Source organism: Trematomus bernacchii, unplaced genomic scaffold, assembly GCF_902827165.1.
Source record: "Trematomus bernacchii unplaced genomic scaffold, fTreBer1.1, whole genome shotgun sequence".
NCBI classification, from domain to species: Eukaryota; Metazoa; Chordata; class Actinopteri; order Perciformes; family Nototheniidae; genus Trematomus; species Trematomus bernacchii.
This window is the reverse complement of record NW_022987705.1, coordinates 5,493,626-5,610,370: the sequence shown is the minus strand read 5'-3', so window position 1 is coordinate 5,610,370 and position 116,745 is coordinate 5,493,626. Positions and strand designations below refer to the sequence as shown.

The following is a 116,745-nucleotide window of genomic DNA, read 5'->3' as shown; positions in this document are numbered from 1 at the left end:
TCCGGAAATACGACAAGCCTCGATACTACTCCTACTGTGGTTTTTGGTTTTGCAAATCTTGTTGTCAAGCTAATGGAGGTAACATTTGTTCTAATGTTTTAGGCTCCATTGATCTCTCCCTCTGTGTTGACTGGTCTCCTTCACCCTGACATTGAGGGCCATCTCTTGTGCTGCAGCCACCACCACTATCATCTATCTAGTGATGGTATTACCAATGTGACGAGCAATACTTGGATTTAATTTGAAGTAGTGCTTGACATTTAGGCTAGAGTTTAACTTTTGTGTAATCAAAGCAGAGTTTATTCTTCATTCCATTAAGTGCAGTTATACAAGCTCTGCGCATGATGTCATAGACTTTTACTTTTACAACCACGAATGAAGCGCTGCAATTAAACTTTGTGGTTTGATTTTTTCCGACAGCTGAATTGAATTTGCTCAACTTCAGTTATTTTAAAGAAAGATGTAATGTGTAAATCTGTTAACAAACAAGGATTGTGTACAGACACTCTTAGCTTAAAAATAATACATTTTAGATTAATTATAAAGTATTTCTAATAACCACAAGGACAAAAGTATATAAACAGTATACTATAATGCCCTTTTATCACCCAACAGAAGTAACACCCGTGCAATATTGTGCAATCCACGACAACCGCCCCGTAATAAACGCTATCATTGGGATGCTGTTGTTCTTGTATTACAAAGCACAGGTTTTGTTGTCCACACCCTGTTCCAAACAAACTTTGAACTGTCGGTCTTTGTGTTTGATGATTATCATGGGATGCAAGACATAAACGGCATGAAATAACAATTCCCTTGTATACAGCAGCAGCCAGAACATATACGGTAATCTGTCATATTTATGGCGAAATAATCTCTCCTTTGTCAAATATTCCAAGGGCAGATTGTGAGACAAAGGTTTTGGCTCATGGGAACAAAACCAAATCATTCAAAGAGAATCATTGTGGTCCTTTTCAGCTCATTTCGGTCTTGTTTTTTGCATCTTTTTGTCCTTTTGTGTCCGTTTGGTAACTTTGTTACTGGTTTTGTGGCTCATTGTAGTATTTTGATTGACTTTGCGACAAGAAATGCATCCATTTGTTTGTTATCTCAAACAAATGGATGTCACCTCAATAAGAACACCTATGGGCAGACCACAGCCATTGCTCCCCGTTTGTGTGGTTTATCAGCGCAGATTTACAGCAGAACGTTTGAAAGAGAGCTAAATGGGAAAAAGTATTTGAAGAATAACTTCAAAACATCAACTGCAAAAATGTACTAAACTAGTTTAGAGGTCACCTATTATGCAAAATCCACTTTTTCGTGTCTTTTATACATAAATATTTGTCCCCTTTGTAAAGAGATTCTGAAAGTTTCAGGAACAAAGACCCCCTCTCTTTTTGTCCTGTTCCATTTATATAAAAACCTGTCTGAAAATGAGCTGATCAGATTTTGGCCACTTTATGTCATACATTTTATTTGGCTTATGTAACCATTAGCCAATCACCAACCAAGGTAACACCCGCCCACCTTATCACCTGAATCTCCTCCTAGAGCACCATTAGGCGCTTTCACACCGGAGTACTTTCCCCCCCGAACTACGCCGATAGGGGGGGGGGGGGGAGATCTGGAACTAGTCCTTAGTTCGCGCGAACCTTTTCACCCCCACATAGTCCCTGCTAGAGAGGTAGTACTTTCCTGAGGAGGAAATGGTTCGTGGGTGTGTCGGCCACACTAAACATCTTTGATTGGCTGGGCGAATTGCAAACCACGCCCTGTAAAACTCAGAAAAGTTTTTATGAACCCAAAGCAGAAGAAGAAGAAGAAGAAGTGACGTCAGCGGCTTCATTTGCCTAATCCTCCCTCAGGGACTTATTCCGGTGAGAACACAGATCTACTAGGACAGGTCGAGGGACAAGTACCGGGGACAACTACCGGCTAAGTACTTGGTGTGAAAGCGGCTATTGTGTTATTTTTAACCAAATATCTTGCAGAGGGGCGTGGCTCCTTATTTTCATCTAAAGTAAAAGACACAGAATCAGCACTTTTATATATTGATGAAAAAGAGTATAATAGGGGACCTTTAAAGTCTTATTAGTGTCAATCTACATGGGAAGGTGAATTGGAGTGCCATTAAAAACCATACACTTCTGTATGCTTCATCTTGACATTACTGCTGAGACAGACGTTTTGTTTATAATCCAAATACCCTTACATTTACAGTAGTAGAGATCCCAATTGTCCGAGCTTAGTGGTGTTGTGTCTGAAGTGAATCCTTGTTCCGCAACTTTTGAAGATTTTCTAAATGTCTATAAATCTAAACTAAAGTGAAATGAGATTGCATTGACAACAGCACTGCTTTCAAACCGTTTATAAAAAAATAAAGAGCCAATCTAACAATCCATGTGCCTGCCAGGACAGAACAAAGCGAACACATCAGAACTTAGCAATGTACATATTCATATGATGTTACAGAGCTGGATTAGCGGTCTGTTTCAGGACAAAAACTCTGACTCAATCACAGAAAATTGGCAGCAAACATTTGAAAACACAAAAAAACGCACTGGAAATCGCCAAAAGCAGATATGAACTTAATATTGACAACAATAAAACAAAATTGCAAACGTATTTACATTGATCACTTAGTAAAATAGAAACACATCATCCATCTTCTCTTACTCTAATACGCCAAAATCTGAAATTAATCCAGTTTAAAAAAAAGGAAGATTCTTCAGTCCCAGCCAGTGTGAATGAAAGGTTGTAGATGAGAGGTGCTCAGTGCACATCAGTAGAGAAACAATCACAAAGACCGGCTACCTGAAACTAATAACTCTCCTCATTAGGTCAAAGACCAAGACGATGATGGCATATTTTGTAAAATTCAAGAGAAAAGACCCATAAAATATATTGGCAGTGCTTCAATACAAACAGCATATTCATATTTCAATTTGGTAAAAAAATTCCTGTGGATATATTTAATTCTTTGAAGTAATCTTTTTTCTACAAATGTCAATTTTTGTTCAAGAAGGTGAGTCCAACTCAAGAGCTGGACATTTATTCTGATGCTGTTTGAATTAACGCCTGTCCATCAGTGATGATGATGATGATGATGAAACAATGCGTCTGTCGAATATTGACAGCATTGAAGACGCTTTTGAAGACCCTCTGCCTTATATTTTACACTTAAGTCAAGCTCTTGGTCATTATAGACATGGTAAACAACATGGAGAAAAGGTAGGGCTTTTGTATTAACACAAATAGATCACTGCATGCAACAGATCAATGAAAATAGACCTTGTGGTCTCTGCTGAATTATCTTGAGCGAAGCCAGCACCTGGGTGTTATCACAGCTCAAATGTGCCCCCTACCATTAGGATGGAGCATGAACAAATGCTTCCTAAACAGTACAAACTCTCAGGTACATGACACCTGACAGAGTGTGGAAAGTTTACATTAAAAAACAGCCAAAACTCTTCAGTGTTAGCAGACATACTAAAACGATGTACTGTCTCCATGTTGTAATGACAGAATCTAATTGATGAAGACAATAAATCATGAAACTTTTAAAAATAAACGACTGTCCCTACAGAAAATATCTTGGCGGTTCACCGGGAAAGAATTCACTGTCTTTCTGGATGTTTTGGCTGTTTCAAACGCACCTCTCTCATTGTGCATTGTTGTCTTCATCACTAAGACGAGCCCCTTTTCACTTCATAGTGACTTAGGTTTGTGCAATTTAGGAGCTTTTCATATAGTCCATTTCAAAATGTGGACTTTTCACAGCTCTGTTACAAAATAAATGTTTTCAGCCCTTAGGCCTAACTTGCTAAAAAAAGACAAAACAAACTTGATATTAGGGTTGGAAGATGAGAAAAATACAGTATATCAACTATAGACTGAATCTAGCGCTGGGGGAATTTGTCAGGCTGTTTTTAATGCACCAAAGATATTTGCATGTCCGCCCAAAGGGGATTCAAGGATGTAAACATGATGTACTTAAAGCACAATTTCTATGGCATCGGTAGCTGCAAAAGACCCAGCAATTTGGTGCTTCATTCACTGATAGTCTGCACGGCATAAACACATTACCTGCACTCAAGCGTGGCTTTATAAAGGAGACTTCATGTCAGTGTAATGGCTTCTTAATCCAGTGCTGTACTGCTGTTGAACCACATACGTTCACATGGAGCAAATATGTTGAATACAGCATCAAATGGTAGTTCAATTTGTAACGGTGGCCAATTGGAAATGTCTACTCTATCGCCCAACCCTAATTTGTATAATGTATGGTGATGTGATGGCACAGATGATGAAAAAAAAAGATTAAAAGGCCAAAGACTTTCAAACACATTATAGCCGTGCATCAAACTGGAGCATCAATAGCACTCAGTGCGAGGAAATTATCATACGAGCACCTTTCCACAGTCTGGACAAGTGATGATGTTTGTCTCCAGGTTGAACATAGTTAAGTTCACTCCATGCTTTTGTTGTCCTGGAGTATTCTGTTCAGATGGGTGCTTTGCCTCCACGGCTCCTTAAGAATGTTATTTTTTACTCTTGGTCCTTTCTGAAATGTCATCATCATCTAAAAAGCTGTTAAGGATTCAGATGATTCCTTGCAGTCCAGGGCAGCTGGCTGGTATGCATGGTGGTGGCCTAGTTTACTCACATTCAATGATCTTCAAGGCAGGAGTGGTCATTTGTGAAACAAGTACATCGGCCTCTGAAAACCTGTTGTGAAAAAATGATAACATTTAATTAAGCTACAATCTTTATGAACATGATATGCATATATTTTTGCAGACTAACGCAGGGTCGGCTTTGGCTTAGGGGGGAAATGATCGTTTACCAATGGGAGGTTTATTGGTTTGATCCCTGGTCCCTGCAGTCAATGAAATTAGTGAATTACCTCTTATTGAGCACTTGGGGGCCCCAAGGAACTCAGAGCTGGTGAAGCCCACCTCTGTTGTAAGGTATGATGGGAACTGGTCAGGTCTGAGGCGGATGCTTTGGAAATTCTTGTTTATGTTTTCCTGTCAAGTGAGAGAGAAATGAGAGAGATGTCAGCCAACGTTTTAAAGGTCCCCTATGATACTATTTTTCATCAATATATTATAGGTCTCAGATATATGCAAAACATGTCTCTGAAGTGTTTGGCTCGAAATACCAAACAGATCATTGCAGCATTACCCATAATCCCCTCTGTTTCAGCCCTGTTTCAAAAGTGCTGATTCTCCGTCTGTTACTTTAGATGAAAATAAGGAGCCACTCCCCACGCCCCTCTGAGAGATATTTGGTTAAAAAGAACACACTGTGCTCTAGGAGGAGATTCAGGTGATAAGGTGGTGGGGGGGGTTACCTTGGTTGGTGATTGGCTAATGGTTACACAAGCCAAAACATCGTTATGACATCATAAAGTGGCCAAAATCTGATCAGCTCATTTTCAGACAGGTTTTTATATAAATGGATCAGGACAAAAAGAGAGCAAATCTTTTTTTCCTGAAACTTTCAGAATCTCTTTACACAGAGGGGACACATGTTGATGTAGAAAAGACATGAAAAAGTGGATTTTGCATAATAGGTGACCTTTAAATCAGAACGTGCACGTGGGATATCCCAGGTGTTCATCTGGGGTTTCTTACCGTCAGCTTCTTCCTCCTCACATAGGACTCCCAGGGCTGTGGCTCCAGGATGAACATGCCCCCCGGACGGAGGTGTCTGTAGACCCTCTTGAACAGCCGCTTGAGGCCTCCGTCCCCCCAGTTCAGGTGAACCCATTTGGTGACGCTCAGGCACATGATCACGTCGTACTCCGGCCGCTGAGTCAAAAGAAGATTGTCGTTCTCCAGTACGTAATTGGCCTGAAGGAGAGAAGAGATGCGGTGAGAAAAACATGGCCGTGGTTAAACGGTTTTGTGGTGGTAATAAAAAAACTTCTCTGAAACAAAAACCTTAGGGGTATGTCCACAGCTAAGAATATGTAGGTCAACTCAATGGTTAAAAACTGGTTTATAGTCTACGATTGTTTCAAATATTTTAAGTTTTACTAGTCATTTGGTAATTATTAACAAATAATATAGCGTAAAAAAAGATTATATGTGCAATGATAAACTGTTAATAAAGGTTTACCAAAGTAATCTGAATGCAATTGTTATTCTCTCTTATACGCTATGATACAATAGGCCCTATGATTTATAAAGTAATTATTTCTTTATATAATAAATTAACTTTGGAAAAAATATCATTAACTATAGCATTGATAATAATAAGTAAACCTCATTATCATTTCATAATTTGTCAACAGTAAAATGACTATTAACTTTATTAATGATGGTTATTTTAAAGTGTGATACTGAATGCCTTATTAAGAGTGATCTTCTAATAAAGGCATGAACAAAGACAGGAGCTTGGAGGGAGAATAACCAACACATTTGACTGCTGCTCAGTGAAACCATTTGACTTACAAATGGTGCAAGAATAATATGAAAGCTTGTGTGCGGAGAAGCCCAGAAAAGGATTTGATCTGGATCACCATTTAAACAGAAGACAACTAGAAAGTGATCACAATACTCCTTTTTCACAGGAGACAACAGAAAAATAATAGCTGGGGTTTGGTTTATCACACATTGAAGTCATGTTTAAAGGGCTGAGATATTCTTAACTCCAAGTCACTGAAATAACCTTTTTTAATAACTTCGATGAGAATTTAGCTTTAAGAGGTAAAAAAAACACCTGCTGTTTTTAATTAGAATATGCTACCTCAAAGTGCTCCCGACTTGAGGGGAGGGGGGGGACTCAGGGGCTCGTCTTGAGGCTTTCCACTCATTCTTACAGGATAAGCTCTGTGCTGCTGCACTGCCATTATCACTAATGCCTCGTAGCAGGGAGGAGGCACTTATCGATTTCATTCAGAAACACCACGGGTTCTGCATCTAACCTATTCATGTTACTGCCTACGCAAAAACCTCCCAGGCACAAGGCCGCCGGCTTGAAGAAAGCTTGATTAGAACAATAACATATTTAAAAGAGAAAAGCTATGGTAACATTTGTCACATTCTCCAACAAGGGATGGACTGATATGCCAATGCCATTTGGAAAAGGTAAGAAGACAGTCTGATTCCTCTTTCCTGCTTTCAGTTCTCAAAATCACTGGCAGCTTCAGGGAATAGTGAGCCTCTTGTATGAAACACACACAAAGCTGTGCAACACAAACAAAAACACAAGTGCAAACCAGTGGTAATTAATTCCCTTAATACTCCATCTTACTGAAGTGATTCAGAGAAACTATGTGAGGCAGATGCTTCCTTATAAAACGATCCAACTATAAAAGATTATGGCTAACATAACTGTTTTTTAAAAGAGGGGAGAACCCTGTTTCCTGCCGACTGGGAGAAGAGTAGCATTTTGTAAACAAGAAAACAAACAGTCTTTAAAAAGGTAATTACTTGTTGGTCAAAGTTTGCATTCATTCACAAAAGAAAACTAAACTCCCAAAGTTGTGGAAACTTTCCAACAAGGCATCCATTTATGCAAACTTAGACCAATATCCATAAAGATCCACTGCAAGTGTTTTATTTACTTACCTCTTGAGGCCTTACGAAAATAATTTTAAAAAGAAAGTCTCTAATACTCTGTAAGAAGACACATACATGTTCACTCACTTTGAATATGAATGTATACTCATTTACAAAATTACATATTTAACATCCAAAACTGCTATTCATTTTTCTGGTATGTTAATGTGCATCTTGTACAGAAAAGCTATGTGGTGACATCTGCATGCTATAATGTGCTGTGACAATGCTAACCGTTGTCTAGAGGCAAGACCATTATCCTCAGGTTCAACATCTCCTAATTAATTATTTGGGTGTGTTTTAAGATATTTTACAATGGACTAGGGCAAGCTTTTTGACATCATGCTGCCATCATGATGCAGACATATCGCGAGCAGTGCCTCAATCTGAAATACCGGATGTTAATTTGACCTTCATCTAAACTCCCAAAATGCAAAAAGGTTCCCATGTGACTCACCTTGACAAAGGACACATTTGAGGGGAACTCCCCGGGCCGGGTGGTGGAGGATTCTGTCAGAGGAGGTGCAGCGATGGGCCCCCTGGTGATCCGCAGGGACACGGGGAAAGAGCAGCTCACCGAGTGATCAGCGGGGGACGGATCACAATCTTCCTGGTCCATTTCCTCTGTTTTGCCGTCCTGCCTCTGGGTCCCTGCCTCATCTGTGCGACAGGAGTCATTGTCACTTGCAGCCTCTGCAGGGCCACTTTGTCCTTTCGCTGGCTTCCCGTTTTCCTCCCTGCCTTCAGCTTCATTGTGCTTCTTCTCAGAGCCTGTGAGACTCTCTTTCCCATTCCTCTCCTCCTGCTTAGTGCTCTTTTTCTCCTGCGTTGCATGCCTGGCCTCTTGGGTCTGCATCTCAGACAGATAATGTCTGATGTTCTTCCGGGCTGCATGTACCAGTCCATTGTCAATGTCCACGCCCAATATTCGGGCAGGTCTTAGCATTTTGGCAATATAGAGTGTAAGATGGCCTGAGTTGCAACCCAAATCCAGAACCTCTTTACCTTCAAACCACTCTGGACGAAGCACCCGTACCCGGATGTCTTCGCTGGCGCCTGGGTTGCGGTAGCCATAATACTTGTTGTAGTTCCCATACTGGAACTTCTTCTTTTGTTGCTCCTTCGCCTGGTTGTGAGGCTGCTGGTGCTGGCGACCTCCTGGCCCTGGTTTTGCCCCACTCCTTGGTGTGTGGAAGGATTGGGGATTTCTCGAGCCCCCCGTTCCACAACTTCTGTCTCCAGATCCTGACTTTCCAAGGGGGGTAGAATGAGTCACAGGGGCCTCCATTTTGCCAGAGTTGCGCCTGCGTTTGCGTCTGCTAGTGTGCTGGTTTGGTGCCCCTGATAAGGCCGATGTGCAATCCTCTAAAGATACAGATGTCATCTCCTCCTTGCTGCTGGCAGAGATGTCAGCTGACTGCTCATGTGAATCCTCGGGGACACTAGAGAAACTGTTGGACTCTTTGGAGACATCTGGTGCAGAACATGTGGCTAACATACCTGGCAGCGGGGCTGAGGTGGCCGTTTTAACCTCACTTTTTCCTGATTCTGAGAGGTTAACCTGTGTGGTTGCAATCCCACTAGCAGCTCCTACACCTCCAACTCCTCCTCCTCCATGGTGTCTGTTGCGGTGTCTCTTCCTGCCACCAATCCTGAAGGGGGACACCAAAACGCTGCCGTCTGCTAGCCCGCTGTTCAGGTTCAGAGGATCTGTGATGTCTCTGGGGATGAGGATCTCCACGGGATCTCTACTCTTCGCAGGCAGCGGGGAAGATTTGGGCGTCTCTGCATTCAGGGCCCTGTTGACCTCCTCATCAAGCAGGCTGTTCAGATTCAGTGGGTCGAAAATGTTCCCACCCAGGAGGAAGTTGGTAGGCAGGACGGAGTCACTCTCAGAGTTGGCCCTCCGTCTCCTCTTGCCAGATGTCGGATGCTTGAAACTAGAGGTCGCTGTGTTGCGGCGCTTTGTTAGTTTTGTTTGTTGCGGTTGTTTGGAATGATGAAAGCTGTTTCTGGGATTGATGTTATTCTCGTTTCCTCTCGCTCCCTGTCCAGCATCGTCAGAGTGGGAGAGCGCTTCAGTCACGATGGTGTGTTTTGTTGAGGCTTCAGTGTCTGAGGCTGGACAAGCAGCTGCAAAATCAGGAGTGGCTGCGGTACCCTCCACCATGACAGAAATGTTGCTGTAACCTCCAGTACATTCTGAGAGCTGCAGAGCTGAAGTAGAGCTGGCCTGTGGACTGCCCGTTTTTACAGTATCCTCATCAACAGACATCTCTTTTGGTTTTCAGGGCTGGTGCAGACATGGAATTTCTTCTGGATCTGAAAGACACAGAAAACACAAATAACAATTTTAATTTAAGCTGAACAAGTTTGAAAAAATATGTAACGATAATTATGTTAACATATATGGCAATATGATTCACAATATTGTGGGGATAATCATGTATTAAGATTTACCTTTATTGAAAATATATTTAAATTATTATGATCTTTATCATTTTATTATTTTCTGAAGTCTTTAGAAGAGACCCTAAAGAATGAGTAAATATGGTATTCAGACACATGCTTAACAAACATTGAACTAGTACATATTGTGATTTTGATAAAAACGATATCAAAAATTATTTCCCCAAAAAAGTAATAGTTATGTAGTTAATATCATATGAGATACAACAAAAATAAAAGTATTATTTTTGTGAAGTAACGGTTAGATTTGCCTGTGTTGACAAAACAAAAATGGAGCATATTAGCAAATGTGTAATACTTTGAATTAACACACATGGCAAACAATGCATCAATCTATTTTATGGTATTTATCTAAATTGCATAAGCTGTAATTGTGTGCTTTAGGCTGGAGGAACCCAATACATATCAAAATATTGATTTATTTTTAAAACAAGTAATTTATTAGTAAGTTATTAAAAAGAGGTTGGTTGACTAAGTCATAGAATAAACCGTCCGTAAGATATGACAAAACGTGTTTGAGGGTTAAAGTACAGTGAGGTGCATCCTTATTGCTATATTCACATAAATACAGTCTATGAGGCACACACTTAACTGCATTATAAAGTCACTTATATCGACAAAACTACAACATTATACTTCTGAAATTCTCAAATTTAAGTCCAAGGACCTGAAAGTCATGAGGGTCAGTTTAAGAGCAAGCCTTGGCCAATCATTATGTGTTTTACAGAAGAGGATGTACCAGATCAGGTGACCCTCTACTTTCCACTGTCATTTTCTATCATGTCACAATAATAACAAATGTCTCCATATTAAGATGCAGGGTTTCTGGTACTACGCCATTATTAGATTAGCTATCTGACATGTGAAGCTGTGTCTAAGCAGGGGGTTACTGACCTGAAAAGTTGAGGAGTCCCAGTGTTGAACAGTTATCTGGTTAGCAGGCTAGCTCCTAGCTTGGGCCAGGAGACTGAAACGTCGACTAAACGTGCAGCTCTACTCCGAACAAACAGCCCTTACTACACACACAGTCAAGCACCCACCTCGATATGCTGCAGTCTAAACCCCTCCCGAAATCGTGGTTAAAATAGCAGAAAGTGGCACTATCTACCAGATGGCGTGCAGTCAACAGTGTAGAGAGAATCAAAGTAACAGTCTCACCTCTCGGTGCTCCCCGCCTCCGGCCGGACTGTCACTGCCGCGCACTCTCTGATGCTAACGTTAGCAGCTAGCTCCAAGAGTCCTACATCAACACAACCGTGGCAGGCGACGCGAACACGCCAGTAAACACAACGAGGCGGTCCTCCTGCAAGTCTGTCCGGGATAAGCCTGCTCTGCCCTCCAAAGTGTCCTGTCGACTTCTTCGGTGAACTCCCACTCGCCCAGTGTCGGTCAGGTTGGTGAATAAATTATTCCGCTCGCTGATAGAGTCGGCATGGCGGCGCATCCGGGCTCCGAGCTGTAGTCAAGATGACTGAGAGTGGGGCGGAGATCCGAGGCTGGGAGGAGAGCTCCTTCTCTGGGATATTATAATGAGCCTGATCCTCATGTTGGTGAACAGCAGGGCTCCCACTACTCACTATCTCCCTTATCGATTAATAGGTAAGTTATTGTTAAAATCATACATTGTGCAAAGCAGAGATAACCGTGTGTTACTGACTGTGAATGTTTAGCACTTTTTTTGGAGGTTGAACCTTAACATTGCTGACACTTCATTGTAGGTCGATCGATTTATCGACTAATCGTTCAGATCTAGCATCACAAACATATATCAATATATTTTGAACTCATGTAGACTAGTTATTACTCATATATATATCTGTATAAGCATACCGTTTGTTTTTACATTTCAGGTTACACAATGATTTACAATAAATAATCTTTTCACTATGTTCTTAAAACCATATGGCAAGATCTTTATGTATGGTATGTAGCCCAAGTCCTTCTCAGAGTTTTACACAATACAGCTTTTTCATTACATAATACTAATTTGATTTATTTTTAAGAACATGATTTTAATTAGATGTTCCACAACAGTTGCTAGTGCTCATTAACAAAGTTAAAACATATTTATTTAGCAGTGCCTAACTGTGACTCTTTTATCTCGTCTTATCTCTTAACACTTTTTATTGTCTCCTATTTTTGTTATATATTATTATACAATAATATTGCCTCTTTGGTTATTATTGTCCTTCTTCACCGTATTGAAATGCACCTGCTGTATTAAAGGTCTTTAGTGAATAGTTTGATTATCATTTTTGATTTAATGTGCAGAATTGATTAAGGCCTAGAATTAGATGTCCAGAGTGCATTTAAGAGCAACCATAACAAAAGAGAAATATCACATCCTCTTGCAGTTATATAAGGGAGGCTAAATCTGAAAATAAATCTTCATATTTTTCACACTCTTGTCTTCTCTCTTCACAGATGGAGGAGTGACTGTGGATTAAACCCAAAGATCATAAGGTAAGGTTGCACACAGTAGTATTGACACATTTTGGGTGTTGCAATGTGCCAGTTTAAAGCTCAAAAACTAATGGGTTACTCTCTTTACCACAGTATGACAGCCATGGCTACAATCCACAAACCGTTTGTTGGCTCTTTGGTATTGATGACATCTTTAAAGTCAACTTCAAGGCCCAACCTCCAAGGTAGGCCTGATTCTATCATTACTCCCCTGACCAGTGTCTGGACTAAGCCTGAAAAAATAGCTTTGGTTGTGTAGTAATGGGCTATTTTGATAAAGTACCAGGACCGCCTCTTGACACGTCCATCTCCACATAATTGGGGTCGATCACCACAACATTGCAGCCGTTGAAAGTGTTTGATAAAGACCAATATTGAAGACACAGATTGGTCCTTGTTTGAAGAGGCAAATTGGCCAGTGTTTCTCGAGCCGAAACCAATTCTCCAGATGACTAAGAGCTTATATTTGACCCGCCTGTTGTCTGAATCTGATTTGTGCTCTGAATGTTAACCTCCTGGTGGAGAGTTTTATCATTAATGGTTCAAAGAAATACAATTGTATACACATGTATGTTTCATGCTTTATGCAGAATTACTACTTACAACAATGGAGTCCAAACTACTTCTATGATCCCGTGCTAATAATCATATTTCTTTCGAACAAATATATCAGTATATTTTAACTCTAGGATCTATATTCTTTGGTATATGTATAGCAAATATTCATGGGGTACTTTACTGATCCTTTGTTGCTAAGTATGGCTTATTACGTTTTTACGAGGAGAACTGCTGAAGGTCTGCAAATGATCACTTAGGTGTAAAGTTTTATATGTGCGATTTTAGGAATGTCGTGTCCATTTACAGTGCATCCGGAAAGTATTCATACCCCGTCACTTTTTCCACATTTTGTTACGTTACAGCCATATTTCAAAATGGATTAAATTCATTTTTTTCTCAACATTCGAGACACAATACCCCATAATGACCAAGTGGAACAAGTTTTAAAATATTTTTGTAAATGAATTAAAAATAAAACACTCAAATATCACATAAACATAAGTATTCACACCCTTTACTCAATACTTTGTTGAAGCACCTTTGGCAGCAATTACAGCCTCAAGTCTTCTTGAGTATGATGCTACAAGCTTGGCACACCTATCTTTGGGCAGTTTCTCCCATTCTTCTTTGCAGATTGTCTCAAGCTCCATCAGGTTGGATGGGGAGCGTCGGTGCACAGCCATTTTCAGATCTCTCCAGAGACGTTCAATCGGGGTAAAGTCTGGGCTCTGGCTGGGCCACTCAAGGACATTCACAGACTTGTCCTGAAGCCGCTCCTTTGTTATCGTGGCTGTGTGCTTAGGGTCGTTGTCCTGTTGAAAGGTGAACCTTTTCCCCAGTCTGAGGTCCAGAGCGCTCTGGAGCAGGTTTTCATCAAGGATCTCCCTGTACATTGCTGCATTCATCTTTCCCTTGATCCTGACTAGTCTCCCAGTTCCTGCAGCTGAAAAACCTCCCCACAGCATGATGCTGCCATGCTTCACTGTAGGGATGGTGTTGGCCAGGTGATGAGCGGTGCCTGGGTTCCTCCAGACATGATGCTTGGCATTCAGGCCAAAGAGATCCATTTTGGTTTCATCAAACCAGACAATTTGGTTTCTCCTGGTCTGAGAGTCCTCTAGGTGCTCCATGGGGGCTTTCATGTGCCTTTGGCTTCCTTCTGGCCACTCTACCATACAGGCCTGATTGGTGGAGTGCTGCACAGATGGTTGTCCTTCTAGAAGGTTCTCCCATCTCCACAGAGGAACACTGGAGCTCTATCAGAGTGATCATCAGGTTCTCGGTCACCTCTCTGACCAAGGCCCTTCTCCCCCGATGCTCAGTTTGGTTTGGGCAGCCAGCTTTAGGAAGAGCCCTGGTGGTTTCAAACATCTTCCATTTGCAAATAATGGAGACTGCTGTGCTCGTTGGGACCTTCAATGCTGCAGACATTTTTCTTTACCCTTCCCTAGATCTGTGCCTTGATGCAATCCTGTCTCTGAGGTCTACAGTCAATTCCTTGGACCTCATGACTTGGTTTGTGCTCTGATGTGCACTGTCAACGGTAGGACCTCATATAGACAGGTGTGTTCTTTTCTAAGTCATGTCCAATCAATTTAATTTACCACAAGTGGACTCCAATCAAGTAATAGAAACATTTCAAGGATGATCAGTGGAAACGGGATGCAATTTTCAGTGTCATAGCAAAGGGTGTGAATACTTATGTGCATGTGATATTTCATTTAATTATTTTTAACACATTTGCAAAAAATTCTTTAAAAACTTTTTCACTTTGTCATTATGGGGTATTGTGTGTGGGATATTGAGAACAAAAATGAATTTAATCCATTTAGAAATAAGGCTGTAACATAACAAAATGTGAAAAAAGTTAAGGGGTATGAATACTTTTCTGTGGAAACACATAAAACAATTTCCAGACCAGTATAACTTTAGTGGTAGTTTATTAGAATAAAACACATTGCAAAACTCCAACATCCCATGTATGGCTATACTGTAAAGTGAGACATCAGGGGGGAGGCCATGAATATATGAAAAAAAAGCATGATATGTTGGAGAGGAGACATGTTTCATAGTTCATGTTCAGTTATGTCATGAATACAACTTTCTTTTGAAAAAAATAATTTACTTAAAGGTAGGGTAGGTAAGAATGGAGAAACCAGCTCGAGTAAGCTAGAATTTGCAAGTACACAACCGAAAACAATCTGCCCCTTCCTTCAGACTTCCTTACAGAGCCCCTCCTCCAACACACACGAACGTGCACATGACCAATGAGGGCACGAGATAAGTTTGTGCACAGATGGAAGGCTGACAGGCAGGTAGGCCATCCAGTCATCTGCCGCGGGCCGAGGCAGATGATTGGTCGTGCTTTTTACAGCGCCACGGCTTCCACAGATGAAATATTTGTATATATTTATTGTCAAAGCATTTAATTTATTCATTGCTATCGGGATGTTAAGAGCATTCCATGGAATATAACAAAAAGTGTTTCTGAAGTGAATTACCTACCCTACCTTTAAGTATGTTGCGGTAATGATTAAAGAAAGGCCTCTCCAATTATAATCAAATGCCTCTTTAATAACAAACACAGCCTATTCAGTGATTGGCAAACTCCTCTTTGGTAATGGGGAAAAGGCCACAATTAACCAATAAATCAAATAAAGCCTGGGAGTGTTAGGTTATTGTTAGTCAAGCAAAGATAATTGGTATGAATGGAGGTAATGGAAAAGTGCACAAAATCACCCTCAACCAGAAAAGTACAATGGCAAAAAGAGTCTCATTAGGAGCTAGCTGAAATTATAACTGAAATGACGTTTGCATTAAGTCAAGAAAGGACCAGAGAGCCTGAGGTGTGCAATTGTCTACCTCTCTTCTAATGAGCGGTAAGAAAAGATGCAATCTCCCTCTGATTGGCCAACAGGGGATATTCTCCAAGCTGCTCTCGATTCTTAATGATGAACCAGTCCTCACACTCTGCATCGGGTGATCTGAATAACCCCTTTATCAACTCGGGGGGGAAATGTGACTTTCATTTTAAATAATTTGGCTAAAGTGACAACAAGTACCAAAGACTGAAGGACTGCCACAAGTACACGTCTGATAAGTCAGTCTGCACTTAAAGGTAGGGTAGGTAAGTTTGAGGAACCGGCTCGAGAAACACTTTTTGTTATATTCCATGGAATGCTCTTAACATCCCGATAGCAATGAATATCTTAAGTGCTTTGACAAAAAATCCATAAAAAAATGTAATCTGTGGAAGCCGTAGTACTGTAAAAAGCACGACCAATCATTTTAGCCGGCCCGGCTAAAATAACTGGATGGCCTACCTGCCTGTCAGCCTTCCATCTGTGCACACACTTATCTCGTGCCCTCATTGGTCATGTGCGCGTTCGTGTGTGTTGGAGGAGGGGCTCTATAAGGAAGTGGCAGATTTTCTCCGGTTGTGTATTTTCAAATTCTAGCGATCTCGAGCCGGTTTCTCAAACTTACCTACCCTACCTTTAACCTCCATTTTGATCTTTGTTTAGACAGACAGAAATATGAACACCTGGCACATTTCTCAATATGGCTTAATTGGTAGGTACTGCTACATTGAGAGCAATGTTAGACAATACCGTCACAGGTTGTAATTAAGCTTCTTCGTTAATGTGGGACACATCTGTAAAGAGACATTGTGCAGAAGGTGGTCAACGTCAACGGCCAGTACTGACACCTGCATTTCCTGGATATTCTAGTTGTCCTCCAAATAACCACTAGAGGGAGACAACATATGAGCTTAAAAAAATGCTGCACACCATAGGCTGTATTATTCTACAGAATTGCCCCTAAACAGTATATTTATTTATCTCTTTCTCTTTATTTGTTTCTATTTCTTTTTGCTTTTCACTGTGTGGTGGCAATAATGATGATTTAATTACTTTAGCGCTGCAAATGTGTAACCTAAAGCAACTCAGCTTTCCCAAGAAGTTGGTTTATTTTGCAATAGACGAGATTTCTCTCTTGGTTGTTGTGTGATCATGAGAGGTCCTCACATTGTTGTTTTGACCCATCAGTCATACCAAACACCGAGTGGCCTCATTCCTCCCAGAGAGAGACTCCAGCTCTACCATCTGCAGCTGTAGCAACAGGAGAGTTTATGTTTTTAGGTAAACGTTGCCTCCAGTGGAAAGAAATGAAAACACTACCAGCCAGTTTCTCTATTGATACTAGTGGCTGGAATTTTGGCTTTCTCTAAATCATCAGGGGTTCATGATGACTGGGAACTGAGAAATAGTTCAGGTCCAAAAATATTTTGTATTAGTTGTGATGCTTAATACATTTTGTTTTCTAACACATATATTCCCAAAATGTGTAAATACACTACTGCTGCTTTTACTCTAGCGTTCACTAAAGTTGGTATGGCTAGCTTCAGATGTATTTTTTTTAAACACCCAGTATGTATATCCACTTAAATTTGAGATTTATGCAGATTAAAAACATTTTACTGATTTAACCACCTGCTGGCATTTAATCTTAATCTTAATTAAAAAAAGAGCCATCATACGACGGACGTATACACAAAAAAAAATCATAAATCCTGCTAAAGAACAGAAGCAACAAAATAAGGCAATATGTCTTTGATTAAAAACTGTCAAATGTGTAATTTTGTAATAAAATATCAAATTGAGTCAGTTACCCCTGGAAACTAATATTTCACATGCAAAAGGATTTTTTTCTAAATAAGAAATGAACTGGAAGAAATACTGAATTCTTTATGCAACCGTAGACAGGACTCTTTTTTTTCTCCGAACAGGATCCTCACATTTGATATTCTCTGCTGTTGAGCTGACAGCTTGCTTCTAATTGGGTTCTAAATCAGCGCCACAGACTCTCCCCCTTTATAATCTCTGAGGAAGGGGAAAACGGAGAGAGGGTACCTGTCCCCCCCTCCTCTGCCCCTCTCTTTTCTCATGTTAATGGCGGTGTGGTCCTCGATCCCGGGCACCATCTGCCCTTCCTCGGGGTTTGGGCCCCAAGCACTCCAGACGTGTCCTTTTGTTTGCGTGTGTCCAAGCAGAAAGTGGTGAGTACACATGGTTCCTGTGGCCCAAAAGGCTCCTCCATCAAGAGCACGAGCCTGCTGTTCATTAGCCTACATCTGACAGAGGGGGGGGGGGGGCGGGGGGCGGGGGGGCGTCGCGTGCCCTGTGTGCAGCAGCAGCATCAGGGGGGTCCGCCGTTTGTTCCGCTGTGAGTGTTGTTCACATTTTATGTGTGATGTCATCGTAAGTAACCGTCGCTGAGGGATGACTCGACAGGTCAACATGCTCTTCAGACTGTAGACTGTGATAACACTCCAACCACATAAATGCCTGAAAATAAACAGGCTAACATTACTTTTTTTAAATATTATAAGAAATGTGATCTTAATTTAAAATAGGTGTGACAACCATTCAAGTTAATGCTTAAGTCGAAAGTAATATTTTATGATTTTTGAGTCAAACTCACCCAGATTGTGATGCTATTGGACCGTTATTAGGCATTAAATATTATTATAGCAAACTGTAACTAAGTTAAAGGAATGACTAAAAAGAAAATGCCGTGTGAAATGTTTTTTATAAAAACACATTCAATTAAATCATCATGCACACTTAAAATAATGAAAGGGCATACTATTGCTTTTTACACAAACTTTAATTAAATAGCACACCACATAAATTACATCATAAAAGCACCTCAGCACTAAAACATGGGAGTCAAGGTCACAGATCCTCAGTATATCCTCCATACACTGAACCAAAGGGAGTAGATTGTTGATGTGCATCATCCCCACTGAGCTCACTCATAATTGGGTGTCTCCGATGTGCCAGATGGATGAATGAACTGAAGGATGGAGACCTAACTATGGCTGCCCTTTCTCAATTTCATTACTGTAGGGCGGGGGGAGTAACTTGATCAGAATGTCATTTGCAATCTTGGGAAGAATAATTGCAAACGTGCTGCGATAACCTTTGATATGACTAACTTGATTGCAAAGCAAATCACTCTGCAGAAAGAAAAAAACAATCAATGTTGGATAGATTAAAAGTTAGATTAAGCAAAATAGGTTAATAATGTGCTCGCTAAGACGTGGTCTGGATTTTAACTAAAAAGAAAGCCCACTAGAATGTTTTTGGTGAAAATAAAAATAAATCGGGGCATAAAATTACAAACAAGTGGGTATTACATTTATTGACATAACAATCATGAGACATTTGTAAAGGGAAAGTAGGAGAAATACTAATCCAGGCAAGTGTAGCCTACAGGCATGGGCGTAGTTTCCACTGGGGACAGGGGGGACATGTCCCCCCCACTTTTCAAAATCCCGTTTGTGTCCCCCCCCCACTTTTCAAATGTGTTTATTAAGACTGAGAGGCTGAGATAACGTCAGTTTAGCCGATGTAAAGGACTCGCTGAGTGATTAGATTGTAAACTTTAGTCTAAGTTATCTCAGTGGGTCTCAAACGGTTTGGTCATCTATGTAAAGAAATATTTCCATCTATTTAATATAGTTATTCAAAATAAGTTAAGAAATCATTCCAATGTCAGTAAAAAATTAAAAGACACAGTTTAAAAGGGGAGTGATTAGTAAAATATGCATACATAAAAAGAAAGAATGCAGACTAGGTAAATTTAAGATAGGAGAGAGGAGTATATCAATTATGTGTTATTGGTTGTGAGCATATTCTAATGGTTTTTGGAATATTGAAATGTATACAGTTCTGTTTCATATGAGTGTTGAGAGCTGTATCCATAAATATTTTAATTTTGCTCTCAAAGTGCACCAGATTGATGCTTTTAACTTCAATTTAAAGACAAAAATCTTCTCCTCATTATATATACTACACATTTTTCTTGGATTTTTTAACACCATAGTCCCTAATATATTCGTAGAAAGGCAGGAAATTGAATTAAATTGAGAAAAATGTTTCATTGCGGAGGACCCCCTGTTTTGTGTCCCCCCCCACTTCTCAAACCAAAGTTACACCCTTGCCTACAGGTGTGGCTTAATGGATGGTCTGCTGGTCACAATCCTCATGTGACATGACAGGCTAACCTCCCAGTTACCCGACACAACAACCACAAGCAGATTATGACTTTCCATCGGGCCTACCCTCCTCATTTACAGAGCTACGTGCTGCTGGCTGCATTGAGATTAGTTATTGAACTGTTGAAGCAAAGGGGAACAAGGCCGCTTCAGAAGCACAGCACACAATGAGGCAGCTGTCAGAGGGAGGGGCTTCGACAGAGACCACTGTTGTTATGGATAGGACTTTTTTGTGTTGTGTTGTGGGATAGGTGCTCCTGTCATGCTCTAATTAATATTGACACAAGGCTTGAGGCTTGATAGAGGATAGGGTATAAACAGGGATTATTACACAGAGATATTACCACAGAGGTAAAGAGAATAATCTGAATTCTGAATATCCATGAGGTGAAACAGTATGCAAAATGTGCAAGTAGCCCTCTCCGATATTGACATAATGATTAGGCAAAATAATATGGAACAACTAATATAACCTCTATCGTTAAGAGTACGCAAAGAGCTAAAAAACACAATAAAAGTGTTGAGAATTCTGCTACATTTGATTGGGCTGTGCTCATGTTGCTATTGTGTAACAACTGAAGCGTAACTGACCTTTACAAACCCCTCTCTAGCCCCCTGAGGCTGCGTTCAACACCCCCACCCCTGTTTTATATTCAGGTGCGTCTCTGAGCATCTTCTCAGCAGCATCAGAGCCAATGTCCTTGCAAGTTGTGTCAAATTACACAATAACTGTGTCATTTTATGCTGCTGCACTGAATTATATACCTGTTTTGTCATGTACACTGAAATAATATAGAACCAGAATTGTTAAGTTATATCCTTCAAGACAGATACTCATTACTCAGTAAGCATAACAAATGCTTTCTGACTCGTCTGACAGTGTCCAAAAGAAATATAAACCGATTTGTAAAAGCTGAGATGTTGGCCTTTAAGCAGGTCATTTTTCATGTTTGTAAATGTTTGTGTCACATTATAATATCAAACAGTTGCCCGCTTTAAAGTCTAAGATCATTTAAGTATAAAATGGATTTGTGTATTGTAGATTTCACTGTCACACAAATGTTTGAAATCCCCTAATCCCTCTTAAGAACGGATTTACCAGACCGTGTTACAATCCAGAGGTTGTAGTATGTTTATATGGGAAAATATAAACAGCTGGATGAGACTTAAAATCAAACAAAGGAGTAGTAGTAGTGCACGCAGGATTGTCCAGGTTTCTTCTACAATGTTGCACTTTAGACTAAATCATTTCTTTCAATAGCAAGAGAATCGTGCGGTCATGATGGATTTTTGTTGGCCGTTGTGAAAGATGCATTGCATGGCCCACTCGACAAAAAACGATTTTCCTTTTGGATTTTGCAATTTTGCAGAAAATTCATGTTTATGATACTTGAATGTTCTGTTCAGCAGGATCATTTTCACATATTAACACCACTTTTACAGAAGTTGAAGCATAAATCCAATTGCTAGAAGCTAATAGCTAATGTGATGCTATAAACAAACTACATGACAGTCGCATGACTTTCTAAGATAAATGCGGCTACGGTTCGTCGTGATGACGTTTAGTTGTGTAACGCTTAAATGCTTCAAACATTCACCAGTAGGGTATACAGTGCGCTTGTCTTACCACAGACCTTGTTTCAGGCATTTAACCAAAAACAGATTTAAACTTTGAGCCAAAGGAGCCCGGAAGTGCTAACATGCTAACTCATTTCCAGGTTTAGGATTCAAATAGTTGTTTTCAAAATAAAACAGATTTGGCATCATCAGTTTATTATCACTCCAAATGTAGATAAACATTGTGAGAGATAAATGTTGTTTGATTACCCTCACTAGCAGATACTGGAGCATGAGTTAAATTAAATGCTCTGTCATTATATCCTCTTTGAGTAAACATGTTGAAACACATCCTACATTTAAACCCTGGCAAAAGAGCCAAGGTGTTAAGTGCACCACATTAAACCGCACTGTAATCCGTAATTACTGCGCTCAGCTGCTGACATGACTGTATCTCACTCTTTAAAATGTTGAGTAGACTTAATGAGCTCTTGTACAGTAGCTAACCTATCAATAGGTTACCCATAATCAGCAGAATAGAGGCCTACTAACCTAAATTATTTTCCTTTGGGGGTAATCTCTGCTGTGCCGGCGCACACACAAAAAGTAGTGTTCCTGTTTGTGAGGGTATGTGGCATGCATGAGCGTGACCCATTATCTTTTACATGCCAAGTTACCACTGCAGGGCTTAGAAGTTAATCTGATGTGGTATCTGAGCATTTAATACACTGCCCACAGCAGGCAACCATCTATCGTTTTATCCACTACCACCAGCACACTTAAAGCAATATGTTATAATATTGTGTATATGCTTTATAGTAGTGGAGTATACGTGCAATATATTGTCTTCAAGGCAAGGCAAGGCAAGGCAAGTTTATTTATATAGCACCTTTCAACACAAGGCAATTCAAAGTGCTTTACAAAAATGGAAGACATAAACACAACATTGTAAACACTAATGTGGACGAAAATGAAACAGTTGATTTAAGTGTGCAGTTAAATCAAGTTCTCAGCATCAGCATAAACCAGAAATTGTTCTGCAATTTTGAGAATATTACTGCTACTATTGTTTCAAATATCTATTAGTATTATAGCATTATCAATTCCCACTATAGACCTGCCTTATCATAGTAAACCAGTGTTTGAGTGTGATAAAAAGGGTCTTCTATTCTTGAATTCAGACAAAGACACTGTGTTACTTGCTTATAGGACGATTGTAACTAGCAGAAACAAACTGTGCTGTCCTAAATTGTACTACCTGATGTCGGCATTGACTGAAAGGAAATTGTACAGTAGTTGTTTCGACAAGATATATTTTCAGACATATGTGAAAGGTGAGAGATTGTATTGATTGCCATAGCTGAAAGCAAAGTTTAGTTCAGTGGGATTCACCCACGCACTCATCTCCTCTCATACATCATCGTTTCCTGCAGGGCTTGTGTTTCTCTCTGAAGCTTCTCTCCACCTCTGCTCCCAAGGCACACTGAGCTCTGCCATAATATGATCATCTAAACCATAATTTGATATGGTTTATACAGTCCTGATTGACCAGTGCTGTGACTCCAGACCAAAGAACAGATCATCTCAAATTATTATTTTTTCCAATTTGCACAATGATACATTCTTCTTGGATGATAAGGAAGGATAATCAGGAAACGCTGCTTCATACACGGCAGCAATGAGGACATTTCTCTTGGACTTTTGGAGAGCCTTGGTAAACCAAAGTTTGATTAGATATAAAGTAGATTGAACCGGAGTGCAAAGCTTCGCAATCGTACAATTAGAAAAACTAAATGTTCCCATAGCAGCAATGCAATATATTTCTTTCCCCCAGAAGGAAGAACATTTCATAAGACTAAAGGAACCAATGGAGGTGCACACATTTGTGCCAAATGCTAACCTAATCACATTGACAACGCTAAGAGGCTGATGTCAGCAGGTTAAAGGGTTACCATGTTCACAAAAACAGAATGTCTTTTTCAGGTTCATATTTGTATTTCTGCCTCTGCTGTGACATGTTTACATGCTTTAATGTTCAAAAGCGGTTAGTGTGTTGGATCGAAACTCCTTTCTTTGGGATGACTCAAATTAACTTTGGGTTGCATTAACAAAACAAGTCTTAAACACGCTTATAATTACAGGCAGAGAAAGCTTATATACTGAGGTTACAAAACAGGTTTTGAGGAACCTGATTATGTTAGACTACTGATTAGATTATTAGTCAGGATATATGTGGGATATATATGTAGGTTATATTTCATTTTGAATGAGATTTTCTCCACTCTCCCCACAACACCAGTCATTTCCAGACAGGGCTTATTACAAAATGTCACCACAGAGATGTGCTTTGCCTCGGAGGATATTTATAGGATTCATTACATAAACCTGATCAGTGACAGCAGCCTATGGGTAGCAACTAGTAAATCATGCTCCTCCTAACTGCTCCTGAGCTTTAGGAAATCATCTGCCTTCAGTGTTACTCGGCTAAGTTTATGAATAAATGTCACATATTTAGCAGAATGTGGAATAGAGAAAATCAGTCAATAAGCAGCTGCTGGATCTGATAGTGGTTGAGACACAAGACCAGACAGAAGCAGAGGGGGATCATTTGTGTGAGAGATTTATTTTACCTTCATATGACCACGTCTGTTGTGCTGATTTAATTAAAACATTTCAAGCATTCTTAACTATGGTGACTTACAATGAGAGAACAGGTATGGGGTTAAATTCTTCTAAAGGACACGACACCATCACAAATGGCTGTGAGAGAACACGCTGGTACTAGAAAATATGTGACCTTTCTGATCATTTGTTGCCCAGTCTGAGTACAAAACATCTGCTCATCTCTTGAAGCAAACTGAACACGTTAATCCAGGTGAAAAACGTAATCCTTGGTTAATTTCACCTCACTTGAATCTACAAAACAAAGGTAGAAAGAAAGCTTAACGAAGCATCCTTTGTGGCCGACATCAGTGCAGTCATTGAAGGAAGTGGATATGTGTGTGTGTATATATCTGTGTTTGTGTGTTATGTCTTTGTTGGGTAGTGAGTCCAGAATCTGGCCAGGGCCCAGGAGTTGAGGCTTGAGTTGTTGGTTAGGTCAGAAGGGCTCCCGGAGTAGGGGGTCCAAGAGGTCATACCACACACCCTTGACTGATGTTTGGTCACATGTGCGACCCAGGGCCACATAATGTTTATGCTGACCCTGTTGATGAGCAGAAATAGGCTGACATGAGAAACGCACAGCAAAAGATGGATTACAGTACCATAACAGCCTTTTATTACTCCATGACATTCACTCTGTAGATAGCATAAACACATTTGGCCAAAAACACAAAGATGTGGTTACTTTGGTTCAAGAAACAAAGACATGTGGATATTGAGAAAACAAGAGACATGAGTTGATCTGTTGTGGCAGCGTGGAGCTCGGGGGTCAGCACCTTCAGCTCACAGGGGTTCCTCTTGCTGGATTTTTAGATGTTTCTGTGTTTGTACGAGTTTCTCTTAAATCCAAGGCCTGTTGAATAAGTCAATCACATGGTTGAGGGTGATTCAGTGTCAGAGCTGTGATGGGCAGCTGACCTTTGCAGGGTATTTCCTATCAGCCAAAATCTTGCTGGTTTTAGCTACCCCGTGAGTCCGACTATTCATAATTACAGTCACATGTAAGGAAGTCATCAGCATGGAAAATGTATTAATTTGTGACTGATGCTGGCTTTAACTCGTGGGAGAATTTGATGGGAAAAATGTAAGAAAAACTCCTGAAATGATAATATAAAGAGTGCAATATTAATCCTGCAGTAAAGGGTTGGTCATGCTAGTTTTGTTTCCTCAGATTAAAGAGCAATTTGACATTTTTCTGTGTAAACTGCGCCTCACTTCCTCTGCGTTAGTGTACACTGATCTTTAGAGTCTGCTGACAGGAGTCAGAGCAAAACCCCTTCTCAAGCTTTAAAATGTTTTCACCGCACCGCTCTTCTGAATATACATTTGCATTTCTCTTGTGGCTACATTGACAGGGTTTAATCAGGTCTCGCTTTTGCATCACTTGTGTGTCTGCAAAGCTGGAAAAAAGACTGGTTCTTGTCACTTTGTGCATTGGCTAATTCTTAATTCTGTAACCTATTTAAAAACTAGGAAAGTCTCATGTGTGTATTAGCAAAGAACCTACACGTTTCAAACCCTGTGTAAGTGCATTCAGGTAGTCTATGATTTTAATTATTTACAGCTCCATTTTGTCTAGGGTCTTCAGAAAATATGGTTGCAATTTATGTAAAAGAAAATCACCAAAACCACCTTCTGATTTGAAAGAAAATGATTTCAAAGGTCATTGTGCTCTTGTTATCGTCATGTTCTCCATTTGAGTGAGCACTGTCACTGAACAGCCATATTTCTCTCCGACATGAAATCGACATTAGAGGGGTTGTCAGGACAACCAGCCATGATTCACAGAGCCTCAGATAGACCTCCACCTTGGGCTTGAAGCACTAGCCATGAGACTGAGCAGATGCTGTGCCTGTCAGCCAATCACAGGTGAGACAGAGGAAAAAGATGACATCATAGGCAAATTAGGGCAAACGCAGCAGGTATTTTGGTTGTCGTGTCCGCCTGCTTATAAACCCAGAGTCACTTTTAGACTCTGAAAAAACGAAAACTGTTGATGTTTGGCAGTGAAATCTTAATATTCAGAAATAAATTCAGTAGGCAACATCAAAATGTCTCAAAATAGGGGTGAACATGTAGCATTACACTAAATGACAAACATAATATCACCCTTGTGATCAAGTTGCATAATCAAAAATAGCAATGTGCTCTGGTGAATACTGAACAGGCATACTTTTACACCTTTAACATCTCAAGAAATAAATAATAAGCACTGAGTTTCTTATAATTACTAAGGGAATCTTACTGTACAAAAAAACGAATTATATAAATATATTTGTATTTATTTTGAGGACTAGGATAGTTGTAAATGAAAGGATTTCCCTTCCAACAACAAATTAAAATCCTCTTTTTACCGTGGTTAAATACATACTTACATTCATGCTGTATTCTCCCATGTGGGCTCTAAAATGTAAAACTATAACATTTTTGCAAAAGCTTTTACACTGTATTATTGAGAGGTTTTTTGCCTTGCAAAAGAACAGCTCTGGAGCTCCCTCCCTCCTCTCTCTCACTCAGCAGGTTTGATCTGTTAAACAGAAAACCAAAGCTGTCTGTCCGTTGGCTGCCTCCTCCCCCAGACTCGCTTCCTGCATTAATATTCAGCCTCTCAGCCAATGAGGGAAACAGGGTGGATGACATCATGGGCTAGGGAACAGTGAGCAGCCAGTGAAGCATCCAGCCTGCCGAACAAGCTTGCTTTTAGGGTCAGGAACTGGTCTGACAAGAGAATGGCAATCCTGCCTTTAAACTGTCACTAGGACTGTACGGCTGACGATGAACCTACCAGAGCTCCGGGCTCAAAGGCTGAACACTGAGCAAGAGAATGTGAAGACATATTTCAGGTAATTCCCTCTGTGTATGGCAATAGGGGATGAGGTGTGGGGGAGGCAGAGGAGGGAGGAGAGGAGAGAAAGGAAGAGGAGGGGAGGGCTGTGTATGTAGGGGTGCTTTGTAGCCTTTTTCTCTACCTCTCCTTCTTCCACTCTGCATTCTGCCCTGCTAGGAAGGCAGCTGTTTCATCAGCAGTCTGTCCGTGAGGGCGAGATGGAAATGGATGCCTGCATCAGATGGGCTGAGGATGTGTTTGTATGATCATACACCCCCCTCTGCATCACAGCATCTCTGTATGCACTCCCTTGTGCCTCACAAATAGCATCTGTATTGATGGGGAGGTGTGAGAATCAATGGTGGCGTTTGTGCAGGCCTAGTGTGTGTATGTGTGTGTGTGTGTGTGTGTGTGTGTGTGTGTGTGTGTGTGTGTGTGTGTGTGTGTCACTCCTGGAGAAATGCAGCAGCTGCAGTAGCAACACTGTAACAAACAAGAAGCAATGCTATTTTGGGTCTGTAGACCCGAGGCTGACTGATGGATCAGAGCTGTATATGCCGGGGAAAAAGGGGAGGGGGGGGGTGTTTTAATATGCTGATGGATGCTCTTTTGTTATCTCTGCACTGCCTCACTTATGGCCTTTCTAGGGAGTGTTTCATCCAGAGGCGGCTTTTATTTCCATTGATGTCTTTCAATGAGAGAGAGCAGAGACGTGCCTCTGTCTCTCGGCCTTAACATGGATGTGTAGCAGTTTCATGGCGGCTGACAGGGAGATATACAACATCTGGTCACCTGACTTCATTGGGGAGCGGATTGGGGGCGGGGTCCGGTCCTCTGAAAGCTGAGCTATTCTACCTCGGATTCTTCCACAGCCATCGCTGCTGCTGCTGCTGCTGGAGGAGGAGGATGGAGGATACAGTGGTGTGAATGTTTGTGTGTCCCCCATCCCCTCTCCTCTTTAGACTGTCACAGCTCAGGGAGATTCAGCTCCGAGGGAGGCAGTCCTCCTCCGGTTTGGGAGAAGCAGGGCCTGATGGGAGACCTGTTGTGTGACTGTCGTGTGAAAGAGGGATGTTAGGGAGTCATGTCAGGGATGGAGGTAGGGGGAATTGGGGGATGGGATGCTGAAGGTGCTACTCCCTTTTGAACATTGGTATATTGATATAGATGTATTGCCCCTCTCCATTCATCTGTGTCCAGGCACCATGACTGCACTCGATTCACTGTGTCCACCTAAAGGGATATATTGTTTGATGAATGCTATCTTTTTAGAAGGACATATTAAAGTGTCCCTTATCACCATCACCATTATGTTTTTTTAAGTTCACTTACATTATTTAAAGATCTACACTGTCCTTTCTAGGGGAACATATTTGGGGAATGTGTCGGTGCGTAAGATGTTTTGTGCAATGCACTGGGCTTTGCAGAAGACACCATGCCTACAGTAGTAATGTAACACATTGTCAGAGACGATCATACACTCATGCTATGATATATGAGAGTGTTAGGTGTTTATACGTCCTGCTGGCCAACTGATCTGTGAAACCGCTGCTGGGTAATTGGCCACGCTTTAGGTCTAAGACGCTGTGCTTCACTTGCCACAAGCATTATATATTCATCACACCTTCATCTACACAGGTCTGTTACACGCAGATGGGCAGCTTATAGCTTTGTATTATTTGTCGACAGCAGTCTGGGTAGAGCTGCTTACCATCAGGTGAAATTATTCACACAGGCTTTTGTCTCTGTGTAGGTTACTGGCAACAACTCATGAACAATTTATATTTGCAAAGAAAGCTGACAGACATAAGCTGTTGCTAGTGAGAAGGTGCTGATGTGTCAGGTCTGGTCTAATGTGCGTGTGCGCTCTGTTGTAATAAAAGTAAAAATACCCTAAAGCATACTGTATATAGTGTAAACAGAAATCATGCAGGCAAAATGGAAGCTTATTAAACTTAGCTTGGTTTTTCTGCAAACGCTTGCACTGCTGACCATGGTGATCAACTTACAGTGATCTAATGGTATTCTTTTATTAATACATTTGTTCATAGTGAACAGCTATTGGACATCATTATCTTTACACATGTAAGGAGGCTTATGGCTCAGTGGATAGTGTGCTGGACTTCGAACCAGGGGATAGCAAGTTCGAGTCCCACTGCAGTCAGCATGTCGTTGTGTCCCTGGGCAAGACACTTCACCCCAAATGGCTCCTGTGGGGATTGTCCACAGTACTTAATGTATGCAAGTCGCTTTGGATAAAAGCGACTAACAAGTGACATGTAATGTAATGTAATGTAAGGAAGGTAAACGTGGAGAGAGTTATTTTATAAACTTGACATAAAACAGATCCAAAATCCACCTTGCTATTAAAGTATGCACTGTAAATAATGATGTACTGTTGATTGGAAACATTGGCTTAAAAATTGTACTTAATTTAATCGATTATTTATTGTAGCTTAGTTTGTAAGCCAGATGTTTTGTGCAATACCTCCAACCAGGGCCTTCCTCACTTGGATACATGTACTAATGTAGATGTTTCATTATTACTTACAGCGCAGTGTGACCAATAATACACTGGTTAATATATTAATTGTGTACAATATTTTGTTTTGTGATGAAAACTTTCAAAAGACTATTGTATTCAGAGATGTTTTAAGTTAGTTTAAACAAAATACTTAATAAAGATTGTTGGCTGAATAGGCCTAATTCCCTATTTATATTCAACAAGCAATTGATCGTATTTTAGCAGTAAATAGCAGAAAGACAGAGCTGAGTAAACTTAATAATATCGTTATCCTGTTATACAACAACGTTATTGCATACATTCCTTTAATCTGCCACCACATATTAAAACAAAATGTCCTGCAACTTTATTCAACGTTAAAATCCGATGGTACAATCAAAACTTTAAAACCTTTCACTTTCCACCATATGTGCCTGCACAGCTCCATGACTATTAGTGAGCAGTTCTGGGCTTCCCCTAGTTTTCCACTGGCCGGTGTAACCCAACACACACAGCTTCTCTTACCTCACCTCCGCTAACAAAAGCAGTCGACACAGAACCTCATCTCGGCTAACTGGGCTGCCTGAAATATGATAGTGTCGGACCCACAGCCCGTACACGTAGTAGACCTCCATCTGTTGAGGACTTAGTCAGCATGAGTTATGCTGCTATTGTTCGATGCACTGAGTTACCGTTGAGGACTTTTGTTGACAGTTTATAAATGTGCGGTGGCCTCATGTGGGGTGTTTGTGTGTGTTTAAGGGCAGATCTGTCTAAAGTGGAGCAGTAGTCTTCTGGTAGGTGTGTCAGAGCTACAGTCTGTGTGTTGTGGATTAGCATGTAGGATTGCAAGCCATCTGGCCAGTTTGTCTAAGAATGGGAGGGGGGTAAGTTAGAGAGATAGATGGAGGGTGAGTGAAAGAGACAGAGGAAACACTCGAACACTGACACATTGACACAGCTCCCTCGTAATCTCCCTACTTGATGTCTGTTGCTACTTAGAATAGTGTGTTAGTAGTCTGTGTGTGTGCCCTGGTGTGTGTGTTTGTGTCCCTCGGTGCAGTTCAAAGATAGTCCTCTCGTGACTTACACTTTCCCTGACGTATCAAACTCATATGGCATCAAGAAAGTCAGAGAAATGTCTCGTGAGGATTGGAGATCCTGGAAAGGAAGGTGGTGGTGTTAAAGACTTTACAGTAAGATGATGCAATGAGTGTAGACGTTCCAGATGGAGAGAGACTTGGAGCAGAAAAGGATGAATTGTTGCTGGGGAGGAAACAGGTTGAGGAGGTTTAAGAGATTAACTAGTTTCACTGGGTCAAGAGTTTGCAGGGAGTTGCATTGGGGTAACTGTTTGGAGATGAACAGGCTAGATAATGCAACATGTTGTCGGAAGTTTTCAGAGGATTTGAAGAGATTCCTCAAGCTTGGTTCAAAGGGTGGCTGTTTTCAAATTGGGACTGCGACTGATATAAGCTAATATTTGTTGCGCTATCGTTTAAATGTCCAGCATTATGTACATTTCTGCTGTTTTTCAAACCAACTTCTGTCTTCACGGGAAGAATGAAAAGATTGTGATGTGCAATAACATAACTACGTGAGTGTCTTTGCCTCAGAACAAATGCATATTTTCTGGTTTCACAATGATCACAAACAGCATTCCCCTGGGTGAACGTGTGTTGTTCTTGTATCCACCCAGCCACCTGCCTTTTTCCTCCCTCTGACTTTCTTTATAGTTCCTTGTTCACAATTATGCAAAAATGTATTTTGTTAGACATACGAATAACAGTGCATTACTTATTGTCAGTATAAGTACAAACACTGTATGAGACCAGCCAGAGAGCTTCACATGCTCCAGCTATAATATCTAGAGAGACTTAATTCAACTGGAGTTTAATCGCAGCAAGCCTTGTTTTGGATTTAGATTTGTCAATGACCAACTGTGCTCATAATATTCAAGCACAGTTTTGGTGATGCAATATGGCAAAGTTGTTATCATGACGAACATGATCCAGGATGTGTAACTCTGGGAGGAAGGGAATCATTTGTCACAAATAACACCTCTGAAGTGAAAGGCATCCACACAGTGCAGTCACACTGTTTCCGTGCCTCTCAATGAGGAAATACATTTCTTTCCCAGCTGCATGGAGGTGCAACTACTGTGAGTGGCAGCACAATGCCTCAGTGAATTCACTTGTCCACACAAATATGAGTCCTGTGGCAGTGTTTGTCTATGCAAAGTCATAACCTAGCTATTTGGCAGGGGAGACGTTATCAAAATGAAATGCCTGTTTAGTAATGAAACAACAGCTTGTCTATATCATGTGCGTTAGGTGTTAGATATACTGTAGAGACACATTGGAGACACTCAGAAGAACATTACACTTTATATATCTAAACTTTAATTAATATGAACTGACCTAGATAAATAAAAACCATACATTTGAGCAACTAGCGCAGTAGCGACAGCATGTAGATATCCACAGTTCTCTCTTCCCATGTTCCCTTACAACGGGTGCTGTGACTCAGAGCAGGTGCACCAGCTGGCCTTGCAGGAGGGCATCACTCCCATCTCTGCCTCCAGCTGGCACACCAACATGCCCACCCATGCCACACTAATGCAAAGAAAGAACACACACACTTTGTTTCTTAAAGCGAACGATAGGAGATGTGCAGCCTTACCTGTGCTAGGTGCTTCCATGATTGTCAGGCACACACTTAATGTAACTCAATCATCTATAAGGGTCAAAGGAGCCAGGGTTGGGTTAGTTTTTGTTCAAATGGAACCAAAACCTAAATGCCTGTCTCAATTGCTGACAAGGTTTTGGGCATCTCTGTGGCCTTGTTGTTCAAGATGCATGATGTGTTACTGCAATGTCTGTAAGTCTTCACAACGGCAACTTTCATATAAAGATGAATTGCCATTAAAAGGTATTTAAGCTGTTAAAATGGTGACATTAACCACCAGGAGCCAACAGCAGCACAACATTTTGAATACAAGGTTAAAAGTAGAATATTACTGCAACAATACTTAATATTTAAAGAAGGACTCTCAAATGTGATTTAAATAAGCCATTCTGACAGACAGAATAGAAAAGCTATCATAATGTACTAGTGTGATTAATTGGCTCTGTCAGGCAGGAAGTTCCTTTCAGAATAAAGTAAGAGTTATAGAAATATGCATTGAATTAAATAAAGCCTTTCTGTCAGGAAGGAATAATGTCTCAAAACATATAACCAGTAAGAAACATCATTTGATTGACTTTTTGAATAGCTTTTGTCTCCTTGACAGAATGAGTGCCCATATTTTTTAAAACAGATTTACGTTACTGGTTGTCCATTTTCATAGTTTCCCGTCTGACAGAATAAACTGCACCACTTTATTTTTGTATGTAACACATCCAGAGAGCAGCTCAAACTGTCAGAGCACGATGCGCAGCAGTTTTGTCAGCTGTGACTCTTCAACTGTTTTTCATGATTTAAATGTAATGTTGTTTACCCCTGCCAACATTTCAGTTAGAAAAAGAAGTGTGCAAAAAGCCAATTAAATTACCTCTGAAAATAGCTGCAAAAACGATTATATTGAAATGTTGACACAAAAATCTGTTGAAAATTTAAAAACTAGCATGACAGGTGTAAGACGTGTGTGTGTGGTGTGTGTGTGTAAACAAAATGCATGTGTGTATCAGAGAGCAGTTAAGGGGCGGGTTCACCCAAAATAAATATGAAATGATCCTCAGCAGGGAAGTTAGGGAAAGGCAGATGTCTAGTAAAATAAGAGTCATGATGGATTGTCGGCTGTCGTGAATAAATGGGATTTGAGTGTAGACTTCCATATTTCTTTCTGCTTGGTGATGAATATATGTAATGTTTTCCCATAGCCTGTGAGCAGAAGGTACAACGAAAGTCAGATATGGTGTGGTAGGACCACTGAACATTGTAATATGTTTGTGTAATATATGTGAGTTATATCACCACGCTTTTACCATCTCAAATTGAAATGAATATGATATGAATGATAGTTGCTGATTGTCAAGTGTTGAATTTTAGCACCCAAACACATTTGCATTGCAGTCATTTAATAATGTGTCACTTTGATTACGGGTCAAACAACATCTCAACTCAAACAACTTTTATATGTTGTGGATTTAGTACTAAAGTATAAGATTTGTATTTCTGAAATTAAACTAATTAAGTTTAGTTATATCAGAGCCAGTTTCATTGCTGTTCAGTATGAGTGACATTTGCATGGAAACAGCACAGTAATATATTATATATACCGGTTGAAGCTATAATAATACTGGATTATCTGGAATGTATTCAGGGCTGCCCCTGGCCAACTTGTGGCCCCAAGCAAAGTTATATGTTGAGGCCCGCTGTGTCGTGAGCATCGACGGGGGGGGGGTGCTAATGGAGCCTCGCAGCGGCGAAACTGTGCCGCGCCTACACTAATTGCGCCGCATAAGCGCATAGGTGCGCCGTATTTGCAGCTCAGTTGAGGCTCAGTTGAGGCCCCCTCCGAGAGATGAGGCCCCCTCCGCGAGGCCCTCCGCGAGGTGAGGCCCTCCGTGAGGTGAGGCCCCCTCCGCGAGGTGAGGCCCTCCGCGAGGTGAGGTGAGGCCCCCTCCGCGAGGTGAGGCCCTCCGCGAGGTGAGGTGAGGCCCCCTCCGCGAGGTGAGGCCCTCCGCGAGGTGAGGCCCCCTACGCGAGGTGAGGCCCCCTACGCGAGGTGAGGCCCCCCGCGAGGTGAGGCCCCCTACGCGAGGTGAGGCCCTCCGCGAAGTGAGGCCCTCCTCGAGGTGAGGCCCTCCTCGAGGTGAGGCCCTCCGCGAGGTGAGGCCCCCTCCGCGAGGTGAGGCCCTCCGCGAGGTGAGGCCCTCCGCGAGGTGAGGCCCCCTCCGCGAGATGAGGCCCTCCGCGAGGTGAGGCCCTCCGCGAGGTGAGGCCCCACGCAGTCTGCGTGATCTGCGTGTAGGGAGGGGCGGCCCTGAGTTTATCATACAATACATTAATAAAAACGCCACAATGAAGTGAAACAAGAGCAGACACAGACATCTGGCTAATGGCTAATAATAGATCTCTGTTTACTGATTAGAGATGTTTATGCACTGTGCTGGGTGTAGTGTTTGTTGTCTTGATTCAGTAATATATATTCAAAGTGAACTGACAGTTGTGGAGATCTCTGAGGGATGTAAAGTGGGAGGTCAGTGTGAATGGACGAAGAGGAACTATCCATTTAGGTTTGCTTTTGGTATTGTGAAATCATGCTCTATTTAACATATTATGAACGGGTAGGAGCCTTTCAAACCAACACGATTAAAAGATGTTCATGTTCAACATTTCCATGGCTTTCCCCCAAGGGATGTGTATCAGCTAAAAATAGAAATTGATAGACAAGTTTGATTTTTTTTCCAGAAATAAAACACATAACTCCTCTGCTGTGATGCAATTGAGAAACATTGAACAAAGCAATTTCACACTCTGTGTAACATGACAACTCTTGACAAGTGAATCAGTATTAATGAATATGTAATGACGCTTTTGTCAAGCTCTTGCTCAAACATCATTAATATGTTATTGAGTTTTTATTTCTTCTTGAAAGATGTTTGCTGCTGCTCAAGATTGTTGCAGATCTATCCACAATCAACCACCCCCCCCCCATGAAATATGAGAAAGGAACTTTTCCACTTAAAGTGAACAATACAAGATTGACGCTGACTTGAGCATTAACACCCGTGTCTCACCTGCCACCTGTTGAAGCAAACTGATGCGATTGCTGTGACGTTCCCTTTCATGAGCTGTCGGCAGCTGTATGCAAAGTTTCAGAGGAGGACCAAGGGAGGTGGAGCCCATCAGTCAAAAGCTGATGTGTCAAACATTTGTATTTCACAGTAACCAAGTCACAGACATCAATGTTCATTAGATGTTTTGATGATTTACTCTTTCTAGAAGTCGACTAGACATATTGGGAATTAAACATACAAGATATAACTTGTTTATTGGAGTCAACTTGCCCGATAAATACATCTCAAAGATATTTACATTGCACTTTGAATATAGTAACCGATTATTGACATTCTGTCTGTATGTTGTATGATCTGCTAACCCTAACCCTATCTCTGGCCAATCAAATGGGCCTTGTCTGATTGGTCAGAATCTGCATGCATGCCACTGAGTCTTATTGCATCAGTGCTACCATACCACTCTGTGTGGTAGATGCAGGAAAGTGTAACAAGATAAGAACTAAAGTGTGAACACTAAAGTGTGACTAAAAGAGCAAGTCAGCCATCTGACTATAGTTTGGATGCAGGAAAGACGATGTAACACAAATACTTTGCAAGTCTGATACAAGAACTGACTACACTTTGATATCTGTTTATTTATCAGTGCCCTAACAACGTCATTAAATAATACAGTTTTTCTTGCAAACTTGAGTTTATGGTCTCAATCACTATTTTCAAGTCTTCTTCAATACAACATTATATTCTTTTTGTACACAATGATCTGATTTAGAGTCAAATACACAGTAAAGCAGGGTATGCTTTGTTGTTTTCAGTTCATTAAAGAAATTGTACTATTGTAGTTGTCTTGTTCAGCGTTCGGTTGCACTTCCTTCCACACTCTTGTGTCATTGCTGGTTCGACAGTAGTTCATAAACCAACAGGTCAAAGTGTCTACCTCCACTTTTTATATAAAGTTTACGATATTAACCATCACTCTGCAAGACAGCGAATTCCCCAAAATGTCAGACTTCTCCTTTTAGACTTAAAGTCCAAACCCTGTCCCCAGACAACAACTTTAATATTGGGCAATTCTGCAAAAGCCTGGATTACATTCATCTATTCCAGGTCATCTATTCTGACTTCCTGGACAAAACCTCTGATACACATCCAATATAACGTAAACCCCAGAGAGACTGGAGTCAAACCCCCGAAGAAGTGATGAACCCTCATGAAAATACCAATTTAATAACATCAAAAACGCGAGGTGTCCCATACAATTGTGTTCCTCAGCCAAAAGGACAATGCTGCCTTATGTTGAACTTCTTTTGAACTAAAAATGAATACATGAAACTAGGATTAGATAATCTGATTTCCTTGCTGATGCTGGGGCATGTTTGACCTTATGAGGTTTTGATCTTGTGATCATAAATTCTGACCCCTTTGAAATGGCGTCCTTTTAAACAGAATTGAACTTTAACACCAGCCCTCCTCCCCCAACCTTCATTTAAAATTGAAGGGGGGGATGTCATCTGCACCGTTTGTGTTTTGTTCTGACCTTGAGAGGCCAACCATGTGAGGGAGGAGTGATAGTGCAGTCAAATGTTGACATCTGTGTGTCGTCAGTTTCCAGTGCTATAATGTCTGGTTGAAGTGTCTGTGATATGACGGGTGTCAGGTTTCTCCTGTTAACAGTGGAGCGAACTCTCTGACCAGTGTGTGTGTGGACAGCACCAAAAATAAAGGAAATAATAACGTCTACTGCAGCTCTGGAGCACCCCTCCTTCCTCCTTATCCGTTTGAACGTCCTCTAGCTGTCCATCCCATCCAAGTAATCAGCATCCTTCAAAGGAGCACAGCCAAAGCTAAAGCCAACTCAAACAGAGAGTGTGTCCTAATCAGGGCCATGAAGAGCCGGGCTTACGGAGCCCCCCCCCCCCCCCCCCATTACTGGGCAGCCATGGGCTCAAGATTAGAGCCTCTTTCTGCATTAGCCATTCAAATTTTGCATTAATGTTTGAAAGAGAAAAGGAAAATGCCTGCTCTTCATGGATAGATTAGTATTTGATGGCACAGAAATGTGAAAACATCGGCAGTAATACGTGAGTGAGCCGGTGTGTCTGTGGTGGCTCTGTGTGTGTTGTTTCAGACACTTGTACATGTATCTCATGTATGTCAAAACTCAACACAGTTGTGATTCTGTGCTAAAGCGTATTTTTTACCCAAATAGGTCTCTTGATTTATGATGTTTAGGGACGAGCCTGTGTGTGCTTCAGAAATAGGAGCTTCTTGTTTCAGGGGCACTCACTGAATGCTTGCCTGTCTGTCAGTAAGTCTGCACAGTACATAGGTCAGTGTTTTATGTGAGTGAAGAACCAAGTAATGTCTGGGCCTCCATGAATCTGCCATCTCTAACTGCCTGCTGCTCTGCAGAGCTGCTGCAGGTGATCCAGCCTGATAACCACACAGCAGTGACGACCACAGCTTGTGACGTATTCAAATAGTTCCATAATGTCTTCAACTGGCACAAATTCTCTTGCCACTTCCTGATATAGAAATGACCACAGTCAGACACTGAATATTTAGTTTTTCAGCTACATAATTCATGTTCATTCATTATATTTTGAAACACTTCACAACGTCCTGTTTCCTCGTCATCATCTGGTGCCGCAGCAGCCATTGATTTTCCTCCTCTGTGTTTGCTGACCTGATTGATTAGATCCCAGTTTCTGTTGTCAGGTCTTTGCCACGTGCATATGCTAGTGGGTTCACTGCTGTACGTGACTATATGAAAAGTGTACATGTGTTCAAAAGATTATTTATAGGCTTAGACATGATTCACAGCTGTATTAGTCTGGACAGGGCTGTGTGTGTGTGTGTGTGTGTGTGTGTGTGTGTGTGTGTGTGTGTGTGTGTGTGTGTGTGTGTGTGTGTGTGTGTGTGTGTGTGTGTGTGTGTGTGTGTGTGTGTGTGTGTGTGTGTGTGTGTGTGTGTGTGTGTGTGTGTGTGTGTGTGTGTGTGTGTGTGTGTGTGTGTGTGTGTGTGTGTGTGTGTGTGTGTGTGTGTGTGTGTGTGTGTGTGTGTGTGTGTGTGTGTGTGTGTGCTGACATTTGACTCCATGTTTAAATGTCATGTGGCACATACTGCACTGTGTCTTCTTCACTGTCTTTAAAACTTCCTGCAGCTCAGTTCTTATGACAGCAATGATGTCGCCAAGTCCCTGCAATCATAGTGACAGTGCTTTGTAAACAGCTGTTTCACTGGGTTTTGTTGTTAGTGACACGCCTAACCTCCAGTCTAAGAAACCTGTTTGCTGCTGTTGTCTGGACTCTCACCTGGAACAGGTCCAACACGGTAGAAACTGCCAGTAGGCACCCCCACCCACCACCAGTGTAAATACAGGATAATAATCATATCTCCTACATTCAGAACATAACATGTGTCTATGTAGCTGTTTTGTTACTTAAAGGGGACCTATCATGCAAAATGCACTTTTGTACGTCTTTTATACATGAATATGTGTCCCCGGTGTTCCAGGGAACTCACCAAGTGTCAGAAAACACAACCCTCTCTATTTTCCTCCATACCCAAATCTCTAAAAAAAGGGGCTGCAACGGATCTGATAAAAACTGATCCAGATTTGAACACTGTCCTGACGTCAGGACGGTGGCGCTACGGCTATTGGGCCAACTCCACCAATCAGGAGGAGACAGCCACGGCCATTGCCGTTCGAAAGCGCTGGAGACGCTGTAGTACATATGCCAGGCCTGTAGATGGTGCTGTTCTCACTGAATCAACCCTTGCTAAAACAGATCTAAAAAATGTCAAATTTAGCAAAATGAGGCATGGCTAAAATGCATGATCTGTTTGGTATTTTGAAAAAAAAAAAGTATAAATATGCCTTATATAGGTATGGTCCTACACTATATTATTCAAATATAGCATGATAGGTCCACTTTAAAATTAGTGTGTGCCCAGCTAAGATGAATCAACGTGCACCTTTTAATAGTTCTCCAGTATGTCACCTTGTCATTAATCTGTCTTGAAAAGTTCACACTTGATGCCACCCTCTCGCTTTTTCAGTCTGTAGTGTCTGTCCACCATTTGTTGAATTAAAAATGTAAATACATCCACAGCGAGCTCTGATATTAAAAGTCCTGCAAAGTACTGGCTGCTATCTATCAAATTATTTCCTGCACTGATCATACACTTTTTTCCAATTTTAAATAATTACAATGCAGTTTCTGCAACACACTGGCCCAGTGAGGCAACATTATTATTCTCCTCAGACAGTCAGGGGAACAGAAAACAGTGTCCAGTTCATTATGAAACATCAAGATTGTGTTAACTTGTATGTCTTTTATCTCAGAACAATGTCAGATTTTGTTCACATAATAAGTATTGGCAGCTATTTGTAGTGTTGTTTAAATGAAAAGAACATTAGCATAATTACACAATCACACATTAATAGTTAATGTCATCCAGGGGAATAATAACTGTTGGATGAGATGAGAAACTGATACGCCCTTATTTTGAAGTTCCCGACTCACAAAAATCACAAGGGTTATTTTTTTTTAATGTTTTAGCGTGTCTGTACGTTAATTGGGTGAATGACTTCTCAATCAAACACTGGTCTTTGTATTTAATGATTTAGATATCGTATCGTGGTGTCTTTGTCAAAACAGTAAAACATTGTATTGTTGTCCAAAGATTTTATTAAATATAGTTTTTGACATATTGAAATATGCTGATTAGATCAAGTTCTTCGAACATAACCCTGGCTTTATCTAGACGCAATTAAGGAAATATTGTGACATGTTATTGGTTTATAAACTTGTATCAAGTCAGAGGTCTCAAATTAGATAGTGATTAAGGTAATAATAAGTCATACATGTCTGTTTGTCCTATCAAAGCTAGAAAGATCACATTACTGACAAATACGTTTCAAAGGAAGACATCATCTCACTTAATAATACTATTACTGGAGGCTGATTTAATCACAGTTGTTATAATCAATAAACCATTATTTTGCTCATCCATTACCTTCATTCAGAAACAGATATGTTGTGAAGTTAACAAGCAGACAACCCAGATGTTGTCTCTCACAGGAAGATAGTTATATAAAACTGTAAAAGCCACGGTTGCAGATGCACATGTGTAATTTGTCGGAGGCAGTGAGCGCCCTGTAAGAGCCGAGGAGGGTCTTTGTTTGCTAATGTAGGTCTCCACTGAGGGGGGCGGCTGCATGGCCCGCTTTCTGGGACAGTTGTGCTGCGCATCACATGATGGGCTTGGCCTCGGGGCGAGTCAGCGAAGGAGTTTAAGATGGATGGATGGAAGAAGAGAGGTCGAGTGATGGGGACGTTTACTCTTGCCAGTTTCTCTTAGAATCAACTCCTGGTTACTGTTTTCACATCTGAACAGACCCACTGGACATCAGACTCCAGAGTTTGGTCTTTTACTAAATCTAAATATGTTCAAAGTATAAGATATGTTAGCCAGGGTCCCTCATAAAGGATTCCTCATTGTAAAATGCAGAAAAATACACATATATTCAGTCTTTGTACAGCACCAGCCAAAGTGTTGCTTAAAAACTGGTTTAAAGCTGAAAAAGAATCATTGATCAGACAACAAAAACTACATAAAAAAAAAAAAGGGAAATGAATGGCCCATTGAAGATTTAATATCTCAAGGTTTTGGACAAGGTCAAGGCTTTTCTGCCACTTTTATAGAATATGATTTCACCAGAGAAAAACAACTTTATAATGTGTGCTCCCCACTGCTTAACATCACCCAATATGCCCCGGTTGCTTCAGTCAACCTTGATGTTTACAAAATCAGTTAGTCCCTTGATATATTTCTTACACTGGGGAAGTTTTAGTCAAAATTCGAGGTTATTCGAGGTGCATCAAGAGAGATGTTGTAACCTTCCCATTCGTCAAACTTGTATTTTAACACTGAACCTCCATCTCTTTTTTTTCTTTGACAGGACATTGTGAGTGCTTCTAAAGATGTCTGATAGTGTTGATATTGAAGAGAAACCACCAGCCCCCCCCTTGAGAATGAACAGTAGTTCCCGAGACTCTTCACTCAATCACGCCACTAAACCTCTTCCAATGGCTCCTGAAGAGAAAAACAAGAAAGTCCGTCTGCGCTCCATCTTCCCCGGGGGAGACAAGAGTGAGTATCCTCCCCCGCACGTCACCCTCACCCCCCCGCCTCGCAGTGATACACAAAATGTACATTAACTCACTAGAAATCAGCCTGTAATCAATCTTTGCTTACTTCCTATAGCAAACAAGAAGAAGGAGAAGGAGCGTCCTGAGATATCCCTCCCCTCAGACTTTGAACACACCATTCATGTTGGCTTTGATGCTATAACAGGAGAATTCACAGTGAGTGTCTCTTTCTCCTGACATAAGACGTGCTTCTAAAATCTTCCCGTCTGAGAGCCGCAAGCATTTCCAAAATCACAATTCCCTAAAGTGATAAAAGTCAGATAATGATTTTATTTCCTCCACATAAAGTTGGTAAGACTAGTGACTTGAATAACAATTGCTCCATCTCCCCCATCAGGTGAAACTTGCTCTGGAATAATTTAGAGTTTATTGGTAAATGACATTTAGCTGCAGTTTCTGTTAGCAGTAGATGTGTTATTATCATAAAGCCTGGATATGTAATGACACAGTGTTACCTTCTTCTTTTATTGCTGGTTTAATATTCTTTACACTTCATTAGTTCATGTTTTTTCCCTTTTATTTAGAGAAAGTATTTTTCTTCTTTATAATAAACACCAACAATTAAGCACTCAAAGTTATATATAAGGACTGTTGCACTCAGTCATCTCTTTTAAAAAAATAAATCAATGCAACAGTTAAAACAAATCTCATAAAGCTTTTCATGTTTACTTTTTGATTCCAAAGAGATGTGTATTGCTTTAATTTAATAATTTCTTCTTATAAATGAGTTGCATTAATTTGAATGTATAATTGTTAATGATTAATTTTTGCAAACTTATAAATGTAAATGGTAACCATGTTTATTTATTTACTGTTAGGTAACATATTTTGGTTATGGAAATATGCTTTATAGCTAAATAAAGGAACCGTAATACAACACCAGGACTATTCTAAAACACAAAAGTCGTGTTTGTTATAGAACTGACAGGAATAATTATTATTTTCATAAAATAACTGAGAAAAATTACAAAAACCAATTCAGGAGCAGCGTACTGTGTTCTGCTCTATTTGACTTCAACTTGTCCATGACATCAGTTACAAAAAGTTCCATGTTCATTTGATACGCTATTTGCTTATGACGCACAGCACCCTTTAAGACAGTTCAAACCACAACACTTTGATTCCTCTTTGTCATGGTTTTCTGGGAGGATACACTACATTATTGGTGATAAGCTGCTGATAAGATGTGTGTAAAAATATCCACGTTTACAAAGCTAGCATGAATGAAACCCATCGTTCAGCTACATTCAGCCAGTGGGCATTAAAACAGGCAGGCCATAAAAAGAGAGTGGAAAAGCCTTCAAAGATAATTGCGACATTATGGGGAATACACTTTTGTATTGAGAGTTAAATTAAAAGCTAGACACTACATTTTAATTATATATGAAGCTATAGCCTGTTAGCTTAGCATTAAAAAGCACAAAACTCGAAAAATGTATATCTTTGGATCCTATAAAAGGGGACTCAGTTGCTGTCAACAGTTTCTTGCTGTGATCGAAGGCCTTTTAACATCCTACATCTTTTCCTCAAGAAGAAATGTCCATATTGTTGTTAAGATATTATAACTTTTAACATTTGACCTCTAATGGTGCAGGGTATCCCGGAGCAATGGGCCCGGCTCCTGCAGACCTCGAACATCACCAAACTGGAGCAGAAGAAGAACCCGCAGGCCGTGCTGGACGTCCTGAAGTTCTACGACTCCAAAGAGACCGTCAACAACCAGAAGTACATGAGCTTCACATCGGGAGGTAAGCAGCTTAAAAAAAACAGATAAAATAACAACCACCAGTTTAAATTCTAAATGTATTTAATGTCTAATACAAAAGATTAAAATAATTTCTCTTTTTTCAGACAAGTCGGCACATGGGTACATCGCAGCAAACACTCTGGTGAGTTCTTTTATATCCAAGCTTATATGGTTAGTGTTGGTTATAACCCTAAATAATGCATTTGATTCCTGTCAAGAAGCTGGAAAATACCATAAATTGAGTATCTGACACATTTATTTGTCAGTAAATAACAGTCAAACCACTATTTAACGCTCAGTTTTAAAGGAATCTAAATGTTGTTTATTGAAGATTCCCCTTTTTGTGGGAGGTTACTTTCTATGTCTGTTGTATTAGGAGTTGTATTGCTGCGCTGCATATCTCTCCCTCCCTAGACTGTCTGGTTTTTATAGTAAAACATTTAGAGTACAAATCATCCCAATCGGTGCACAAATCCCTGCCACATTTTATTGGAGAATCTCTCAACTCAAAGATATACTTCTTTATGATTCTCATACATCTAACATCGTGATAATTTAACAGGTAAATTGCAATATAATGTGGCTTTAATTCAGCGCCTTGAACCTCACAGCCTCTCTGTGATATACATCTCAAAATATACTACAGTAAATCTTTCTTTACTTTGCTCTGGGATTTTCTGGGATATACCGCCTTACTTTCTCGAACGCTTATTCCTGCCTCGAATGGGCCAAATGTGTGCGCTCCTCTCTAGAGGCTTACTGCCCTCACTATGCGGCATAATTCCCTCAATTTTTTTCGTGCCAGCCCCTGATTCTGCGGAAAACAGTGACTGCTGCGACAGCCACGGCTATCCATTGTTGATTTTTCCAATCTACTCAACCAGACTTTGAACTACCCATAGAAAAGCTCCAGTGGATGCTCAGCTGCATCTAGAAGGCCCCCCGCTGTGCTGACCTCATTCCTGGCTCTGACCAGAGTAATCTATGCTTTGAATGCCTCGGCCTGTGCACGCTCAGCCGGGTGAAGAAGTGGATCCAAGTCTGTTCAGTGGGACTCGCTGCCCCAGGCAAACTGCAATGGGATCACTTAATGCAGGCCTATTGCTGGAAAGAGCTTGGACGCTGAAGGCCGATCGGGTGTGGCAGTGATACTGAAGGGTTGTGTGAGGGCATTTGAGAGCATCTCAGCCTCAGACTGTCACTGCGCTCCTCAGCCTGCAGAGGTGACTCAGCTCTTGGCTTCAGTGCCACAGATTTCATCCTCACTTTGTTCCGCACTGTCTCAGGCAAGCAGAAAAAACAGGAGAGGTGCCAATATTTGTTCAAGCACACTGTCACTTTTCAGAGAGAAATAATAACCCAGCAGGAGCTACCTGATGCTCTCTGTCAGATTTAAACTCCAACATCTACCAACCTGCAATGAGAGCTAATGTGTGTCTGCTACAATCCACCCTGCAGTTTTTCCCATCTTGTTATTAAGTATTATACAAGACATTTAGTCAGACTGAAAAGAGAGTACTATCCACTATATTAAGATCTCTTTTTTAACTTATTTGAACATCATTTTAAGCCAGTCGTTCATTTTGTAGGCCGATCAGAAACCTCACCTTGACCTTAGCTCGACCTACAATCTTTAATTGTGCATAATGGCGCTGGGAACGCTGAGCTGCATCCTAATACAAGCGCTCGGTCAGGTTGTAATTACATTTTAGATTCCAGGATCTCATTATGACTCTACATCCTGAGCCTCATTTCCATTCTAACATGCTAAATATTGTCCTCAGTGTCCACCTCTAGCAATAATGAATTAGACGTTTAGCTGGACACAAAAACATTTCTTTGATTATACAAACTTGGTCTTGGTGTTTGTGCCCTGGTCTTACATGTGAGGAGTGTCCCCCATTTAGCCATCAGTTAAGACATATCTTTCATTTCATACGAGTCCCCCTAACAACCAGGAAGCCCTGAGAGTCACACCACAGCACTTATCTGTCAGCAACACAGACAGCCTGACCACTGATCACATAGCAGTGACAGTTTGAATATCAGAGAGTCTGAGTTCACAAAGACCTTTAAATCCAGCATGGTTGCTCTTTCAAGATTATACATGTTTGTGATGGATCTTAATAGAAACACTTAATGCAGTCTGTGTGCCTGTTATGAACCTTAGTAAACAAAGGAGCGGTTGGAGATTAATTGGTGTTGATTACTTAATTATGTTGGAATTATCAAGTCACTATTGATGTTTGCCATTTGTCAGATCAAGTTCTTGTTAGTTCAGTCAGGTCTAAGCTCTGTCCTTGTTGGCCCTAAAAAGCTTTTTACATTTCATCAATTACATGTTATCCAAATAAATACCACAACATTGTGTTCAATAACAAGCTGACAGTTAACTGAGAGTTGTTCAAGTCAAACTAAGTGATGGGTTTCCAACTAAGCAAATGGACAAAGTTGAAACAAGAGCCGCTCCTTAATTAGTTGTATATGCCGGGATAATGTGTATAATGTGTACCAGACTATAATTGTGGTTTTTAATCAATTTCCTCTTTAACATGTCAACAGGAACTTTTAATTCAGGTAACAGAGCAAGACAGGTGCATGAACAGAAATGGAAACTAGTATCATTCAATTAAAAACATCGCCAAAGATAGGTTGGGCAAAGATAGTCCTCAGGCGGCACATTGTGTCTCCATCATGTCCTCTTGTCCTGCTGGGTTTCAGGAGGAACATTTAGACGTTTAGTCCACCCCTCAGCAGCGAGACCCCTGCCCTCCCCTGAAGTCCCCTTACTCTCAAACAGTGTGTGGGTTTGTTTTGAGTAAATCCTCCCATTTTCAACCCTCACATTCAGAACCGGCTGCTGTCATCTGGGCCTCCTGTCAGCCTTAGAACCTGCAGCGCATTATTTGACAAGGTAACTCCTCCATATTACTTTCCACATAATGTATCTCTGCATTGGCCTCGAAGCTAAATTTGATCTCCTAATTCTGATTATTCCAACTGAAAAAACACATATAAATATCTGATGTATTGAAATTCTATGGGGGATGTATTTGGATCTATTAGTTTTTGATGTTACTGATGTATTTACTATCTTCCACAAGCGCACCTCTTATATTTTTCTTTTCTAACGGACCGTCTCTGAAATGGCGGGGCAGGGGCGCATGCCACAGAGGGTTGTGATGACTTTCATGTATGAGCTCATATTCTTTACAGTTTCCAATAATGTACCGTCATCACCGTTATAAACATTACCGCATGGCTCTGCAAAAAAGAAAAGAGGCTCTGCTTACATTTTAGAAAGACACTCTTTCCTGCACTGCAGTCTTGGCCTTCCTTGGAGCGCTTCAGAGGCCCAGTGTGTCTGAATGGAGGACTGAGACTTTCCTTCAGACAGACCCTTTCCCTTTAATCACCAGAACTAAGCTGCACTGCTTCATTTATGCATGACGAGGCTGGAAATGGATGAAATGTTTCCACTCCATAAGAGGATGATGATCCAGGGCTAGCAGGGTTTGGATGGGGGGGGGGGATAAAAGCTGAGCATTAGGCATAATAAATATGCCTGAAGCTTTTTAATCAGACTTGTTAAAAGGTATCTACCATATGAAGAGGACGTCCACAGCTCATCACCATATTGCACCAGTACTGCAATGTGGTGGCATATTTCTCCTGTGTTTCTTTAAAATGCATTCTCATTGTTGGTGGCACACCTGACTTAATGTAAAAAACGCACTGGATGGCACCTCACACTTTAAATGCTAACCCCTTTAGCTCTCAGCTTAATCCTAATACTACCTTTATTATTAACCCAACTAATCCTGACAATTTTGCCCCATTCGTTTTCTTCTTTCCACAAAATCTGTATCAAAACAGATGAATTGTGTTTTGTTTATGTTGTTCCCATGTGCTAATTAACATCATCACCTTTGACTTACTGTTATATCGTTTAGTCACCTTCACTACAGCTTGTGTGTGAGACAAAGTTTATATTGAAACTCCCATGGCCGGGAACTTTGTTTACTGCTGGTGTGGAGTTTGCTGACTCTTCATCGCTATAAACATTCAAAATATCCGGATCAGCAAATATTCTAAATGCTACTAGAGGGCACATGCATCCCTTCTTACTTACATCTCTACCCTCCAGGGTGCCAAAACATCATCGTCAGAGCCTCCAATCGCTCCACCTGTGTCAGAAGAAGAGGATGAGGAAGAAGAGGAAGAGGAGGAAGAAGAGGAAGAAGAGGAAGATGACGACGAACTGCCCCCGGTCGTCGCACCTCGGCCCGAACACACCAAATCTGTGAGTTTGGACGGCGTGCTGAGTTGAAATCACTCTGCTGCAAATCCAAAACCCCCCCTCTTAATTTCTTTGACTCTTCTCTCCTCGCAGATCTACACGCGCTCCGTCTTGGAGCCCAAGCCCCCGACCCCCGTGAAGGAAGTGGTGACTCCCCCAGAGTCGCTGGTCCAGCCCGACAACATGTCCAACACGATGTACCGCCACACTGACCGCCAGAGGAAGAAGTCCAAAATGACAGATGAGGAGATTCTGGAGAGACTCAGTACGTGTTTTTTTTATGTTGACTTCTCCTAGTTTTAAAGGCTGATTACACCGAAATGTCATTGTGTATATATTTGTATAAGCACAAATAGTCAACCGTACAATATTTGGGGTATTCGGTACGAAACTGCAGCATTTGATACAAAACTACAAATAATATTACATGTTTTCCTTGTCTAACAGCCCCAGTAGAAGTCCTTAACTCTCTGATTATTTCATCTTTATTTTGTAAAAAACACTTAAAGATATCATGGAGTCTTCAAAATATAGTTATCTTCCATAATTGAAGAATGTGACGTTCTTTGAATCTCAGTAACTGTTTTCAACGCATTATTTTGTGCATTCATATTTTGTATTTAGAAAAATCGTTACCAGAGAACTGTCAACACCCCATTTTGACAACAAAAATCTTATTACACTGATTATGGCCTTCCCTTAAAGCACTACCCCCTCTTTACTGACACGTCAGCCCTAGTTACCGACAGGCACCGCTAAGTACAGATGCATGTACTTAAAGTAGCTGCACTGCAAGGCAGGGTAATTCTGAAAGAGAAAGGCAGACGGTTCTGTGGTTATGTTATTTGTGTATTTGTGTGTTTGTGTGAGCGCCTCACATGACTTCGTGCACCACACACAAGCTCAATCATCATATATCTGCTCTCTCTCTGACTCAGGGAGTATTGTGAGCGTGGGGGATCCCAAAAAGAAGTACACACGCTTCGAGAAAATAGGACAGGGGTAAGTCTATCTGCGTTCATAAATCGGTCGTCACAGTTATTGAAATAGAGCAATTTCAGGAGCAGTCAGTCTCTCCAGAAGAGATGCAGCCGTAGTGGCCGCTCCAGTGAGGCAGAGGGAGGGTTGAATGAACGAGAGAAAAAATAAATAGAGGAGAAATGTGAACTGTATCCTGACATGGCCATGGGACAGATACAAACTGTGTGGTTGTTATCTGCTCGGACATCCTCACTATTTCCATATTTGATCAGGAAGCTCCTGTCTGCAACAAAGAGATTACTGTCTATTTCTTCTCTGCTGGGTCATCTTTAACTTATTAGCAGGCGGTCAGGAACTGTGGACCATCATGAATAACTTCTGACAGCACACAGGTTTATCTGGCAGCAAAACAAAGAGGAAAAACCAGAAGCCTGAATTCACAGCTGAAAGTTTTTAGTATCATGAGATACACTTCCTAATAAGGACAGAGCGGCTGCATACCATTCAGTTGACCAGCTATTGGAAACTGTACATTACTTGTGTGTGCTCATTCCTGCTAAGGTAATTCAAGAGTGGTTCTGTTGTCATGGTAAAATGAGCACATGCAGTATATTGAGGAAGAGCCCAAAAAACTTCTACTGCCAAAATAACTTTTAAACCTATGAAATACTTGGCCTAATTTTCTCAGTGCAAGGGTATAGCATGAGCCAAAGAAGAACCCATTTCATTTTGGAAAGGATCTGTATCACAAAGCGGATACATAAGTGCTTTTTCCTCTTAGCAAGGTCTGTGCTCTCCAACTGCCTTTTACGAATTCATGACATAATCGCAACTTAAAGTTTGTCAATTATATTAATTGTAAAGGCACAAAGCTGTAGTTGCGCCAACGTGATAACTTTCTCCTTAATATAATATGTATAACACAGTTAAATTAAGTTATAGACCAATGTGTCTGTGGTCTGACTTTTAAAAAAACATCTGATGTGTTAACCTAAAATTGGTTTGATCAGGTTAGTATAGACGTTTATGGGACAATACACTTATCACCTGTCGTGGCAACTCAAAATGATGGTGAACATATTCAACATATGGTATAAGATTCTATATAGAAAATGTTAAATATGTTACAACACTATTTAGTTTGAGTTAGAACAGTGATATATGTTATGTTATGATTATTATTCTCAGAGTAGTTTTAAAACTTTTGATGACATATCATTAATGTGATTTTGATCTTATTTATCCCCAGAGCGTCCGGCACTGTGTACACTGCTATCGACATAGCAACTGGCCAAGAGGTAAGGCAGCTCTAATGTTGGTTTTATAAACGCTCGCTCACTGTATATTATTCATTTTTCCTCCCATAATCCATCAGGATTTACGTTGTTCTGAGCCACAAATTCCTCGTCTGTTTTCTCAGGTGGCCATCAAGCAGATGAACCTGCAGCAGCAGCCCAAGAAAGAGCTGATCATCAATGAGATCCTGGTGATGAGGGAAAACAAAAACTCCAATATAGTGAACTACCTGGACAGGTCAGTTTTCACACGTGATTATAAGCCTGAACTCAAGGCCCTTTTATAGGTTTTTTTTGTCTATTGCCTCAAATATAGAATCTTAAGGCCATCACATTTGCCAAGGTGCTTTCCTCAAACTGCAGTCAAAAACCTAAAGCTTTTTTAATGTTCTGTTGCATAACAGATGGAAAAGCAGCAAGTCCTCACATTGGAGGACCTGAAACCAGCATATATTTGGGTTTTTTGCTTTATAGAGGGCAATTCCTTTAACCATTCATTGTTGCTGTCAATTACTTTTCTCTAATATGACATGAACAGGTTATTATTGCTTTTTCAGCATATAGAAAATGTAGCATTTATTGTTATTCTAAAATAATCTAAGGTTATGATATCTCATCTAAGGCCATCACATTTGCCAAGGTGCTTTCCTCAAACTGCAGTCAAAAACCTAAAGCTTTTTTAATGTTCTGTTGCATAACAGATGGAAAAGCAGCAAGTCCTCACATTGGAGGACCTGAAACCAGCATATATTTGGGTTTTTTGCTTTATAGAGGGCAATTCCTTTAACCATTCATTGTTGCTGTCAATTACTTTTCTCTAATATGACATGAACAGGTTATTATTGCTTTTTCAGCATATAGAAAATGTAGCATTTATTGTTATTCTAAAATAATCTAAGGTTATGATATCTCATCTAATGCATTACATTACATTACATTGCATTTAGCTGACGCTTTTATCCAAAGCGACTTACAATAAGTGTATTCGACCAAGAAGATACAAACTTGAAGAAGACAGAATCATATAAGTACATTAGGTTTCATAGAGACAAACCATTTTAAGTGTTACTCAACTGGCTTTAGATAAGCCAGTCCTTTGTTAGTATATAAGTGCTTTGTTAGTATATAAGTGTGTAGTTAGTATATAAGTGTTTAGTTAGTATATGAGTGCTGACATGAGTCACTGGGTGTTTCTCAATCTCGAGTAAAGCTGCTGCAGAGCCACTATTTCAAGCATACTACGTCATCGAGTGCCGCCGAAGGACTGTTCCAATCTCCAGCATACTTGGAAATCTACTGAGCCCGGCGTACTTCGTTAGGAGAAATGTCGAGGCTGCACATGTGTAGACTCCGCAGTCTTAAAATCCCCACAATGCTTTGCGCACGGATCAATATCCCCAAATCTGTGGCGGAAGATGTAAGGCGGGGTCTCTCATATGACGCACACCTGCACACTTGCTAGCCTGTTCCACTCTTTGTTTTCCAAATGTCAGGAAGTATTCTTGACTCGCTTCTGAAGCAAGATGCTCGGAAGACATGTGCTACCAAGCAAGCGTACTCGCGATTGAGAAACACCCACTGCATTGGCCAAAGCAACTGGTTTGGGGTCATTTATGACACTGAAGGATCATCTAAGTCTTTCTGATCAGTTTTCTTCCTCATCACATCCGTCTCCTCCTTCTTTTAATGGTGGTCAGCATTTATCATTTAGCACATGACTGCCACCTGCTGTTTTAAAACACAGAGAACAATTTGACTAAATAAGTTGATGTCATTGTTTTAAGCATCTGTTCCTCTCAGCTCTGATTTCATTATGTTGGTCTTTCTGCTGGTCCCAGCTGGCAGTAACATGCTTGATCACCTACTGTGTGTTGTAATCGACTCTGCATCATGAAGCTCACTCACCTTTAATTTAAAATATGCAACAGCTGCTCTACGCTCTTCTTCTTAGGAGGTTTTCTTCTCATTTGTTCTGCCTATGCGCCAAATGTCAATATAACAACAGATGATTAAAGCAACAACTGAACTGAAACCCCCAACATGAAATGCGTGTCACTCTAAAACTACAATTTTCTCTCTGGCTTGTTATTAGTTACCTGGTAGGAGATGAGCTATGGGTGGTGATGGAGTATTTGGCCGGTGGCTCGCTGACTGATGTAGTGACTGAGACCTGCATGGACGAGGGCCAGATAGCTGCAGTCTGCAGAGAGGTAAGAAGCCAAGTTTACACATCAGCAATTCTCCTGTGGCTACACTCAGCTGACCCTTACATCTAATGTACACAGGCACATTTAAACACTCAAACCAGCCTGGAGATAAAAAAACAAATGTGTGTGTAGTACAGGCTTCATTGGCATTGGAATATCTGATTCAAACACTTTTCTCCGCTCTCTTCAGTGTCTTCAAGCCCTGGATTTCCTACACTCCAACCAGGTGATCCACAGAGATATAAAAAGTGACAACATCCTCTTGGGAATGGACGGATCCGTCAAGCTTAGTAAGTCTTTTTTTTCAAACATATACATTTATTTTTAGTGTGGTAAAGTCAAAAGCAGCATTTTTTTTATTAGTTTGTTGAATTAAACACCACTGTTATGTTATTTCCCTTTCCTGTAGTGTGTTAGAAAGGTTTGTGTGCATGTACATGGTCTGCAAATGTTAATATCTCAAAGTTCTCTCCAGAGAGAGTTTCATAACACAATTACATCACTATGTAACACTAGCGCTTCTATTGGTTAGCACTCCAACATATTGTACGTGATTAGGGTCAGCACATCTCTAAGCGGTTGACCAATCACAACAGAGCTGGCCAGCTAACCAATCAGAGCAGACTGGGCTCTGGTTTCAGACAGAGGCTGAAAATGAGACAAATAAAGAGCTTTTTGAACATTAAAGCATGTAAACATGTCACAGTAGAGGCACAACATTAAAATATGAACCTGAAAATCAGCATCATATGTCCCCTTTATATTCAAATAAGGGTACGTGCAAAGTGAAACTGTTATTTAATGTGATAAAGCAGACAAAGAACATACAACTTCACTGCACTTCTCTCTTCCTCTGCAGCCGACTTCGGCTTCTGCGCTCAGATCACTCCGGAGCAGAACAAGCGCAGCACGATGGTGGGAACGCCCTACTGGATGGCCCCGGAGGTGGTGACTCGGAAGGCTTATGGCCCGAAAGTGGATATCTGGTCTCTGGGGATCATGGCCATAGAGATGGTGGAGGGAGAGCCGCCCTACCTGAATGAGAATCCACTCAGGGTAAGACACAAAGTGCAGCCATAAGCACGGGACGCAGGATGTTAGCTCCCCAGGGGTCATACAGAATGCATAGATATTAAATATTTAGATTTCTTTTTTACTTCTTATGGAGGTCTCATTTGATGGTCTGCCTGACCTCTTCCTTGTTCCCAGGCGCTGTACCTGATAGCTACCAACGGGACCCCCGAGCTGCAGAACCCAGAGAGGCTCTCCTCGGTGTTCAGAGACTTCCTCAACCGCTGTCTGGAGATGGATGTGGACCGCAGAGGCTCTGCCAAGGAGCTGCTCCAGGTAACGCTTTGACCTTTTGAGAACCAAGCATTGTTGATGTAAACACAGTCACATCCAGAAGGAAAACGTTTTTTTTTTTAAAGAAATGTAAATAAGTTCATGGAGAGCTACAGGTCGCCTCTTTGCTACTTAATATTCAAGGATTCAAGGCTTTTATTGTCATTTTGTACATCGCTAAAGTGTAGATATGTCACTGAAAAGCTTAGGTCACAGGCAGCAGTGCAACACAATAAAACTGATCAAATAGTGCAAGTAAATACAAATAAAATTGAATAGAATTAGAAATCAGAAACGGATTTATTGCCAGGTAGGTTGACACGTACGAGGAATTTGACTTGATTTCATGGTGCATACATAAAAGTAAAACAAAATAAAAAAACACAGATAGAGAACTATTTTAAGAAAACTATAATAACATTAAGAAATGTAAAAAAATAATAAAAAATATAGCAGTATTTACATAGAAATAGAATGGAATAAGACTCTGTATACAAATATATGGAATATGATATATTGGATAAATAATGTGTAAGTTGCAAACAGATGAATGTTATGGATGTTCGTTCAAAGGTTCAGGTGTTTAACGGTCTTATGGCCTGTGGAATGAAACTGTCCCTGAGTCTGGTGCTGATGAAGCTTAAGAGCTCTGTTTTGCTGCTCTTTTTACGTTGTGAAGAAGTCAAATCATCACCAAAAATCAAGTATTTATAATTCCGAAACATCTCTCTTTTGCTCCATATATATATATATAAATAATGTGTTCTTCTTTGTCCTCTGCAGCATTCCTTCCTCAAGCTGGCGAAGCCTCTGTCCAGCCTGACGCCTCTGATTGTAGCTGCGAAGGAAGCCATAAAGAACAGCAGTCGCTAGTGCGTGCCCTCTGTCCCCACCCGAGGCTGGAGCCCTGCCTGGGATGTGTGCGTTTCATGGGGGGCAGGGGCTTGGGTGTATGGGTGGTGGGTGACGTGACAGCACAAGGATGGGGGGTTTTGTGTGACTTACCGTGACAGCACGAGGACAAAAGACCCCCAGGCCTCAGACGTAGGACGGACATCTGGCCTTGCAGCTCTCGGGCCCAACGCTGCTGAAAAGACCTTGCCTCCTTGTTTACTTCTCCAGCACTCTGTACATGTAGAGCAGTCCATCACAAGTGTGTGTGTGTGTGTGTGTCTGAGTGCGTGTGTGTGTGTGTGTGTGTGTGTGTGTGGGTACCAATTGTGCACATCTGTTTATGTCATATGTCTTGTTTGGCAGCACTTGCTCCCGAAACCAAGATAATACGGTGAAAAAATCCAAAAGAACAAGCTCGTTTTCAAGAAGTAACTTCCGGAGCGCAGAGACTGGGAAACTGACACAACCGAAGAGCCCGTGTTATCTTCGCTGCCCGGCTGTAGGCTTGGTTTTCCTTCCCTCCATGGAGCACAATCAGGCCACACTTGCACCTTTTAGTGACCATCTGATGTGAGAAAGTGACTCCGGACCCGACCTTTGCCTGCATGACTACGGCTCTGTGGAGAAACACTGCTCCTCCTCTGCAGATTGTAACATCTCGAGGTGGCATATTTGTGTGTATGTGTGTGTGAGTGTGTGTAGGGGTGCAGCTACAGGGGAATAAGTCAGGTATAATTTCACATGACCTATGCCAGCTTTAAACATCCTTCATTTATCCCTTTCATATCAGTGAAGAGATACGGGTCCCGTATTTTATTTAAGCCAAATTCTGTTACCTGCCGTTCATTTCTCTCTAAAACTGGCAACATAATGGTTTGCCTGCATGTAACATCGAATTTAAAACATTTGTGACTCAACTGTAGATCGCACAGGTACAAAAATGTATACACTTGTGCTTTCTTATCAATTTCAAGTGTTGTGATGTAGATAGAGACACTTGAAGTGTGACAAATAGGGTTATCCATATAGCTATTCAGTTTGTGTCACTGTGACAGGCTTTGGGGGAGATATTTCAACATCTATGTTAATCGAGCCATTCTGTGTATTACATTTGACAATTAGCTATATAATAGAAATCCAAATACTGGATCAAAGACTCAAAAGAAATGATACATGTTTTTATTTTTAAATATCTATATTAAAGGTGCTTGCATACAGTGGACCAGTCTTTCTAATTACATGTTTTTCTACAACAGTGGCAAACAGAAGGATGTGTAATTATTGACCTACATTGAGTTGAAGGTCTAATGCCGCCCATTCTCACAGTTTCCCACAGTGCCCCACGCATCCCTGTGACCTTAAACCTTAAACAGGAAGGATGACGCTTGGCAACAACATAAAGATAATACTCTGAATATACGGTATATTTATTCCAACATTGTTAGTCGGATCAGCAAACTGCAACAGGTAGAAAAACATTGATTATTGAATCCATTATTTATAGTGACTTAAATGTAAAATGCAGATTCAATAAGATTATTCTCCCATTTGGAAAAGTACTGTTTAGTGGTCTTACTAGTATCCAACATTACAGAATACAATACGCAACTGTGACTATACATGATGAGGTTGAAGGCCTATCTGTTAAGGTTAAACATTAATGTCTAATGAGGAAACAGGAACCCACTGTCCTCCCGGCCCACCTGCCCCCCCGTCTTCTCATGTTGGTTTTCAGGCTGCTCACTCAGTGTCCTTTTGTCTTTTAATGGTGTCTTATGTGTGTTTCTGTCATATGATCCGTACGTTTTGTAGTGGGCTTTTGGAACGCGTGGCGGATCAAAGAGGGGGAATGTTATCCACTGAGTGAAGGAGGGAGTGGAGTGGAGTGGATGCCATTTTATGATTGTACCTTATCCTAATGAGCGCTGGAAACAGAAACCGAAGAAGAGGTTCATTTTGTTGCTAACATTCCTTCCACTCTTGGTTAGCGTTTCATCTCATTCCTGTCCAGAGGTTATCTACATTGTGTCGGTATTTGGTAGCTTCGTCAGGCTTTTCCCGTGTAGCATCCCTCTGTGTGTGAGTGTGTGTGTTAGAGGGGCTACCTCAATCTGCACTAGAAGATGCCTCACTCGTGTTGTCCACCTTGACTTTGAGGTGCAGAGTAGCTGCTGAGTCATATTGTACCTCCATTTTACAGCAAGTGAACAGAAGGTGGAGTGATGTTAGACAGGAGGGTGCAACAGAATCCATGCATGTAAAACAAACTATACACTGTATCCCATCTTCAAATAGGTTAAGATTGTTAGGATATGTATGTATGTATGTAAATATGATGGGAAAACCCCCCTTTTTTCAGAATGACGTAACTTTAAATGACAATATTCAGGTTGCTCTATGGTATGTATCGATAAATGTTTTGCACCCTGAAAATCAAAAAAGAGAAAAACGAACACACACTCCGCAATCCTGGATCCGGCTCTATGGGACACACAGTCTTGTCAGTACCACTGCTGAGTGTTAGTACATGTGTGTGTGTGTGGCTGGACTGACATGAAGCTCCGCCGGCCCCCGTTTGGCCCCCCCCCCCGCCCCCATGTACAGGTCTGAACTATGAGCACAAAGGTGAATTTTGGGACAAGAGGCACCGCCGACGTGCCCCTCTTCTGTGGTTGCTCCTGTACATTCCTATCTTCTGAATGTGTAAACCTGTACACGTGGTGTGAAAATTCCTCTATTAATGTGTATCAAGAGAATGGAACAAAGACAAAAAATGTTACTTTTTAAATTATTATCATTATTATTATTACTCTTATTATTGTCTAGCTTTGTAAAAACTGCTGATCCATCTGGCATACCTCAGCAGGCCTTTCCCCATCTTTGAAAAAGGACAAACAAGCGACGGGGAAATGAGGTTTTGGATCAACTATTTTTAATCGTGGTTGAAGCAATAGACTTTTTGAACTTTGAATTGTGCATGGCTGTGTCTTGAGTGTAAAAAAAACAAACAAAATATTGCAGTTTGGGAACTGGACTGAAATAAAGAGGAAGAAAAACCAGAGCTGTGTTAATACTGGTTGTCTCATGTGATTCTTGGATTTCTTTTATTAGTTATGCCATGTCAATGAAAAAAAGGATTAGAAAATTCATCAAAGAATAGATGATACTTTAATCATGTTGTGCACACAGTACATTGTTCTGCATAAAAGGTGCTATTTAAGGACAAAAGTATAACTAATGTATTTTAAGACTTGAATGACATATCTGCCATAAAACTCACAGTATCTGTAGTAATAGTAATAAAAAGAGAACATCTTTTCAAAATGTCAATATACAAATATGTTACATAAAAAGGATTTGAAAGGTGATTAAGATAACTCGAGATTAAACATTAAGATAGGAATGACAGGAATTGCCTGCTCACATCTCAACTTCGCAAACAATTCCCCAACGTGCAAATACAAATGTAAAATAAAAGCGTGGACATCCAGCGTGACAAAGAGAGTGTTTATGGGGCTTTGATGATGACACATGCTAAGTGAGATGTTCATCAGTGAAAAAGCCCTCACTAAAGTCACTGAGACGATCACATGGCGGTCAGCTGAGTAGAAGTGACGATCCTCACACTGATGGTCCCCGGCATCTCGTCCGCCATCTGCCGTCCTCTCTTCCTCAGCTGGAGCCTCTGAGGGCTGGAGGTGTCCTTCACCGAGCCCGACAGAACCACCTGGCCCATGAACTCGTCCTTCACCGGGTTGCTGTTCCACACCTGAGGAACACCCGTCATGTGTTACAAACTAACCACAGATCATCTCGGCTACTCTGATTTCATTATGTTGAGCGTTAACAGGCAAGGATGATGTTCTGTGCTCTCAATTACTGCAGATTACAAGCCGCTATCACATTGTCAGTTGACCTTTTATTATGTGAGCTTCTGTAGTTCATTGATCTATTCTTTTCATTTTACTATTATCATTAGTTTTTGTGAGCACTGAATACAAATAAAAAAGACTGCACAAAAAAATGTAGTGTCTGTATAATCAACATTACGTTGTTTGGTTGTAGGAATAAAGGCATTTTGGAAACTAATCCTGTTCATATAGTAAAATCCAAGCCCTATTATTATTAATAATAGTTTGCTTTGCAGATTAAAAATCACTAGCAACCATGGTGAAGTTAGCTTTAGGTAAAATAATCGACAGACATTCAACTCCAAATCAATCGGATTCTTGTTCAGTTTCACAAATTGTTGACAATGAGAGGGTTTCACCATAAAGAAATGACTGTTTGAATGCTGAGACAGCTTCATTACAGTCACAAGGAGCAGAGGGATGCCATCTTACCTCCACTGTTATGGGCTTTCTGAGCTTCTTCCTGAAGAAAATTGCGCTTGTTGTAAACTCTGGATTCAGGGTGTCCTTTTTGATGGTGGATCGTACAGACCGGCCCTCGCAGTGAATGATCACATACGGGTCTGCACCTGCAGGAACACATGGAAAGTTCCAAGTCAGAAAACCATATACAGGCTGATCAGTACATTTAGGGTAAGAGTCATTTGTTCAAGTCCTCTGACCTCCAGTGCTGTCCTGGTTCTGCAGCTCCCCGGCTCCGTGCACGTAGACGTGAGTCACAGCTTGCGGGTATCCAAGGAATGAACTCCAGCATTTAACCTGCGGCTTATCTTCTGCCAGCTCCCTGTGAGAGATGAGAAGTTAGACACCATGAGAAAAGTACTTGATACTCTACTCTAGATCTAGCTACTGTATAATCAAACATGGTAAGTGTAATTATGTCTAATACACACAACAAGTTGGATTACCCAGCCTGGATGACCTGAATGTGTGAGCAAACATGATTTGGTTCTGGTTTGCCAACATGAACAATCAAAACAAAAAACATAAAATCATCGCCTAAGATAAGCAGAATGAGATGAGATATTACTTTCCAAGTGATTTAATGTGAACATAATTGTAAAGTATCTGAAACAGTAATTATGGGTGTTTTCCTTGGATATAATCCCTCAGACATTAGTGTCTGAATGGAACAATCAAGGAACAGCTGTGTTCCTGCTTTCCCTGCAGAGTCTCTTAAAACCTGATTATTGTAAGATAAGTGAATATTGACATCATAAAACCCAGCCATGCTGCGGATTTAAAATGAAAAGCAGTCCCCGGTCAGACGTCACAGCTCAACCACAGTCGTACCTGCAGCCTGAGTCCACGTCGGTGAAAACTCGGATCATGTAATCCCCCAGAATGTAAGGCTTGAAGGTGGTGGGGATGATGACGTAGCGGCCCTGCTCCAGCGTGCATCTCATGAACACCGTCCGAGCGTTGATGAAGGTCGACGTCTGCACAACCTGCTGGGTCAGGATGTCGTGCATCCTGTACTTCCTGTTTAGTTCCACCTGGAGAAGGAAAATCATTTGGGCTGATTCAGTGTTTATTTCAAATACTGAACAAATGACTAACTTTACTCACTAGTGTGTCATTGTATTTAGGCTACCTTTGCTGTACTTTGGTGAATTCCCAAAACAGATTCTCTCTGATTCAGATGTACAATTAAATGTAAAGGGTTTTCACTGTTTTAAGAGTTATAGTTTACTTTTTGCTGCTTGCATAGATTCTTTCTGCCTCCTGGTGGTAGAATAATGAACTAAACTTGAATTTAACACAAATGTCTAATGTATTTCACTGTTGATAAAGAGCAATAATCAATACTCATTCTTTAGCCAGTCATAGGTTAACATCATAATCATAATCCTCCTCCAGGCTTTCACTGAATGCTGGGATGCCCTTAAATGTCCACGTATAGGCACTTTTCACTGAAGGCATTTGGACTTGTCATCACAGGTGTATAATAACAATAATATTGGCCCTGTTCCTTTTAGATGGAACAGGGTAGTGCGCATGCTGGCTCACTTGAAAGGTTGTGACACCAAACATAATTTGTACCATTAACTGCATGTGTGAAAGTACTCCTTTAACTAAAAATACATAAAACAGTGACAACAAAACACAGAACGTCGACAGTGTCTGGAGTCCGTCAGATAAAGATAGCTCTTGCTGGCTTAATGACAGTAGTCGACAAGGGTTACATTCAGGTCCAGACTCACAGGCCTGCTTTCATTTTTTTTTTTAAGTCACATGCTCCTAAGGCACCCTTCAGCATGTACTGCTGTCCAGAACCTCCCCCTTTGGCAGCACTTCAGACAGTATGATAAGAGTGTGTTTAAACTTAGCCACATCTCTGACATTAATATCTCATTACAGGAAACGTGATGTCAGGTTTAAAGCAGCTGGACTGCTTTGACATTGCAGTTAATTATGACCTATACTGAATCACAATAGCGAGGTTAATTTGTCTTTAAAAAAACCTTCCAGTTCGAAATAAATCTATTATATACCTCTAATAATGCATGAGACTTCTGTCATGTCCTATACAAGAGAACAGCCGACTGAACTCTTTGCAGCTTACTAGGAGTTGGGAAGAAATTGTCACTAATGTGTTTGTTTCCACTTTGCCGTTCAGCTTGAAACAATCAAGTAAAGTATGTGCATTCGTCATGTTTAATCCTGTATGATTTAGCCTGCTGTTGAAATGGTCTGTCTTGGTTCTGATATGGAGTAATGTCTGCCGGTCACTAAAATCACCCAAACAACTGTTCAATGTTTGCTCAACAAATGAGTAGAAGAGTCAGAACGCAGCCAAGATTCTTAGACCAAAAGGAAAGCCAAAATGTGATGAAATGATCCTGTTCTCCCACAAATAAACGGACCCTTCACTAACGTTTGATCCCACATGAACCCCGTTTCCTCTGTAATTGACTCATGTCTGGTGAGTCTTGCCATGTACTTTGTGCAACATTTCACAAACCCTTTGAATCTTTACTGTTATAAACCCCTGCTGTATAATGTAATGTGCAGTTATCAACAGTTCATTGATTAGATCAATACAATTTGGTGAACACTATATTTTACCTTGATGACATTAAAGCCAATGGTAATGTTTTCTCCTTGACCAAATCGTCTGTGGATCTTCATATCTTTTTGTTGCAAGGAGATCAGGACCTCATCGGACTCCTTTGTAACATCAAACAAGAACTGTAAAAAGCAAATTAGTGAAAATAGATCCATAAATGTGTGTTTATATAAGTTTACATGTGTCTGAACACAGGTGATGTGAGGAGAGTGTACCTGTGGGTTCTGCAGGAAGGTGGGCTTGTGGTTGGCACAGCCCCCGCAGCGGTTCAAAAGCGGCTCTGCGTTTTTGGTCCAACTCCCAAAGTGCACAACCTCATTCCACGTCTTGTTGACACTGATCAGGGCAGTATTGATAACACGGCAAACATCTGCATTAGTGAAGAACTTGCACCAGTCTGCAAATGACATCCTGTGGACGAGAGCACAAAATGCATTTATACAATCTGAAAGAAGAGGTCAACTGTTAAGATTCAGAAGAGCTTAAATCGCTCACCAGAACTCCCCATCGTCCGCTACGGTGATGTCGAGGTTTCCCCTTTCCATATCACCAACCTTCAACCATTCCTCAGAGCTGACAAACCAACAAGAACAAAACAAATTAATGCACTCATAAATTACTAGTAGAGATACATTGTTTTAGAGTTAAACTCCAGACAACACCCACATTTTGATTTGTAAAATGTGGCTATAAGAAGATTGTATTTTAAAAGAATTACCACAGGTCAGATATAGGGTTACAACCAGCCACAACGCAGACTCTATGCATTACATTAATTCACACAATGTTGACAATATTGCTTACTGCACATATATATATATTTATTTTTTTATTCTATATTTTATTGCATTCTATTTCAATGTAAATTACTGCTTTATTTTATTTCTATCTTCCTATATTTATATTACAGTGTTCTTAATATAGTTCGCTATCTGTGTTCTGTTTTATATATTTTTTTTTTTTTTTTATGTATGCACCACGACACCTAGTCAAATTCCTCGTACGTGTGAACCTACCTGGTAATAAACCCGTTTCTGATTCTGATATAGATTTGAAATATGATTTAATTGGCTCTTCTGATGTCACATCATTATTTGTGAATATTCACGCTGTAAATATTCACAAATAAATCCAGCAAAATCGGACAAAGAAACCCTGGTAGTGGCCTGGCTGGGTGTATAATTCCTGGCCTGACTTATTGTCCCAGTCCGGCCTTGGTCCTGATCCCTATATATGTCCATAGTAAACGTAGTAGTGTATGCTGGTTTGAACATCTTGGACATTCCTGCTCTTCATGTAGTTGTACAGTGGAGAACAAATGTAAGCAATTAACTTTCTGTCACTTCTTACGTGTCACTCCAGGCTCCTTTCCACTCAGTCTGACCCCAGGGGTTCCTCATGCGGATCAGAAAAATGGTTTCATTCTTGAAGTAGGCCAGCAGTCCATGACCCAAACGCACTTTCTTCACTGCAGTTACTGAGTATGCGTGTCCTTTCACCAGCCCGTTCGCCATCTTGAATTCAATCTCATGAGGTTGCGCCTGGTGATGAAAAACAAACAGGTTAGATTCTGTGAAAGAAGGACAAAAAGAGGCAAATGTTCACGAGGAGCACACACATTGATGGAGCAGCTTATGATTCCTCCACGGTCGTAGACCTTTAGCAGATCCTCAAACAGCTGGTCTTGTTTTGTCTGGTCCTTATAGTATTCTTCTGCTTCCAGGTCGATGGCTTCAGCCACAGCTCCACTGAAGTCCACCACAGCGTCTCCGGTGTTTCCCCCCTCCAGAGACTCATAGCAGCCAGAGAGCCTGGACACAGAGGAGCAGGGGAATCACAACTTTAGTTACAGAAATATTAAAATATATACAGCTGAATACAACACGTTTACAATGGACTCTACATATTTGCATGTCGTTATACTAACATGCTGCAGATATATTCTATTGTTCCTAATCTGGATTCTGTATTTTTTACCAAGTAGTTTTCACATACATGGAATAAAATCAGGCATTTAAAAAAATATAAAGAAGAGAAGACAAATACAACAGAAATATGTAAAATACAACTACATATAAAACACACTCTTACATGATGCAACACTTATATTTTTCGTATAATGTATGGAAAGAAGCAATTGTTATGCATGTCAACTATGTTTTTATTATAGGTATAATGTAACTATTACTACTAAATGTGTAACTTTTAGTAGTAATAGGATTTATTTTGAATGTAGTTGCATTCTATTATATTATAACTGGATGATCATGTTTAATATTATAAGTCGTATCAACTACATGTAAATAAAAATACCTGGATTAAAGAATATTACTATATTTCTACAGAGGGGATAGTAAAGTGTACTGACTTGGCGTAGGCCTTCTCCAGCAGGGCGCTCCAGAACTCGTTCTTGTCGTTGGAGTGGCAGTAGATCAGCTCCTTGTTGATGGTGGGCAGCCGGTCATCCACCACCACATCCACCCACTCTCCAAAGATCCAGAACTGGAAGTGGAAGATGCCTGCATAGTTCTCCGGATGCTTGGGATCCCACTCCTGCTCCTTGTGATCAGGAATTACCTGAAAAGCAAATGTTCCAAATTATACAGGTGCGACTAAAGAGTCATTTTCTAACAAGTAAAATGTAATTTTCAGTTGGACCAGAGAATGTTGCAGTGCACCCTAATCAAATGACACACGTGCAAAAAGAATAGCAAAACCTAAGGGTGCGACTTTAAACGCTGCTGTGATTAATGTATTTAAATGTGATGCATTATCGACAATTCTCGTATGACGTTTGAAGCTCTTTTCAGAATCAAAATATACAAGTTTATCTAGTAAGCAACTGGTTGTTAAATGGCTTTAATAACGTTGGGACTGATGAGTTCCTTGCTTAGATATCATGATAGTGTAAACGACATGGTAGCCCTCACTTTTTTGCGGTAGCTTCGCAGTTTAACCAAGTAAAGTACAAACAGATGTGCCTCATTATTTCTCTCAGCAGGGAGAGTCTGGGGCCACTGTGAAGTTGTAGGAAAATAGGTAAGTTATCGTTTTGCAGCAACTAACAAGCTGTCCTATTCTGGCAGTTCAGTGTTGTAGACGGTTGCCCATGGTTAGATTGACATGTCAGCAGTTCCTTAACAATATTATATTTACTGTGTGATCAATATTCTGTATGATATGGATGCTTGCTCAGTTAAGCCCCCCCCTATACTTAACGGGGTAGATGGTAGGTTCCAGTTAGGTAAGGCTGAGACTGTACAATGCTTTTCACTGGAGACAGGGGGTGAAGTTTACCTCACAGTAAATCTGGTAGTCTCTTGTTTAATTTAGTTGTATTGTTATCTTCGGGTTTCATTATTGTTTCAGTTAACTTTTAGTTAATAAATAACTTGTGTGCCACTACTCCTGCCTGTCGACTTGACTTGGCAGCATACATGATCCTATTAACCAGAATTGACTTAATAATAGTGAAAATATGTAACAGTGGATTGCTTCCAAAGACTACCTCTGACTCTCTGTATGGTTAGATCTCTGAACAGGAGTGAAGACAAATCTAAATTGTACACAAAGGTGAACATAAATGATCCTCCATTGCGAAGTATTTAAGTTTCTCTTACATAATTTGCCCTATTTTCTAAGTAAGCTTGTGTTTTTTGTTTAATCTCAGCTTAAATTATACCATCTTCCAGCAAAGACAAAGGTATCATAGGTATGTCTTTTTGGCAAAGGAATTTGCTGTTAGTCATGCATGAACCCCCCCCTCAGGTGAAATCCTGTGTTCCTGATTTGACCTGCTTTCAAACTCTAAATATGCCAGTCCCCTGACTCACACAGAAGCACCATCATTATGAACTCACCTTCTTCCAGAGTTCAGGCTTCATAGCAAGGCAGGAGCAGGCAGCAACAAACCAACAATTTCCCACAACTCCCTGGTTCAGGTCATGGGCGCTGATGCCCTCCACAAACAGGCTGGGCGCATTGCTGATCTCCTGTAGCAGAAAGGTGAATGTGAGTGTTGTTGTGCAATGATCATTGAAATCTTCTGCTCTAAAATGTGTGTTCAATCTAGTAATTTAAAAAACAATCACTCATGCATGCCACTTGTTATAGTAACATTAGCAGAAATAATATTTGACTCACGGCTGGTCGTTTCCACTCCACCAATCCAGGAGGTGGTTTCCTAAAATACAGCGATGAATTGATGACAGGGAACTCTGCGTCCTCAAACAGCGTCTTGTCATTGATGCAGTTCCTCTTCAGTTCAGCGTAGTGCTGGTTTTTGTACGGGACAGCAGAGGAGAACATGGTCCAGACGCTGAAGCCTCACAGCTGCAGAGGGATGACACACAATATAAAAATGTATTGGGTTTTTGGGCCTTTCTGTGAACCAGGACCCCACAATGTTGATTCACTGATGCAAACAGTGCTTTTAAGAGACAATGTCATTTATAGCAAAACCTGAAACATTTATGTCCTTTAAAAAAAAAAGCTGTGATTACATTAGGCTATATTAAGAGTCCACAAATGGAAAGCTACATTTATTTTCCTCTGTGTCTCACTGTTACGGCTGTATGTATGCCCTGTTTCTTTTTCCCTTTGGTTCCTCGACCCAGGTGTGCTGCATTGCTGTAAGGAGGTTCAGCCGAGGTGCACCTGGATAAGGAAGTCCTTAAAAGCTCCAGTGCAGCAGCAGAAGAGGGGGGAGTCCTCTGTTGGGACTGCTGTGTTTCTGCCTCTAATCCTAGGATGTGTAGTTGAACATGTTACATGTTGATCAAAAGGTGTCTTTTGTGTTGTATTTGGGTCAGTGGTGGAATTTTGTTAGCCCCATAGGGCCATTTTAAGGGTGGGGCGTAACACTCACCAACACTAACGTTTGTCATTTACAGAAATCTTCAGGTGGAATTCAAACTCAAAACGTCTCTAAAGTTTTGTGTCATTGGACCAATGTGGATCAGTTTGACCCAAACTGTCAAGTTCTAAAGAAAAACATGAATTGTGTTTAAAGCTGGATCTTGTCCCATGAAAAATGAAACTGTATCTCAGCTGTATTCTCTGGAGAAAGATGATTTATGAACTCTTGATCTTTTTGTTCCTTTCTCACTGACCGGCTGCATTTGGACATCTGCCAATAAAATCATTTTTAAATAAATCTTTATATTATATATTTGCCAGGAATAACATACTGTAGAGTACTGAATGTATTTAGCTGGAAGCAGAAAGAAAATGAGAGGAAGTTTGACGCCAAAAAAACGTATACCTCTTACAAGTCGAATCACTTAAAACAATCTCGGACAGACATGTCGTGTGAGGAGAAAGAGCAGCAAATGAAACAGATATGACAGGCAAAGAAAGAGTTGATGTTTGGAAGAGGAACAGCAACAATTTCTAGATCATAAGATTTAGATATACATTTTAAAATGTACCTTGAAAAGTAAAGAAACAAGAGAATAAGTAACAACAAAATGTACCTTAAAGATAGCAGTGTGATACTTATTCCTTCCTGCTCCACAAAAAGGAAGTGTCCAGGTGCTGTGCCTGCTGCACCGCCCTCCTATACGCAGGGGTTTATTCAGGTGCATTGTTAGAGCCACACCTTGAGTGTGTTTGTCTTTTCAGTAATGGATTACTTCACCACCCAGTGTTATTGTGGCTCTGGGTAAGGGCTTTACACATGGTCTCTGTGCGTTATCTGTTTGAGAGTTCCTGGCTAATCTGGCAGGTTATTTTTGGTAGCCTATTTGCTCTAAACGCTGGGGAAGTTTCGTTCTAACTCTACATGACGACATATTTACAGTATGTTAATGCTATGTTTAATCTGTGTTGTATGTGTAAATGTGACAGCAGCTCACATTCCAGACGTTTCGTCACGTGCTGGCATGTTGTTGGGACGTTGTTAAAAGCTCAGATTGTTTTACACATCAGATCAAAGATAATAATTTCCAAAGTTTTTATCAGGCTGCAGCCTTGTTTAAATATGTCACAGTTAAGATTGTACTGATTCCTTCCAAAGAACAACTTATTATGAAAACATTAAAAGCCTCAGAGATGTGTTAAACACCACCTATAAAGGCGTGAGGCTTTGAGGCAAGAGGAATGGAAGTTCTCTAATAAGAAAGTATTAAAATGATGGTTAAAAGCACAATAGATTAAATATAGCCAATATCATGAAACCACAGGGAATCAAACTACACGCGGATGTTAAAACTTGACTCAAGAAATCTTACTTGTAGTACTTAAAAAGTTTAAAGTAACACTCACCTGTAGCTGTCTTGTCCTTGTAGTGATGGGCTCAAACTCATTCAATGTTCACTAGGTTCCTTTTAGATGTGTTAAAATCAACCCCGCTATTCTGTCCTAAGATCTGTTTCTCCTTTCTCAAACCAAATCCAGTGTGTACTCCTGGCTTCCAGGGCTTTTCCAGACACGTTCATCTGCACAAACACTGCCTGAAAACTGGTCTGACAGGCTTTGCAGCAGGAGGTGCTAAGCTAATGCTGATACTGTATGGGAGGGAAGGGGATACTGAAATGTTACACCTTTAGTTCAGTCCCACCACCCAACCACTCATAGGTGAAACAAGCTGAAACCTGCCCTTTCGTGTCTGATCTTTCACAATTACTGTACATGGGAAAACTCCCATTAAAGGTGGGAGTGTGGGATTGTTTGGTCTCATTTGTCTCTGGTAACAAGAGGTGGAAGAAGTATGCAGATCCTTTACTTAAAGTAGAAACACTACGGTCCTAAAATGCTACAATACTTGTGTTGTTTTAAAAATGTTACTTTAGAGAAGTTTTAGCATCAACATGTGCTTTTAGTGTCAAAAGTGAAATATGCAGAATGGGTCTTAGCACAGTATTATAGTGTTATGTTATACAATTCTGGGTAGATTTGTTGTACAGTACTGAATCATATAATATAAGCATACAGTATGACGTGTTTTATCATGTGTTAAATAAATATAGTAGAGTAAAAAGTACCCTCTTTCCCTCTGAACTGTAGTGGGGTGAAGTAATGTGCTTTGTTACATTCCACCACAATAAAATCTTCCAGTTTTTTTCCAGCCAGAAGCAAGTCAAATTTAACCAACATAATTTATAAGCCATGTGCTATCCTCATGCTGCAAGTGAAGTGTAGCAATAATACAAACTGGCTCTCATGGTCTGGGTTTCATGTTTAAGGAGCACAAAAGCCACTTTGTATCCCAGAGAGACAAATCTTATCTGGAAAACTCCAGCTTTGATACTTGAATTCTTTTTTTGCAGTGAGCCAACAGCAATATGTCAAATCCTTGCAACAGCTAAAGAGACAGGAAGAAGAGCAAATTGAAGAACATCCTTAAATCATCTGGATCAGCAATGATATTTGAGAGGACCACTGCAACGTTTCAGATATGATCACAAGTTTGTGAGAAAAGGCATGTTTGGGAGGAGAAGAAACATGTCTAGTGTAGGAGACATACCTGTTCAAAAAGAAGACCATCAATAAAGGCTAACAATCTACAGTTGTCTCGTTTACAGTCAACATTGCACTGAGTTAATTGCAAAGTACAGGTTTAAAAGGGAAAATAAAATATGGTGTCATGGTGACACTAAAGGGAAACGGTCCAGGGGAGAGGAAAATGTCTCCTCGTGATAGTGTATGTTCACAGAAAACTTTACACAAGTTAGACAGTATCTCTTATGAGATGTTGCTCACAAACAAACAAAAAAATAAGTGCCAGCCAATCACATCTCTTCTACCTTTTGGGCCCTGTATTTCGAAATATTAAAAAAAATATTTCAATAATGAAATGGTCAAATCAATATCTTATAAATCGTGCCTCAAGTCAGGTTCATGCTAACAGCCCAATTTCACAATGTGCCTCACTTATTTAGCCCGGAAGTGGCCAAATGAAACAGCTGTTGCTGCTTTATATTTTAATGGGAGTTTCAATTAATTGTATTATAGATACAGATATATTAAAGATTATAGTTTTTTTTATTTCAAAACACCTTTTTAAGTGTCTGTTTTTATTTAATAATGATGTTATTCCCAGTGTCACTTGTACATCACTTTTAATGGTTATTGTTTCTCAAGTAAGTAAAATCCTTAATTCTCAGTCTGGCTTTAAAACCTGCTTCCTAGAGAGCATGCATGACCCTCTTGAGCTTAATAAAAGCAAAGGTTTGTCCATGCACTGTTTTTATTTTGTAATAGTAGCTTGTTGGTTGATTCAGATTACAGTTTCTGTCAAACAGGCAGGGAGAATGTGTTTGGACGAAAGGTGAAGGAGTGGTGCCTGGTGACAACACCGCTGTCATGTGAAGGGACAATGTGTTAGAAGAAAATCCATGAAATGGTATTTATTATTAAACCCTTTCTCTTCATCTCATCTTTCTGGGCAGTTGGTTCAACAGATTGTGGTTCACAGAAAAATACCCCGTAATCTACTGGCCAAATGTTTATGAAAAAAAGCTTTTTATGACATTTAATGAGAACATTCATGCTCCCTTGAGGATGAACTTGTGCACTTTTGGACACTCCATGAGCAGGCCAAAAAATATGAGCTACTTATATACAAAATATGTAACAGTGATGAGGACACAAAAATAAACCTTTCCACAGATGCCTTTTGTTTCTCCCAGGCAGAGATAACCTCATGTGTCTTCCTCTGGTGCCACCCTGAGGACAAACTGTGCACTTCCAACACACTGCTAATGCTTCAGGAATCGCACTCTTATTTTGCGAATCGCACTCTTATTTTATTGAGATGTTGTATATATATATATATATATATATGTATGGGAGATTACAGCATATTTGGGCTATTAGCAGAGATTAACACTTCTAACTGCGCTGTTACAAAAGAGCTGACAGCTTTCTGCTTGTGCTCCAGCTGAGATCTGTCCCACATATTAACACGAGTCCTGTGTTTGACCTATATCAGAACAGGAAGAAAGGGTGAACGAGAGATATCTGTCCGTCCAATATTTGGGAACATGAAACAATTTCTCTTGAAGCGAGAGGTCAGTGATCTTAAACCCTTAATGTCGTCATGATATGAGATCTGAAAGGGATGCAGACAAGAAGGAAGTGGATTGACCGTAAAGCAAAGTATTTGGAACAAGGGGGATATTATCTAGGATAAAATAGATAGTAAAGTAAACAATTTAAACAAATATGCTCAGGATGTTCTATCATATTCATCCAAGATTAAATCATATTCACAAATATTGATAAGACCTTTCCAGACCTATTCTTCTACCAATATCAAATCCTCTTTCTACTTAGCTGTTCTTCTACTATTGGCATGAAAAGTGTTTTCCCCGCCATAGTTACCATTCGAAGATCAAATGACAACATGTCTCATAAATGATCATTTTGGCACACTGTCTAATTGCATGCTTGTTTGTTTTGAGTGTTATTACATATTTCATTACACCTAAAATACATTTGAAACAAGATGATGAAAGAGCAATGAAGGAGCTGCTTAAGATGAAGAATGTGTGTTTAATTAGAGCTGATAAAAAGCCAGACAAAAGCCAGACCTGTGACATCATGCAGACTCACTTCAGTGGAAACTTTAAAAGGCAGTTATGGAGAAAAGTTTTACTGCTGATGTTTTTTAAGCTCTTAAAAAAGGGTGATTTTGCATGGGTGATTGTAGGAAAACCGACATCACCTCTGTTAAACATTTACAGAGTTTTAATTGCACATTTACAGGAGATAGTGACTGATAATAACATTTTAGTTCCCGTTTACCCTTCTTTGTGTTTGGCAGGATGCTGATCTAAAAGTGGATTTTCGCTGAGTCAAAAGTCAATTTGAATGGAATTTAAATGATTTATGTGAAGCTTTAACTCTTGCCAGTAGATGGCAGAACTTGAATGTGTGTCTTTCAACTAAAAACGAACTTAATGCCCTGCACCAGAGGCCGCCAGACTCACTCTGGTCAGTGTTTATTATAGCAGAGAGAAGAGCACAATGCAACAATAAAAACATGCTGCTATACTGCTTAAAGGGCTGTAATGAAATCTATAGTAAGACTTTTTTAATTAAATGTATCTTCTGTACTCCAACTTGGCACATGTTTGTGAATGTGATGATTATAAATGAACACTACTTTTATATTTCACATTATATACTTGTGGGGGTTTACGTATTATTGGGTGCTTATGTGAGCAATTTAGTCAAAATGTCCTCAGTATTTGTGATATTGACTGTAAATACAGAAGCATGAGGTACCATCATGCATAATGCATAATGCAGCTTATTTTAATTCTGCTAAATGTTTGTACCAATAGTTTACATCTATATTGAATTATGGAGCAATGGTTATATACTTCCACTGATCCATGGATGATATTTGTATCAATTAAAACAAACTAAATGAAATATAACCCTGCAGATATCCCACATAGGTATTTTGTTCTTTAGGGAGTTAACACGTTTGAATGTCATGATTGAATTGGCTTGCCAATTGTTAAAAATATTGATAATATAGATACAAAGCGTGATACATTTCAAATATGAATAAATTGACAGTGTAAACAGTTCAGTCTGTGTTTGACATGATGGGCCACCGCTGTAAATGTGGGAGACAGATTCCCTGTTTCCATGGTGATGAAAATAGTTATTAAGTGATCTCCACACGAACACAAAACCATTTTTATCCATTTAAACATCCTCTCAATGGATTTGAGAGCAATGGCCATGTGGCTGTGATTGTAATAAACTCAAGACCAGAGGTGAAATACAACTGTTTTTAATTGCAAAAGGATACCAGTTAATACATTGAATGAAGCACTGAAACAAGCCACTGTGACATTGCAAAATACCACTAAAAAGGACATTGTAAATTTCCAAGAGATAAAAAAAAAAAAGTCATTCATTCCCTCAGAAAGGCATACATATGAAAGAGAACAGGAGGGAGCGTATTTACACCATGATAAAGTGTCCTGTAGCTCTACAAAACAAAGTGTGTCGGGAGGCGTCCTCATTCAAGACGTTTAAAAATGTTTTACAAACAGCGGTTAACAAAGATCCCAAATGTCCTGTTCTATTTATTTTTTTATCAAAAGACAGTCATCTAAAAAAGAAAAAGGCACCACTGTAGGTGATGAGTTCACACCGTCCACCTTAGATGGTGGAGGCAGGTTAACACAAGACGACATTTTCTGTTATGTTTTATGCTGTAGCGCTGTAAGAAGCTTAGAAAAATCAAGGAAACAAGAACATTATTAGCATGGAGAGGTTATATGGAACTGACTGACAACAAATGGGTTATTTGTACAAAATGGAGGGCAGAGTGAGGCGGCCCTGCTGTTGGATTAGCTGATGTTTTATTGTGCTGGCGTGAAAGCACTCCCTGCAGGAGAAATGTTTAGTTCACAGCTGTTCAGAGTTTTTCCAGAGGACGGGCACCTGATCACTTCTAAAGACATACACATTTCAGACAGTCCCTTTATCACTATGGATTACCTGAATGGACATTTCAGTTTTAGTTCATTTCTCTTAATGCTTTTGGGTATAAAAAGGTCCTTCCTACAGACAATTGTTAACTATTCTTTAATCCAAATGCATAGATGTTAATTTAAAGTATGCTACATGTGCAGCATTTCATCTTCAATACATTAATAAATGAATTGTGGTCACGCATTAAATGCTGGCAAGTAGACGGTAAAGTGTCTGTTGCTGTGATAAAATAGAAGCTCCCTGCTTTGTGCTTCAGCTTCGTCCAATTTAGCGATTCTCAGGCTTGATTCCCTGCAAAAATCTGAGGAAACTTTTCTCTTGACAGATTTGTAAGACACACGATGCACGTCGTGACGATAGAAATAAGAAATATGGCCATAGAAAGTTTCACACAGAGGTTTGGAAAAAGTACTAGTGTTACACTAGAAAGAAATCTTAGAAAAGTACCCTTGATATAAATTAATAAAACTTTATAAAAATTGAAAACCCACACATAGATTTAGACAACCGTTACATTTTCATCCCTCCTGCATCTGAGAACTATGCCGAGCCATGCAAAACAGGATCCCACTACCTTTGAGCACCCGATAAAACTCTAATTTATGATTTAATCTCAACGTTGTTTTGATTCGTTAAAAGTAACATGCATACATCTCCAGGTGTGCTTCCTCAAGGATATTTAAAGAATTGTACAACTATTGAAGTTAGGTATTTTTCCTTTTCTATAACTCTTGGGCGAAAAATTATCATCGTACTGCGAACATCATACTTTGGCTTTGAGACCTTCATTTATTAATCTTTGAATTTCACATATTCTATTAGAAAACATCACCACCATTGATGACCGGGCCTAACAAGGGGACTTTTTTAGACTTATGTGTATTTGTCTTTTAAAAAAAGAAAATGAAAAAAAGGCCTAATATTTTTCCTTTGGTTGTTTTTATGCACCATTAGGTCCTTTAAGTCTAGGTTTCATCATTCATTAATATCATGCACTGCAGTTTGTGAATCTAAAACACAGAGGGTATATTCTCCTAATCTCTATAAGGAGGGTCAAAATAAAGGAAACACCCACACGAAGACTTCACTGAGGGCCATGTGGGATGCTTTTTATTATTTTATCCTCGTCCCTAATTAGACAAGATGAATGCCAAATATAGGATTTTGAGACCTCCATCGTTATATTCATTTAAAAGTGTCATTTTTAAAAGGTTTCATAATCTCTGGTTTATATATTCAGTTGGGAATATGAGTCGAGGGCGCTTCAGATAACGCTCTTCAGTCACGAGCTGCATCCCACTCCCCCTCTGTGGTGGGACTTCGTTTTGTTGGCTGTTTTTCTTTTACTTTGACCATACCCTGTACCATGTTGAGCTAATGTTAGACGGACATTGTAGTGACGTTATGGAAGCACAGCAATGGAAATTGGGCAGAGATGTTATGATGGATAGCTATACACAGTATTTACAGCGGGTTAGAAAGACTTTATCTGGCTTGGCAGATTTCCTCTTAAAATGATCTTTCACACCTTTAACTGTAGGACAGGAGGACATGGAGGAACATTACGAATACAAGTGAAAAAGTTGAGTAACACCCTTTAAAAAACCCATTTGCTGCTTGAGAGTATGTGACCAAAATAAAAAAAGTTAGAGTGCAATCTTTAAAAAAAGAAAATGGATACCAAAGTGACATTTTTACACCCGTGAAATCTGCTGGTCAGTGGACTGTGTGCCCGCGTTGAGAAATAGTGACACATAGCAAAAAACATCTGAACATCAGTGAGCTGATTCTTTCAACGTGGAGGAAACATATTGAAAAGGGGGTTGTGATATTCTCAAGCAGCAAATGGTGTCATAGCCCTGGGGACTAAGGCCTTAAAAGAGACAGAGACTGGTTCTCATAGACAACAGGTGGCACTGTGAGTGAAGGTGGAACGCATCAGAGGTATAAAAACTTCTGTGTTTCAGGCCGAAGAGGAGGCAGGAGGACGCTCTACATCGATTCGCCCAGAGAGTCATCATCATCCAGAGATAAGGGCAAGTAGAGATCCTGCAAACACACAGAGTTCATATTTTAATTGTTTGCCTCTACTGTGAGATGTTCACATGATTTAATGTTCAAAAAGGTTCAACTGGCCGGCTCTGTTGTGATTGGTCAACTGCCTAGAGCTGTCCCACCCCTTAGCCTATCACTTACAATGTGTTTGAGTGCTAGCCAATACATGTGTGAGTGTTACATAGTGATGTCATATGTTACGGAATTAATCAACGTAGTCCAATGGAAGCGTTTCAGGCAGGGGGGGGAGTTTGTGGGAGATCAACTTTGGGATTTTAGCCTTTGAAGAACATTTACAAAATCTATATAACACACTACAGGAAAGGGAAAACCCCAAAAAGTATACTAGAGGCTCTTTAATCAAATTTGACCATTGCATGAAAAGATGATGATTTTGCTTTTAGTGTCTCACCTTAGAAGTAAAAATTGTAAAACAAAATGGTATTGTGTAAAATATACTTTGGATAAAAAAGGGCAAAGAGATGGCAGGTAGAGGGAGAGAAGTCTGGGTACCTTCTGCTTGTTGTTGTGGCCCGGGCTGGTGGGGGGGGAGGTGGGGGAATGCTTGCGGGACACCGGGGTGGAGATCTGGCTGCTGGAGCCCGTCCCGTTGGCTGAGGGAGACGAGAGGGAAAGAGGGTGAGAGGGAGGGAGAAACAGAGGTAAACAGTAGTGTGGATTGGAAAGAGAAGCCTGGAACTCTTTATTTTGCTCTGTAGAAAAGTCACTCCTGAACTGCGGCCTCAATTGGCTTCAGTGTAGCGGGACGCTGTCGCTCCAGGTCTCAAGGTGGCTGACAAGCTCTCCGTTTGTTGGATGACATTTTATTCACTCGCTCTGCGTCCTGCCACGTTGCTAGGATCCTGTCTGTGTGGAACATTGTGTTTATATCTAAGTTGTGTGTGTTAAGTGCTTTAAAAAAGAGTGTTTTGTCTGTGAAGAGATGAAAAGAATTGTGAACACTATGAGCCAGATGGTCAGTGTAAATTTGAGCCAAAACACAACGCGTCCTTGTCAACCAACTTAATGCCACAGGCTTCATTTAACCACTCAGCCAGATTTACAAATGCAGACTTTACAAGCTGTTTAAAACCCTGAAATAACAAGTCCTATTATGTTTGAATCTTAAAATCAGTATATCTAAACATGAGCAGCTCTCCCACACACACTGAACAGAGAGTGCAGCTGTTTCATTCAGAGATGAAACAGACAGAGTAGGCAGAGTAACCTTTTCTCTGTAGACTGCAAAGTTGCCCACTTTGTCTTCAGATTCCTACATTTGAGAGATTTATTCATCTCTGAAGAAAACTCATTCCACTGTGGCGAGGACTGATTGGAGATTACTTTGTTTCATTGAGGGCCATGCCAAACACACTTTCAATGTATTCACTTCATTAAAACCTTTGCACCTTAAGTCTATTAATTATCATATAACAGGACAATTTAAATCTGCAGTACTTTACAGTTTTTCATCTTCGAATATAACTATATAACTAACAGTGAGTGTATTTAGCACTAATCTGACTAGAAATCAGTATTTTTTAATAGTGATCCAAACATTAATACCAAATATAATCATTTTTTGTCACTTTTGTGCGGCTTCTGTTTATGTGAGGCTCTAAATTCATAGCAGGAAATAGAGCAGTTTGCTTTTCGAGTTGTGCGGGTTAGGGTAAGCTCTCTGTCTCCCTTTAGGTCTCATATGGAGGTCGATTTGTCTCAGTATTATCTGTGTGAACAGATCAATAATCTGTTAATGCAAAACACCTTTCACAAATGTGGGTTGGGTTATTTTGGTTGATTAAATATATACTTCTGAGTCAGGAGGTGCAGACTAGCTTTCATAACAGCTTTGGTGGGGGTTGGTCATAAAAAAAAGCCCTGACCCCTGCATCACTATCACCAGGAGAGATTTGATTGATTGAATTCCATTAACTTGATTGATCAGTATTAATCCCAGTTTACATATGCAGGTCACATACTGGACCCCTTCCTCCTCACCATGCTGACCCCTCAGGTGTTACAGAGGTGGGTCATGCTCAACAGTTTACTGCCTCCACAGCGTGAAGCCCAACCATCTGCTGTTTTAAAAAGGCCATCAGCCCCATCAGTAATCAATAAAATATTCAGGACCGCTGAAGGACTGAGGGACCCTGCAGTGCTCGAGACGCCAGAGCTCCCCCTCACTTATCACGTTAAGTGGCATGAAACAGAAACTGTGAATTTATCCTCCAGGGGATTTAATAATTGTCTTCCAAGTGTTGGGAAAACACTGCTCATACTTTTACAGGCTTTAAGATCCAACATCTCTCGGTTGGTTGGCCATCGTAAATAGCAATAAAATAATATGGATAATTAATAAGGTTGAGCAAAAGTTCCATAAATTGAACTGCTTACAGGAGAAAAAAATGAATGCAATAACTTTCAAGTATGTTTTCCTCTCCAGTGTTCATGGTTGAAGCCGTCAAAGAAAACAGCTTTTCTTCTTGCCTGCACCGATCAGATTTCATGGCAGCAACTGTGCAGCCAGCTCATGGTGCAGCTTTACAATCTGAAGCGGCATTGTGACAAAGAGCCATAGCAATGTTTTTTTTAAAAGCTGTTGTTCACATAAAAGATTCAAGCACGAGCAGGCCCCAGTGTCTCTTAGGCTCTAGTGGCTCCTGGATACTATTAAATGTTAAAAATGCGTGATCGTCGAGCAAACAGCTAAAAGCAGTTTGCACAGTCTTTGTTTACTTTTCATGTTTTATTCATGTGTTTACAGAATTTGCAATAACAACATTATTCTAAATCTCATCAGATTACCCTCGATAAACAAAGACTGTCCCCATTCTCAAGTATTAGAGGGTGTTTAGTGAGATAAAGGAGCTGATGTTGTTTGGACCCCCCAGAAAAAAAAACCTCCAAGCACAACAAGACAACAAAGAGAGGAACAAGGATTTTAACTATTTTTCTGCCTTTTGATCTTTTCCAATTATGTTAAATAAATATATAAGGAAAGAATATTCTCTCATTAGCATCTTTAAAATTTGCTCATTGGAAGCATGCTCGATTGTCATTTGTAACCATCTTTTATCATAGTATTGACCCTAGAGGAAAAAACCTATCTTTATGTTAACAACTCCCTACAGAGTAAGGTCAAAGGTCAAGGTCAGCTACACACGGAGCAGCTCTCTCCATCACTCTGCTGTTTGTATGTCTGATTTATTTGTACAGCAGCAGAAATGGCCTAGTTTTATTTTCCACCAGCTCTCTTTGTTTTGATTTCTAGAACAAGGCGAGGTCAGTTTCTTCTGTATTTTCAAAACAGGAAGTGTTGCAGTGTGGGTGAGATAATAATGTGCTCACTTGATTCAGTCGGAGACTTCATGCGCCTGATCGGACCAGGACTCTTAACGGAGCCACGCTGGGATTTGGGTGCCTTCATCACCCTGCATTCTGTGGACAGAAGCACACACGACAGTTAGAAAACATCACTTCTCCCAAGATGAAAGTGTGAGCTGCATGTGTTCATATTTGGAATCAGAAGAAAATGAAAAAATAAAATAACAAAACAGGCAAGGTACCACAGGGCTAAGTACAATTAGTAATACAAAATTAACAGGCCTGATACTTTACTGATAAACAGGTAAGTGCGTACATTTTCCTAGGAAGAAGAAAAGGTTTTTTACAATTACTAAAAATATGCTATTGGAGACACTTTCTGAATGTTATTTCTGCACGATTGGTGTAATCTGAATGGCTTGTTGAACTCGTGTATTTCAAACAAGACAGCCCTAAAGGAAGTGACCAGGTTAAAATAGTACAGTTGGTGAGTTGGTAGGCAGTGAAGTTACCCAAATGTTTTAGCACAAGCAGTGAAAAAAAGGGCACCATAAATTGTTGAGAAATGCAATTGTTGAAAACTATTTAGTATCCTTAAAGTAGGGTATTTTGGAAAGGTTGGAAAATATGGGTTTCTAAAAAGGTTAAATGAACAATAAGCAGCCCACACTGTAAATAGTTGTTTTGCCTTCTCGATATCCCTGGGTTTACAGGCTATTAGAGTGATACCTGATGAGCAGTGAGCATTTATATACATTTAAAGTATGTAGTATATTCTGGGTCAGTGTATTAATCATGGTAGACAGACTCCAGACATTGCTACTCCTCCCTTTGCATCTCCCCCTGTGTTTGTGCTGTCAGACTCCCTCTCTCTCTCTCTCTCTCTCTCTCTCCTCCCCCCCCTCCTCTCTTCCACTTTTGATGCTAATTATACTATCTGTCCTCCCTCCGTCTCCGGGGATCTTTTCTCTCTCTTAACCTTCACACACTACTGGATACAGTCGACATCCACGCGCCATTGTTTGCAAGGTGTGCCACCACGGTGTTGACAATGCTTCAGAGTGGCAGCTTGTCTCGTCTACTCAGGGTTTTGTTTTTTTAAATAGCCTTGAGTCAATCCACGCAGATTCCCTCCAACTGATGTCACCGCTGCTTAAACAGAGCTGCAGGTTAACCTGTCCTCCTCTCTGCCAGCATGTCCATCACAGTCTTTTATTTAACATAAGGAGTGTGAAAAATAACCACAAGGGATTTAAATCTATTTGGGTAATTTTGTCAGCAGAAGAAAAAACAATTTAAAGTCCAGCCCTATAAGTATAAAGACAACATTTCATTCATTTGGGATGCTCATTACCCATCAACTTTTGAAAGAGGAGATATATTGCTCATTTTCAGGGTCATATTTGTATTGTGTGCCTCTACTGTGACATGTCTATGCTTTAATGTTCAATAAGATCTTTATTTTTCACCCTCTGTCTGAAACCAGAGCCCAGTCCGCTCTGATTGGTTAGATGAACCTCTGTTGTGATTGGTCAACCACTTAAGAGATCGCACACAATGTGTTGGAGCGCTAGCCAATAGCAGCGCAAGGGTTACTAAGTGATGTCACTATATGTTACAGAACTAAACAAAACGAGTCCAATGGAGGTTTTTTCAGGCATGGGTGGGGGGGGGGGGGGGGGGGGGGGGGGGGGGTGGGGGGGAACTCTCGGATTTGAGCCTGTGCAGAACATGTACATGCACAAAAACCTATTTAACACACTACAGGAAAGAGACGACGGCATAATAGGGCCCCTTTAATCATCTTGTTCATGTGCTCTATATTGCAGACAGACCCCCTCTTTTTCTCTACTCCACTACTCCTCAGTAAGGTCTGGGCGCTTCAGACTGTCGTCCATTTTATGTAGCATTGCCCCAAGGTTATTGAAGACTGAATGAAACAATTTAGCTTTGGTACCACTGGGGGAGTACACTGAAAGATCATTATACATGTACTGCCTGCTCCACCCTTTCATCCTGATAAGAGACTGATGGGAAAGAGACAGGATGAAGGGAGAACAATGACACTGTGTTAAGATTGAAAGTAAATGAGAAGATACTGAATGATTTGAAGAGGGGACATTAGGTGTGGGTGGAAGTGGGTTGTTAAAAATAGGGTTTCCAGGTCTGCCGGGAGCAGAGACTCAGCAAGAGGAGGATTGGCTTCACGTTTTCTCTCCTCGACTTCTCAGCAGTATCAGCAGCAGCAGATCAGCTGGCCTAAACCTGCCACCAGACAGATTAATGACTCTCCTTCTTCTTCACCTTTTTTCCTACCCCTGCTGCCAGCTGCAGATAACAGACTTCTCTCTTGCTCTGCCTTCCTCTCACATACATCATGTTGCTCCTCGCTACGAACACAGCACAGCTTTGTACGTGAATATAATAATGATAAGTCTGAAGAGCCCCTGATGGGTGGCTGATATAATAACCGACAACCCAGGAACTATTTTGCTGTCCATCTATGTGGACATTTCTTATTCTTCACATTCAATATGACTGATACATTGAGGGGGCCTCATGCAATATGGGAAACCAACAGAATCAAATCAATCAAAGTGATTGTTACAGGTTAGGGTGTTTTTTTATATCCCTTTTCTAAAATATGTTATCATCAAGACTTTAAGTAGATGTGTAAAATCAACATTAACAGTATATGAGCCCAGTCAAGTCTTTTAATGTGCAAGTTGTTGCTGTCATTTTCCATTACACATTTGATTTCAAATGAATTGTTTTTTGATTGATACAGTATTGCTGCAAGATAATCATAAAGCTCATACTCTATGTTTACCATGGTTTTACAATGCACAAAGCTGATAATCACCATTATGTGTGACCATATCAATGATGTAAAGTCTCACCGTTCACATCCAGAGAGAAGTCGTCCTGGGCGTAACGGAATTTCTCGGGTCCACATGCAATGAAGACATCGTCCTCACCGAAGAAATCTTGAAGGCAAGTCACCTGTAGAGCCAGATAACAGAAACGTTAGACCCTTAATAATCTGGCATTACACTTCTTTCATAGCAAAGCAAACAATAGATTGAAGCAATGCTAGCTTCTGCTGTACTAAATGCTCACAATGACTAAAATATGGATATTAGGCAAGTATAATGTTTACCATATCCACCAGATCTTTGCAAGATTGAAAACATTTGCAAATTAACTTAAAGTACAGCTGACACTGATGGGAAGGTCATCAGCTTTGAAGTTTTAAAGAACATTGAAATGTACACCTGGTGATGGCACTAGAGATGATAGTTAAGAAATCCCCAAAGTTATGAGAATTTACCCTGAGCGGGAAATGAATTTGTAACACATTTCATGGCAATCTATGTGATGGTTGTTGACATGCTAGCATGGCTAAAAATCTCTGCTAACCAATGCCTTGAGTGCACTTAATGTGAGGGATACAGAACAAGTGTGTGCCAAGAAAGGACAATCTGTTTATATTCATCTGGTCCTATTATTACTCATCATTTAATAATGTTCATTTTTAAATGCTGATTCAGGACTTGTGCAAAGCGTTATCAATACAGCCAAGAGAAGAAGTGTTGTGCTCACTCAGACAGGAAACAGACAAAGTAAATGGTACAAGATTAGTACATTTAATGTAATGAATTGAACTCTATAAACACACGGCATTATGTGGATGAATTAACTGTGTAAAGTCTATCTTGTATGGCAGCCAAAAGGATTTAGTCGGCTTCAGGTAGCAGTATGCCACCTTTGTGTTTGACTTGCCATGTTAACATACCTTCAGCTATATTAGGTGCATTTAACAAAACACACACACAAAGGCAGAGAAAAGCCAAAACAGAGAGGATCATGTTACATCTTTTCTGTAGTGTTTAAATGATTCGACTTCCTTCCCCGGGGTCTTCTTCACTCTATAGCAGCTGTTAACACAATATGGCTTCAGTGGACAGATGTCTGTGGGCCACACCTTCTCCTCCACTCTCCATTATACAGGCGCCATTACCAGCTCAGGCACGCCTGTTAAAGCCATTCAGGCTAAAAGCTGTGCTTGTTTTGTTTTTTTGATTTGTTACAAAGCATCTCAAAGCCTCATTTCCAGTTTGTCTTTCAACACCAAGTGACTTTGTTATTCCTCACTTGAATTATTGGATTGTGTCAGATGAACTAATTGAACTGAAGGATTCACTCGGTCTTTATTCACTTGGCTACTTCTGGGGCTAATGTTTTTTAAAACTCAAGACACACTGTTGCTGGTCTCTCTGCAGGGGTGCATGGCACAAAGATAACCCCCATGTTGGGCCGCCCGCCAGAATAGTCAAGATGCATTACGGTTTCCTTTGTGATACGCATCCAAACTATGAGCTGCAGATAAATTGGGAACTCCCCACCCCAGCAGCTGCCATGTTGATTCTCCGTCCTGCTAGAGATGCTAAAAGTGTGTGTTGGTGACTCGCAGGCGAGGCATCCAACAGCTGTACCCCTCTCTGAGTCCCACAAGATTCCCCGGATACAGGCCTGAGAGATCCCGCCGAGGCATAGAGCGCGGGCTTTGACTCCAGGGAGCTAAATCTAATTGGTTTTACAGCCTACTTTAAAAAGGCCCGGAAATGCGTTTCTTCTTTCTTCTGTGTTCATTATCAAGAGATTAGATACATGTTACTTTCATTAGGTTAAACTGTTGTGGGGCAACGAGGGCACCTGACAGTTAATCAGAAGATGGAAGCATTAACAAATCGCTCTTTCCCCCCCCACAGGGCCAGCGGGGGTGGAGGAGAGGAGATGGAAAGGGGTGGAGGCTTGTCCATGTTTTAATAGCTTTAAGAACAGAGCTGATTAAAGGGATAAAGTGTTTATCCAACCGACTGCTACCTTAATCTCTTTACCAGAAACTAACACTCCGTCGTCTCTGTTGGATCCTGACAGGCAGCGCTACTTTATTTCATCACATTAAATCTGTCCACTTAACTTATATGAGATGCAAAATAAATACTTGAAAAAAAAAGGAGGGTTTTTTTTTTTCAAAGAAACCGGATGACACGACATGAGTTTAACCCCATGGTTCAGAAAGCATCTATCCTGCTTAGGTAATCTTCTCAAAAAACATTGCATTTAAGCAATCCTTTTAATCCTATTCCCTACAGGGGTCCCATTAGATCCATATTATCTGTACAATTACAGATCAGATCCTTGATCGGTGCTCTTTGCGTCATTAAGACCACAAGTCATTCTAAATGTGTCCCTTAAAAAACTCCAAGTAACATCAACATTTGTTTTTCTTATCCCATGGGATGCCCATCATGAGTTAATGTTTAAAGTAACACAAATGTATTTTGTGTGTAATGTACGTCTGTCTAAAGTTGATAGAAATGTTGTGGAAAACCGCTCTGTTTAACATGCGATCAGATCAAATGTAAAATGTCAGAGTCCCTTTGAAACATGGCTGCAGTGAGGAAAGGGCAGGTCCGCTTGGAAACATTTGGATATAGGTTGAGAAGCATCCGCTCTCAATTTGAAAAGGTCAGTCAAATGCGTCATAATACTGGCAACGGACTGTAGAAGGGCAGTAAAAGACGACATAATGCCACCAGATTATCAGAAGCCCCGTCATACGGCATATTAACATACTGCACATGCTTCTGACACCTCACTGATAGACATATAAATATAGGCATAGATTTGTGTGTTTATTGTTGGAAGGCTGGTTTTCTGAAAAACTGGCTCCTTCCAGACTCCAGGTGCCCCCCCCCCCCCCCCCACCCTCTGTCCCACCAAGCCCATCCCTAATCTGTGCCCCACCAGCTGTCCGGACCACATGACCCCCCCAAAAACCACCAACACCACCAGCAGCTATGCAGGGATCCCCCAACTACAACAACTGAATTATTCAGAGTGTTCTTTTGGCCCGACTGCGGACGATTGTCCACAGGCCGGAGACGGGTCATTAGGGCATTGTAGTCGAGAGGTAAATAGAAATTCAACACTTTGTAATACTTCACTTCCAAGTTATGTAGGTCCTCTCTATGGTGCTTATAGAACCGTTTTTCATTTCGATAATATGTTCTACAAAGCAGAAAAAGGTCTGGGAATAACCTTGGATGTGTGATGTTTGATCTTTTATCATTTATTAAACCAACATGGAAAAGCCACAGTGAAATTAACCACATGCAGTATCACCGATAAGAGAGTTAATATGATACATGGTCCATAGAGTATGGTACCAATAGTATTCAATATCATTAAACATTAAACAATCACAACTACCCTTGCTGAGACGGTCTGAATATTGTCTGATTATATTTGTGTATAAAGGCTATCATTCCAGATGTAACTCAAACTGTTTAAACAAATCAATGCCAACTTGTGAAACAAAAACAAATGTCTCAGGCCAATATAAATGCAGTTTCTTGCCATATCTTGTGTGTGAAGCTGCAGGAAACATATTCAAAAAAAGGCTCCGGCTTGTCTTGACTTCATATTTCCAGCAGCACAGTCAGAGCAGACATAAATTATCGTCCAGGCCTGTTATCCGTCTCATCTCTGACTCCACACAGCGTGTTAATTGATCTGTGTGCAGCAGTGTTGTTATTTAATGCTGCATAATGCAGATTCTGTTGTGACTCATCTAATCAGTGCTTATCTGACCAACTGTAAAGGCTCACCAGCGGTGTTAACGAGTCAGCAAATGGCCAGACAATAGAATCGAATGATACTAATTATAATAATCTCAGGTCAATTTGAGGGGTTTCATTCTGCCGCAACCCTGAAACAAAAAAGGTATTTCGCTTATGAAAGGGGTTTTGTATTATACACTGCAGCACTTTCTATGTAACTGTGTTTTCTGTATGTTATGTTATAAGACTCTAGGGATGGCATGAGGTTGAGGTCAGAGCATTTGAATAAATTCAAAACTGAAAAAAATATGCATAATAGAAATCTCACCGTTAGCTTTCTTTGAATGTTACATTGTGTAGTCTCATCATTACTGAGCTATGCGAGAGAGAAGTGGAGTATAAAAGGCTGAAAAAGAGCCAGTAAGACCTTGCTTTGCCGGCCCATGGGGAAACTCCCACACCATTTCCTTCACTGGAGGCACACAGACCTGATCAATACCAGCACCTCCGCACCGAGTGGAATATTCCTCCGAAATACACACAGCGTCTCCATTTTGTCCATTTCAACTGAGGGTTTCACAGACTATCATGGCCTAAAATAATGGACTCTTGTAGCAACAGCTTTTATTAGGCGACTAAAGTCAGATGCAGTATATCAAAAGACAAAGGAAGCCATTATTTGAGCAGCAGCAGTGATTCGTCTCACTCTGATGAGGCTTGTTCTCTCCTCTCTGACCCATCTGTGACCTTGGTGATCTGACAGAGTCTGTGTGCTACTGTAGGTGCTCCGGATGCATTTGGAGCCCAGATGAGCCGGTTAGCCAGCGATAACTGCACAGTCATAGGGAGCAGCTGGTGCCTGATGTTGTTTTAACCCCCACCCCCCAACCCCCACCCCCCCTCCCCAACCCCCAAGGAAACAGGCTTTCCATTTGGCTGACGGATGTGGTCTTCTTAGCATTATTAAATTGTACTTCCTCCCCCTCCCCCCAGGTCATGCTCACTTGTTGATGTGGTCCTTGTACAGGAGGGGGGGGGGGGGGGGGGGGGGGCACAGAAGACGCATACAGGCTTCCATGTCTGCTCGAGATGCTTCATCAGGGGTGCCACGCCCCTCTGTCAGCCTGATTGTTTGCGTCTGTTCAACAGTGTGTGTGTGTGTGTGTGTGGGGGGGGGTGTGTGTGAGTGAAATGTGGCTGCAGTGATCTGTGGTGACGGCTGAGGAACAGAGAGCAAGCAGGTAAGACCCGATGTAAAGAGCACACTCAGCGTATTACAGCCATTGTCAAAAGCTGAATCCATCACCGCGGAGCTTATTGCCATGACAACTGCTTCTGCAGCATGGCAAAGAGCAGGCAGACTGCGAGAGCACTGATAACCAGAGAAAGGCAGGCTTTTCTTCCCCATTACTGGATGTATTTTAGTCGTTAAGGAGCCTTAAATCCATGCCTCTATCCATATCCTATTCACCCAATCATTTCTTACCGTGCGTTATTCACTTTTAAAGCAAATTGGAGTCTTTTGTTCTCCAACAATGGCAGTGTGACCTTGTGCCCGAGGTTTCTTTTTCTTTGTTGACAATTCTTTTTTTTAAAGGAATTAAATGCAAGCCCCATTTCTAAACCCCGGTCAGAATAATGGGCACGTTACAGAGACCTCTTCCATGCTGCTGACTCTCAACGCAACACAATGTTCCTTCAACATCTTTCACAAATGACATTTGGATTTGGCATCTATTAGACGAAAAACATGCCAAAGTGCAATTCAAATGAACAAGCACTTGATCCTAAATGCAAATCAGAACTATTCTCCCATGCAGACACCTCTGTTAAATAGACATTCATACAAAATGGCTGCCAGGAATTGAATAAACTGATTTAATGTGGCCTTCTAAAGCAGTGAGGGCAAATCAAGAAATGTACTTATTTCTTTTTTAGGCACGGGAATAACTATTACTAATCATCGAAATGTAAATGATCCTAATTTGCTTTCAGAGTGGATAATGAATTCAGCGGCCCCACCCTTCCTGTTTGAAGTGAAAAGCAGCAGCATTTGAGGGGAAATGGGAGTGATTATGTTCACAACTCTGACAAAGAGAGGAGGGCAGGCTGGCTGTCTTTAGAGTCTGCAAAGCGCTGAGGGAAAAAAAGGAAGACCAAGAAGGCATTTTAAAAAATGCTATAAAAACCTAAATCACCTTTTATCGCGCCAACAAAGCGATCCTTTGATCCTGATCCCACACACTGCGGCCCCACACCCAATGATGGAATGCATATACAGGTAAAGAGACATGACATGTGAGGCTTGCATTGATAGTGCCCCCTCACACCCGCTACAGGATGTGGTATCTGACAGACCGGTCCACACCAGCTGGGCTCTCTTTGTGCCTGGGATGTGGTCTCCTAGCAACCGGTCCCAGCAGCTATCGCTACGGAATGGGAAGAGGAGGATCGGGCAGGGAGGGGCGGGCACTGCATCAATATTGCTTTCCACCATATCACCTCCACCACAGAGCAGCTGCAGTGAGCCTCACACAAAGGCTGCACAATAACGTGTGCTGCATTTCTCACATTTCTGTGCAATGCAGTGAAACTGGCACGAGGCCAACAGCGATTGGACACTCATCATAATATAATTCATCTAAATCCACACTGTTGACAAATTAATCAATATGCTAGATTTAAGCAGCTGCCATGTGGTGGCTGTTAATTTTGTGGAATCATATCATCATTAAAAATGCAATGGGGAAAAATTGAAGGAACCAAGCCTAACCACAATCAAAGATAAAAACGCTGAAATATAAGAATAAAATGTATGCCAAAAGGCGAGTGCAAAAAGAAAGAAAAGGTTATCTTAGCCAGCGTGCTCAGAGGAATACCGGTGTATAAGACCTCAGGCAGACAGACTGCTCCTCAGGGAGAGAGCATTACAATCAAAATTCCCTCATCTTTCATTTCAGCGCCCCTCCCCTCCTCCAAGACACAAGTGATTTCAGCCTTATTAACACAGAGGAAAAAACTGAAGGACAACACCTAAAGGAGCTCAGCAGGGCACAATACCCAGTCCATCTGTAATGAATAATACAGCAAAAAAGGTCCCCACAGGAGAATTAGCAAACATTTAGCCATATCAAAGAGAGGACTGAGGAACAGATGTCCATGTTGGTTTCCACACATGATTCCACGCCTGCTCCACATCCCCGCCTCCGTTAATTAACTGGGATTCACAATCGTCTGGATAGCAGGTATTTGATATGTGCAGTTGGTTACAGGTGTGAATTTATCAAGAGAAAATATAGATCTGTAGTCAAAAAGGTCAGAAAACGATATGTATTGAATGGCCAAACACTGCTACCTCTGAGGTTATTTCTTTCTTTATAAAGCAGCACAAGTTGATATAAAGGACACATTAGACGGTCCATCTCACAGACCTTTACACAGTCTTCCAGGTGGGTGACCCTGCATGGCGACTGCTCCAATAAAGCTAACAATGAATAAAACATGATGTCCCTTAAGCTTAGCCAGTGTGTTGAGGAAACAATAGTCTCCCCCAGGGAGGGACTTTCAGGCAAAGTTAAAGCATAGTGTGCCTTATGGATTAGTAGATCGGCTTTTGCCACTATTATGCTTTTGTTTTAGCTAAACTTAAGCTGCGTCCCAGACAGTGGTTGGAGGTACTAGACTATATATTAAATTGTATCAAATAAAATGCACTTTATCATAACGGCAGGATAGACAAATACACTACTTTATCGTTCATTTTACTCTAAATGGGACCAATAGATACAAAATGGAGAAGACACGAAACTGTTTAGGAAAATGGTAAAAAAAAAAAAATCAGGTGAGAGGTAGGGTCAGTTTCTAATAGACGTCTATGTTAATCCAAATGTTTACTACCCACAGCCAGCCTGTAGAAATCAGATATTTCTTCTTCTGTGGATTCTAGTGCCCCGGTTTATTTTTGGTAACAAACCAAATGATCCGTTAACTAAACCCCAAAGAATCCTGAAGGTTTCTAAAAGACACTTTGCCCTATATCCTGTGGAACATGAAATGTCTGTAGTTTGATTCTCATCTTCTCAAAATGGAAATTCAACCCGAGAACACACTGCCTTTTTTAGATTGACTGTCGCTGGGGCAGTCTGAGGACAGGAAACTGGCAATTTTCTTCAAAAATCGACAGTAATATCTGTTGGGCAAGAAAGACTTTTTTTTTTTTTTAAAAAGGAGCTAGCCTATATTCTACCATGCCCAACTCAAATTCAATGTGCATGACATCCTTTATTCTAAAAATGTTCAGAAGCTCCGGAATGGTCCGGCAGTGGCTCAGTCAGTAGGGGCTTGGACTGGGAGCCGTAGGGTCGCTGGTTCAAGTCCCCGACCAGACCTAAATATGGAGTGTGGACTTCTACTTGGAGAGGTCCCAGTTCACCTCCTGCCCTGCCGTGGTGCCCTTGAGCAAGGCACCGGACACCCCCCTTCCCCCCCCACTCTCATTGCTCCCCGGGCGCTGTACAATAGCTGCCCACTGCTCCTAGTACTAGACTCCTTGTACTAGGATGGGTTAAAAGCAGAGGCCAAATTTCACTGTGTGTGCTGTGTGCTCTGCATGTGTGACCATTAAAGAGGGTTTCATCCCTCCCAATTCTATTCTATTCTATAAGCTCAAGAAAAGTCACATCAAGGATTCTCAGGTAGCTTTAAGGATTGAAGGTTGAGTACTGTACGTTTCCTAGCTTCACTGTGCTAGTTAGGTTCACATGTTAAAATAAAAAGGTTTCCTAGACCCATATTGTCCCCACATCTTCCGGCGCAGACTGAAAACTCATCTCTTTCGTCTCCACTTTGAGCGATAAAATGACTAACAAAGCACTTTATACTAACAAAGGACTGGCTTATCTAAAGCCTGTTGAGTAGCACTTGAAATGGTTTGTCTCTATGAAACCTGATGTACTTATATGATGTTTTCTTCAAGTTTGTATCTTCTTGGTCGAATGCACTTATTGTAAGTCGCTTTGGATAAAAGCGTCAGCTAAATGCAATGTAATGTAATGCGTGAACCACTCTTAATAGAGTAACAATGGGTACAAAATGATCAACACATCAAAACAGGGTTTGGCCGTTTGTACAATACTACAGCGGATGGAAGACAGAACTTCCCAGGACTTTTGAATGGCTGATGGTCTCATGGCCTAAAAAACGACTTTACAACAAAAGGGAGGTCGACAAGATACTGATGACCTGAACCACAAGACAGGACAATATGTTGCCCCTGACTGAATAAAGACTGCAGACAATGAAGGTCATAGTGTACACACAGGTTGTTCTCATGGACCTGCTCTGTCTCTGTTGACCGAAGGGAGCATTTCTACCTCTATCTACCGTGTTCGTTTTGATGTTGAAAGATGCATTGTGATTATTTGAGGTTGTGTTTTTTCTTTTTCCAAAGCAAATTATTTCGTGTCCTTCTTTGCTTTGATCCGGATAGCTGTATGAATGATGAACTGTCTTTAACCTTGACCACAGATTTTGCAGCTTTTCTTACACACAGTACCTCCTTTGTTCCAGTTAATGCTATCAAAAGATGGCCATAAACCACATTAAACAAATGCAGACAAACATGATATTAGCAGTGTGGTATATTTGGATATAGCTTTTCATATGCAACTGGTCTGCAGGACACATGCAACAGTCTTTGAACTTAGAGCATGATGTAAGCTGGGCTATGGCTAAAGGTGAGGTGAGACATACCTGCTTGCCATCCAGTGTGTAGATCCTCTTCACCGCGCCGCTCTCAAGTTTAATGGCCTCTGTGATGTCGGTGAGCACCTGATCGAATGAGTGTGCGGTTTTCTTGTTGAGCAGGACGCGCACAGCCTTGCGAGGCTTCACGCCGCTGCGCATCACCGTCACTAGCTTGGGTCGAACAAAGTCCTTGCCCTCTCCGCCATTGCCGCCTCTGGCTCCGAAGGCTAGCAGGCTCTTCGCGGAGGCCTTTACGTTCACGGACCAGTTGGGGTTGACGTTCTTTGTGTAGTCGACCTTCTTGTACACGTTCTCTGATGCACACACATAGCTTTCCCCTGTGACGGCAAAGAGAAATTGGCTTCGTTTGTTGCAACACAGACACACACACACACACACATCTATAAAACGTTGACACCTGAGACTCCCAGAGGCGTCCACTCAACCATTTGAAACTGCGGGAACTCAAATGATGAGATATCAAGACCACTGGGGGAATCTTTGGGCTTTCACAGTTTGGATATCATCTGACATTGATCTAATGATGTCGCAACTAAGAATAATTTGGTTTTGTTTAGGAAAATGCTTATGATGTCAATAAGAAACACTTTCACAGCCAGGCTTTCAGTTACCAGGTTTTTTACCCTTGGATTACCACAAGTTAATGCTTTTCATCCCTATTGCTTTAATGGCACTGCAGGATGGAAACTCTTTGTGATTTGAAAATGATTGGTGAGCTAAAGTAAACTAAATCCTTTTGGGATGGGCTGAACAGATTTCATGTCAGTGCATTATAGACTATTTTTGGGTATAAAATCATATAAAATGAGCATTTAAATAAGACGTCTGAAATAATGAAAAATATGGTGTTGTACATTTACAAACTTTGCTGCAGCTCGCACATGCATGTCTTCGTCTAAACATTTCCAAATTTGGCCCAACTTCATATTATTCTCAAAATAATCTTCCATTTCGTCGCCATTCTTCAATTCACTATCTTTAGAGCAGTTCTTGCTCATACAGGGAGTGGATTTAAAGTAAAGACACAATGCAGCAGGGGAGATAGGAGATACATTTGGACAAAAGGGGAACCTAGAAGGCAACAATTAGGCCAAATGTGGACAAATTACAGCAAACACAAAAGGCAGAGAACAGGATTACATAGTGCAGAGATTGAGCAATTAATTATATCCCACAAGAGGAAGCACAATGCAATCCCCCCCCCCCCACCACCCACAGTGCTTACTGTGCTGCCCCTTTCTTACTGCACTGCCCACACACACACATTCAGGGAAGCACAGAGCCACACACACACTCCCATCTTTCCTAAGCAGCTCAAGGAGCAGACATGATCGTCTCAATTCGAACAAATTTAGCTGCAGTTTATCGTCAAGCTTTTTCCCCAATTCCCTCGGTCAGACTTATTTAGAACGATCTTAAAAAGTGGACCAGGACTTAAAGTTGGGTCATTTAACTGGGTCTTATTAATTAGCCTTGAGAAACATTCGATTGATTGGTGTTGGAGTAAAAGCATTACAATCCTTTCTTTTCACTAGAGATGAAAAAAAAAAAAAAGGTGCAGTTTTAATTTCCACCCACTGTTGGAATGGATGCTGATGGAGACGCTCGACAGTAATAACACTCCCAAATTGTGGCTGGAGGTTTCTTTAATGAATTAGATGCTAATGTCATCTGTTAATGAACCATTCATCCCATGCTGAGCGGTAGAGAGCTGACTCCTCAGCTCAGTATGAACCACTGCCAGAGACCAATGAGTCTATTTGAGGTCGAGTCCTAACTGGATTTCTCTGTGTTTAAGACATTTTTATAAAACTTTTCTTCTTAATAGCCAAACAAAATTGTCCACAGAGAAGTGGACCTTGAAACTGGATACTTTTAAAGAAAACAATGATGTTGATGCATCGTATGAAGAGCTTACAGGAGTCTAGACAGCAAAGATAAGACTTTTAATCTCAGAATTGCTTGAAAATCTTCTGTGCTGAAACTGATCTAAAACTGAAGGTTATCTTTGATGTGGCGGCCTATAGCATCTCAATTTTAACTCACTACAGCTGCTCCACTGGGGAACAAACCCACCTGTTTCACAAAGAAAACAGGACTTACAATGGTTTGTGTTATACGAAGCGAATATATCTGCAATTTTCTCATTGTTCTGAGGTTGTATCTTAATTGCTTATTGCATATCGTTTTGGATTGAGACGTCAGCTAAATGAAATCTAATTTAATCAGATATATTAAGTGCTTGGTGCATCCTACTACATATGCTTACCTTCCTCTAGCTCATCCATAGAGCAGATCTTTCGATCGCCATCCACAGTGAAGATGAAGCGGACCCCCTGAGGCAGGTTGATGTGGTCAGAGAGCGAGCGTGTGAGGTCGGCCAGGAGCGCGTCGAAGGTGCGGAATCGGTCGGCGGCCACGGCGTACACGATGCCCTTGAAATAGCGGTCTCCATTGCGGTAGAAACGCACCTTTTTGGCTTTCTTCTCATTGGTGAGGGCCTGCAGGGTGCGCGTGCGGTAGAAGCTGCAGTGGGCGCTGTGGGTGGGGCTGGGGAGTCCGTTCAGACGCCCGCCTCGTGGGGCACGGGTCGCCTTGTCTCGCTCGTCAAAATGTCCAAAGTCTAGCTCCATGGTGACTGTAAGCTTTGATGGTTGTGACAGATAGATGTGTGGCAGTGGTCACCAGCTCCGGAGAGTCTGGAAAACAAAAAGGTATGTAAGGTTATGTGTCGCAAAGTAAAATACTGCACTGAAATTGAGACGTAATTGTGATTCACTTTTTTTAATTGTTCCAAAAACATGAACTAGACAACCCATTTTCAGAACCAGGAATAAAGCGACAAATAAACAACCATTTAAAAAAGTCAGATTAGACATATCAATCTAATATCCTCTAGTACATTGGGATCATTTCTACAACTTGTCACCAAAACAATCACTTGTGCTCTTCTTCCCACCCTGGCTGACTTCACACTTGTCTCCAGTTCTGAATCACAAGGAGTTTCAAGTACAAACACAGAGACATGGATTTTTTTTTTTTACTTTGGACACTGACTGAATGCTTTAAATCTCCAATGATGTAAATGGTTTCATCTGCATATAGGTGGACAATGAATGAAACCACTAATCGTTTTAAGCGAGACTAAAGACTGGTTTTGATCTAAAGGATGATTAGTGATTGATATTCTGCTTCCAACAGAGACACAACCTGACCACTTCAAAGAACATTTTGTATGTATGGGTTCATTATTTAGCTTATGAAACCTCTATTATCAAAGAAAAATCACTTTTAGTACATGGGAGTCCTTGAACTACTGTGTTCAAAAGCATGACTGCATCGACAGACTATTTAAAAAGGGTATACTTTATCAATCAGTAAGTAAAATACATGTAAAAAGATGGATAAAAAAATACATCGGTGAATGGCTTGTATCAACACTACCGCTGTGGAGCAAATGTATTATTATAAATAAGATGATATTTCTGCTTAGAAAAGATTCAACATCTTCCTTTGTTAAACTGCTGCACGAGTATGATATGTCTCAACTTCTGTATCTCGCCTACATAAACCTGAGAGCCGCTGTCTCACTTGCCGAGATGAATAAGTCTCTGGCTCATGGCCAATTCTTAATGTTCAGGGGCAAAGCTCTTAAAACTTGTCTTTGATAAATCAACGAGCTAACTATTAGAAACTGACAGGCTAATCTGCTCGGATCAATGATGTCAGGATGAGTTTTTATTACTTTGGGGGAAATGTATTTGAAAGGAAATGTTAAATGTTTTTTTGCCCCAATAATAGCCTGGATTGTACAATTCATCTTCCTGTTTACTAGGAATTATGCAAAAGATGCATCTGTTCAGCCAATAAACAATAAACCACTTATGCTAGGGTGGACTGGCAAACGGCTGGAGCAGCTGTTTTTTTTTTTTTTTTAAGGCTGGTCTGTTAATCGACCACCTGATAGATACAACTCAGTACTCAAAACCACAAAACTCATTGAACCATACCTTTCAGAAGTGAACACTGATATTACACACCCATAAACACACACCCACCACATAAAAGAGGAAGTCATCTGTGCAGAGTTTAAAGCCCAGCTCCATTGAAATAATCTCCTTTACATCATAATGTTCTTTAAACAAATCGTATTTCTCAAGAGTGATCACAACTGTTTCTTTTAAAGATTGCATGTTCATCTTGCCTTAAGATTTGTATTTCCCAGTTTGACCCAGTGCTGCTCTGTGCAGATGACAGGTAAAGCCTTTGGAAACCTTCATCTTAACAAAAAAGCCTAAAAAAAAGGCAAGTTGTCATGCATGTCAGTCGCTTGTTCATCTTTCAGATCATAATTGGTTTACATGACTTGACAACATTGACTAAAAGGTCACTGGTCTTTGACCTCATCTCATTTCTGAGTGGCTCATAAACAACACACACAACACTCTGTTTGTCTTCCTGCATCTTAAAGTCACTTTTTCTTTCATGATGAGGTTTGAGACCAGAAATCACAGTTTTGATTCTTCTCATCGAAAAAATCTGTTCAATGTTGCACCATTTTGTAGCAATTTTCAACCAAACCCTCAGTGAGAGGTTCTCCTGATTAATTGGCTTTGAATGGATTTATATCAACATAATATGCATTTACATGTCTGAAGAGTATGTTCTGAGTGACGCACAACAATGCTAATTTCTTTGAATACAACTGACATTAGCAGCTGGACTGCTTCAGACTGCTGAGAAGACAAAACAAGACGTTTAAAATGTCACCAAAGAGATTTTCTGATAGACAAATTGAACTAATCTTCAGCATTAAATATCCCACCAATTATTACATTTTGATCTCAAACATATCACTCAGTTCTTCTTCGAATGAGCATTTAATATATTAAGAAAAGCCTCTTGTGCCTCTTTCAACTTTTCATCCGGTGTATGTAAACCAATGAATGAAACAAGGACTATTAATGCTATTTTAATAATCCATCATTGTCCACTATGGTTTAATGCCCTGTATTGTGCATAAAAAAGATACTGTATAAAAAAGGGACCACAATGACAAACAGAGGCCTGTTAATATGGAATAAAAGGGAACACGCTGCCGCCACCCATCCATGTGGCGGGGCCTCCAATCCCCTGCTAACCCCTGGCTGTGCTGCTGACTGGGGTTTTATGACAGCCCGCTGACAGGGGTGGGACTGCTGGGTGCTCCTCAGCTGACAAAGGCCAGGTTTCAATCCCATCTGCCGCACTAATGGGCAGAGCCAACAGTGACCCTTCCCCAATGGAGCATCAACTAGGACAGTCCATTGTCTCAAACAGGGTGCCTTGCCTTCAGAGTGACATCACCATAAATGTGGCTGCTCCAGAAAGTGCATCTTGTCAATGGAAGCAATAATGATACACTAAAACAGCTTTTCAGTGTTAAACTATATGACATTTAGCTATACATTAAGATAATCTCTTGATTGACACACTACAGGTTTTTATCAGCAACTGAATAAAACTCACCACCCCAGCTAAATCGATGCCTTCTTTTACAGATTAAAGCATGTTCAGAGGCTTCAGCAGTACTGCAGTATCATTGTGTGGGATCACTCATATTTGTGGCTATTTCTGTGCACCCGGCTGAGCCACCCACACAACACCCCGGTGACTACACACTCCAACCAGCAACCACTCATCCTCATCCATACAGTCATCCATCTGGGAACACCACGCCATGCACAGATACTTTTAAATCCCAGTCGTTTAAGAATGAAAAAGTTTCCTGATGCCACACTTGCCATTTATGATGGATGAGCGTGGCCACATGGCACAGAGCAGCGCACAAGATACAAGTTTTTCTTCAGCAAAAAAAAAAAAGGGGGTTGGGTGTGTGCTCACACCTACTCACAATCCACCTGCTCCAATCTCAAAACCTACAATAATTTCTTCCAAATACATGCAATGTCATCTCAATTTGACCACTCAAAAGCAAACCCTGAATGCCCTTTTCAATTTCTCCTTAAATCAGGAAAAGTCTGAGGATAATCCCACACAGTAAGCGGACTCACCTGCGTCGCTGCTTGCGGAGAGAAGGGAGTGTGTGTGTGAATGTGTGCGTCGATGCTGCAGCAGGATAGCGGCACGCCGTCTCTCCCTCGCCTTTGTCTGCTTCAGTCTGAGAGCCTAGCCGCTGCCTGCCTGCTGGAGGAGCCACTGGGTCCTAAAGCCAACGAGCCGGGGACCCGCCCACTGTGGCCCTGCTGCGGGTACCAGAGAGAGAGGGGCTGGGGTGGAGCTCACATCAGCCTCTCCAAAGGTGCATGGACAAGCTGGGAATTAAAATGAAGCTATTCTTTACAGTTATTGGGTTAAAGATGAGAGAGCCCATTAGAGAGCTCATGATATGTGGGCATGAGGCACTTTCTGTCAAGAGGTGGAAGTAAATCTCCTACTCCTTCTCTTCCTTTTTTTTTAATCCTTATCTTCCTATCAGGCTTTTTGTGTGCGTTCATGCAATGAATTGAGTCCAATTAACAAAAAAAGTTCTGTGAGCTCTTTGTAGGTGGAAGATAAAAGCTTCAATACCACTGTGCTTGTTTTTGACTTTCCTTTCTGGTTCCCTTTAAAGGGCCTTTCACTGTCAGAAAATAACATATTTAGTGTTTTAACTCTTCACTCATTCATATGTGTGACACATTCAGCCTACTTTCTTACTTTTCTTGCTTTTGATAGTACACATACTAATCAATTCTGATCAGGCATTAGCTCCGCCTCCTCTTTTTTTCAAGCTAAGGACCCAAAATCCGCGTTTCTCTAACAGGGCTGCAAAAGAGGGGTATGAGCAGTATGAGGCATGGCTACAATGGGTGAACTGTTTGGTATTTTAAGCAAAAAACTTCACAGACATGTTTGTATAGGTATGGCCCTACAATATATTTTTCCAATATAGCATAATAGGTCCACTTTAAAGGGGACCTAACATGCAAAAGTAACTTTCTGATGTCTTTTATACATAAATATGACTCAAGCAGCGTCAGAAAATAAAACCCTCTCTCTTTTCCTCTGTACCCAAATCTCTAAAACGGGGGTACAACGGAGCTGATCCAGATTTGCGTCCGATATGACGTAATATCGGAAATGTGGACCCACGGCACTATCAGAAAGTTGCTTTCAGAAACAATGCCCGACTGTTTTGGACGTAATATGGTCGGTGTTTACATTAGCATCGCTAACACTCAGAGCTAACCTGTACTGGAGAGCATGTGTGTGGTATAACCGGCAAGAGAGAAAGCCTTTGAGCTCCATACTGTTTCAGAAATAATCCTTGATAATCCATGATATGGCGTTTCATCACGGCAGTATTTAGTTTAGACAGTAGCTGCCGGGTCCCGCAAGAGCTCAGCCCCCTCCTTTTTTATTTGTTATCAATTTTTTTTTTTTTAAAGCTTTATACCCAAAATCAGCACTTTTGAAACAGGAAGTGAAATAGAGGGATATGAGGCATGGCTAGAATGGGTGATCTGTTTGGTATTTTGAGCAAAACACTTCATAGACATGTTTTTTATATATTTTTATATATCTGAGACCTATGCTATTGCCTAAAAATAGCATGATAGGTGCACTTTAATTATGATGGTAATTATAAAATATCAGGTGTTGAAATGACTGTTGCCAAAAGTTTGAGGTTGATTTTGCTTGATTTCATGTGCACTCATGAAGAGGTATACTGTATAACCGTACGGATAAGGGTATGAGGTCCATTTAAAGGGTATAACTGTCTAACTGAGGTCACCAAAACACCTTGTCGCTATAAAGCCATTATTTATGGTCATTGTTTCGTACTAAATGACAAGCTTAAGGATGAATATATTTCTCATCCCTCAAGGCTATGAAACAGATTTGATAAAAAGGCTTTGTGCTAGTTATTGTAGTGCGGTGTTGATTTCACTGAAAGCTCTGGCAGGAGCCAGGACACTCCGAGGGCATCGGGGAAAGGTGAGATTCAGAGCTTCAGAGGTGTCACATGAAACTCCCGAAAGGCCAAAGTAGGGCAAGAAAAACATAAACCCAACATAACCAAACAAATGAGCTCCATTGTTGTAATAGTCCGTGAACAGTAATGACTTCTGGGTCTCGAAACTGGGCCACAGTTTGTATAGAAAGTATAGGGTTCTTTAAAATTCATTTTTGGTGTGATAAACATGACTGACTTTATGGCAAACTGAAGATGAAAGTGTATTTTTTCCGCAAAACCATTCATCATTTCACACTGATAGGTTTAGTAATATACATATAGGGATAGGAAAACTCTTTCAATATACAGATGGCATTTTTTTTTTAAATACAGATGATGGCAACAAGCAAGTGTTCAGTATTAGTCCAAAAAAGGATAGTTTAAGTAGGCACTGGTTTTCCTGGCTTGATATCAAATTACAATACATTTTGTGAATTCAGAGCTATAATAAAAATGACAGTAACCATTTTAGATCCCATTTGATTTGGCAGATTTAAATCAGCTGTTTTACACATGTATGAAGACATCTTGCAGATTCCAGAATTTAATTTAAAACATTTCTGAATCATAAATTGACAAGAGTTAATGCTTGCAGTCTGTCTTGTTGGATGGGCCACATTACAACAATACACAAAAGATGAAAAGAAATGTAAGAAATGTAAATCATTTAAATGCTGGCACATCAAATATTAACTGTCGGAAGTGATATTAACAAGTGCTGTGATTGAGGACAGCTATGGAGATTTATACTGTCACAACCCTGTTCATTAAATTGAGAACAGTAGTGGATAAACTGGTCTCGGTTTTATAGGGCCAAGTTGACTCTTTTCGCAGCAGGCCGCTCTTTCTTTGTCGTCTATTCCTCTCCCCTCAGGCGGAAAAGCTTAACTTTAAAACTCAGCTGTTGTCACATTCTGGAGCCTCTCCTTTGCATGTCACGCATAACTCTAATTCACTCTGATCAGTGGCTGCTCCGCACCTCCCTCTGTGAGCTGCTCCAGTGCTGCTCTGCTCTGCCTGCTGTCTGAGAGAGGAAAGTGTCCATGTAGGAGGTATTTTATCAGGTGGGGGGCAAAGGAGGAGCAGATTTGGATATTTGGCCCTCAGTCAGGTGCTGCCACACTGCGCTTCATGCCAAAAAGGAACATTTACTCTGTGACTTTCCAAATCTGGCCTGTAGTGCTGTGAAATCATCATAACATTTGTATGAATGTCTGACTTGGACAGTATATCCAATACCGACAAGAGTAACCGTGATACCCCTAAGGCAGTGTTAAAGGGGCCCTATTATGCAAATTGTAAGGGTCATATTTGTATTATGTGCCTCTAATGTGACATGTTTACATGCTTTAAAGGTGGGGTAGGTAAGTTTGAGAAACCGGCTCGAGATACACTTTTTGTTATATTCCATGGAATGCTCTTAACATCCCGATAGCAATGAATATCTTAAGTGCTTTGACAAAAAATCCATAAAAAAATGTCATCTGTGGAAGCCGTAGTACTGTAAAAAGCACGACCAATCATTTTAGCCGGACCGGCTAAAATAACTAGATGGCCTACCTGCCTGTCAGCCTTCCATCTGTGCACAAACTTATCTCGTGCCCTCATTGGTCATGTGCGCGTTCGTGTGTGTTGGAGGAGGGGCTCTGTAAGGAAGTGGCAGATTTTTTCCGGCTGTGTATTTTCAAATTCTAGCGATCTCGAGCTGGTTTCTCCAAAATTACCTACCCCACCTTTAATATACAAAAAGCTCTTTATTGTTCTCATACTGCCAGTGCAGCAGCACCTCTTTTCACCCTCTGTCTGAAACCAGAGCCCAGTCTGCTCTGATTGTTTAGCTGGCTGGCTCTGTTGTGATTGGTCGATCAATAAGAGGTGTACCGCCCCTTAGCCTATCACGTACAATGTGTTGGAGCGCTAGCCAATATAAGTGGGAGTGTTACATGATGTCACTATGTGAGAAACTCTCAGGAGGGAACTTTGGGATTTGAACCTTTGCAGACCATTTACATGCACAAAAACCTATATACAGTAACACTACAGGAAAGGGAAAACCCTAAGAAGCACAATAGGACCCCTTTGAGAGAAATTCTTTCACATTTACATTCTTTTCATATTGAGGCTTTGCCTTGAGAAATGGAAACATTCTTACAACACAATACATCCTCCTGTATATATAGTATAACCAAGGTTTTCAAAGCACAGCACACATCGAGTATTCACACGTTCTTTGAAACCTTTTGGACATCTTTGAATGAGGCATAAAAAATGATGTTACATCTGGCGCTCTTAAGGAGAAAATGTGAAGTGCTGAAATGTTTCAATCAAAAGGACCTCAAACATGCTTTTCATAAATCAAATTAAAACATAATAACAGATGATTTGAAGTAATTGAATTTCTGCTTCTCAAATGTTAGGACAGTTTGGTAAAGCAGCTAAGTCACAGTTGTTCTCCCTGTTAGTAAAAGCTTTTAATGCCAATTCTACGGTGGCTACAACAGATTTGTTGTGTCATGGTCAGGTCAGCATTATTATTTGATACAATGGATGTATTCATCTAACCCTCTTCCAATGTAACCATTTGCACAGTTTTCCATAGCTAATTTGTTTTTTTATCAAATTGAATGAACATAAACCCAGTTTCAGTTTGCATAGTGAAATAAGTGTGTCACTACAAGCAGCGAGGGACAGAAAGAGTGCTGCGTGGCCGTCGATATGACAAGGCTGAACGAGGTGGACTGCAGTAAGCATAAGTGGTTCACAGCTGGTGTCTGGGGGAAACATGAGAGAGGGTGGGGAAGGCCGGCCGGCGAGGGGAGGGGAGGGGAGGGGACGGAGAGATGGGGGGGTCTGGTGGCGATAGTGGGGGCGGTTGCAGCCATGGCGACTGATGGAGGAGGAAGTAAACAGATGTCCACAAGCTGGCAGACAGGCACTGAGTGGACGAGCCACTGAGAGACAGGTGGACGTCCAGGGACACAGTGAGAGGCTGTGGAGCAGCAGCGCTTTGCAGAGAGGAAGAAAAAACACTGGAGTCATCAATAAATCTTTCAGTGTGTAATTTAGTGTTGAACTTAACACCAATGAGGCCTGTTATTATAAAGTTTTTCAATTAAAGTTTTAATTTATTCAATTAATCATTATTATTATCTTAGATATCCATAGACCTGTGATACATGCACACATTCAAACATTATTATCACTAAGCAAATATAGTAATGGATGTACAAATGTTCCTGTTTATGTCTGACAATTCTATTTTAGGCATTAGTAAGCAAACCCACCCTATGGAAATCTATATATTAACTTATATTGAGTATGTTTTCCCTGAGCATCCTAATGATGTTTCGTGGTTTGTAGTATTTCATTACACCGCAGCAAACAATAACTGTCATTATCGATTAGATTGTCATTTATTTTCCTAACTAATCATTTGGTCTATAATATGCCAAAATTAGATGAAAAATGTAAATGCTTCGTTTTAAATGTCATGTTTGTCAGTGAAAAACTGAACGCTATAGGCTAAAATCAACATTTTCTACAGTTCCTTTAATGAAATGTCATCCAGCTGGTCCTTTTTTTGTCTGTCTATCGACTTATCGTTAGCTCTATTTTTAACCATTCCTCATTACTCATCTCACACGTTCTGTTAGTTTTTCTGCCAAATGGCACTCAGATTTGTCCAAATATCTGTTTTGTAAATTAGACCCTTATTGGTATTCAAGTGAGACGATTTGCACCAGTCGCTTTAAGAAATGTGTACCAACTGATGAAGACTCCAAAATGTAAGGGGCCAAATTCAACAGCTTAATCATTTTGATGACCCTTATTGCTGTCTCTTACAGTTAGCTGTACGTTGAGATCATGAAGTGAAGAGACAGTGATGAAGATGCAGTGAGAAAGCCTTCATCTCAGCACTCAAAATTAATCCATCGCTTCTTATATCCCACCTCAGCATTTTGCAGAGTCACCGCAGCAGCATTAGTGTTGGGAATAGACTGGAAACTGGGTTAAATCCCCTGGCAAGCTGCTAAATCAGAGCAGGGAAATGCAGGAGACATGTTGTCGCCCCGCTCAACACGAACTGTCAACATGACCTTGAGCAAGGCACTTTAAACTCAGCTGCTCTGAGGAGCACTTATATATTGGGGTAACTTGAAATACTCACTGAAGGGGGAAAAATGCAGCTCTCAAGACAAGATGTGAACAGGTTTCAAAGTGACTTTGAGCAAACCCCTGTCTTTATTGCAGTCAGATATTTCTAGAAGGGATTCCTTTACTGTTTTAAAAAGTGATGGGTACATATTTTCCAGTTAAAAAAACCTGATGCTATATTGCACCACGGGTAGTATACTATTATAAATACTATATTTCAATTTTCTTTTTAAAGTTCAGTATTATTAAATGTGTGTTGCATCCAAATTGCACCACTGGGGTCCCCAGAAATACACCCATATGCAAGTGTGAACGGACCAACTGTTCTCGAGATTTTACATGTGGTGGGGACATGTCCTCAGCGTTCCCAGCCTTATTGACGACTATGCTGTTCATCCTTGAAGAGCTTTTAGTCACAGAAGTCTCGTCCTCCCCGAAGGAAAAATACCTGGGGATTTAAAAACACTGAATGAATCAGTTTTGCAGAGTTTCGCTGAGACTGCTACCAGCTACTTTTTAAATCTCAGCCAGAAACTCACCTCTTTGCACTGGCTTTTAATACTAGTTGAACATTACATTTTCACATGTGTTTTTATATGTTTCTAGTTATTGTGCTTTTTATCATGTTTTTCATTATTGTTTTATTATTTTACTCCCATTGTGTTATTTTATTATTGTATGTATTGCCTGTACAGCATTTTGGTCAACTGAGGTTGTTTTAAATGTGCTATATAAATAAATAAAGATTGAGATTGAGCTCACCGCTAATGTTTGCTCTGTTTGTTTCTCTGAAAACCTAAATCCTTAAACACAATCCTTCAACAGGTTTGAATATACAGTTTAAAATGACCAAGATTTTAAAAACGTTATTGTACAAATGTGGATTAAAACTGGAATATCAAATAAGGACAACTTCTGGAAAATAACCATAATGTTGGCCATGTGCAAAGGGGAAACATCATCATCACTAGCGACAAATTCAACAGTAAGTTACCTTGATTAAAATTACATATTTCTGTAGGTCTGGGTTAGGTTGGAAACATTTTGGATAACAAACCCAAGTCAACAAAATGTACTGTATGAAACGTTACATACAGTATTACTTTACCCAACAACTGTGAGGTATAAAAATGATAGAAAATAGTCTAATTAAGTATTTTAGAAATTGACCACAGCACTATGAAGTGAATGAACGAGTACATGTAGACACATCCTTTCACAGTCTGACTCACAGCATGACTGGTGATGGTGTGATGTTTTTGTTACGGTAAAGAGAGATAGAGATAAGTAGGACCGGCCTGAAGTAATGTTAGCATCATTAAACAAGGCCTCATTGGTTACCATGGCAACTTATAGCTGGAAAACCTCGGGAGGCTTTTTCTGGGCCTCATCAGCTGCCGGCACTGCAGGAAGACCAGGATGAGCAGCAAAGGATGACGTCATGTGATGAGCAGTTTGTGAAGAAGCTTTTTCACTTCTCAGACACACTATAACCTTCATCATCATTGTCATCATCATCATCATCATCATCGTCATAAAGTATGCTGAATCACAGATGTGTGTCATCACATACGGTATGTGTCCTTTTTTAAATGCTCCACCCTTTTATACTTTTCACCTCATTGTTTTTTGTTCTTTTATTTGCTATTTATCATCCAGAAAATGTGTTCACCATCCTTGTGAGTCCCTATATTGGCATGTTGGAGTCTCAATAACTTCACCTAGATATTTAAAACATGGCGGACGAGACTTAACAGACGGTTTGTAGGTGGGTGGCACAGTGGATAAGTCAGAATTAGGGACAGGGGATCCAAAAAAAAGAGGTAAAAAACATGACCTGGATTCCATTTATGCTCTTTAAAATCACCATGTGGGGAGTCACCATTGTCCGTCTCAAGTAGCTTTGTCTGCTCGGCAGATTTTCTAATGAGGGGCTTTTGGAGGAGGATGACAGAGCGCTCTGCCGTTCTGCCGGGGAGGAGGAGGGGACTTTAAAGGAAATGAGCAAGGCTCTGTCCACGGATACGCCTAATACTAGATTCCCCCTACTCAGATGCCCTGCTGGCAGCTTGGCAGCACTATTAGGACTGAAGAAGGGTGGCATTAGTCTGAAACTCTCATTATGTCAGACACACTGAAAACCTCTAATCTAGCAACCAAATGAGAGGGGTAGAATTAAACCAAACTTGGCGATAGAAGGCAGCAGACTTGCAATTCAAAGTGCTCAAATCAGTGTTGTTTGTACTTTGGACTACTTTATTTGGAGAGCAAAAGCTGTGCTCTGAATATTTACTTCTAGCTTTTCAACCCATTATGTTTCATTTAAATCAGGTCACATCTGTTTGCTAAATACAAAAGCTAGAACATGTTTACTTGTGCACAGAAATAGAGTTTTTGTGTTTTATCAGCAATATTGTAACTGTACATTTATTGTAGTATGTGTTTTTCTTTGTTAAAATACACTGGATAAAGCTGTTTGACAGAACATGTATTTAAACGTCTCACAGAAAAGGTCACACTCAAGTTAAGTATAGAAACCTGTTGGTGCGTACATAATGCCTAAACTTAATAAATGAGGATATTGCAAGTTATCCCCAGTTGCAAGTCAAGTTTCTATAATTAATGAGGAAGGAGACAAATAGATCACATACAGTAATGTGGTTGCCTCTCATCATGAGACAGATGCATGACAATTTGTCAATAAATCACTCAACACATAAACAGATCTTCATAAATATGGTGTTTACTGTTAATAAATGCACCTTTAATGTTGGTGAATGTAGCTGGATTTGGTAAATAAGAGGTGTTGTGGTCTCCATGCTGAAAAATGTATTCATTGTCATTTCATTTATTAGGAGGGTAAAAGATAATATACCCGCCATGTGTTTGAGCAACGATACAGGGGTTATTTCCCAAAAGTGGTAAAAATATCAGCGAGCTCGGCCCACACACTGGCTGTGTTAGCAAGCAAAACAGGATTAAAAAAATAAAAGACCAGCTATCTAATAGACAGCTGAGCTCCATTCTTATTATGTCACTACAGTTTTCACGCAGCACTGGATTATGTATGTCTTTTGTGGTCAATATGTGCATATAAATGCTGCTGCTCCTACTGCCACTGCTCTCAACATGGTATCTGTTATAATAAATAAGGGTACAAGCTGTGGTAAAAAAAGAATAGTAGAAATGCTGTGGGATTTCGTTTCCAAAATGTTGAATCTGCTGCCATCTGCTGGACCATTTTCACAGTACAACATTCATACCCTCAGATTTTAATGACACTGAAGGGATGGTTCAGATTTTTGGAGACAATACGGTAGAACTTTTTTTTTTTTTTATCAAACGGTTTTATAAAAACAGAGCTATTTTATATGATGCATTATTAATAGTATACAGTAGCACCACCTGTGAGTCATTTGTACCACATTTCTAATCATAGACTTCAATATTGTCTCAAAATAAGTCTGATTTCTTATCAATTGTATGATATAATAGTTTGGTAACATCATTCGTTCTGTCTGAAAATACACACTGTGAGTCTGATATAAGGGGAACACATATTTAATTGTTTGGTTGATTATAGGATTTTTAATATTCTTGTTTTTCTCGCTGCTGTGTAAATGTTGAATAATGTTTATCTCTGCATGTAAATAAGCTGAAATTCTTGAACATGTGTGTGTGAGGACAACTTTGTTGCATTTAGACCTCTTGAAAGCACTTTCTTTTGACATGCAATTAACTTGTCGACCCTCTGAAAACATCCTGCTGTCTTCAAAGATAGTAAACAAGTCTCGGTTCCTCCTTTGCCTTTCAAAATAAAAGCATTAGCAGAGTAGGAATTATATTATGTGTTGAGCACTTTACTGTTTGATCAAATAACAATTCAACTATATACAATTAAAGTCTATATAGTATTACATTTCTCCAGATGTTTGTGTGACCTCTAAGCAGTGGTGTAAAGTAACTAAGTAGATTTACTCAAGTACTGTACACTACTTAAGTACCATTTTAGAGACTTGTACTCTACTTTAGTATTTAATGTAATGCTCCTTTGTTCTTCTACTCCACCACACTTTTAATTGTTAAGTTTTTATGCTAATACTTTTGTACTTTTACTTGAGTAACATTTTGAATGCAGAACTTTTAGAATGTACTACTTGTACTTGTACTCTACTTTAGTACTACTTGTACTTGTACTCTACTTTAGTAGAGTACAAGTACTTTAGTACTCTACTTTAGTATTTAATGTAATGCTCCTTTGTTCTTCTACTCCACCACACTTTTAATTGTTAAGTTTTTATGCTAATACTTTTGTACTTTTACTTGAGTAACATTTTGAATGCAGAACTCCCTAGAATTTTTTTAACGCTGCTGTGTAGACGGTCCGTTACCTGTAACAGAGTATTCCTACACTCTGGTACATGTACTTCTACTTTTACTCAAGTACAAGACCTGCCAATAATATCCCCTCTTATGAAGTCATGATCAAGCAATATAACTTACATTTAAGAATGTGTGTAAAGAATCCTTTATTTGTATAATGTTAAGTGGCTAATTGTTTTTTCACATTATTTTGATGCTGTTATTTTTTGTGTATTGTTTTACAATAATTTTAAACATGAGTACATTCAAATGCTTTTTGTTGGTGTATTGTGTTGGCTAGTATGACTGTGTTGATCCCAGGAAGAAATACTGCTGGGATGACAAACAAGCTCAAATTTAATTAAACAACCTAACTTTGAATATGATGAACAATAAAAATAGATGGTTGGAGTGGGTTAACTCTTTGTGTGGCAAAGGGATTATGTTTGTTCCATTTTCTCTAATTTCTCATCCTTAACATGGATGTTGAATTGCAAAACAAATCACTTTAATATAAAATCTTTTAACTGTGACTAACCAGTCCTTTTTTAATTGGTGTACCATTCAGAATAATGGATTAGTCAGACCTTGCTGAGCATCACAATGTGTTTTACAACGTCACTGCTCTGGTATGTGGAGGAAATGTATCAGAAAGCCTGAAATCCTAAACTGCTGCTTCAATTATTTTGAAAACCCAATCCAAGCGGAAGTCCCATGTTAAACTCCTCCAGCTGCACACACGGCACCCAAACACAAAGCAGAGAGGGCTATGGTGGGTGCAGACGGACCTGCAGTAAGCTCTTTCCCACTGTGACTGACCGGAGTGTTTCTGAGAGAGAGAGAAGATGTCTGTGGACGAGGTGTTTGTGTTCCGGCCCTTCAAGCTCATCGCGCTGCTGTGCCTCTTCCTGGCCCTCTGTCTGGACCTGGTGGCCCTGCTGAGCCCCGCCTGGGTCACCGCGGACCATTTCTCCCTGTCTCTGTGGGAGTCCTGCTCACTGTCCGAGGATCAGTGGAGCTGCTTCTCCACGCTCACATCTGGTAGGAAACACTCTTTTGTTTTTCTATTGTTTACAACTCTGTGTCCTTGGAGTTAGGATGCTGTTATTGTGTGGATGAGAGAATATCCAGACATTGTGAAAAAAAAGCTGAGATGTCAACGTTGTAGTAGTTTTTACTTTTTGGGGGGGAAACTTTAATTTGACCATGGTTTAATCTACTGAGTCTTATGTACTGGTATTTGAAGTGGTAGAAAGTAACACAATACATATACTTTTTTTTGCTACTTTGTATTTCTACCTCCAATAATTCAGAGGTAAATCATGGCCTTTTACTCTTTAGTTACTTTTGATTGGATGTGACATATACTGTAAACAACACTTAAATAGGACTTGAGTAACACCTGGAGTAAAATTCACAATACCCTGCAGTATACAAAATCATTCAAATGAGCTGTGATAACACATTCATGCACAAATAATTATAATCAAAACATATAATATTATTCTGAAATGGACCAATCAGCATAACGTGTACTTTTACTTTTGGTGCTTTATTTTGATACTTTTACTTAAGTAATATTTTAATTGCAAGACTTTTACCTGTAACAGAGTATTCCTACACTCTGGTAGTTATTTTTTACTTAAGTACAAAATATGAGTACCTCTTCCACCTCTGGGTATTTGTGCCCTGTGTAGAAACTCTTGGTGGTTTTAAACCAGCATCTTTTTCAGTGGCCTTTTTTCAGAGTCTGTTATTAAGGCTACACATCTTATGTTTGACAAAAACAAAGAGGAATGTTTGTTGGATTGTACGAACAGTCTGGCAAACAGTCTCCCATGAAGAGTTGTTGCTCCCTGTGCAGCAGCAGCAGCAGCTGAGGAATTCAGGCTTTCTGATACATTTCCTCTACATACCAGAGCAGTGACGTGTTGAAAACACATTGTGATGCTCGGCAAGGTCGGACTAATCCATGAGTAAGGTTTAAAAACAATGCTGATTGTTTGATTACTCACTGTTTTCAGTAATATTCTGAATGGTACACCAATTAGGACTGGTTAGTCACATTTAATTTGTTAAAAGTGATTTTTTTTTTGCAATTCAACATCCATGTTAAGGATGAGAAATGAGACAAACATAATCCCTTTGCCGCACAAAGAGTTAACCCACTCCAACCACCAGAAGGCTTTGAATGGGTTTATAGAGACTCATTAAGCGTCTTTCCCATCATCCATCTCACCACTGGACCCACCAGGTTGCCTTTTGTCAAACAGAAAACCCACATGACAAGAGCCTCTGTGCCTCCATCCCCCTTCCTCTCCCCACCAGAGGAGAACATCCTTAAATGTGGCTGGTACAGTAGGTAGGCTTGTTATTAGGTGCAGCTTCCCTCTATTAAACATATAGTAGCTAACTGTTTAAGTAGTACTAAAAAAGACTCAAAGCCAGCTGTATAAATACAAAACAGATTACTATATCTATGGTGCCAAAAGCATGTTAACGATTGTAGCCGTTTTTTTTTAAGCCTTGGTTAATTTTGGGGCAGTTTTGCCTCCATCCAGACTCAAACATGCTCAGCTACAAAGAGAGAAACGCAGCCCTCTCTGGGGTCACTGACCGCCTCTGATATTGAGGAATGTGTTTGGGTGAATAGGAGGCGGGTCTGTTTCTTTGACAGTTTGCAGAGCTCATTAAAGCAACAGTGGAGAGGCGTGTTGAGGTTAAAGGGGGCAGTTCACCAAGAGGCAGAGCAGATTTGTTATGCACACATTCTCATACCTATACCAAGACTCTTAAATTTCACTCTATCTTTGGAGTGACGCAATAAGGCGGACACAGTTCAATGCAAATAATGCAGATGAAGACAGTATTGTGACTTACAGCCTCGTTGTGGATGAAAAATACCCTTTTAATGTGAGTGCACTGTTTAATATTCTTTCAAGAGAGGGTGTTTTTTAATTTAATTTATAACCACATAATATTTCCTGAAGGCTGAATCGAATGGAGGTGTCATTGGGGAAAAGTTCATTCTTACCTTCCTGAAGGAGCTGTGCGAGACACACTTCCAGGGAAGATTGTTCAAATGCAAATTCTCCTTTTGAATCCTTTGAGGTTGAGCCTTACTCTGACAAGTGGGACATCAAAGAGACAAACACAATGCAGACAGGAATGTTAAAAATAACGTCAAGTTTCTGGTTCCTTTATTTATTTATTAAGAGGCTCAGTTCAGGAGTTGTGTAGGTCTTTCCAGGGAATCAATGAGTTTAACTTTTCCACCAGGAGCAACTGGAGTTTGTTTGGAATAAACAGAATCAATGTGCTGTTAAAAGGGCGCCATGGCTGGAAAACATGGAAACGGCTGGCAGCCACAGGCAGAAACTCCAAGGACACTTCCCAGTATTCAACTGTTATGGACACCACAGTAATGCTTCATTTGCACCACAGAATTTTACCAAAATAGACCAAAAAACATCTATTTAACTGCATTTTTATATTATGTTGTATTATAAAAAACATTGATGGAGTTAGTTGAGCATTTGACAATGCATTACAAATAACTGTGAGAGAATAAATAAGAGGCCAACATGCACTGAAACACAGATTTACTTCAAAATCCAGTTTATGATTTATGAAAATATTGACAATATCTCAAAGTATACAACTGCGGTTCAATACCTTCATCGACAAACATAAGCTGTTGATGAGGGTAAACTCATATGAATTCAAATTTGAAATACAAACTTAAATCCTCTAAACATGCCCTGATTACAATTGCTTTTATTAACATGTTATTTTGTATAGCAAGTTATTAATCCAGTTCCTGTCTCTCGCGCAGGCTTGAGTCCGTTCTTCTTCACTCCTTCGCTCCTCTCTGTGGGATTAGCGCTTCAATTCAACAGTGCTCTCCTCTGAGTGGAGTTTGTGTTGCTGAACTCTAACCTGTGTTTGTCTCGTCCTGCAGACTGGCAGATTGCCACCCTGGTGCTGCTGGTAACCGGGGCCGTGGCCACTCTGCTGGCCTTCCTGATCGCCCTGATCTCCCTCTGCCGGGGGACTCAGAGGCGGCACTATCGCACCGTGGCTGTTCTCCTCTTCACTGCAGGTATGTCTTCTTCTCCTTATCATTACTTTCCAACTATAAGTTCTTAAAGGGGCCCATATAGGCTTTTGGGGGGTTTATAGGTTTTATGCATTTAAATGGTGTGGAAAGGCTAGAAATCCCAAATGGAGTTTCTCTCCCTTCCTGAAATGCATCCATTGGACTTGTAACTTCCGTTACATAGTGACATCATTATGTAACACTCTTTTCTATTGGCTTGCACTCTAATACATTGTACGTGAAGGGGCAGGACATCTCTAATGCCGCAGTTCCACTACAGCGCGGAGCTCGCTTTAAGCGTGCCGTGTCGTGCCGTACCCGTTTTTGGTTGCGCTTCCACTAGGCCTAGTTACGGCCCGGCCCGGCCCGGGGCCACTTTTTCACCTCTTTTCTGGCCCGACAAAATGGTGGTTCTATCGGGGCCAACAAACAGGGCTGAGTCGGGCTGAGTATGCTAAACTAGAGAGAGGAGCGCTGGCAAGAGGGCTAGAACTACAACAAGATGGACATATTTGACCGTGATTTAATTGTAATACACGTTTCAAAATGATGCCGAAGTAACAACATACTGATACCGGTTAGTAAAAACCATGAATTAATGCTTTGTCAAGTCTGCAGACAGACGGCAGGCGAAAAACCTTTTAAAATGCGTGTTTTTCTAGATGGAGATTGGCTAAGCTAACGCAGTATATGCTCTGACCGTCCACACTCACAACAACGGCCTATACAGACATAAATAAAGCAGCGACTGTATTCACCATGACACAGGCAGTCTGTGGTTTGTACTTGTTTAACTTTTGTCGAGTTTCTGAACATATATAAGGAGCTGTGAGCTCTGAGTGCTAACAGCTAACGGCTGTGTTGTGTTTCTGGAGTGCTCATTGAAGATGACGTCACGGCTCCGCCTACACTGCGTTACTATAGTAACTACCCCAGTTCCTAAACTGTAATGGAAGCGCAGCATGAAGTGAGTCGGCCCTGTTAAGGCCCAACGCGGCCAAGCCGTACCGAGCCGTACCGAGCCGTACCGAGTGTGGCCGAGGCCGACCGTGTAGTGGAAATGCGCCATAAGAGGTTGACCCATCACAACTGAGCCGGCCAGCTAACCAATCAGAGCAGACTGGGCTCTGGTATCAGACAGAGGGTGAAAATAAGGGGCTGCAGCCTTTTTGAACATTAAAGCATGTAAACATGTCACTGTGGAGGCACAAAATACAAATATGAACCTGAAAATTAGTTTAATATTTCCCCTTTAAATCATTTGCACTTTTCTGCCCCGAATGAATGTTTATCCAATACTAATGCACATTTAGAAACTGAAAGACAGCACATCTACGTTGACCGCGACCACAACTATTTCAACATAGACAGGTTTTTTTCTTCCAGTGCTAACATTAAATAGAGGGGTTCAGAAGGAAAGAAGCAGCTGAATGAGGCTCGTTGGTTGAGCTCATTCTTTCTGTGGTGTGTGAGTCTGGGGAGCTGCAGTATCACGAGCCAAGAAAAAGCAGCCACAAAATGTGTGGACTTACCAACAAAGTGAAGTCACTGAAGGGGGAAAAGCTGCCACAGACTCCTCACCCAGCGCCGCCTCAATCAGTATTTAGACTGCACCTCTCCTGCAGGCTTTGTGCTCTGGGTAAAGCCACTTTTTGACACTGGTGAGGGAGGATCTATTTATGAAACATATAATTAAAACCAAAGCAGTCAAGACACATTGTTCCCTGTACTATGCAGCGCTGCAATAACTTAGTTATAGCTCCTGCTTGCTTTATTTTAACGACAGTGATGAAATTCTAACCACTTACCGGCGCTACTTATCTCATGCACAGTTATATAAGAAACAGGCATCCTGTCATGCACCACAAATAACGCTCCCCCTTCTGAAGTTTAACATCGTTCGTGCCTGTGGAGTTAAGAAATCCATTTATTTTCTTGTTGAGAGTTTCTGTAGAAGAGAAGATTGACACTATTCTCCTATCTGTCGGTAAATGCTAATGCTAGCAGTTGGTTGTTGTAGCCTAGCGTAAGGACTAGTAGCACATGGAAAGAGCTAGTTTTTTTTTGTATTTATAATTTTTTATTTGTGAACTTTAGAGCCGATTGTAAAGTAGGAGGTATTTTACGTTAAGATGGAGCCGGGCGAAGTGTTTCCCCCTGGTTCTAGTCTATGTGCTAAGCTAAGCGAAGCTCACCTGCTGCTGCCTGTAGCTTCATAATGAACAGAAAGACCTGTGAGTGGTATCAATCTCCTCGTCTAACTCTCAGAAAAAGTGTATTTCCCAAACAAATTGGCCATTTGTCTGATAAGTAATAGTATGCTCCTCAGCCCTATGTGTGCCCATCATTTTCAAACCCATGGTAGGCTATGTGGAAAGACATGGTTACTGTATAACCTACATAAGATCCAAAGGTTTCTTTCTCTGTGATTCCTAATATGGGAAAACAACTAGTATATATTACTTTAAAAAGCTGCAAAAGATGCACAATATATTATATTTTACATTTGATGTAGTATTATGGTGGCCCATTTCACTTGGATTAGGCTGGAATTAGCAAATAGATAATAATATGTAATGTTTTTAAACAGTGCAGAAACATGTCTCATCTCACTTTAAAGGGGAGAATAAGGGATTTCTGTCTTGTTCTGCCCCTGGAAGCATCAGCCACAAAGGACCAGTGTGTGCAGGGAACTAAATGGCTGCGACAACTGTTAGCCATTTACTGAAAATCGTGGGAAGGCAGTGTTATCCTTTCCTGTGTGTAATTGCTTTAAGAGCCTTGCGAGAATAAGGTCTCCATACAGGCGCTCAGCAGAGCAGCAGCAGCAGAGGGGTTGGACTCTGGTAAATGCCCATTGGCAGGCCTGTGGCCGTGTGGTATTTATTTTCTGTCCAGAAATATGACCTCAGCAGGCTGCGAGCTCAGTCTGGGCTCCATCAACAGCGCAGCATTCTTGAGCTGCCGTCTTCCCTCCTGCAAGCCCCTCCGCTCAGTCCTTTAGGAAGGAAAGGCGGAGTCGTAGTCACACAAAGTCCCTTCCTCAAGAGTCACCTACCGTGCGTGGAAGGGAACTGAGTGTACGCCACAGTATGGCTTTGATCGGACACATGCATGTCCCCAAACGATGACGCATGACGGTTCATGGTCCTGAAGGATTTTAAAGGGGAAAATTATTCACAATGAGTGAGGCATTAAAGTAATTTCCTTCAATGAAGTCAAGGTCAAAAGAAAAAAGGATAATTGTTAAAGAATTGTTCCATGTTTCAAAACATAAAGCCAAAGCACAGACTTTTCTTTGGGGTGCCAAAATGTGAGTCAGTCACTGTCCCAGGAGAAAAGACAGGCCACTTACAAAAACAGGAAACCCACAAGGAGGAGTTTCATGTAAATACTTTTTTTTCTTAATGTCTTGTTTATACATCATACTGGATGAGGCATCACGTGAAAAATACTAATAAGTCAATTAATATGCCTCTTCAACTCTTATCTACAGTTTGTTATGTAAGTGAATAGCTCAGATTTGTGTTTGTCACAAGGCAATGTATTCAGAGGTGTACAGTAATGAAGGTGTGGTACTGAGGAGATGCACTGAATGTAAATAGTACAAGGCTCATATAACATAGGCCTGTTTTAACGTCCAAAAACATTAAAATGTTAGTGTGATTTTTATTGCTGTCATGGAAAATCTTTAAGATAGTGTGCATTTGTTGAAATGATCTTAAGCAGCAGATATACCGACTTGAGAAAGATGATCACTTCAAATAACCATCGTCTGGTTACTGAAGTGACTCTCTGTTCTCTTTGCAGACACTTTAAACACCTTACATCAGTCCTTTATTCTTCTGTCTATTTTTAAAAAGCAGCCACAGTCACATGTCTGCCTTTAGAGCAGCGAGTTAGCTGTCAGATCTGAAGGATTTATCTGGAGTTGGTAAAAAGCAGTGAGGAAGGTGGAAAGAAGAAAATGAGACTGTGACATATTGACATATAAAGGGTTTAATATCAATGTAAAGAAAAAAAAAATAGCACAAGTAAACACAGTAGCAGAATGAAGAGTAAAAGAATATCATAAAATGATTTAAAAAGTGCAAAAAGGAGACAATTGCAATAACTGTGTCTAAAATCTAAAAGTAGATCCTGCAGTATGTGATATGAAATGCCTTATTTGACGTGGATGTATATTATAGCATGGTGGCCTTATACAAATACTGTATTAGTATTTTATTTTATTAGTGTAGGGAAAGTGTCTGTTTTTCAGTGAAATCTAACATTTGACTCTCTTTGGCTCCAGTGGTCCTGCAGGCCTGCGCTCTGGTGCTCTACCCGATCAAGTTCATCGACGGCACGGTTCTTCAGACCTATCACGAGTTCAACTGGGGCTACGGCCTCGGCTGGGGGGCCACCATCTTCATGTTGGGCGGTGGGATCCTCTTCTGCCTTCGGACGGACGTGTACGAGGATGGCCTGTACTGAGACCTTCCTCAAACTGCTGGAAATACACACGCACAGAATTCCCTGACAGGAGGTGTGCTACTTTTTCTTCACTCTGCACAGAGCTCATGTGCACAGACCCGGTCCCCCCCCCTCTCTCTCTGTTATTTTTAGACAGGTTGTAAAGGCCTAATTTAGGCCATGGCTGTATGAATAGGAGCCCCAGCACCCCTCCTCCCACGCAGCCAGAGGGTCCCTCAGCCCTGCCGGTATCAGGGACGATGGCAGAGCTGAAGCACGGAGAACTTTCTGGACAAACGGCCACAGATGCTGGACGTTTCCACCGCATGTTGACCTCGATCTCTTTTGTTAGAGAAGCGGGATAGTAGACACTCACCTGAATGTGCAGTGACTGAACATTTAACCTCATCTCCACATTTCCTTTTTTATTCTTTTTGTGGCATTTCACAAGGACAAGCTTTTTCTTAATGTATTTATGGCATCCACTTTATAATGATAAAAAACGTGATGAAATTCCCCCGCTGTGTTTCCTAGCTGAAACATATGTAGTAATGCTAAGCCTTCTGATGTTAGAAAGGTCATTTAAAGTGCCTCGAAACATGTTTGTTTGCAAACTAGTTTGTCTCAAAGGAAAAAATGTAAATGTGTACAAAGTATTTCTACATAAAGAAGAATCCAGAATAAACAATTGTAGTTTTGAGAGTATTGGGAGTGTGAATGTATGTTTGTTTTCAGTGCTACTACGTGGCATTCAGCAGCTTGTCTGTCACTCTGACACCCCCCGTTTACAAACTGACCTCTGACAGAGTTTCACAGGGGGAGCATCAGGGGTGCTGCCTTTTTTCGGGACCAAATAGCAGTGAGAGAAAAAATGCAAAACACTTTCATTATCCAGCACTCACATTCCTCGGAGGAAGCCACCCCATGGATATTTAAAGAGCTATGTCAAAAATATGTAGCGTAATGAGCAACGCTAAACATTTTACTGCAAACCTCGAGACACAGTTTTGCAGTTAATCTTTACAACTGCTCAGGAGTTATATATATTTCAT

At 40.6% G+C, this 116,745-nt stretch overlaps 5 protein-coding genes and 1 long non-coding RNA gene across 8 annotated transcripts; 3 read left to right on the top strand and 3 right to left on the bottom strand.

The window, feature by feature from the left end:
• Positions 1 to 2,355: 2,355 nt before the first annotated feature.
• mepce (methylphosphate capping enzyme) lies at positions 2,356 to 11,510 on the bottom strand. Of its 2 annotated transcripts, none has more exons than XM_034140516.1 (5): positions 11,202 to 11,510; positions 8,032 to 9,896; positions 5,643 to 5,861; positions 4,910 to 5,033; positions 2,356 to 4,731 (listed from the first exon to the last, which is right to left on the bottom strand). In XM_034140516.1, exons 2-5 carry the CDS (start codon positions 9,847 to 9,849, stop codon positions 4,697 to 4,699), a joined length of 2,196 nt encoding a protein of 731 aa, XP_033996407.1. In that variant the 5' UTR covers positions 9,850 to 9,896; positions 11,202 to 11,510; the 3' UTR covers positions 2,356 to 4,696. The 2 variants fall into 2 exon arrangements, with proteins under 2 accessions (XP_033996407.1, XP_033996408.1); XM_034140517.1 differs by lacking the exon at positions 11,202 to 11,510 and adding an exon at positions 10,938 to 11,184.
• LOC117490722 lies at positions 11,460 to 12,659 on the top strand. Its single transcript, XR_004556693.1, has 3 exons — positions 11,460 to 11,642; positions 12,468 to 12,506; positions 12,600 to 12,659. It is a non-coding gene; the product is annotated as an uncharacterized LOC117490722 (long non-coding RNA).
• A 14,334-nt stretch (positions 12,660 to 26,993) lies between these two features.
• LOC117490720 (serine/threonine-protein kinase PAK 3) lies at positions 26,994 to 57,466 on the top strand. The gene is made up of 16 exons (XM_034140514.1): positions 26,994 to 27,191; positions 41,388 to 41,578; positions 41,693 to 41,793; positions 43,232 to 43,385; positions 43,489 to 43,526; positions 46,236 to 46,298; positions 47,532 to 47,687; positions 47,778 to 47,949; positions 48,623 to 48,686; positions 49,915 to 49,963; positions 50,086 to 50,198; positions 52,053 to 52,170; positions 52,358 to 52,457; positions 53,027 to 53,223; positions 53,377 to 53,514; positions 54,295 to 57,466. The coding sequence occupies exons 2-16, from the start codon at positions 41,410 to 41,412 to the stop codon at positions 54,382 to 54,384; spliced, it is 1,722 nt and encodes a 573-aa protein (XP_033996405.1). The 5' UTR covers positions 26,994 to 27,191; positions 41,388 to 41,409; the 3' UTR covers positions 54,385 to 57,466.
• Positions 57,467 to 57,554: 88 nt separating this feature from the next.
• LOC117490719 (calpain-5-like) lies at positions 57,555 to 67,871 on the bottom strand. Of its 2 annotated transcripts, none has more exons than XM_034140512.1 (13): positions 67,651 to 67,871; positions 65,530 to 65,718; positions 65,247 to 65,378; positions 63,755 to 63,963; positions 63,005 to 63,197; positions 62,737 to 62,927; positions 61,882 to 61,959; positions 61,602 to 61,797; positions 61,386 to 61,508; positions 59,610 to 59,812; positions 58,979 to 59,100; positions 58,749 to 58,885; positions 57,555 to 58,174 (listed from the first exon to the last, which is right to left on the bottom strand). In XM_034140512.1, the coding sequence occupies exons 2-13, from the start codon at positions 65,692 to 65,694 to the stop codon at positions 57,992 to 57,994; spliced, it is 1,932 nt and encodes a 643-aa protein (XP_033996403.1). In that variant the 5' UTR covers positions 65,695 to 65,718; positions 67,651 to 67,871; the 3' UTR covers positions 57,555 to 57,991. The 2 variants fall into 2 exon arrangements, with proteins under 2 accessions (XP_033996403.1, XP_033996404.1); XM_034140513.1 differs by lacking the exon at positions 67,651 to 67,871 and adding an exon at positions 66,861 to 67,131.
• A 4,249-nt stretch (positions 67,872 to 72,120) lies between these two features.
• LOC117490734 (neuronal migration protein doublecortin-like) lies at positions 72,121 to 96,816 on the bottom strand. Its single transcript, XM_034140531.1, has 7 exons — positions 96,677 to 96,816; positions 92,893 to 93,322; positions 90,609 to 90,940; positions 81,129 to 81,231; positions 78,253 to 78,342; positions 75,415 to 75,515; positions 72,121 to 74,895 (listed from the first exon to the last, which is right to left on the bottom strand). The coding sequence occupies exons 2-7, from the start codon at positions 93,254 to 93,256 to the stop codon at positions 74,839 to 74,841; spliced, it is 1,047 nt and encodes a 348-aa protein (XP_033996422.1). The 5' UTR covers positions 93,257 to 93,322; positions 96,677 to 96,816; the 3' UTR covers positions 72,121 to 74,838.
• An 11,063-nt stretch (positions 96,817 to 107,879) lies between these two features.
• LOC117490166 (transmembrane protein 47-like) lies at positions 107,880 to 116,512 on the top strand. Its single transcript, XM_034139779.1, has 3 exons — positions 107,880 to 108,180; positions 111,101 to 111,241; positions 115,533 to 116,512. Exons 1-3 carry the CDS (start codon positions 107,985 to 107,987, stop codon positions 115,712 to 115,714), a joined length of 519 nt encoding a protein of 172 aa, XP_033995670.1. The 5' UTR covers positions 107,880 to 107,984; the 3' UTR covers positions 115,715 to 116,512.
• Positions 116,513 to 116,745: the final 233 nt, after the last annotated feature.

Bases quoted from the DNA above. Each gene is read 5' to 3' on its own strand.
- LOC117490720 (XM_034140514.1), top strand. From the start codon at position 41,410: ATGTCTGATAGTGTTGATATTGAAGAGAAACCACCAGCCCCCCCCTTG. The intron at 47,688-47,777 runs GTGAGTTTGGAC...CTCTCCTCGCAG, and splicing joins GGCCCGAACACACCAAATCT to ATCTACACGCGCTCCGTCTT. The intron at 52,458-53,026 runs GTAAGTCTTTTT...CTTCCTCTGCAG, and splicing joins GGACGGATCCGTCAAGCTTA to CCGACTTCGGCTTCTGCGCT.
- LOC117490734 (XM_034140531.1), bottom strand. From the start codon at position 93,256: ATGGAGCTAGACTTTGGACATTTTGACGAGCGAGACAAGGCGACCCGT. The intron at 78,343-81,128 runs GTGAGACTTTAC...TTCTGTCCACAG, and splicing joins CTTCTCTCTGGATGTGAACG to AATGCAGGGTGATGAAGGCA. The intron at 74,896-75,414 runs GTACCCAGACTT...GTGTGTTTGCAG, and splicing joins GCCACAACAACAAGCAGAAG to GATCTCTACTTGCCCTTATC.
- LOC117490166 (XM_034139779.1), top strand. From the start codon at position 107,985: ATGTCTGTGGACGAGGTGTTTGTGTTCCGGCCCTTCAAGCTCATCGCG. The intron at 108,181-111,100 runs GTAGGAAACACT...CTCGTCCTGCAG, and splicing joins CTTCTCCACGCTCACATCTG to ACTGGCAGATTGCCACCCTG. The intron at 111,242-115,532 runs GTATGTCTTCTT...CTTTGGCTCCAG, and splicing joins TGTTCTCCTCTTCACTGCAG to TGGTCCTGCAGGCCTGCGCT.
- mepce (XM_034140516.1), bottom strand. From the start codon at position 9,849: ATGTCTGTTGATGAGGATACTGTAAAAACGGGCAGTCCACAGGCCAGC. The intron at 5,862-8,031 runs GTGAGTCACATG...TCTCTCCTTCAG, and splicing joins CAAATGTGTCCTTTGTCAAG to GCCAATTACGTACTGGAGAA. The intron at 4,732-4,909 runs GTAATTCACTAA...TTTTCACAACAG, and splicing joins CCCCAAGTGCTCAATAAGAG to GTTTTCAGAGGCCGATGTAC.
- LOC117490719 (XM_034140512.1), bottom strand. From the start codon at position 65,694: ATGTTCTCCTCTGCTGTCCCGTACAAAAACCAGCACTACGCTGAACTG. The intron at 58,886-58,978 runs GTCAGAGGACTT...GTGTTCCTGCAG, and splicing joins GAACCAGGACAGCACTGGAG to GTGCAGACCCGTATGTGATC. The intron at 58,175-58,748 runs GTAAGATGGCAT...GGTGTTCCTCAG, and splicing joins GAAAGCCCATAACAGTGGAG to GTGTGGAACAGCAACCCGGT.